Here is a 131,990-nt window from a genome sequence, read left to right as displayed (position 1 = left end):
CTCCTCTAAGAAAATTCTTAATAATAGTTACAGGTCAAATCCTGTTACAAAAAAATGCCATCCCTCCCCCACCCCTCCAAATGCAACAAAGACTTTGTGTAGAAAACAATTTCCAAACTCAAGACAGTAGTTTATTAAAAGCAATATTTTATAGATTTCAATGCAACCAAAGAATTTAAGCCATCTTTTAGAGATCATTATAAAGAAATGTACTTATTCACAGGTATCACACTGTTAGAAGACTATTGAGGCAGGAATACTTAGGTGGCATCATGAGTTCAACATTTATTGATTTTGCTATATTCATGCACTGTGAGCTACTCAGGAAGGAAGACAGATGATACATGGTTCCTGCATTTTGTGTTTAGATTTGTGTTAGAGATGTTTGTAATTTCTTACGGTTTGAGTACCTTTTAACCCATTCAGGATACATAGCAAAGCTGAGTAGTTCATCTATATTCTATCCATTTTTAGTGGAGGCACTAAAACTTCTTTAACCCAACTTAAATTAGAATTAAAATCCATAATCACACAAGTGTAACTTACTTTATTTTCATTAATGGAGAAATTAAAGCATCATTTGAAAACATCAAATCAGCCAGGCACGGTGGCTCACACCTGTAATCCTAGCACTTTGGTAGGCCGGGGCAGGCAGGGGCAGGCAGATTGCCTGAGCTCAGTTCAAAACCAGCCTGGACAACACGGTGAAAACCCATCTCTACTAAAAAAAATACAAAAAAAATTTAGCTGGGTGTGGCAGCAGGCGCCTGTAGTCCCAGCTACTGGGGAGGCTGAGGCAGGAGAATTGCTTGAATCCGGGAGGCGGAGGTTGCAGTGAGCGGAGATCACGCTACTGCACTCCAGCCTGGGAGACAGGAAAAAAAAAAAAAAAAAAAAAAAAAAAACATCAAATCATCCTCTTTCACATTCAAACCAGAGATCAGGTAAACTCTTAGCCTAGAATTTGTAATGCAATGATTTCCAAAAAAGTCAACATACTCACTGTGCAGGAAAAAAAGCAAAGCCAAAATGGAAAATTGGCATATAATCTGTTATTTGGTGGTGATGTGTGTCCCTAATTTACCAAACGTGATAAAGAAAACAACAAAGAAAAAACCTTTAGCCTTAGCTCAGGGAAGCAGCTAGAATTTTTCATCAACTCTCCCTTTCCCTGCCCCCAACAAAGAAAAATCCAATTTTGGATGTAAACCAAACTTTTAAAAATTGTATCATAAAATATACTTTTAAAAATCTTTTTGTGGTAGAGTGTCAAAAAAAAAAAAAGCAACTGAAAAGATGTGACTGAAAAGATGTGACTGAAAAGATGTGACTGAAAAGATGTGACTGAAAAGATGTGACTTTTCAGATGAGTTTATAATAAAAGTAAATGCATGTCTCCACGGAGGACCTGAATAGCATTTTTCTATCAAAGAAAATAAATATATTAATACTCAGAAAAGAGGAAGGTAGAAAGACTTTAGTGGCTTTGACTATCTTTTTTTTTTTTTCCCAAGACGGGGAGTCACTCTGTTGCCCAGGCTATAGTGCAATGGCGTGATCTCGGCTCACTGAAACCTCCGCCTCCTGGGTTCAAGCAATTCTCCTGCCTCAGCTTCCCATGTAGCTGGGATTATAGGCACCTGCCACCACACCCAGATAATTTTTGTATTTTTAGTACAGACAAGGTTTCACCATGCTGGCCAGGCTGGTCTTGAACTCTGGACCTCAGGCCATCCGCCCACCTTGGCCTCCCAAAGTGCTGGGATTAGGGGCATGACCCACCTCGCCCAGCCCAGAACATCTTTAAGTAAAAGTCATCGACTCTCTTGAAGTTCAGATTCAGGAACCATCATGAAATAAGGTAGGGAGGGGCCGGGCGCGGTGGCTCAAGCCTGTAATCCCAGCACTTTGGGAGGCCGAGACGGGTGGATCACGAGGTCAGGAGATTGAGACCATCCTGGCTAACACGGTGAAACCCCGTCTCTACTAAAAAGTACAAAAAACTAACCGGGCGAGGTGGCGGGCGCCTGTAGTCCCAGCTACTCAGGAGGCTGAGGCAGGAGAATGGCGTAAACCCGGGAGGCGGACCTTGCAGTGAGCTGAGATCCGGCCACTGCACTCCAGCCTGGGTGACAGAGCGAGACTCCGTCTCAAAAAAAAAAAAAAAAAAATTAGCTGGGCATGGTGATGCACATCTGTGGTCCCAGCTACTTTACAGGCTGAAGTGGGAGGATCAGTTGAGCCTGGGAGGTTACGACTGCAGTGAGCCATGATCACACTAAGGCACTCCAGCGCGGGCAACAGAGCAAGACCCTGTCTTAAAAAAAAAAAAAAAAAAAAAAAAAAAGTTAATCATGTAGACTTTCAAACTCTTAATGCTTTTCATAATCTTTTTTCAAAACTTCAAAGGGATTGTTAAGAACTAAAATGTCGGCCGGGCGCGGTGGCTCAAGCCTGTAATCCCAGCACTTTGGGAGGCCGAGACGGGCGGATCACGAGGTCAGGAGATCGAGACCATCCTGGCTAACACGGTGAAACCCCGTCTCTACTAAAAATACAAAAACTAGCCGGGCAAGGTGGCGAGCGCCTGTAGTCCCAGCTACTTGGGAGGCTGAGGCAGGAGAATGGCGTGAACCCGGGAGGCGGAGCTTGCAGTGAGCTGAGATCCGGCCACTGCACTCCAGCCTGGGCGACAGAGCGAGACTCCGCCTCAAAAAAAAAAAAAAAAAAAAAAAAGAACTAAAATGTCTTGCAGAAGAACATTTAGCTAAAATTTGGTAATTCCTTCATTTTGTTTCAGCTTCATTTTCTTCAATTTCTTCATTTTGCTTCATCCTCATTTAGTAACTGTGTGCGGTATGTGTGAGCCTTTTGTGTAAATTTATCTCTCTGTGTATATATGCAAAGGGAAGGTTTGTGGAATAATGTTAATAATGGTTATTTTTAGGTGATAGAATTTTGGGATTTTACTTTGTACTTTTCTGTATTACTTAATTTTTAAATAAGAAGCATGTACACCTTTACAAAATAAAATCTATAAAAAAAAAAGAGTTGCCATGAGTCTATACACCATGCAAAAAGGAATTTGGTGATTTGAAGCCTAGATCATTGCCAGAGTTTTAACCAGCTACCCAAGTTTCCTCAAACCTTATTTAAATAAGGCTGGGTGTGGAGACTCATCCCTGTAATCCCAGCACTTTGGGAGGCTGAGGCAGGAAGATTGCTTGAGCCCAGGAGTTCAAGACCAGCCTGGGCAACATAGTGAGATCCCCATCTCTAAAAACTATAAGAATAAATTAGGTAGGTATGGTGGTGTATACCTGTAGTCCCAGCTACTCGTGAAGCTGAAGCTGGAGGATTACTTGAGCCCAAAATGTTGAGGCTGTAGTGAGCCATGTTCATGCCACTGCACTCCAAACTGGGCAACAGAATGAGACCTTGTCTCAAAAAATACTAAAACTTTAAAAATTAAAATAAAATGTGTTTCATGTAATCGTAAAATAAACAAGTTAAAAGTCTTAGAAAGGAAAAGAAACAAGAAGTCTCACAGTGAATGCTGTATTTGTAAATATTCGAGCTTCTCAAAAATAGAGAAAGAGACTCTAAAATGTTATTTTCAGAAATTATCTATTGGGTTGGTAGTTTATATCTTGAAATACCACCAAGATCTGCTCTGGTTTTATATGAGTCCATCTTCTTTGCCATATTCAAAGATAAAATATTTTTACCATCTGTGAAATAATTTCAAGCAAGTGCTATTCAAAAATAGTTATTTTGGCCAGGTGCAGTGGCTCATGCCTGTAATCCCAGCACTTTGGGAGGCTGAGACGGGCAGATCACGAGGTCAAGAGATCAATACCATCCTGGCCAACATGGTGAAACTCCATCTCTACTGAATATACAAAAATTAGCTGGGCATGGTGGTGCACGCCTGTAGTCCCAGCTACTCAGGAGGCTGAGGCAGGCGAATCGCTTGAACCCGGGAAGTGGAGGTTGTAGCAAGCCAAGATTGCGCCACTGCACTCCAGCCTGGCGACAGCGCAAGACTCTGTCTCAAACAAATAAATAAATAGAAATAAAAATAGTTATTTTATGCAGAAGAAAAAAGACTGGAAGGAAATTGATAAAAAGCTAGAAATGGTTGCTCGTGAGAGGTGTAATTATGGGTAGTTCTATTTGCTGCTGCTTTATACTTTTCTTGCATTTTTAAAGTCTTCTGCAGTGAGTATGTATTACATAGATAATTATTTTTTAAAAGAAAAAAACCTCAGAGGTATTTACACCTACATATAAGAAAGAACTTAATTAAGCTAGTTCATTTTAATATTTTTAAGGGAGGGCTGTACATAGTGACTTTCTTTCAAAGAGTACAATATGGAAAGGGGATGGATTGGGAGGGCAACTCGACAGTGGAGAAGCCTGACAAGAACTACCTCAGCCGGGTGATCAAGGTCAGCATCACTAGTCATAAGTCATATTGATAGTAGGTCTTGGTACAATGTGATGAAAATGGCAAGTTCATTAAAACTAGGAAAGCTGAGAAACTGTCACAGCCAAGAGGAGCCACAGGAGACATGATGACTAAAGGTAACGTATCCTGGATGGGATCCTGGAACAGAAAAGAAAAAGGACATTAGATAAAAACTAAGGAAATTGGATCAGTTTGTTAATAATAACAATCATAATATTGTAAAATGTGATAATGGGGTGTATGAAAACTCTCTACTATCTTCACAATTTTTTGTAAATCTAAAACTGTTCTAAAAAATAAAGTTTTTAAAAGTTTCATCTTAGGATGTGTGCGGTGGTTCATGCCTGTAATCCCAGCACATTGGGGGACTGAGGCGGACAGATCACTTGAGGTCAGGAGTTGAAGACCACCCTGGCCAACATGGTGAAACTCTATCTCTACAAAAAATACAAAAATTAGCCAGGTGTGGTAGTGGGCACCTGTAATCCCAGCTACTTAGGAGGCTGAGGCTGGAGGATTGCTGGAGCCCAGGAGTTGGAGGTTACATGAACTATGATCCCGCCACAATGCTCCAGCCTGGACAACAGCTGTAAGATATTTTCCAAAGGGTCACATAACATCATTCCAAGACACTGTCCTAATTTTACAACTGAGAAAAATAGACATTTCCAATCACTAATTTTTATATAAATTATATATGTATATGTGTATGCATTTAAATATATGATATGTAAATGCATAGCTATGTCTACAAAAGTTAAGGATCATGTGTCTATAATGAACAGTAGAGCAAGTAAGGAGGTGGGCAGGTGGGCAGGATAGAATATAAAATGTAATTTTTTGGGGGAGAAAAAAGATCTCCAGGGGTTTTGCCAGTTAGTAATGCTGTTGTTAGTATGCAATGGGCTTCTTTGTGTCAACAGTGTACATTCCAAGAGATTTTGAATAAAATAGAGAGCATACCATCAGCATTCAGATCTAAGATTAAATTCCTGTATTGCCATTGCCATGTGACATCAGATTTTATGATTTTTCTAAGCTGGGCGCGGTGACTCACACCTCTAATCCAAGCACTTTGGGAGGCCAAGACAGGCAGATCACTTGAGGTCAGGAGTTTGAGACCAGCCTGGCCAACATGGTGAAACCCCATGTCTACTAAAAATATAAAAATTATCCAGGCATGGTGATAGGCGCCTGTAATTCCAGCTACTCGGGAGGCTGAGGCAGGAGAATCCCTTGACCCTTGGGAGGTGGAGGTTGCAGTGAGTCGAGATCATACCACTGCACTCCACCCTGGGAGACAGAGACTCTCTCTCAAAAAAAAAAAAAAAGATTTTGTTATTTTTTTCTGATCTCTGCCAGTCAGAAGACTGAGTGATTTGGTAACAGATAATGGAAGATTAAAAAAAAAACTTGGGCCGGGCGCGGTGGCTCAAGCCTGTAATCCCAGCACTTTGGGAGGCCGAGACGGGCGGATCATGAGGTCAGGAGATCGAGACCATCCTGGCTAATACGGTGAAACCCCGTCTCTACTAAAAAATGCAAAAAACTAGCCGGGCGATGAGGCGGGCGCCTGTAGTCCCAGCTACTCGGGAGGCTGAGACAGGAGAATGGCGTGAACCCGGGAGGCGGAGCTTGCAGTGAGCTGAGATCCGGCCACTGCACTCCAGCCTGGGCGGCAGAGCAAGACTCCGTCTCAAAAAAAAAAAAAAACTTGAAGATGAGGGAACCACAAAACCTTGTGAAATTTTCATGATCACTGGGGATTTCTTACCTTGCCTTCAGATTGTAGTTATTTTTAAAAGTATAAATAAATAATCAGTCACCACTAAGATAGAATATGTACAAATATGACCTTATGAGTTCTTTTCCAAGAAAAGAATGAGAATTAAGTTCTAGAAAAAATTTGCTCCTAAGCATCTTTAGTTTTTCTGGAAGAAAGTGCCAGGTTAAATATAAAATTCTTATTTCTGATTCTATTGTTATTACTACTATTTAACAATACCAAACTTTAAGTAAATTTTTTTCATTTGAGACATTTATTACACTGAATGAAACCACAGGATATCATTTATTTATAGTCCTAGGTTTCAAGTCCTGTTAAAAATGTGGAAAAAAATGTGAAAAACACATAGGACAACTTTTCTGGAGTATCATTCAATTACATTATCTTCAACAGATGGTGGATTGTGTTGTTAAATATAAACACAAGTTTTAATGTGAATGGAACAAGAATAGATCTTAATTTTTTTGTTTTTCACTTTATTAAAAAATGTATACACACATACTCAAAAACATATATATACGCACACACATATATACATAATATACACACACCCACCCACCAAGTTAAGAGCAATTATAGTCTTTGGACCAAAATTTTAACTGTTATCCTTTGAGAAACTGTGTCACTGCTTCTAAAAACATATACTATAAAATGTGCCTTTTCCCCTTTCTTATAGCAGCTGTTGGAAATATAAATAGATGAATGAGGAAAATCCCCTATGTTTAAAATCCACCATGGAGAGAAAAGCAGGAAGAAGTTCAAGCTAGCCCCTGGGGATTTTCCCAGATTCAGTAGATTGACCTGGAAACAAGGAGTGCAGCTTGAGCTCTTCTTCCTTTAGCAGCACAAGCACTGGTCAGAGAAATTTCCAAACACATGGAGCTTAGCGAGACCACCTGCTCCTAACACAGGACAATGGCCACTGGACCACCAACTCTGTTGCTTCAAGTCAACACCAGCTCTCCTTCACAACAGATGACAGGCTTTCCGCTAGAAGAGTTTCCCAGTAAGAGTGAGCAAAGAAACACTAAACTTCACATCTGCAATAGAAGCTGATAAATGAGACGTGAAATGGACAAATTAAAAAGCTGAAACTGAAGTCAGTCTTATAGTAGAATCAAACAATAATTACATCGATATCAGCCCTGGCAAGACAGAGTTAAGAGCTCAAATTATCTCTTAGCAAGGGTATGGGTCTGTAAGTGCTATGTAGCCACTAATGAGTAGAGAGGAATTTTTGCCCAGGTGGTCATGCGTTCCTTACACTGCTCAGTAGATATGTGGCACAACCCAGCAACTTTATAATCTCTAAAGATCTCCATCTCTGGCCAGGCTCTGTGGCTCACACCTGTAATCCCAGCACTTTGGGAGGCCAAGGCGGGTGGATGACCTGAGGTCAAGAGTTCAAGACCAGCCTGACCAACAAAGTGAAACTTCATCTCTACTGAAAATACAAAAATCAGCTGGGCATGGTGATGGGCACCTGTAGTCCCAGCTACTCAGGAAGCTAAGACAGGAGAATTGCTTGAACCCGGGAGGCAGAGGTTGCAGTGAGCCAAGATTGCGCCACTGCACTCCAGCCTAGGCAATGGAGAGAGACTCCATCTCAAAAAAAAAAAAAAAAAAAAAAAGATCTCCATCTCTTGGACCATACAACAGTAGGAGAGGAGCCACAATGGTCAGACCCAATAGCTTGCCTGACTCCTGTAAAAGAGTTAAGATCAACAAGATATTGCAATTTTTCTGATTGGAGTCTTTAGTCATGTATGAGATAGCATGTTGGAGTTTAATTAAAGGTGTGTAAAGTAATAATATTGAATTATATTTTGCAGGGGTAAGAGAATTAAAGTTGTTTTTTTTTTTTTGTTCTGTTTTTTTTTTTTTTTTTTTTTTTTGAGACGGAGTCTGGCTCTGTCGCCCAGGCTGGAGTGCAGTGGCGGGATCTCAGCTCACTGCAACCTCCGCCTCCCGGGTTTGCGCCATTCTCCTGCCTCAGCCTCCCGAGTGGCTGGGACTACAGGCGTCCGCCACCTCGCCCGGCTAGTTTTTTGTAATTTTTAGTAGAGACGGGGTTTCACCGTGTTAGCCAGGATGGTCTCGATATCCTGAACTCGTGATCCGCCCGTCTTGGCCTCCCAAAGTACTGGGATTACAGGCTTGAGCCACCGTGCCCGGCCCTGAGAATTAAAGTTAATATCAGCTATTAGAAGGAAATTATTGATGCTGTGTGTGTCTTATGTTAGCCCACATAAGAAATAAATGAACAACAGAATTTTAAGTGTTTAAGCAGTTATGTCATGACTCAATCTAAGTGGGATCCATGAGGAGACTGAGAGGAAGTAATTGAAAGTCTTGGGCTACGCATGGTGGCTCATGCCTATAATCCCAGCCCTTTGGGAGGCCAAGGCAGGTGGATCGCTTAAGCCCAGGAGTTCGAGATTAGCCTGGGCAACATGGCGAAACCCCATCTCTACTAAAAATTCAAAAATTAGGCCGGGTGTGGTAGCTCACACCTGTAATCCCAGCATTTTGGGAGGCCGAGGCGGGTGGATCAAGAGATCAAGAGATCGAGACCATCCTGACCAACATGGTGAAACCCCTCTCTACTAAAAATACAAAAATTAGCTGGGCATGGTGGCATGTGCCTGTAGTCCCAGCTACTTGGGAGGCTGAGGTGGGAGGATCGTCTGAGCCTAGGAGGCAGAAGTTACAGTGAGCGGAGATGGTGTCATTGCCCTCCAGCATGGGTGACAGAGTGAGATCCTGTCTCAAAAAAAAAAAAAAAAAAAAAAAGTCTTGGTATCATACAGCTTTCACAATGCTGGTTTTTAAAAACTATAAACCTGGCCGGGCGCGGTGGCCCACGCCTGCAATCCCAGCACTTTGGGAGGCTGAGGCGAGCAGATCATGGGGTCAGGAAATCGAGACCATCCTGGCTAACATGGTGAAACCCTGTCTCTACTAAAAATACAAAAAATTAGCCAGGCGTGGTAGCGGGCACCTGTAGTCCCAGCTACTCGGGAGGCTGAGGCAGGACAATGGCGTGAACCCGGGAGGCGGAGCTTGCAGTGAGCCGAGATCGTGCCACTGCACTCCAGCCTGGGAGACAGAGCGAGACTCCGTCTCAAAAACAAAACAAAACAACAACAACAAAAAACAATAAACCCACATCACTTTTGGCAATTCTTTGAAGTTTTAAAACATTTAGAAAATAAAATTTAAATTATTTTTCAGTAGTCTTCCACGTTATATATGAAATCACTTATTCACAGTATCCAAGATAGAGTCATAAAAACAACCTGAGAAGGAACAAGACACTGATAGAGAATAGAAATGTTGGGAACAAATGTCTCCCAAACTGTTTAAATAAATCATGGAATATCCGTCGAATAGAATAATCAGCTATGAAAAAAATGAGAAAGATTGTATGTATCACTAGAGAAGGATCTCTAATATACATTAAGTGAGAAAAAGAAAAAGCAAAATTCAGAACATTGTGTATAATATATTGCCATTTGTGGAAGGGAAAACTGTATTTGTGTGCTTTGACTCATGTACACCAAATATCGCTATAAAGATACCCAAAAACCTAGTACCAGTGTTTGCCTGTAAGGAGGGGAATTTGGGTGGATGAGAGACAGAATTTCTTGTCAATTGTATACTATTTTATACCTTTTAAATGTTTATTAACTATTTGCAAGTATTACCTATCGAAAAGCGTTTCATCTCTAAGGGGACTCTCTAAAAAGCGAAAGGGCATTTTTAGAGCATGTTTTGGGTAAATAGAAGAGTCCATAATGAAAGAAATTGCCCTTATTTTGCAATAGAGAGCTATAGTGCAGAAGGGAGAGTGGGGATTTGCAATGTGTTAACTGGGATATCCGAAGGTAGATAAAAATTCATACCCAGATTGTGAAAATAGGATAATTATTGACAAAAGGAAACAGAATAAAATTCATTCATTGCATTTAAGTAAGCAATGATATGTTAGGAAATGGACTAAACAGGAAGAAAATACTATAATTCAAAAATTATAAAAAGAACAAAAAATTATGGAATAAAGCTTCAGAATGTTCTAACATCACAGTAAAATGTATAAATAAATTTTCAAATGAACCCTATCTTATATACATATCAGTAAAAAAATTTTCAATTTCATAGAACCCTGACACACATAAACGCATAAACACCCAAAACACATACACACACATACAGACACTATAAAAAGTCAATGAGACCATTGAGATAATTCTGGACTTTTATGGCTATTTCTTTAATAAAGGTCATTCTTTGCATTTTTACTGCCCTAAATTTACCTCTTCAAGTCACAGCAATGCTGATTGAGCTTTTTTCTTTTTTAGTTTTGTTTCTAACCAAATCTTTTGTACATTTCTGGAATTTAAGCCACCTCAGTTACCGCTTATTTATAACACCATTGCTTTGAGGGATTAAAGCAGGTTTTTTGTAATACACTTAGATCGAGTTATCTAAGTTGAGAAGAATATCCTGTTTGAGTTGGGAAATCTTTTTTTATTTTTTATTATTTATTTATTTATTTATTTATTTATTTTTGATCTTGAGTTGTTTTGATTTCCCCTGAGAGCAGTAATCTTCAGCAAGTGATATTTCTAAAAACCCCCAAACACACCACAAAACATTCCAAGTGATTTTAACTCCTGAATGAGGTTGGGCTACCTGAGTGATTCTCTCTCTTCTCTTCTTTGGCAGAAAGGATTAGAAACCTCCACAGAACTTGCTCTCTATTAAAGTGGAGTGCTGTGCATTCATTGGCAAGAGGTGAATTGTTTTCAGATTACATGTGAAAGAGTGTGTGTGTGTTTCTTTCCCACATCAAAGACTTGGATGGAAGCAGTTCTGAGTATTGCCAGGGATGCAAGAATTGGTGCTAAAGTGATTAACAAAATTGCTTTTCTGCAAAAGAAGCACAAAACATTACCTAGGGATTAGAGGAGGAGAGGGCAAGATTAAAGGTGATGTTGAATTTGGGTAGAATATCTTATCCATCTTTTTCAAATCATGCTTCGAGGATTCTGTGCCCCTCCTTAAGGAAACCTGAACAAATCAAAGTCTTGCTTTCTTAAGTTTTGTACACAGAGGCACTGACAAGGTAAAATTAAAACTACTAACATAAGCAGCACTAGCACTTACGAAGCGACCTTTATATCTTTATCTCACACTACAAATACATTTCGAATGTATTTTATTCGGTATACACCAAAGACTCCATGGATCAAAGTCTCTTTGATTTGTAATTGGTTTGTGTGTCTACCTGTTGGACATAAATGATAGTGTTTTACAGGATTTCTGGGGTTGTTGTTCAGTTTTAATAAATCTTGATTTGTCTAGCATCCCTTTTTAAATGTATCTTCCACAGTCAAAACATTTGTCTAACCTAAATATTTAAAAGTCGTAGAATCTATAATTAAATAATGAAAGAAAGATACAACAAACCTCACAATTCCTAGTATATGGAATTATTGTAAGGGGTAGCTCTGAAATGCCCCCACAGCATTCTCACTCAGCATTTTTTCAGTCTCTTTCAAAAACCAAATTCAGTTCCTTGCTTCTTCCAAGAAGTCCTCCTGACTTTAGTCTCCAATCAGAGACAGGCGGAAACATATAGGTACAGATAGCTGTTCTTGTGTGAATAAACCTCTTCCTCCTTGGTTTCTTGCTTTAAAACATTAAGTCCAAAAGAGGAACAAAACATATATGTGGATAGGTGGCAAAAAATCAAGTTGAGCAACATAAGCAAAATAGATTCAGAGCAATACATACAAAAATATTTAACACAAAACAATATTGTAATTCTTTAAGGATTATATATATACAGAAGTACAAAAAGTAGAACAGAATTATGTACCTCAAACTCATGGTAGTGGCTGCCTCTGGAAAGGAAGCAGGCAAATGAGATTTAGGGTAGTAGTAAAAGGGAATTTTAGCTACCTCTGTAATGTTTATTTCTTTTAAAAAGAAAAAAAGCCATCAAGCTAAGATGATTCACTTAGGCATAGTTAGGGAATGTGAAGTGTCATTGAAATTCTTGTCTAAAAAACAGCAGAAGTTTGAGATCTCGTCTTTGTCCTCATAAACTGTTCTTTCACGTAATGTGTAGATTTTTTTGTGTGTCAGACACTAGTTATGTCTTGCTTTCTTGAAACAACAGTAAAACCTGTTTCAAATCAATTGAATAATTCAGAATATTTGTTACCTCCTCTTTGCCCACAATAACGTTCTTTCTAAATTAATATACTGTGATGATGGGACTTTATCTTTGTGTGTGTTCTATGAAGAAAGGGACACGCTGTGAGTCCTTGGTAAAATGAATAAATAGATGAATAAATAAATAAGCCCTGTTTGCTGGCCACCCTGCATGCAACAGTTTGTGGGCGATTTCATTTCGAGAGGTTGCCTATTTGACTTCTTCGCTTTCAGGAACTTGTCGAGAACAATCATTTTTTATCTGTCTTCCCCTTGGGGTCCCGTAAGGTCACTAGACATAAGATAGCTGTGAAATTTGACATTGTTCCCATTTAAATGCTTTACTCCAGCAAGTGCAAGACTGCGGGTGCTTCGGTGCGGGGCTTGCCACGGCCAGGCCGTTCTGAGACTCGCCAGCTCTCCAGGCTTCAAAGCCTGCCATCCTTGATCTCGCTAAAGAATGTTTTTGAATTCTATGTCCATCTAGTGGTTGCCTGCAAAGATCTACTTGGCTTTTTCTTTCTTCCTTTTCTTTCACACTTGATCAGTGAGATTCTGTTTGTGATGGGGGTTTGCCCCCCTCGGTCTTTAATTCTTTCACAGGTGGTTTCAAAGTGTCTATCCTCCACCACTGCTTTCTATAAACAAGCAGGAATTCGGGAACTGCAGTTACTGATGGCTTTCCTCACAGGGCCATTCTCCTCTCACTTTGAAAATAGACTGTTTTGTGGACAGTAAAGTACAGTTCTTTTTCACAGATGAGATTAGAGGCTTGAGAGGAGGCTGAAGGGAGGGGAGTGTTTTCTTTCCCTTTTTTCTTTCTCTCTCTCTCTCTCTTTTATTTTAACCAGAGAGCCTTTGTGTTCTCACTCATTTTACCAAATACAAGAACTTTACTTATTTTACATTCAGTTGCTCCTTTGGTTAAGGATGACATGGTACCAAGTAGAAGTAGCGGGGAATTTGCTGATTTCCTCATTAATTCTGTCTCCAGCATCCTAAGTGTAAGGGTAAGAGTTGAAGATCAAGTGGTGACAGGAACGAATGTGATTGCATACCCAAGAGATCAAATTATATCAATTCTAGCTAAGAATTCTGATCTGCCATGGGGGTTGAGATATCTATTTTATCACCTCCTCTCCCTCCGTGGGTTGAAAAATCTCTCTCCAGGCCGGGTGCGGTGGCTTACGCCTGTAATCCCACCACTTTGGGAGGCTGAGGTGGGCGAATGACTTGAGGTCGGGAGTTCGAGACCAGCCTGACCAACATGGAGAAACCCTGTCTGTACTAAAAATACAAAATTAGCCAGGTGTGGTGGCGCATACCTGTAATCCCAGCTACTCAGGAGGCTGAGGCAGGAGAATCACTTGAACCCAGGAGGTGGAGGTTGCAGTGAGCCAAGATCACACCATTGCACTCCAGCCTGGGCAACAAGAGCAAAAACTCTGTCTCGAAAAAAAAAAAAAAAAAAATTGTAACTACCATATATCTAGCAACCCCACTACTGGATATATATCCAAAGGATATAAAATCAGCATGTTGAAGAGATATCTGCACCCCCTTCCCGCCCTTGCTCTGTTCACTGAAGCACTATTCACAATAGCCAAGATATGGAATCAACCAAAGTGTCCATCAAAGGATAAATGGATAAAGAAAATGTGGCATATATACACAATGGAATACTATTCAGCCTTAAAAAAGAAGGAAATCCCATCATTTGCAACAACATGGATAAACCTGGAGGGCACTATGTTAAGTGAAATAAGCCAAGCACAGAAAGACAAATAACACATGGTCTTACCTAAATGTGGAGTCTCCTTGAACTCTGAAACAGAGAGTAAAATGGTAGCTTCCAGAGGCAGGGGTTGGGGTGATTGGGAAGATGTTGGTCAAAGGACACAAAGTTTCAGTTTGTCAGGAGAAATAAGTTCAAGAAGTCTATCATACATCATGGTAATTATAGTTAATAATATATTGTATACTTGAAAATTACTGGCAGGTGCCTGTAGTCCCAGCTCCTCAGGAGGTTGTGCCACCTACCAAAAAATGGTAAGTATGTAAGGTGATAACACCTGTTAAGTAGCTGGATTTAGCTCTTCTGCAATGAATACAGCAATTAAGACATCATGTTGTATACCATAAATATTATAATTTTTACTAGCCAAATAAATAAATAAAAGTATATATACAAAAGACTATATGGGAGGATGGGTAGTAGTTTTTTTTTTTTTTCTTTGTACTTATCTTCTGTGTGTTGGTTTTTAAAATCATTTAAAAATTGTGTTTTGGCAGGGCACAGTGGCTCACGCCTGTAATCCCAGCACTTTGGGAGGCCAAGGTAGGCAGGCTGCTTGAGCTCAGGAGTTTGAGACCAGTCTGGGCAATATGGTGAAATCTTGTCTCTACAAAAAATAAAAGATGAGTCAGGTGTGGTGGTGTGTGCCTGTAATCCCAGCTACTCAAGAGACTGAGTTTGGAGTTTCACCTGGGCCCAGGGAGGTCAAGGCTGCAAGTGAGCCGTGATTGTGCCACTGCGCTCCAGCCTTACAGAGCGAGACCCTAAAAAAAAAAGTGTTTTAATTATATTACATGAGAATTACATAAATACATTTGCCTTGTAAAAAAAATAAAACATTACTGATAAAATTAAAGTCCTCTTAAATACCTCCCTCAATCTTGTATATCCCTGCACATATATTTATATATATATACCTGAACCCACGAAAATTATATGATTCGTTTGTACATATCATTTTAGTAGTATTATTTTCAAGTTTTTTTTTCTCTCAACGCTATTTATTTTTTCTTTCTTTCTTTCTTTCTTTCTTTTTTCTTTAGACAGGGTCTCACTGTATCACCCAGCCTGGACTGCAGTGGTGTGATCTTGGCTCAGTGTAACCTTCATTTCAGGGCTCAAGTGATCCTTCTGACTCAGTCTCCCTAGTAGCTGGGACTACAGGTGCATGCCAGCATGCCAGGCTAATTTTTGTATTTTTTTATAAACACAGAGTTTCACCATGTTGGCCAGGCATCTCAAACTCCTGGGCTCAAGCAATCTGCCACCCAGGCCTCCCAAAGTGCTGAGTTTACAGGCACGAGCCACTGCGCCTGGCCTCAACGCTATTTCTTAGACATGTTTTCATGTCATTATTTTCCACTTTTGTGTTCTCTCTTTTTTTTTTTTTTTTTTTGAGACAGCGTCTCACTCTGTCCCCCAGCCTGGAGTACAATGGCGTGATCTCACTACAACCTCCACCTCCTGGGTTCAAATGATTCTCCTGCCTCAGCCTCCTGAGTAGTTGGGATTACAGGCGCCTGCCACCATGCCCAGCTGATTTTTGTATTTTTAGTAGAGACGGGGTTTCACCATGTTGGCCAGGCTGGTCTTGAACTCCTGATCTCAGGTGATCTGCCTGCCTCGGCCTCCCAAAGTGCTGGGATTACAGCCGTGAGCCACTGCGCCCAGCTTTTGTGTTCTCTTGTTAATTATTATCTTCTTTTAAATTATTACATTTATTCCATAGATAAATACATTGTTGTTTATTTAGCTAGTTTCCTGTTGATGGGCATTTAGGTTGTTGGCAGTTTTATGCTATTATAAATAATGCTGCATGGACACCGTTGGTATTTTTTACATTGATCTAAATAAAGTGTGTTACATTGATAGGGAGAAAAAATATTTGTAAATATTTAAAAATATGTATTTTAATTTGACCTGGAACAAAGGCCATGACTTTCGGTATTAATTCAGCGTGTGTCCCCATCTTCCAAGTGGCCAAGGTTGTCCAAGACACACATAATGCCTTTATACTGTTGATGTGTTAGAACTAAGTGATAACGCCGGGCGCGGTGGCTCACGCCTGTAATCCCAGCACTTTGGGAGACTGAGGCAGGCAGATCACCTGAGGTCAGAAGTTTGAGAACAGCCTGGCCAACATGACGAAACCCCGTCTCTACTGAAAGTACAAAAGTTAGCCGGGTATGGTGGCGCGTGCCTGTAATCCCAGTTACTCAGGAGGCTGAGGCAGAATTGCTGGAACCCAGGAGGCAGAGGTTGCAGTGAGCCGAGATCGTGCCATTGCACTCCAGCCTGGGCAACAAGAGTGAGACTCCATCTCAAAAATAAAAATAAAAATAAAAATAAAGAACTAAGCGATAACACTTGCCCTCCATGTATTATTTTTTCCGTCACAGAATTCAAAGCAGTATAAATCCGTCAACTCCCCAACTTTCAGGATCTATAAGAGAACTGAAAAGACCAACCACTGCTACAGGTAAGGGATTGAATCTCACTCCTTCTCAAACCTCAAATCATAGAAACTGAGACCTGGAGAGAGATTTTTCTTCCTTTCTTTTTTTTTTTTTGCACCCAGCTGGTAGTTCCAATTTTAATTCTGGGGAGGAAACTCCACACTGTTTTCCGTAAGGGTTGTACTAATTTGCAGTCCCACCAACAGTGTACAAGGATTCCCTTTTCTACATCCTCACCAACAATTATCTTTCATTTTTTTATAATGGCCATTCTGACTGGTGCGAGGTGGTATCTTATTGTGTTTTCAATTTGCATTTCCCTGATGATTAGTGATGTTAAACATTTTTTCGTATACCTGTTGGCCATTTGTATGTCTTCTATCGAGAAATGTCTGTTGGGGCTTCTTTTCCCATTTTTGAATCAGGTTATTTGTTTTCTTACTATTGAGTTATTTGAATTCCTTTTATATTTTATTTATATTTTTTAATTGTTTAATTTTTCTTTTAGAGACAGGGTCACCCAGGCTGGAATGCAGTGGCACGATCATAGCTTACTATAGCCTCAAACTCCTGGGCTCAAGCAATCCTTCTACCTTGGCCTCTCAAAGTACTGGGATTACAGCCATGAGCCACTACACCTGGCCAAATTCCTTGTATGCTTTGGATATTAACCCTTTATCAGAAGTGTGGCTTGCAAATACAGTCTTTCATCACTCTGGTGATTGTTTTCTTTGCTGTGCAGAAGCTTTTTAGTCTCATGTAATTCCATTGGTCCATTTTTGCTTTCCTTGCCTGTGCTTTTGGAGTCATATCCAAAAAAATCACTACACGGACCCATGTCACAGAGCTTTTCCTCTGTTTTATTTTCTAGTAGTTTTACAGTTTCCAGTCGTACGTTTAAGTCTTTTATCTATTTTGAGTTAATTTTTGTATAGGGTGTGAGATGAGGATCTAATTACATCCTTCTGCATAGGGATATTCAGTTTTCCCACCCCCATTTATTTGAAAAGACTGCCCTTTCCCGATTTTGTGGTTTTTAGCATTTTTGTCAAAAATCAATTGAGCCGGGTACAGTGGCCCATGCCTGTAATCCCAACACTTTGGGAGGCCAAGGCAGGAACACTTCAGCCCAGGAATTCGGGACTAGCCTGGACAACATAGCAAGACCTCATCTCTATAAAAATAAGTAAGTAAATAAATAAATAAAAATCAATTGACCAAAAATGTATAGATTTCTTTCTGGGCTCTCTATTCTGTTCCACTGGTCTATGTGTCTGTTTTGTTTGCTTGTTTGTTTTGTTTTGTTTTGAAATAGGGTCTCACTCTTTTTACCAGACTGGAGTGCAGTGGCGATATCATGGCTCACTGTAGCCTCAACCTCCCAGGTATAAGTGATCCTCCCATTTCATCTTCCCAAGTAGCTGGGTCCACAGGCATATGCCACCATGCGTGGCTAATTTTTATTTAACTATATATATATATATTTTTATTATTATTATTTATTTATTTTGCTAGAGACAAGATCTCCCTATGTTGCCCAGGCTGGTCTTGAACTCCTGGCCTCAAGCAATCCTTCTGTCTCAACCTCCCAAATTGTTGGGATTCCAGACGTGAGCCACCCCACCTGGCTGATTACTATAGCTTGTAGTAGATTTTGAAATCAGGTAGGGTGATGCCTCCAGCTTTGTTCTTTTTGCTCAAGATTGCTTTGGTTATTCAGGGTCTTTTGGGGTTCCATATGAATTTTGGGCTTGTTCTATTTCTGTAAAAAATGTCATTGGAATTTTGATAGGGATTACATTGAATCTGTAGATCACTTGGGTAGTATGGACATTTTTTTTTTTTTGAAATGGAGTCTCACTGTGTCACCCAGGATGGAGTGCAGTGGCGCCATCTTGGCTCACTGCAACCTCTACCTGCTGGGTTTAAGCAATTCTCCTGCCTCAGCCTCCTAAGTAGCTGGGACTACAGGCGTGCGCCACCATGCCCAGCTAACTTTTTGTATTTTTAGTAGAGACGGAGTTTCACTATGCTGGCCAGGCTGGTCTCGAACTCCTGACTTCGTGATCTGCCTGCCTTGGCCTCCAAAAGTGCTGTGATTACAGGCATGAGCCACCACACCCTGCCCCAGTATAGACATTTTGACAACATTAATTATTCCAATCTGTGAACACAGGATATTTTTCCATTTGCTTATGTCTTCTTCAATTTCTTTTTTTTTTGAAACAGAGTCTCGCTCTGTCATCCAGGCTGGAGTGCAGTGGCGCGATCTCGGCTCAGTGCAACCTCTGCCTCCCGGGCTCAAGCAATTCTCCCCTCCTGAGTAGCTGGGATTACAGGTGCATGTCACCGTGCCCAGCTAATTTTTAGTAGAGACAGGGTTTCACCATGTTGGGCAGAATGGTCTTGAACTCCTGACCTCAAGTGATCCGCCCTCCTCAGCCTCCCAATGTGCTGGGATTACAGGCATGAGCCACTGCGCCCGGCCACCTTCTTCAATTTCTTTAATTAATGTTTGTCTTCAGTGTACTACATTAAATTTAAAATGTACTATAAAAAATTAATGAATGGCATGGTGGCTCATGCCTGTAATCCCAACACTTTAGGAAGCCAGAGCCAGCGGAGCCCAGGAGTTCAAGACCAGCCTGGGCAACATGTCTAAACCCCATCTTTATAGAAAATACAAAAATTAGCTGGGTGTGGTGGCAGGCACCTGTAGTCCCAGCTATTCGAGTGACTGAGATAGGAGGATCACTTGAGCCCAGGAGGTCGAGACTGCAGTGGGCCATGATTGTGACACTGCACTCCTGCCTGGGAGACCCTGTTTCAACAACAACAAAAATTAATTTTTTATTGTGGCAAAATATACGTAACATAAAATGTACCCTTCTAACCATTTTTAAGTATACAGCTCAGTAGCATTAAATACATCCACATTGTTAGTATGACCATCATTAATATCTATCTCCAGAACTTTTTCATCCTCCCAGACTGAAATTCTATTCACAGTAAACAATGACTCCCTATTCCACCCCACACCCCCCAGTCCCTGGTAACCACTGTTCTACTTTCTGTATCTATGTATTTGACTATTCTAGATACCTCATTTAAGTGAAATCATACAATATTTGTCTTTTTGTGTTTGGCTTATTTTACTTAGCATAATGTCTTCAAGGTTCATCCATGTTGTAGCATGTATCTGATCATTCCCTTTAAAGGCTAAATAATACCCCATTGTATGTATTTAGCACATTTTGTTTATCCATTCATCTTTAATGGGCATTCAGGTTTTTCCACCTTTTGCCTACTGTGAAGTATGCTGCTATGAATATTGGTGTACAAACAGCTGTTCAAGTCCCTGGTTTCAGTTCTTTTGTGTACATCCTCAGAAGTGGAATTGCTGAATCATATGGTAATTATATGTTTAATTTTCTGAGAAACCACCATACGGTTTTCCACAGCAGAGGCACCATTTTGCATTTCCACCAGCATTATACAAGGGTTTCTATTTCTCCGTATCCATGCCAACACGTTGTTTTGTTGTTTTGTTTTGAGACAGGGTCTCACTCGCCCAGGCTGGAGTGCAGTGGCATGATCACGGCTCACTGCAGCCTCAACTTCCTGGGCTCAAATGATCCTCCCACCACAGCCTCCTGTCGCTGAGACTGTAGGTGTGACCTGGCTAATTTTTTGTAGAGATGGGTTTTTGCTATGTTGTCCAAGCTGGTCTCGCCAGCCTCAGCCTCCCAAAGTGCTAGAATTACAGACATGAGCCACACACAGACCAAGCCCTGTGTTTTTTTTTGTTTTTTGTTTTTGAGACAGGGTCTCGCTCTGTTGCCAAGGCTGGAGTGCAGTGGCACAATATATGTCTCACTGTAGCATCGGCCTCCTGGGCTTAAGTGATCCTCCTGCCTCAGCCTCCCATGTAGCTGAGACCACTGGCACACACCACCACACCTGGCTAATCTTTGTGTTTTTTGTAGAGATGAGGTCTCACTTTGTTGCCCAGGCTGGTCTTGGAACCCCTGAGCTCAAGCTATCCTCCTGCCTTGGCCTTCCAAAGTGCTGGGATTACAGGTGTGAGCCACTCTGCCCACATGTTTTGTTTTTATAATAATGGATGTGAAGTGGTTATATACTTTTAAAAATTAAACAGTGAGGCCGGGCACAGTGGCTCAAGCCTGTAATCCCAGCACTTGGGGAGGCCAAGGTTGGAGGATCACCTGAGGTCAGGAGTTCGAGACCAGCCTGGCCAATATGGTGAAACTTAGTCTCTACTAAAAATACAAAAATTAGCCAGGTTGTGGTGGCACACGCTTGTAATCCCAGCTACACGGGAGACTGAGGTGGGAGAGTCGCTTGAACCCGGGAGGCGGAGGTTGCAGTAAGCTGAGATTGTGCCACTGCACTCCGGCCTGGATAACAGAGCAAGACCCTGTCTCAAAACATAATAATAATAAATAAACAATGGCCTAAATTGTAATTAACATAATGTTAACATTTTTCTTTTCTTTTTTTTTTTTTGAGACGGAGTCTCGCTCTGTCGCCCGGGCTAGAGTGCAGTGGCCGGATCTCAGCTCACTGCAAGCTCCACCTCCCGGGTTTACGCCATTCTCCTGCCTCAGCCTCCCGAGTAGCTGGGACTACAGGTGCCCGCCACCTCGCCTGGCTAGTTTTTTTTCTATTTTTTTAGTAAAGACGGGGTTTCACCGTGTTAGCCAGGATGGTCTCGATCTCCTGACCTCATGATCCGCCCGTCTTCGGCCTCCCAAAGTGCTGGGATTACAGGCTTCAGCCACCATGCCCGGCCATGTTAACATTTTTCTACATCATTAAGTGTTCTTCAGGGCTGGGCGCGGTAGCTTTCGCCTGTAATCCCACATTTTGGGAAGCTGGGGCAAGGGATTACCTGAGGTCAGGAGTTCGAGACCAGCCTGACCAACATGGAGAAACCTTGTCTCTACTAAAAATACAAAAATTAGCCGGCCCTGGTGGCGCATGCCTGTAATCCCAGCTACTCGGGAGGCTGAGGCAGGAGAATCGCTTGAACCAGGGAGGCGGAGGTTGCGGTGAGCCAAGATGGCGCAACTGCACTCCAACCTGGGCAAAAATAGCAAAACTCTGTCTCAAAAAAAAAAAAAGTTCTTCAATAATGTCATTTTATTGGCTGTGCAGCATTCCACTGAATAAGATGTACCATAACTTACTCAACCAATTCCCTATTATTAGAAACTTAGGTGTTTCCAAATATTTGGCATTATAAGAGTGCTATGTATTCACATTTTAGACTTTGCTTTACATTTGCTTATAAATTTCTAACAGTGATACTGCTGCATCATCGAGCATAAACTTTTTTAAAGTTTTGAAATCAATGTCCATTTTAAAATGAAGTTTAAAAGAAGGATGGGAGGACAGAAGGAATTGCTACTGCTGCTACACACTTAACACCCAAGCAAACATCTATTGAATCAGTTGAGAAATTCCCACACACAATGTAAAGAGTGAGCATTGTCTGTTAGTCCTCCAACAATTTGTCTTTCACCATTGACCTACATTGAAACCTTCAGCTTAGGAAAAGAATGTAGGAGCCTCTTAATGGAAGGCTAGATTCAGTGGTACTTGGGGTGCTGAAATAGTCTGTGTGTGAGTATTTTCATCTCTGTAGTTCACTACTGGATCCAGGACCAATCTAAATCCTTCTCACTTTGTCCACTACTGAAATATGATGCTATCTCTGTGCTGGAAGTTGCGGAAGTATTTAAGAGTACCCAAGAATAACACAAATGAGAAAATAAACTGAATAATAAGTTCAGTAGGAGGAAACATCCAAGAATAAATGACAGGGTAGTAGCTTTCTTCCTTTGGAAGAAATTTTTTTTTTTTTTTTTTTTTTTTTTTTGAGACAGTCTCCCTCTGTCACCCAGGCTGGAGTACAGTGGTGCAATCTCAGCTCACTGCAACCTCTGTCTCCCGGATTCAAGTGATTCTCCCGCCTCAACCTCCCAAGTAGCTGGGACTACAGGCATGTGCTACCACACCCTGCTAATTTTTGTATTTTTAGTGAAGACGGGGTTTTGCCATTTTGGCAAGGTTGGTCTCAACTCCTGACCTCAAATGATCCACCAGCCTCTACCTCTGCCTCCCAGAGTGCTGGGATTTCAGGTGTGAGCCACCATGCCCGGCCCAAAACTAATTATTAATTGGTATAGCTTATGCCCTGCCAAAGCCTTAGACTTGGGAATCCTGAACAAACTTCAGTTATGTCACTCTATTACTCAGATACCTTGAGCTACCCAAGGGCTTCCTGGTCAATCCAAACCCTCTTGCCTAGCACTCAGTATTCTGGCTTCCCCTGACCTCTCTGCATCCTGACTGCCCCAGCATGAAGCCTTCCATTCCATCCAAACTGACCTATTTCCTTTATGCCAAACAAGCAGCATATATTCTGGAAAAATCTTTGGACTTGGAGTTACAGAATGTGGATTTGAACCCTGGGTCTGCCATTGCTTTATTAGGACCCTGGGCAAAATACTGAATCTTGCTGTGCTTCAGTTTCCTCATTTGTAAAATAGGGATAACAAAGCCTAATTTGTTGTACTATCATGTATATGTTAAACTGGACAATAGTATGTAAAAGAAGCTGGCACAGTGCTGGATATATACTGAGTGTTTGATAGATAATACAAAGGTCTTGTTTGGCCTCTGAGCCTTTGCTCCAAACTGTTCTCTTTCTGAAAAAGTCTTCTTGTATCTGAATCCTGCCCATCCATCAAAGCAAATATGTTTTATCCCTCTTGAAAGCCTCCCACACCAATCCTAAGCACTCCCTGACTCTTCTGTTGATTTGGCATTGGTCAGTACTACCTAGTGTTGGTCATACTTTTTACAGTGTGTTTTTCTTCTCCAAGTGACCTGTCAAGGAGCCAAACTTTCTACATTTTTTTTTTTAAAGACAAATTCTCGCACTGTCACCCAAGCTGGAGTGCAATGGCAGATCTTGGCTGACTACAACCTCCATCTCCTGGGTTCAAATGATTCCCTGCCTCAGCCTCCCAAGTAGCTGGGATGACAGGCACCCGCCACCATAACTGGCTAAGTTTTTGTATTTTTAGTAGAGTAGTAGAGACGGGATTTCACTATGTTGGCCAGGCTGGTCTCCAACTCCTGACCTCGTGATCCGCCCGCCTTGGCCTCCCAAAGTGCTGGGATTACAGGTGTAAACTACTGAGCCCGGCTATCTGCCATCTACTATTTCTTCCCCCAACCCCACTTTTCCACCTCCATATCAAGAATGTTTCCCACATGGTAAATGCTAAGTATTTATGTATTTATTTATTTTTGAGATGGAGTCTCGCTCTGTTGCTCAGGCTTGAGCACAGTGGTGCGATCTCAGCTCACTGCAATCCACCTCCCAAATTCAAGGGATTCTCCTGCCTCAGGCTCCCAAGTGGCTGAGTTTACAGGAGCACACCACCACACCTGGCCTATTTTTCATTTTTAGTAGAGGCAGGGTTTCACCATGTTGGCCAGGCTAGTCTCAAACTCCTGACATCAATTGATCTGCCTTCCTCAGCCTCCCAAATTGCTGGGATTACTGGCGTGAGCCACTGTGCCTGACCCTAAGTATTTATGACTGACCGTTTTCACTTCCCCTGTGCTTCATGACCTGCCTGTGTCAGTAGGTCCATAAGGCTTGCCTCAGTCCTTCTAAATGGACTCTCTCCTGAGGCAGTTTTCAGAGAGCCCTGATATCAGTTTGTCCTAACAATAATTAAAATGAATGCACAGCACCTCCTAGCTTACAACAGTAGCCTGTAAAGTTAACAGAAAGGATATTATTATTCTCATCATCCCTATTTCTCAAAGACTAAGAAAGATCAAGTGATTTGTCCAAGGACCCAAAGCTAAGGTACAGGAAAACTGGAAACTGAACTCAGATCTACTGCTTGCAAAGTTCATGCTCATGGCCTCCCATCATAAAACCTTCTTCTGTATTTAACTGTTCATGAACATTTGTTAGTCTCTAAAGTAGTATTATGGTTGAATTTGAGGTCCTTGCCTAAGAAGAAAATGCCAGTGTTCCTGGGTATAGTAGCCACCCAAAGAAACCTCTTCAGTGTTTCTGGGGGCATGAAAGGAACACAAACAATATGCCAGTTCTTGGGGAAGTGCTCCAGGTGAGAAATTTGTGTAAATTATTTTCTTGGGGCCCAGAATGACACTTGGGCATTGGTAAGAAGGTGCCCTTTCCCCTACACCTTAATTAATTGTGACTCAGAGCAGATCTCTTAGAAATGGTTCCTCTACTACACTTGTTACCTCTTTGGTGACCTTCTGTCCCTATCCCTCAAGGCTCAGGGACTTCTGCTCCAAGCCATGGCTCTGGCACCCCAGGAGGTATCCCCCTGTGGTCACCATGAACTAGACTTCCTCCAGCAAAGGGCAAACACTCGCCACAGCTCAAGGGTATCTTGGAGTACAGCTGTACACAATCCAAAAGAATCACAGGGGATGCTGATTAGAAGAGATCAGAGGGACATCCTATCGCTACCCGGTTCTCTAGCACACCCGCATACCTCCCAGCTACACATTTCATCCTGACAGCTCAGCAGACATTATTCAGACTTAGGGAAGTTGTGAGTCCACAGATAGTTCACCTGCAATCCAAGGCAGAACCATGTCTCTCAGCTTCCTTGGTCACTGAGTAAGCAACACTCTTTTTGTACAGAGTATAGCTCTACCCTTTGTCTCATTAAAGACTCTTAGAAGCCAGCCTTGTGTGGTGGTTCAGGCTGCAATCTCAGCACTTTTTTGGGAGGCCAGTGCAGGAGGATTGCATGAGGCCAGGAGCTGAAAGCCAGCCTGGGCAATATGGCGAGACCCTGTCTCTTAAAAAAATTCTTTTCTTTTCTTTACTTTGTGTGTGTGTTTCATTTTTTGTTTTTGTTTTTGTTTTGAAGCAGGGTCTCACTCTGTCACCCAAGCTGAAGTATGGTGGCATGATCACAGCTCTCTGTAATCTGAACCTCCTGGGCTAAAACAATCCTCCCACCTCCGCTTCCTGAGTAGCTGGAGCTATAGGTGTGAGCCATCATGCCCAGCTAATTTTTTGTTTTTTGTAGTGATGGGGTCTTGCTATGTTGCCCAGGCTAGTCTTGAACCCCTGGGCTCAAGCTATCCTCCTGCCTTGCCCCACCAAAGAAGTGCTGGGATTACAGGCTGAGCTACCACACCAGGCCAAAGGTGTCTTAAAAACAAACAACTCTAGGAAGCCAAATGAATCCTGACTCAGTTGTTGCTGTAGATTCTGTTGATAACAGTTGCTTAAATTCAACTCTGTCCCCACCATCCCACACTTGGATGCTAAGATCAAAGTTGCCTAGTTGCTTCCAGATTCATTCAATATGCATTTATTGAACACTACTTCCTAGGTAACTTGCCAGGCACTGTGAGAAAAGGGGGTGGTACAGAATCTTCTCATTTTTTTCTCATCCCAGTTTCCACAGAAAGTCCTACTTTCTCACAACCAATAAACCTCATATCAAAAGCATACTCCAAGTTGCACAGAGACTGTCACATTTGCAACCTTCTTGTTTTTCTGAAACAAGCATTGGCATAAACAGTAAAACAGCAACGACTTAGGCCATGCTCTTGCCTATAATCGCAGCACTTTGGGAGGCCAAGGCAGGAGGATTGCTTGAGCTCAGGAGTTTGGGACAAGCCTGGGCAACATAGAGAGACCCCCATCTCTATTAAAAAAAAAAAAAAAAACTTATTTATACTCTAATTATTCTGGGCCAAAAATGGGAGTTTGAACTCAATTCATGTACTATTTTTGTAGATTGTTACATGTAACCCTAGGTATCATATTTACCAGGTGTCTATTTCCCCATCTCTTTTTTTTTGAGGCAGGGTCTGTCTGTCACCCAGGTTGGAGTGCAGTGGTGCAATCTCAGCTCACTGAAACATCTGTCTCCTGGACTTCAGTGATCCTCTCATCTCAGCCTCGCAAGTAACTGGGACGACAGTTATGTACCACCACACCCAGCTAATTTTGTATTTCTTTTTGTAGAGACAAGGTGTCACCATATTGCCCAGGCTGGTTTCAAACTCCTAGGCTCAAGCAATCTGCCCATTTTGGCCACCCAAAGTGCTAGGATGACAGGCATAAGCCACCTCGCCCAGCCTCCCCACCTCATTTGGTGAAACCCCCTCTCTCTCACTATGCTATTTGTATTAATTTTCCCACACCCTCCATTCTGTCTCAAACGCTAAGAGTTCAAATGTCTCTTCTCCAATGATCTTAACCTTGGGACTTAGAATTTTCCCCTATTTCTTAACAGTACCTCTCCTCCCTGGCTGTTCTTTAGCATAACATCAACTCAGTCAAATGAAATAAACAAACATTTACAGAGTGAAGGGGAGGGAAAGATGGGAAGGGGACGGCTGTGATTACTGACCCATCCTGCCCCAGCTTTCCCTCACTAGGAGTGGTTTTGGGTACAAACTCAGAATGGCAGTTAAGAAGAAAAAAGCCTTGTTTCTTATGCTTTCTTAAAGACCAGCAAGGAACAATTGGAATTTGAAATGTAAAGAACAATATAATTTACAATAGCACCAAGAAAAATCAAAACAAAACAAAAACCACTTAGGCCCAAATCTAACAAAATAAACACAGGATCTATATGAGAAAAACTACGTAACACTGGTGAAGAAAATCAGAGATCTAAATAAATGGAGAGAGAGTCCATGTTACAAGATCAATATACAAAAGCCAGTTGCTGTCATATACTAAATACCAGAAATGAACAATTGGGATTTGAATTTTATTTTATTTTGTTTTATTTATTATTATTATTTTGAGACAGGGTCTTGCTCTGTCACCCAGGCTGGAGTGCAGTGGCATGATCATAGCTCACTGCAAGCCCCACCTCCTGAGCTCAAGCAATCCTCACCTCAGCCTCATGAGTAGCTAGGACTACAGTTGCACCCACCATGCCTGGCTCATTGAAAAAAAAATTTTTTTTTTAGTAGAGATGGAGTCTTGTTATGTTGCCCAGGCTGGTCTTGAACTCCTGAGCTCAAGAGATTCCTCCTGCTTTGGCCTCCTAAAGTGGAATTACAGGTGTGAGCCACTGTGCCTGGCTGGGATTTGAAATTAAAAAAAAAAAAAGATAACAATTTATAAGCCTTATTTCTTGGAGTCATGTGGTTCAAGTGAACACCTTAGCTTGGTGATTTGCAGTTTCAACTTGACTGTGTCCTTTAACCAGAAATCCTGGGGTTGTTGAGATCTTTCCATGTAGTAGCCCAGACCTCATCTTCAATTTTGAGTCAAAATGACCTTTTGAGCGGTTCTAATAGTCCCTGGATTCCTCTGAGGTACTATTTGTTGCCATTTTTTTTTCTCCAAGCCTCTCTCATTTAGGCAGCCAAATTTTCCTCAGAGACTTCCATTCCTCATTTTCAAACCTTTCTGCCTCTTTTTCTTCCAGCTGGTTCCTGAACTTCAGTCTGACATTTCCAGCAGTACCTCCAGCCTACAGCCAGTGTCCTGCCTTTGTGGCCTGTTTCCCAGCCATTGTCTGGCTTCTCTGTTCTTCATTCCCCTTTATCTCTACTCCTTCCCTGCTCCTCCCCAGTGCACAGGTCAGGCATTCAAGGGTGGACGTATCATGGACAACTCTGATTTGAGTTGTTTTCTCTGAAACAAATATTTGCATATGTGACCCCTCCCCACCCTCACCCTCCCCCTGCCATTTACCATATGGCTTTTCCTCCATCCCAGCCAGAGGAACTCTCAAATTCATACATATTTTTGGAAATGAAGTTTTCCCCAGATGGTCTCTCCAAAGCACCAAAGCAAGGTCAGAGTTTGTGCATTCCTTCAAAGGTTCTGGGCAGGGGTTAGAATTACTCGTGTTTTCTTACTCCCATCAGCAGTTATTTTGTCAGTGCACCTGATAATGGGACAAAACCTGATCTTTCTTAGCTAAAAACACACCAGAGTTTGAGGGAGATGTTGAACCATAAACTGGTGTCCCCAGGGAAAGGAGAGAAACCTGCTCAGTTGCTCAAATAATTTCAAACCAAAGCCCCTAAGGATACTTCCACAGGGAGAGAAAAAGAGTATGAATATTAGAAAGATGATGAGCCAGGTGTGCTGAAAAGTTTTCTTAGTCATTCTTAGCTCTAGAAGGGGATGGGGGCAACCCCACATCTCTACTGGGAAACATACTTCCCCTTTTAAATCAGGAAAGAAAAAAACAACAACATAGCCCCAAATAGAGAATGTTTTCCTTTGTAACTGGAAGCAAACATTGCTGATGGCTTTAACAGCTGTCTGCCAACGTGGCCTGAGCAGCAGGCAGCTCAAACATTTTCTGAGATCAACACATGTACAGACGTACAGTATATTAGGTCAAATTATAAATCCAGGAATAAAAGAACAAATAAACAAGTTTCAGCTTTCTCTAGGCTTCTGCACCCAACACCAGCTAAATTAGCCTCTGAAGCAGAGTAATCTGGATTCCAAGAAGGCAGGTCTCCCAAAAGTTCAAGTCAAACTTCCCTCTGGTAGGAAAAGAAGGTGCCGTTGTAGATTAACTTGCTGATGACTGACCAGGTCCGGGCTGCTGGGCCTGGCCTAGCCAAGGCTTCCCTGTGTCTTAGCCCAGCAGACTCTGAGGATGTACAACAGGTTAACGTTAGGCCTGCCATTGACTTGATCTTTGACCCCAGTAAATCATTTAATATGCCATGTGCCTTTGTCCATATGTTAATGTTTTGTGTAATTTGGATGAGAATTCCAGCAAGTCTGGGTGTGCCACCCATTAGGACTAAATCTTTCCCTTTGGAGCTTCTAGGAGGAACCTTCTGGATAGCTACATTGCAGAAAGCTGAAGTATCTCGATGAACCAGATTGCAACGCCTACAGATGGTGAGACCAGCCTTGCCTGAACTGTGACTGAGAAGTAAAAGAATGAATTTTTTCCTTTGTTATCAAAACCGACACCAAACTTTTAGTTTTGCCTTAGGGCAAGAAACCCACCAGAATGTAATAGGCGGGAGAATACTGGCTTCCACCACTCTACTAGTTATGTGACCTTGAACAAGGCACATTGGCTAAGCTTCCACAGATGTTAGTGGGTCATGAAATCAGTGAAATAGACTGGAACTAAAAAAAAATTTTTTTTTGAGATGGAGTCTTGCTCTGTTGCCCAGGCTGGAGTGCAGCGGCTCGATCTCAGCTCACTGCAACCTCTGCCTCCTGTGTTCAAGTGATTCTCTTGCCTCAGCGTTTCGGAAGCTGGGATTACAGACTCCAGCCACCAAGCCCAGCTAATTTTTGTATTTTTAGTAGGGACAGGGTTTCACCATGTTGGCCAGGCTGGTCTGGAACTCCTGACTTCAGGTGATCCGCCTGCCTCGGCCTCCCAGAGTGCTGGGATTACAGGGGTGAGCCACGGCGCCTGGCTCTAAAAATATTTTAATAAAATAAATTGAGTAGAGTAGAAAATACCAGGACTTAGTCCACAGTAAGGGGAAGTACATGTGTGTATGTATGTTTCCTGGGGTCATAATGAACAATAAACATTCTACTATAGGAAACTAACAAAAAAGTTTTCAAGCCAGTGGCTTAGCCCAGTGGTCCCCAACCTTTTTGGCACCAGGAACAGGTTTCATGAAAGACAGTTTTTCCATGGATGGGGCGGAGGGGCTGGTTTTGGGATTTAACTCTTCCACCTCAGATCATTAGTTAGATTCTCATAAGGAGTGGGCAACCTAGATCCCTCACATGCACAGTTCACAATGGGGATCACATTCCTATGAGAATCTAATGCCGCCAGTGATTTGATGGGAGATGCAGCTCAGGCAGTAATGCCTGCTGCTCACCTCCTGCTGTGTGGCCAGATTCCTAACAGGACACAGACTGGTACCAGTCCATGGCCTAGGGGGTTGGGAACCCCTGGCTGAGACCATAGAGCTTCAATCTCCTTGTCTATTTGTTGGAAATAATTCATTTTATATGCATACATAGATATACGTGCATATACAAATACACATGCATCTAATGAGCACCTACTCTGTGTCAGGCCCAGTGAGGCGTGTGTGAGGTGTACAGGCATGACAAGGTCCTGTCCCCGTGGAGCACTGGCTAGTCAGGGAGCCTATCATACAATACTGGCATAATTATTTCACTACCATTGTGATTAGGGCCACAAAGAGACTTACAAAGGGAGAAAAGAGTGTGTCGCTGGGTTCCTGACCTGGGCTGCAAGACCGGGGCCGGTCTTCCTGAGGAAGGGACATAGAAGGAGGCAGAGAGTGATGCAGGCAAAGAACTGGGGGCACCCCAGGCTGAAGCACCAGCAAGTCTGAGCAGACCCTGAAGAAGGAGTAACCCGTGCTGGGCCTGCCCCAAAGGCTTCTGTAAGGACTACCAAGGGTGGTGACAGCCAGCGACCAAGGGTGGTGACAGCCAGCGGAAACACAGTTTCCATAAACTGTAGAGTGTTATTCAAATTTGACCTATTATTTAAAACAATGAATATAAACATGCCTTAAAGGTGAGTTTAGCAGGGTGCGGTGGCTCACGCCTATAATCCCAGCACTTGGGGAGGCTGAGGAGGGTGGATCACCTGAAGTCAGGAGTTCACGACCAGCCTGGCCAACATGGTGAAACCCCATCTCTACTAAAAATACAAAAAAAAAAAAAAAAAAATTAGCTGGACGTAGGGGTGGGCGCCTGTAATTCTGGCTACTCAGGAGGCTGAGGTAGGAGAATCACTTGAACCTGGGAGGCGGAGGTTGCAGTGAGCCAAGATCACACCACAGAACTCCAGCCTGAGCTACAGAGTGAGATTCTGGTTGTTTTTTGGTTTTGTTTTTGTTTTTTAAAAGGTGAGCTTAAGCATCCTTTCAATGACTCTTTGCCAGATTCTGTTCTAGGTTCTGGGAATACAGCATTCAGTAAGACAGACCCTCTGTCCTCCATAAACACAGAGAATGGTGACTTCAAACAGCGGTAAATGCTATAGTGAAATACAAAATTTGGCAGAGGAATAGAGAATAATGGAGGCAGGGAAGGTTCTAGACAGGAAGGCAGGGCTCTCTGAGTGGGTGAAAACCACATATGAATAAACTACCTGCCATCCTCTGACAATGTGACCTTGGATACATCACCTAACCTTTCAAGACTCTGTTTCCTCATCTCACAGGACTCACCTGAGAATTAAATGATAAAAGAAATGGAAGGCCTCCAAATACAGGTTTGCGTGAATAATGTTAAACAGTGAATATTTAATAAATGCTAAATAATCGAGTGCTTTAATCAAGAACGAAAGTCAGAAGTTTTTTTTAACAGTCCGGGTGCAGTGGCTCTCACCTGTAATCCCAGCACTTTGGGAGACTGAGGCAGGTGGATCACTTGAGGTCAGGAGTTTGAGACCAGCCTGGCCAACATAGTGAAAACCCATCTCTACTAAAAATACAAAAAAGTTAGTGGGGTGTGGTGGTACATACCTGTAATCCCAGACACTCAGGAGGCTGCGGTGGGAGGACTGCTTGAATCTGGGAGGTGAAGGTTGCAATGAGCTGAAATGGTGCCACTGAAACCACCACCTCCCGGGTTCAAGCAATTCTCCTGCCTCAGCCTCCCAAGTAGCTGGGATTACAGGCACATGCCACCAAACCCAACTAATTTTTGTATTTTTAGTAGAGATGCTTTCACCATGTTGGCCTAGATGGTCTTGAACTCCTGACCTCAATGATCCACCTGCCTCAGCCTCCCAAAGTGTTGGGATTACAGGTGAGAGCCATCACATCCAGCCAAAAAAAGGTTTTTTTAATTAAAAAAATAATAATAATAGAGTGCTACTAATCTATCATTTAAGATACTAGGAATATATTTAGAAAGATGTAAAATGGGCCAGGCGCAGTTGCTCACTCCTGTAATCCCAACACTTTGGGATATGCATACGTAGATATACATACATATACAAAGGAGGCCAAGGCAGGGGATCACCTGAGGTCAGGAGTTCAAGACCAGCCTGACATGGAGAAACCCCGTCTCTACTAAAAATACAAAAATTAGCCAGGTGTGGTGGCGCATGCCTGTAATCCCAGCTACTCGGGAGACTGAGGCAGGAGAATCGCTTGAACTCGGAAGGTGGAGGTTGAGGTGAGCTGAAATAGTGCCGTTGCACTCCAGCCTGGGCAATAAGAGTGAAACTCAATCTCAAAAAAAAAGAAAAAAAGAGAAATATGTAGAATGACAAGAAGGAAAAATTAGGCCTTCTATTTTCAGACAGGCTAGACAAATCCTGCAAAAGTATTCATTATTGAACTCTGTGTCAGTTGGGTCCTCTGGGCAGCAGATGCAGAGACAAAATAATATTTGGGGGGTTGGGGGCAGTAACCCCTGTGAAAGTTAAATGAGGAAGGAAGCAGAATTGGGTAGGAAAAACCTCAAACCATGATGTAGCATGTATCAGAACTTCCTTCCTTTTAAATGCTGAATAATATTCCATTGTATGAATATATCCCATTTTATTTATCTATTCATCCATTGATGAACATATGGGTCACTCTCACCTTTTGGCTGTTGTGGATAATGCTGCTATGGTCATGGACGTACAAATGGCTGCTTGTTACCCTGCTTCCAATTTGTTTGTGTATATACCCAGAAGTAGAATTGCTAGGTCACATGGTACCCATATGGCTATTTTTTTATTTTTTGAGGAATCTCCATACTATCGTCCATAGCATCTATATATACCACGTTAAATTCCCACCAACAGTGCACAAGGGCTCCAATTCCTCCACATGCTCACCAACACTTGTTATTTTCTGGGTGTATTAGTCCCTTCTCACGCTGCTATAAAGAACTGCCCAAGACTGAGTAATTTATTAAGGAAAGAGGTTTAACTGACTGACAGTTCTGCAGGGCTGGGGAGGCCTCAGGAAACTTACAATCATGGTGAAAGGGGAAGCAAATATGTCCTTCTTCACATGGCAGCAAGAAGTAGAAGTCCTGAGCAAAGGGGTAAAGCCCCTTATATTAATAAAACCATCAGATCTTGTGAGAACTCACTCACTATCATGAGAACAGCATGGGGGTAACTGCTCCCATGATTCAATTACCTCCCACTGGGTCCTTCCCATGATACATGGAGATTATGAGAACTACATTTCAAGATTAAATTTGGATGGGGACATAGACAAACCATATCACTGAGTTGTTTGTTTGCTTGTTTGTTTGTTAAATAGTAACCACTCTAGCCAGGCTGGCATGCAGTGGCACAATCATAGCTCACTGGACTCAAGCAATCCACCCGTCTCAGCTTCCCAAGTAACTGGTACTATAGGCATGTGCCACCAGGCCCCGCTAATATATTTTTTGTAGAGATGGGGTCTTGATATGTTGCCCAGGCTGGTCACAAGCTTCTGGTCTCATTCTTGTGCCTTGGCCTTTCAAGGTATTAAGATTACAGGTGTGAGCCACTGCGCTTGGCCTTGAGCATCTTTTTTTTTTTTTTTTTTTTTTTTTTGAGACGGAGTCTCGCTCTGTCGCCCAGGCTGGAGTGCAGTGGCCGGATCTCAGCTCACTGCAAGCTCCGCCTCCTGGGTTCACGCCATTCTCCTGCCTCAGCCTCCCAGGTAGCTGGGACTACAGGCGCCGCCACCTCGCCCGGCTAGTTTTTTGTAGTTTTTAGTAGAGACGGGGTTTCACCGTGTTAGCCAGGATGGTCTCGATCTCCTGACCTCGCGATCCGCCCGTCTCGGCCTCCCAAAGTGCTGGGATTACAGGCTTGAGCCACCGCGCCCGGCCTAATTTTTGTATTTTTAGTACAGACAAGATTTCACCATATTGGCCAGGCTGGTCTTGAACTAATGACCTAATGATCCACCCACCTCAGCCTCCCAAAGTGCTGGGATTACAGGCGTGAGCCACCATGCCCGGCCCCTTTGCCTTTTTTTTTTTTTTTTTTTGATAAGGAGTCTCATTCTGTTTCCCAGGCTGGAGTGCAGTGGCATGATCTCGGCTCACCACAACCTCCACCTCTCGGGTTCAAGCAATTCTCCTGCCTCAGCCTCCAGAGTAGCTGGGATTACAGGTGCACACCACCATACCCAGCTAATTTGTGTATTTTTAGTAGAGACAGGGTTTTACTATATTGGCCAGGCTGGTCTCAAACTCCTGACCTCGCGATCTGCCTGCCCCGGCCTCCCAAAATGCTGGGATTACAGGCATGAGCCACCATGCCCGGCCTCCTTTTGCCCATTTTTAAATTGAATTGTTTGTCTTTTTGTTGTTGAGTTATCACCTCGGGTGATCCGCCCGCCTCGGCCTCCCAAAGTGCTGGGATTACAAGTGTGAGCCACTGCACCTGGGCATGTGTCCTCATTTTGTAGATGAATCTCAGAGGGGGCAAGTAACTTGACAGAGCTGTTAAGTGGCAGAGCTGAGTTGGATGCCAGGCAGTAAACTCTACAGCTTGAACTTTTAACCACCCCCCAAACCCCTTTTCTTACCCAGCTCTTCTCTGGCACTTTTAGTCTTCTAAAAAGTCACATATTGGCCAGGTGTGGTGGCTCATGCCTATAGTCCCAGCACTTTGGAAGGACAAGGCACTTTGGACTTTTGAGCCCAGGAGTTCAAGACCAGCTTGACTAACATAGCAAGACCCATTCTCTACCCAAAAAAAAATAATTAGTAGGGCATGGTGGCGCGTGCACCTGTAGTCCCAACTACCCAGGAGGCTGAGGCAGGAAGATCACTTGAGCCTAGGAGTTTAGGCTGCAGTGAGCTATGATCACATCACTGCACTCCAGGCTGGGTGACAGTGTAGGGCCCTATCTCTTAAAAAATAAATTTAAAAAAGGGCCGGGCGCGGTGGCTGATGCCTGTAATCCCAGCACTTTGGGAGGCCAAGGCAGGCGGATCACGAGGTCGGGAGATCAAGACCATCCTGGTTAACACGGTGAAACCCCATCTCTACTAAAAATACAAAAAAAATTAGCCGGGCGTGGTGGTAGGCGCCTGTAGTCCCATCTACTCGGGAGGCTGAGGCAGGAGAATGGCACGAACCCAGGAGGCAGAGCTTGCAGTGAGCTGAGATCGCGCCACTGCGCTCCAGCCTGGGCGACAGAGCGAGACTCCGTCTCAAAAAAAAAAAAATTAAATTAAATTAAAAAATAATAAATAAATAAATAAAAAAGAAAATAAAAGTCACCTATTAACTTTTTAAAAATAAAGACTTTCTTTTCCCTATCATCCCAGGTCTCTAGAAAAATCATTCTCTTCTTTGATCTTTATTTCAAGAACTTATTTCAACTTGCTAGGATTGCCTATAACACATTGTACTGTGGCTGCTTCCATATGTGACTATCCATCTCCCTCCACCCTAGCTCCAACCCTCCTTCCCTAGTAATAATAAACTGTGAGCTATTTGAGAGACTATATCTAAATATCCACATAGTGCAGCACTTAATAGTGCAGGCTTAGAGACCAGACTGACGGGGAAGAAGCCTGTTCTGCCACTTACTAGTTATATGACCTTAGGGTCTTTCCTTAATCTTTCTGAGCCTCTGTTTCTTTATCTGTAAAATGGGACTAATAATAGAACCAACACCTCACAAGGTTGTTGCAAGGATTAATGGAGATAACACATGTAAAACACTTAGGATAATGTTTAACACAAACTAAGAACAAGATAAAAGTTGGCAAATACTCTATGCTGGAAAAAAATAAAACCAGAATAAACACTCAACACACCACCAAGTGGAAGAAAAATTGTATGGTGTTTATTTTGTTGCTTTTGTTTCCCTAAGGCAGAGATGAGTAGGCTTCAGCCACTTGGTTTTTCTTTGTTTAAAATGCACTATTGGCAGCATCACCTTCAGCCACAGTCTCTTATAGAAGGAAGGGATTGGTCAGTAAGGGATGACCCAAGGGGGTACCAGAATCCCCAAATGACTTTCCCTTTCCTAAGGCTGAAGGCTCCGTGCTGCTTCTGCTCGGGCTTAGGCCATGCCAGTCCTCCTCCTCTTCCTTTCTTTTTTTTTTTTTTTTCCCATCCCTCCCTCCCCACTTCAAACCCTGGGAAAAAAAATGAAGAGAAGCACACCAACCAAGAAGCCTTTTCACTTCATTGTGTTTTCCAGCTAGACCTGAACAGACGGCGATCAATTCAACTCTCTCTCACCCTCCCTTCTCTCTTCTTCTCTCATGTCCTCTTTGTGTGTGTGTGTGTGTGTGTGTGTGTGTGTGTGTGTGTTCTCTCAGGCTGTGTCTTCAGGCTTAGGAAAAAGCAGCTACCTCCCAGCAGTATGAAGATGCAAGAAGCTGCAGTTGCCTGTAGCAAACACAATGTGATTGTAACAGGTCCTCATGGCCCTTGCTGCTTGGAAAGGTGGACAAGCAGGGAATCCTGTTTGGATTCTCTGAGAAACTTCTCAGCTTGACCACATCTGTTCCAACCTAGGTTGGGCTACAAGGAGTCACACAGAAAACCTTGCTTTCCTACTTCCTCTGGCCAGGAACCTTCTGAAGTTTGCCCGATCCCCAAGCAAGGAGTTTTCATTCCAAGCTTGAGCAAATCTGGCCTGTTGGACTTGAAATCAATGAGTGTGAAGGAGGAGTATACCTTTTCCATTTTCAAAGCAGCCTAGTGGGATTTTGTTTTTTCCAACAGGGTAACTCCAAATTGGTAGGGCTTTCAAAGCTACAAATTTCCATGTCCCCAGCCCTCACTGAAGAAAAATTTCCTGGTTAGGTTGGCATGTGTGGAAGTTTTAGGTGTGCAAGTGAGAAATGTTGAACAAATAGTTAAACCTGAGCTATGAATCAAATTAGTCTAAACAAGATTCTCCCCTATCCCCATGCTGTACTAGTTACACGCCTTAATTCCTACCCCAAACATGTATTCAAAAATAGCTGCTATTTGTCAAACACCCAGTAAGTACCAGGAACTGAGCTACATGTTTTATTTACTTACATTACTCATTTTGTCTTCACAACTATGCAAGGTAGAAATTATTTATTGTTTCTTTTCTTTTTTCGCTCTGTCACCCAGGCTGGAGTGCAATGGAGCAATCTTGGCTCACTGCAAGCTCTGCCTCCCGGGTTCACGCCATTCTCCTGTCTCAGCCTCCCGAGTAGATGGGACTATAGGCACCCGCCACCTCACGCAGCTAATTATTTTTGTATTTTTAGTAGAGACGGGGTTTCACCGTGTTAGCCAGGATGGTCTCGATCTCCTGACCTCGTGATCCACCCGCCTTGGCCTCCCAAAGTGCTGGGATTACAGGCGTGAGCCACTGCACCCGGCCTTATTGTTTGTTTTCTAAGGCACAGACAGGTTAAGCAATTTCCCCAAAGTCACTCAGTTCAAATCTCATTCCAACAATAACATGAGTGAATCTTAAAAGTCATCATGCACAGCAAAAGAAGCCAGACGACAAAAGAGTATGTACTCTATGGTTTCATGTATATGGTACGATAGAAAGTGCAAATTAATCGGGCCAGGCGCGGTGGCTCAAGCCTGTAATCCCAGCACTTTGGGAGGCCGAGACGGGCGGATCACGAGGTCAGGAGATGGAGACCATCCTGGCTAACACGGTGAAACCCCGTCTCTACTAAAAAGTACAAAAAACTAGCCGGGCGAGGTGGCGGGCGCCTGTAGTCCCAGCTACTCGGGAGGCTGAGGCAGGAGAATGGCGTAAACCTAGGAGGCGGAGCTTGCAGTGAGCTGAGATCCAGCCACTGCACTCCAGCCTGGGCGACAGAGCGAGACTCCGTCTCAAAAAAAAAAAAAAGAAAGTGCAAATTAATCAATAGTCATAGAAAGCAGACCAGTGGTTGCCTGGGGATGGGGCAGAGGAGACAGGGATTACAAAGGAGCACGAAGAAACTTTAGGGTATGATGGAAATGCTGATAATCTTGATTGTTATAAGATTGTTATAATGGTTTTGCAGGTATAAGCGTATGTCAAAACTGACCAAATTGTACACGTTATATATATGCAAGTTAATGTGCCTCGAGTATATCTTGATAAGGTTGAGACAAGGTACAAAAAAAGCTGGATGTGGTGGTGCCTGCCTGTAATCCCAGCAACTGAGGCTGAGGCAGGAGGGTCACTTGAGCCTAGGAGTTCAAGACCAGCCTGGTCAACTTAGTGAGACTCTATCTCAGAAAAAAAAAAAAAAAAAAAAAGAGCTGAACATTACCCTGATCTGATCACTATACATTATATGATCAAATACCACTATGTACCTCATACATATGTACAATTATTATTTGTTAATTTTTTTAAAAAGCATGGAGGGCTGGGTGCGGTGGGTCATGCCTGTAATCACAGCACTTTGGGAGGCCGAGGCCGGTCGCTCACCTGAGGTTGGGAGTTCGAGACCAGCCTGACCAACATGGAGAAATCCCATCTCTACTAAAAATACAAAATTAGCCGGGTGTGGTGGCGCATGCCTGTAATCCCAGCTACTGGGGAGGCTGAGGCAGGAGAATCACTTGAACCTGGGAGGTGGAGGTTGCGGTGAGCTGAGATGGTACCATTGCACTCCAGCCTGGGCAAAAAGAGTGAAACTCTATCTCAAAAAATAAAAAAACACAAAAAAGCATAGGAGTAACTTTATCAGTTTGTTTTGTGAATCTGACTTACATGCAAATCCTTGGGACCTTGAATAAATGTACAGATCCTTATCATGTTCTAAATGAAATCATCCCCCCCAAAAAGCATAAAAATATCCCATCCCTAATCATTTCTATAAATGCATGTACTCTTTGTTATGTCTGATATCATAGGGCTTAGCCAGACTCTGGTTCAGACTTTTATTTTATTTTATCATTATTATTTTTGAAACAGTCTCGCTCTGTTGCCCACGCTAGAATGCAGTGGTGCAATCTCAGCTCACTGCAACCTCCACTTCCTGGGTTCAAGCAATTCTCTGCCTCAGCCTCCCGAGTAGCAGGGACTACAGGTGTGTACCACCATGACCGGATAATTTTGTATTTTTAGTAGAGATGGGGTTTCTCCATGTTGGCCAGGCTGGTCTCAAACTCCTGGCCTCAAGTGATCCGCCTGCCTCGGCCACCCAAAGTGCTAGGATTACAGGCATGAGCCACCATGCCCGGCCAGGTTTAGACTTCTGTGCTGTTGTCTCTGGGTCCTGTTGGGGTGAGAGGACCTAGCTGTTACTGGTTTTTCTCACTGGAAATTCCAATTAGTGAAGCCTATGATTCTAGAAATTCTTTTGCAGCACTCACAGTTAGGTCTGCCGTAATGTCAATGTGATGCTAATGATTATTTAAACCAGCAGTTCTCAAATGTTTTGGTGTAAGGGTCCTTTCACACTCATGAAAAGTATTGAAGACACCACAAAGCTTTTGTTTATTGTTGGTAGTATCTATCGGTATTTGCTCAGAAATTAAATCTGAGAACTTTTAAAGACAGTTAATTCATTTTAAAAAATAATAAACCATTACATATGACATAAATAACATTTTAATTAAACATAATTATATTTTCCAAAAAAATAGTAAGCGTCCCATTGTTTTGCATTTTTGCAAATTTAATTTCTGATTCCATAGAAGATCTGCTTCTCCTATTTGCTTCTTCAATCTGTTGCAATGTCACATATTGTGTAGCATCTGGAAAATTCCACTGTCTACCTGTGAAAGAATGAAAATGAAAAAGGTAAATAACATCTTAGTATTAATAAGAAAATAGTTTTTTTTATTTTTTGAGATGGAGTCTTGCTCTGTCGCCCAGGCTGGAGGGCAGTGGCGGGATCTCGGCTCACTGCAAGCTCTGCCTCCCGGGTTCACGCCATTCTCCTGCCTCAGCCTCTTGAGTAGCTGGGACTACAGGTGCCTGCCACCACGCCCGGCTAATTTTTTGTATTTTTAATAGAGACGGGGTTTCACCGTGTTTGCCAGTATGGTCTCGATCTCCTGACCTCGTGATCCGCCCGCCTCGGACTCCCAAAGTGCTGGGATTATAGGCATGAGCCACTGCACCCAGCCAAGAAAATAGTTTTAACCTTGCAGACCCCTGAAAAGATCTTGGGGACTCACAGGGGTCCCCGAACCACACTTTAAGAACTGCTAGGGGCCAAATGTGGTGGCTCATGACTGTGGCTCAGTCCCAGCACTTTAGAAGGCTGAGGTGGGCAGATTCCTTGAGCTCAGGAGTTCAAGATTAGCCTGGGCAAATTTCCATGGCAAAACTCCATCTCTACAAAAAATACAAAAATTAGCTGGGTGTGGCTGTCTGTGCCTGTGGTCCCAGATACTTGGGAGGCTGAGGTGGGAGAATTGCTTGAGCCCAGGAAGTTGAGGCTGCAGTAAGCCATGATCGTGTCACTGCACTTCAGCCTGGGCAACAGAGCAAGATCCTGTCTCAAAAAAAAAAAAAAAAAAAAAAAAGAACTACTGATCTAAAGTGTTCAGGACCATAAACTATTTATTCCAGTTCTTATACTACCACTCCCACTATTTTACCTCTCCTACCTTGTGAAATCTTGAGAGACAGAGGAAGAAACTGGGGCACCGTGAAGCATCAGATGGAAGGCTGTACTAATAACTCTCCTCCAAAGTCCTTTCCACCCCTGTGAGTCTGTGGCATGGGGTATTTTTCTTTTAAACAAAATCAAGAGAGCCAAAGGCTCAGCAGGACCTAGATGCACAGGATGGGGGGACTAAAGCACAACAATGGAAACATCACAGAGTTTCCTTGTGACCCTCTTGCAGAAGGAGGAACAGCTGCCTCCTCTCAGGCCTTTGCTCTGGTTTACCCCATAGTGGGTGTCAAAGCAAGAACCTGGGATCCTGAGGGAAGTTCAGACAAATCTGAGCTCTTACCTGTTCCCTAAACAAGTGCTTGCTGGGCTAAAGCCAGCATTGGTCCAAGTCCTCATTCCAAATTGAAAACTTTGGCCCCTGATATGGGGTAGAAAACGGGGCATATATTTAGAAGTCAATAAATTCCAATGTCAATTTTGTTACTCCTTTTTACAGAGTAGGCAACCTTGGGTAAATTACTGGACTTCTCTCTCTCTCTCTTTTTTTTTTTTTTTTGAGACAGAGTCTTGCTCAGTCTTCCAGGCTGGAATGCAATGGAGAGATCTCGGCTCACTGCAACCTCCATCTCTCAGGTTCAAGCAATTCTCCTGCCTCAGCCTCCCGAGTAGCTGGGATTACAGGTGCCCACTACCAGGCCCAGCTAATTTTTGTATTTTTAGTAGAAACGGGGTTTTGCCCTGTTGGTCAGGCTGATCTCGAACTCCTGACCTCGGGTTCTAAGGTGATCCACCTGCCTCGGCCTCCCAAAGTGCTGGGATTACAGGCCTGAGCCACAGCGCCCAGCCTCATTACTGGACTTATCTAAACTTCAGCTTCTTCATCTGTAAAAGGGAAATAATAATATCCTTATTTTTTTCTCTTTATTTATATATTTGTATTTTTTTAGTGAGACAGTGTCTCACTCTGTCCCCAAGATGAAATGCAGTGGCGCAATCTTGGCTCACTGCAACTTCTGTCTCCCGGATTGAAGTGATTTTCCTGCCTCAGGCTCCCCAATAGCTGGGATTACAGGTATGCGCTAGCACGCCCAGCTAATTTTTGTATTTTTAGTAGAGACGGGGTTTCACCACATTGACCAGGCTGGTCTTGAGCCAAGATCGTGCCACTGCACTCCAGCCTGGGCGACAGAGCGAAACTCCATCTCAAAATAAATTAAAATCCCAGCTACTTGGGAAGCCAAGGTAGGAGGATTGCTTGAGATGAGGAGTTCCAGGCTGCATTGAGCCATGGTCACACCACTGCACTCCAGCCTGAGCAACAGAGCAAGACTCCATCTCTAAAAAGACAGAGAGAGAAATGGGGTCTCACTCTGTTTCCCAGGCAAGTCACAGTGCACTGCAGCCTCCAACTCCTGGGCTCAAGGGATCCTCCCATCTTCCCCTCCCGAGTAGCTGGGATTACAGATGTGCGCCACTGTGTCCAGCTCACAATATCCTTCCGAAAGGATTATTGTACAGATTCAGTTCAATAATACATGTAAGAAGCCCAGTACCTGGCATATAACAGAGGCTCACTTTTAATGCCTGTTATACTTTTACAGAAAATCAAAGGACAAAGTGGAAATGTACCACCGCTTCCAGCATTAGACAGGCCTGGATTTGAATCCTAACACTGGCAAATCACTTCACCCACCTTGTAGAGTTATTGTGAGAGGTGATTGAAATAATGCCTATAAATCACCTGGTATCTAGCCCATGTCCTACAAATGACCACTGTTACAACCGACCATTTGCATCCGGGGCTATAGCGGATCCCCTCATCCCCAGGGGCAGCCTCTTTGGGGGCTAGCCCTTGGTCCCTGGACACAGGTTAGGATAGCTGGCTCTCAGGCTTCAGAGAGTCCTTTTCCAAAGGAGTGAATTTCCCATTCCAAATATTCACCAGTTCCCCTGTCTCCAAATATTGCACAGAGGCCATCAATGATAGGGGCGTTAATGTCCAGCGGAACTGTTCCCAAGGCAGAGGGAGAATGGGCACTGTGTGTAAACACTTTACTCCACTCAGGGGAGAGGCTGTACAGAGGCTCTGGAGTCAAGACTCAAATTCAAATCCAGGCTTTCCCATTTCTGTACTAATTGTGACATAGGGCAAATTACTTGGCCTTTGTAAGCCCACTTTCTCATTTGTAATTGGGAACCATAACAGTACTAGTGCTAAATGTGAAAAGCTCTTAGCACAGTACCTGGCACACAGAAAATATCGATACATTTTATCTATTATTATCACTACTTCTGTTATTTTTACAGCCAGATCCCAATGTTTTCACAATAATCCATATATAGCTCACATTCCTACCTAGACATGCTCAGGAAGGGGCAGCATGCCTGTGGAAAAAATTGCTTATTTTCACTTGTATGTACTTTCAAAGATTTCTTTAGCAAGCACTGGGGACTAGGTAATATAGAAAACTTTCAAAAGAGGGAGAGGAGAGGGAGGAGGAGAAGGGAGAGGAGTCGGGGGTAAGGGATGAGAAAGGAGGAAAGACAGGAAAAGCAACGGGAGAAGGAGAAATTTAAAACCTCAAGCTGAGGCCAGGTGCGGTGGCTCATGCCTGTAATCCCAGCACTTTGGGAGGCCGAGGTGGGCGGATCACCTGAGGTCAGGAGTTCGAGACCAGCCTGGCCAACATGGCAAAACTCCGTCTCTACTAAAATCACAAAAATTAGCCGGGCGTGGTGGCGGGCGCCTGTAATCCCAGCTACTCGAGAGGCTGAGACAGGAGAATCGCTTGAACCCCGGAGGCGGAGGTTGCAGTGAGCTGAGATCATGCCACTGCACTCCAGCTTGGGTGACAGAGTGTGACTCTGCCTAAAAAAAAAAACACAAATATCCCAAAACACTCAAACTGTAACTCAGGACCCAGGAGAAACCACACGTCCTGGAGCTCAAACCACTGGGCCCTGGAGCTCAAACCACTGGGCCGTGTGACTCCTACGCTTGCGCAGCAGGGAGCAGTGGGACTAGGAAACCTCGTCTGAGAGGACAGCCAATCAGAAGGCGCTCGGGGGAGTCGGGTCTCTCTGTTGCTGGGGCGACTTGGTCACTGAGGAACCACGTGACTTAAAGGACTTCGGCTCCAGGTACCACCTGTGCCTGCCCAGCAAGGCTCTTGGTTGGGAGGGCCCCCGAAAATCGTTGGGAAAGTGGAAGGAGAAGGGGAGAGGGGCAGAGCTGTGGAAAGGGTGGGAAATTGTAAGACGGCCCCATGAGGCTGAGAGAATGAATACGTGCGGGGCTGGGGAGGACCAAGATGAGGACAGGACCTGAAGAAAAGACCCCAGAGCTGACTGGCGGTTCTGGGACCTATGGAAAAGGCTCTCCTTGAAGTGTGGCCTTGAAAAGGGTGAGGAATGGATAGTGAGTGCTCGCTGTATGCCGCTTTACTCGCATTTTTTTTTTTTTTTTTTTTTGAGACGGAGTCTCCCTCTGTCACCCAGGCTGGAGTGCAGTGGCACGATCTCGGCTCACTGCAAGCTCCGCCTCCCGGGTTTATGCCATTCTCCTGCCTCAGCCTCCCGAGTAGCTGGGACTACAGGCGCCCGCCATCTCGCTCGGCTAGTTTTTCGTATTTTTTAGTAGAAACGGGGTTTCACCGTGTTAACCAGGATGGTCTCGATCTCCTGACCTCGTGATCCGCCCGTCTCGGCCTCCCAAAGTGCTGGGATTACAGGCTTGAGCCACCGCGCCTGGCCTACTTGCATTTAATCCTAAGGGAGGTTGAGTCAATTTGCTCATTGTTCCACAGCTGTTAAGTGATGGAGCCAAATTCAACCTCGGGCCTGACTCCTAGATCCTTGGCTGTCTCCCGGGAGGTGCCCGAAGGCCTCCCCAGCTCCACACGAGCGCTTGGAACGCTCTGAGGGAAAATACGAATGGAAGGAAAGGTGATGGAGGCGGGAGACATAAGGAGGGAGCAATCAAGATAGGCAAGAGAGGACGGGCACAGTGGCTCACGCCTGTAATCCCAGCACTTTGGGAGGCCGAGGAGGGCGGATCACCTGAGGTCAGGAATTGGAGACCAACCTGGCCAACATGGTGAAACCACGTCTCTACTAAAAATAAAACACTAGCTAGGTGTGGTGGCACGCACCTGTAATCCCAGCTACTCGGGAGGCTGAGGCAGGAGAATCGCTTGAACCCAGGAGGCGGAGGTTGCAGTGAGCCGAGATCGCGGCTCTGCACTCCAGCCTGGGTGACACAGCGAGACTCCGTCTCGGGAAAAAAGAGAAGAAAAGAAAAATAGGGAAGAGAAAGGAAGAGATTGAGAGAGATAGGAAATGGCGACAAGACCGAAAAAGGATGGAGAGTGAGGAGGACAAAGAAGGGTTGAGGGGTGCCATAGGAAAAGAGGAGTCCATTGAAAAGAAGACAAGATGGAGCCTTGGCGGGATGTCAGGGTGAGCCTGGAGAAAATGGAGAAGGAAACGGAGTGGGGTCTCGGAAGGGTCAGAATCAGCTGGACTGTGATCCTAGGCGCTGAGGAGCAAGGGTTGGAGTGTAGTTGGTGTTTGTGATTTATTTTCTTGCTGTGAAAACATGGACCATGGGGATTGTTATCTATGGAGCTATCAGCCAACTACTCAGCATGGCAAGAATGTCTGCCCGAGGGAAGCTGGAACTGAGGTCTGACTCCTTATGGCTTGAACCGTGTCTGTGTCAGCTTACAGCTGAGGCGGGGTTGCCATATTCAGATTATTGGTGCACTGAATGGGCTCACCCAGCACATCTTTGCAGAGTCATCAACAGTTTGATCTAAAGTTCTTTTCCCTTTGAATCATGTTGTGGTTTGTAGGATTTTGGTTTAAAAAAAGAAAAAAGATGTATTTTGTTACTAATGTAATGGTTTCAGTCTTTATCTTTTTTTTCTCTAAAAAATCTGAACAGATCCTGTGTTTGATCTTAGACGCTGTGGACTAGGAAGGGCAGGGTTTTTTTGTTTGTTTGTTTGTTTGTTTCCTTCTTGGGTTTTTGCTGGGGCCCTAGAGTTCAATCTCTTGAAGGAATGTTATTGGAGGACATGAACATATCAGAAAGGAAGTAGCAATGGAATAGTATCCAGCAGTAAAAAGGAATGAAGAGCTAGGCGCGGTGGCTCACACTTGTAATCCCAGCACTTTGGGAGGCCGAGGCGGGTGGATCACAAGGTCAGGAGATTGAGACCATCCTGGCTAACACAGTGATACCCCGTCTCCACTAAAAAATACAAAAAAAACTAGCCGGGCGAGGTGGCGGGGCCTGTAGTCCCAGCTACTCGGGAGGCTGAGGCAGGAGAATGGCGTGAACTCGGGAGGCGGAGCTTGCAGTGAGCTGAGATCCAGCCACTGCACTCCAGCCTGGGCGACAGAGCGAGACTCTGTCTCAAAAAAAAAAAAAAAAAAAAAAAAAATCTCATTGATAACTTTTGCAGTGATCACATTTTGAAATGATAACATTTGGGATTTATTGAGTTAAATAACATGTATTATTAGTGTTACTTTTTGAAATCATGTTTATTTGCAGGGCATAGTAGCACATGCATGTAGTCCCAGCTACTCAGGAGGCTGAGGTAGTAGGATCACTTGAGCCCAGGAGTTTGAGGTCAGCCAGAGCAACACAGCAAGACCCATCTCAAAATAAAAGTCTATAAAATCAGCTGGGCGCAGTGGTTCATACCTGTAATCCCAGCACTTTGGGAGGCCAAGACAGGAGGATTGCTGAGTTCCAGATCAGCCTGGGCAACATAATGAGACTCCATTTCTTAAAAAAAAAAAAAAAGAGAGAAAAAGGAAGGAAATTTAAAATTACTTATGCGGCTCACATTATATTTCTATTGGATAGTGCCATTGTAGATAGTGGGAAGCCATTAAGGATTCTTGAATTACAAGAGGGATTGGCAAATGTTTTCTGTAAAGGGCCAGATGGTAAGTATTTTAGGGCTTGAGGGTCGTACAGTCTTTGTTGCAACTGTTCAACTCTGCTGTTGTAGTACAAAAGCAGCAATAGACAATAACGTAAACAATTAGTATAGCTTTGTTCCAGTGCAACTTTATGGACACTGAAATATGAATCTCATATAATTTTCACATCATGAAATATTGCTCTTCTTTTGATTTTTTTCCCAATCATTTAAAAGCGTAAAAGCCATTCTTAACTTGTGAGCTATATGAAAACAGGTGGTGAATGGGATTTGGCCCCAGGCCATAGTTTACTAACCCACAAGTTAGAGAGTTAAGCTGGAGTCTGAAAATCTCTTTCAACCACCAATACCATTGGTGCTCTCCCCACACACAACCATACAGTGCTTGGAAAATTCCTTCCTCTTTGCAAACAGCATGGATTCACATAACATTTGATCTGGAAGGAACAGTAGGGATCAAATACTCCTATCTTATATTACATTTGAGGAAACTGAGTCTCAGAGAGGTAAACTCACATAAACAAGGTCACATCGCAGTGAAGAGGTTCCAAGTAACAGGAGTAATGGTGAGACTATCCAGCAGCTGGCAAAAAAGGAAGGGTCTAAAGTTAGGCTGAGTACCCAGGCTCCATTTAGGGGCTCCAAATTCTAGTGCATTCTTCCATTTGTTCATTAATTCTTTCATTTACCACTTATTCCTTTTATTTTATTTTTTGTCTTTTGAGACAAGAGTCTCACTCTGTTGCCCAGGCAGGAGTGGAGGTGCATGATCTTGGCTCACCGTAAACTGTGCTTCCTAGGCCTCAAACGATCCTTGCCTCAGCCTCCTGAGGAGCTGGACCACCGGCATGCAACCACTACACCTGGCTAATTTTTGTATTTTTTGTAGTGACAGGGTTTCACCATGTTGCCCGGGCTAGTCTTGAACTCTTGGGTTCAAGTGATCCACCCACCTCAGCCTCCCAAAGTGGTGGGATTACAGGCAGGAGCCCCCATGCCCGTTTTATTTCTTTTCCTTTCTTTTAACTTTATTTTATTTTTAGAGACAGGGTCTTGTTCTGTTGCCCAGGCTAGGGTGTAGTGGTATGATCATGACTCACTGCAGCCTCGATCTCCTGGGCTAAAGCCATCCTCCCACCTCAGCCCCCTGAGTAGCTGGGACTATAGGCACATGCCACTACACCCAGCTAATTTTTTATCTTTATTTTGTAGAGACGGGGTCTTGCTTTGTTGCCCAGGCTGGTCTTGAACTCCTGAGATCAAACTATCCGCCTGCCTTGGCCTCCCAAAGTGCTGTGATTATAGGCATAAGCCACCATGCCCGGCCCATCACTTATTTCTTGAGACTGTCTGGATGCCAGGCCCTATGGGAGGCTCTGGAAAGTCAGACATTAATTAGATTTGGTCACTGATGTTGAGGAACTCGTAGTATAGAAAAAATATATTTTAAAACAGATACCTTGAGGGAAGAGGGAGGGCACAGATATGCTGGAAAGGTAAAGGAAAAAATCTCTGAGGAGGTGTCGCCCAAGCTATGATAGGAACAGGTAAAAATTAACCAAGTGAAGGAGGTGCAAAGAGTGTTCTAGGAAAGAAATAGCATGTGCAAAGGCCTGGAACAGCGAGTGCCCCAAACGCTCAGGGAACTCTAAGTAGATCATGGTGTGGAGGATTAAGCAGGAGCCAAAAGTAGGAGAGGTGAGCCTGCAATGTCACCAGAACCCACAACTTGAAGATCTTCTGTGTGAAGTTAAGAAACTTCATCCTGATCACGGAAAGTGGTGAGGAAACACAGAGAGGCTTTAAACAGGGAAGTAACAGTCAGATTGAATATTAGGAAAAAATCACATTGGCAGCTTGCCAGGCAGAGAGGAGAGAAAAAGATTCCATGGGGAAAGAACAGCCTGTGCAAAAGGCTGGAAGAACGCAAGGACCAGTTACAGCGAGTGATCTGGTGTGACTCAAGCATGCAATGCATGGCGAGGAGCAAGAAGACAGAAGCCTGGGAGGGAAATGCGTACAGATGGTCGAGGGGCTCAGGAGTTTGGATTGAATTCATCAGGTACTAGACAGAGGCAAGAACCTCATGGGACTAAGTGTGAAGGTAGGACATAGACCAAAGGTCAAGTTTTCCTAGCTCTGCCATTTATTAGTTAAGCCTTCGTTTCCATAGAGGTACAACGGGGTAACAGCCATGAGGATTAAGCAAAATAATGTATGAAAAGAGCTTATCACTTTTTAAAAGCTCAATATACAGTAAGCACTTAAATGTTACCTCTGAAACCTATGCAGGACATAATACATCCAAGGGCTCTCAATTCCTACATGAAGATGACAGGACGTTCTGCTGGAGGGAAGACTCTGGGGTGGGATGCCTCTGACCTCTCATTTTTAAACTCTGGCTAAGTTTCTTTTCTTTTGTTTTTTAGATGGAGTTTCGCTCTTGTAGCACAGGCTGGAGTGCAATGGCGCGATCTCAGCTCACCGTAACCTCTGCCTCCCGGGTTCAAGCGATTCTCCTGCCTCAGCCTCCTGAGTAGCTGGGATTACAGGCATGCGCCACCACGCCCAGCTAATTTTGTATTTTTAGTAGAGATGGGGTTTCTCCATGTTGGTCAGGTTGGTCTCGAACTCCCGACCTCAGGTGATCCACCCACCTCAGCCTCCCAAAGTGCTGGGATTACAGGTGTGAGCCACTGCACCTAACCTAAGTTTCTATTTTTTATGTAGAAAATAATTGTGTGGGCCGGGCGCAGTGGCTCACACCTGTAATCCCAGCACTTTGGGAGGCTGAGGCGGACGGATCACAAGGTCAGGAGATCGAGACCACGGTGAAACTCCGTCTCTACTACAAATACCAAAAATTAGCCGGGCGCGGTGGCGGGCGTCTGTAGTCCCAGCTACTCGGGAGGCTGAGGCAGGAGAATGGTGGGAACCCGGGAGGCGGAGCTTGCAGTGAGCCGAGATCGCGCCACTGCACTCCAGCCAGGGGGACAGAGCGAGACTCTGTCTCAAAAAAAAAAAAAAAAAGAAAAGAAAATAATTGTGTGAGACCACAACCACCCTCGTTTGGGGATAGTTCTCTTTAAGAAACTCACAAGGGCCCTCTACAGTGGGCACCTGTAATCCCAGCACTCTGGGAGCCTAAAGTGGGAGGATTGCTTGAGCTGGGGAGGTCGAGGCTGCAGTGAGCTGTGATCACACCACTGTACTTTTAGTATGGGCCACGGAAGCAACACCCTGTCTCAAAACAGAGGAGCTCAGAGGAACTCATACACCACACCTCTGGCATTGTGAGTGGCTTTCTGTAAAGGAGAGCACAGAAAGCCAGCAACTCATTTTTAGGGTGGTGGACATTCTCTCCGGGACCTGGGGCCAAACTCTGGGCTCTCATAGTCTTCTCAACCCTGAGTGTCTGTTCACTTCATATGCATCTTAAAATGTTCTGTATGTGCAGAATAGTTTATATATCATATGTGAGCCAGAAAAAGTATTTTGTGTTTGTATTTATAGATATCATTATGTGTCACTTAATAAGGGGAATATGTTCTGGGAAATGTGTCATTAGTGATTTCCTTGTTGTGTGAACATCAGAGTGTGCTTCCACAAACGTAGATGGTACAGACTCCTACATACATAGTCTATAGGGTAGAGCCTATTGCTCCTGGGCTACAAACCTATACAGCATGTGACTGTACTGGATACTGTAGGCAGCTGTAACACAATGACAAGTATGTGTGTATCTAAACATATGGAAACAAAAAGAGTATACAGTAAAAAAATACAGTATTATAGTCTTATGGGACCACCATCCTATATGCAGCTGTTGTTGACTGAACATCATATGACTTTACATAGAATTGTTCTTAGAACCTGGTTACTGGGTCTTCTCCAGGGTAGGAAATGCTGTGTGTAGAGACAGAGGTTGCAGGGAGATTGCGAGGGGTACAATATTCTGTTGTACCCTTTGAAGTACCATGTAAACATATGATCTATTTAAACAAAATTTTTAAAATATGAAAGCATGGCTGGGTGCGGTGGCTCATGCCTGTAATCCCAGCACTTTGGAAGGCCAAGGCGGGTGGATCACTTGAGGTCAGAAGTTCGAAACCAGCCTGGCCAACATAGTGAAATCTCATCTCTACTAAAAATACAAAAATTAGCCAGGCGTGATGGTGCATGCCTCTAATCCCAGCTACTCATGAGGCCGAGGCAGGAGAATCACCTGAACCCAGGAGGTGGAAATTGCAGTGAGCTGAGATCACACCACTGCACTCCAGCCTGGGCAACAAAAGTGAAACTACACCTCAAAAATATATATATATATAAAATATATATGTATATAATATATAAATGTATATATTATATATTATATGTATATAATATATTATATAATGTATATATACTATATAATATATTATATAATGTATATATACTATATAATATGTATATAATATATAGAGAAAGCATTTTTGCTTTCCTATAACAGAAGTGTACCACATCCGCTGTTGGTTTACTCTTCATTTGTGCCTTCCAGCACCTTGTTCTTTAGTCCAAAGCCAGAGCGGTGAAGGAAAGGGTGACAGTCTTGCATTCCATCCCCCACTGTAGGACTTAGAACCTTTCTGTGACCCAGGTCTCCCAGCTGGAGAACGGGGAGAGTGGCACTTGCCACATTCCCCACAGGGGTAGCATTGAGAACTGGCTATCTACTGGTAAAGAATTTCAGGATCTGTGAATAAAAGGGAATATATTAACACAAAATACTCCTGCCTTTTAACCCCACATAGTTCTAAGGAAATCTAATACAAAGGCTTGGGATCCACTTACAGTTGCTGTACTAGAGGCGAATGTTAATTAGTGACATTGACAATCATCATTTTCTTTGTAAACCTACTTGGTGACTGGAAGCTGCAGGAATCTTGCTATATGAGCCTTCTGTCTTTGAACAACAAAGTCTCAGTCTGACCTTCCCGAAACAGACAAGAAAGCTGCCCACCTCAATTACAGGCCTCAGCTGAGAATCAGGGTTTGGTGTCCACACAGTCTCTCTAGATTGCCTGGCTGGGTTCAGTGACTGTGTCTTATCTTTTAGCGAGGCTCCCTGTTTCCTCTCTCCAGTGCCCTCTTCCATGGTGGGATGCACAGAAGGCATTTAATAAATGATGACTGAGCCTGTGGCTGGCTACCTCCCTGCCTTCAGGAGTGCCCTCACTTTATACATGGGGAAACAGAGGCACACAGAAGTGCAGTACTTTGCTTGAGTTCCTTGTTGGAATCCCTGGTTCAGGCAGGAGTCTCAGTTCAACCCCTAATATTCATCTCTTCTCCTCTCCGAACAGAGAGTGCTTGAGAAGTTCCAGCATTTCCATCTTCAAAGTAAAGAAATAGGAGAAGCAGTTGTAAAACAAGACCTGAAGCTAAACAATCTGGGTAGATGACTAAGCCACTGTCCTTCCCCAGGCCTCAGTGTCCCCATCTATAAAATAATGGTTTGGATAGGATGATCTCTCAGATCCCTTTACGTTGCCTATGGGCTGTGTATACCGCCCTGCGTTCACCAGCCAATTGAGGCCATTCTTCTTCTTGTATTTCTTTACCTCCTTGAGTTTCTCATGAGTTTCAAGGGGGCGCTGTGAAACTGGTTCCTGGGCAGCCAGCAGGCCCTTCCTTGGAGCTGCCTGGCTGCTTGGTTTCCCTGCTGGTAACCAAGCCCTCTCTGTCTTTCCAGCAACCCAGACCTTTTCTTATTGTTGCTGTCTGTTTCCATTTGCTCCTTTTATTCTCCAGGTTTTCCTTGACTCTGATGTTTTTCCCCCTGCTGCACAACAAGCCCTTCTGATCTCTGTGAAAGGCAAACCCGTGTCATTCTTCCAAATCATCATTGTATGACATGTTTTTATATCAGCCGGACAAAGGAGCTATTTGATCAGGGGGTATGGTGTGTGATTGTAAGAAATTCAGCTAGTCGGTGGCAACCATTGTTCCCCAAGCGGCTCCCTGACCCCATTCTGTTCCTGGAAAAACTCCCTGAGAGTGGCCTCTATTCATGGAGTAACACCAGTCCCCAGCCGCGCTCCAGGAGCATGCTCAATTCCTAGCAGTGTCACCGATAGCTGCCCGCAGCCACCCTTTAACTCTTTCATCAGCATTAGGTTTCCAACCCCACAGCTGTTATCACGGCCGTGAGCTCAGGGGGTTAGAGATATAGGCATGCTCTCTGCTCTCCCTCTTATCTTGGAGAAATTCAACCTTCCTTTGAAATGGTCATTTGGAAATTACCCGTCTGCTGCTTTCAGCGCAGCAGGCCTGGCTAGCACGCCTGCCCTCCTCGGGTTTTCCCCTGGGGACAGCCTCCCAGTGCTGCCAACTCACAAGCCCTGCTGCTCGGTGGCCTCCCTCCTGGTATGGAATCTAGTGGCACCTCAAAACCATATCTGACTGCCTGAGGTTGAAGTGTGAGGCCCCTCACCCTAGCCTCAGAGTCCTTGCCAGATTGTTCTGGAGATGAGGAAATACTTCCACACACTAATGAATATTACTTACTCAGCCTTCCCTTTTCTTTTTTGCAGTACACACTGGGCCCCTATATGTGTAAGACCTTGTGTCAGGTATTGTAGGAGAGACAGAATTGCATAAAAATTGGCCCTTGGCCCTGGGAACTCCATCCATTACAAGAAATGAAATAAGTAGACATGAATCCGTAGAAACATCCATAACATTTAATACTGAGTGATTCTTTGAAGTGTCTTAACACCTAATGGCATTAGGATTTCTCTCTCTCTCTCTTTTTTTTTTTTTTTTTTTTTTTTTTGAGATGGAATTTCGCTCTTGTTGCCCAAGCTGGAGTGCAATGGTGTGATCTTGGCTTATCGCAACCTCTGCCTCCCAGGTTCAAGTGATTCTCCTACCTCAGCCTCTCGAGTAGCTGGGCTTACAGGCATGCACCACCATGCCCAGCTAATTTTTTTGTATTTTAGTAGAGACAGGGTTTCTCCATGCTGTTGAGGCTGGTCTTGAACTCCCGACTTCAGATGATCCACCCGCCTCAGTCTGCCAAAGTGCTGGGATTACAGGCGTGAGCCACCGCACCTGGCCTCCTATGTTCATTTTACAGAGACTAGAAAAAGTGGAGGGACCTAAATCACTCAAAGCCAGTAGCTGAGCAAAGGCTCAAATGTAGAGTCTCTGATTCATTTTTCTCCTGGTTCATTCTATTAATTCATTGACTGTTCCTTTGCTCCAAGAAGCTGGCAGTAGATTAGACTGTTGTCATTTGTCTGTAACTATTATCAGGAAGTCAAGACCTCAAAGCTAATACAAATTCCAATGCAAGAGTCTAGAATCCTAAATCATGCTCCTTGGCCTCATCCCCACACCAGTGTTTCTGTGCCTTGAGTCAACAGAACGGCCTCTCCAGGAAGAGAATCTCAGCCTATCTTAATTCCTCCTTGGCTCCAGGGAAACACCCACAATACAACAGCTAAAATATTAAGGTCTATACATAGAGTGGCTGAAAAATTTATTGTCCAGTGTACTGATTCATGCTACAACATGGATGAACCTTGAAAACATTATGCTGAGTGAAAGAAACCTGACTCAAAAGGCTGCATGTTGTATAATTTTATTTGTATGCGTAGAATAAATAAATCCGTAAAGACAGAAGACAGTAGTTGCCAGGGGCTGGGGAGCCGGGGAATAGAGAGTGATTGCTAATGGATACAGGGTTTCTTGTTAGGGTAAAGAAAATGTTCTGGCTGGGAGTGGCGGCTCACGCCTGTCATCCCAGCACCTTGGGAGACTGAGATGAGAGGATCAATTGAGCTCAGGAGTTCAAGACCACCTTGGGCAACATAGTGAGACCTAGACTCTACTAAAAATAAAAAAATTAAAATTAGCTGGGCATGGTGGCTTGTGCCTGTAGTCCCAGCTACTCAAGAGGCTGAGGCAGGAGGATCATTTGAGCCTGGGAGGTAGAGACTGCAGTGAACTGTGATCACGCCACTGTACTGTAACCTGGGCAACAGAGTAACCCCGTCTCAAAAATAAATAATAGGCCGGGCGCGGTGGCTCAAGCCTGTAATCCCAGCACTTTGGGAGGCCGAGACGGGCGGATCACGAGGTCAGGAGATCGAGACCATCCTGGCTAACACGGTGAAACCCCGTCTCTACTAAAAATACAAAAAAAAAAACTAGCCGGGCGAGGTGGCGGCGCCTGTAGTCCCAGCTACTCGGGAGGCTGAGGCAGGAGAATGGCGAGAACCCGGGAGGCGGAGCTTGCAGTGAGCTGAGATCTGGCCACTGCACTCCAGCCTGGGTGACAGAGCAAGACTCCGTCTCAAAAAAATAAAAAATAAAAAAAATAAAAATAAAAAAAAAAAATAAATAAATAAATAAATAATAATGTTCTAGAATTAAATAATACTGTTGATTATAAAACTTTCTCAGTATACTAAAAGTATGAATTATATACTTTAAAGGGGTAAATTTTGTGGTATGTGAATTATATCTCAACAACAAAAATGGAAAAGAGGGAGGAAAAAAATACCACCTAAAAAAAAATTTGTCATCCAAACCAGCACTGAGGCACTGTTTTTTTTGAGACAGGGTCTCGCTCTGCTCCCTAGGCTGGGGTACAGTGACCCAAACATGGCGCACTGCAGCCTCGACCTTGACCTCCGAGACTCAGGCAATCCTCCCACTTTGACACTTTTGAAGTATTAATAATTACCCTGGGAAAATATGTATAAACCAGGACATATGGTGACTCTAGCTAAGGACAATGAATGAGAGCTCTGTGTGCTCTCTCTGTGTGCCACCTGTCTTTACATCTTCTCTAAGGAGCTTAAGCAAGAGCCTACCCAGCCAAGAATTCTGTGGCCACTGGGCGCCCTAGGGACCATGTGTACTGGTACTCTCAGCTCTCCTTGGCTCTTCTGCTCCCAAATTCCCCATGGCATTTGGGATTTTGCTTCCCAAATAGGACCTCCTTTTTTTGTAATGAGCTTTAAAGATTTACTCTACTCTGACATACATTGGACCTCTGCCTGATCACCAGATTTTCATTCATCCATCCATCCATCCATCCATCCATCCATCCATCAGTCAATTATGTGGTTTCTACTGGTGCCAGGCAGTCAGTCAGTATAGCAGCTGAGGAATACAGATGGATAAGTTAAGTTTTCTTCCCTCAAGAAATTCACTTTCTATTAAGAAGGTCAGCATTGTAAGTAGAAGGCAGTGAAGACACTTCTAAGCTAGAAGGATGTATTAGGTACAAGAAGGCCCAAAAAAGGGGGAGGTTGGCTTTTCCTGAAGGTGGGACTTTTCCCATGCCCACCTCTGCACATTCCAGAGAGACTGATGGGACCTAATTTGGCATCCCACAAGAAGAAAGGAGAATGCTTTCTCTGTCTTTGGTTTCCTCTCCTGTTCCCATGCTCTTCTCCCATTTGGTGGCTGCTCTTAAGTAGCCTCTCACTCCCCCCAGCACACTGGGACACTGCCACTGACTGGCATCTCTGGAGCCTCTTTCCTGGAGGCTCAGACTCCCATCCTCTGAATGTTGTCTGGCCCTTTTCTTCTTAAGTGCATTGTGTTCTTGCCCATTTTCCTGCCCACTTACAAAGGCTTATAAGGTTAAGCCGTTTGCCCAAGGTCACACAGCTGGTTAGTAACAAAAGCCAGGCTAGAACCCGGGTTCAACCCTCAAAGTGAAGTCCTTCTGAGCTGCCAATGAAGGATTTTGTTTTCCTAACAAAGTACCTTGTAACCTGAAGAGGTGAACCCCAGCCAATCTCAGATCTGCTTTTTTTTTTTTTTTTACTAATTTAGCCGCAGCATAGGCCATTCCAGGGGTGGCAGAGGTCATAAGTAGTAAGTAAATGATTAGCAATCCCCCCACCCCACCACGGGTGCAGGTCAAGATCTCAGCACAAAGATCAGGTTGGAACTTCTGATCTCTCCCAGCCTGTCTGCGTAATCCCAGTCCCCCGCCATACAGTTTGGGACCCATCTGACAATGGAGTTCCCAAGACTGGGCAGAAGGAGCCACGGGATTCGGTTCTCCCATGATACAGAAGAAAAAGTCCACACGTCAAGAATTCAGAGTCAGAAAAGCTTAGGGGTTAAAAACCTGGATTTGAAAGACCAACAGATCTGGATGTACTGATTAATTTAGAGACAAGGTCTCGCTCTGTCATCCAGTGGACTCAAGTGATCCTCTCACCTGAGTCTGCTGAGTAGCTGGGACTACAGGTGCACACCACCTCACCCAGGTAATTTTTTATTTTTTGTAGAGACAGGGTCTCACTTTGTTGCCCAGACTGGTCTTGAACTCCTGGCCTCAAGTGATTCTCCCAGCTCTGCCTCCCAAAACGCTGGGATTGCAAGTGTGAGCCACTGTACCTGGCCCAGATCTGGATTTAAATCCTAGCTGTAAAACTTTGGAAGGAAGAAATTCCTTTGCTTTTCTGAACCTCAGTCTCCCCAGTGTAAAATGAAGATAATGTATTCAGGGGAAAAAACCCTCATGAAGGTAATAACTACCTCATAGTACTATTATGAAGATGAGATGAGATGAAGTGTACCAAGGCTTGGAACAACTCTAGTAGACAGTAAGCACTTAATAAATGGTATGTAGCTTTTGTTGTTATCTTTTCTCTAACTATCTCTAATCTTAGAAGGGTCCAGGCCAGGCGCGGTGGCTCAAGCCTATAATCCCAGCACTTTGGGAGGCCAAGAAGAGCGGATCACGAGGTCAGGAGATCAAGACCATCCTGGCTAACACGGTGAAACCCCGTCTCTACTAAAATATGCAAAAAATTAGCTGGGCCTGGTGACAGGCGCCTGTAATCCCAGCTACTCGGGAGGCTGAGGCAGGAGAATGGCGTAAACCCGGGTGGCGGAGCTTGCAGTGAGCTGAGATCCGGCCACTGCACTCCAGCCTGGGTGACAGAGCGAGACTCCGTCTCAAAAAAAAAAAAAAAAAAAGAAGGGTCCAGAACTCTGGGGACTGTTGGCCAAGTTTCCCCAGATAATATTTGCAGCCCTCTTATTTGCCCCATAATGGCAACTTCATTCATTAATTTACCAAAATGTATAAAGCACCTACTATATTCCAAGAATACTTGAAACATTATAGTTACAAATAAGAAGTCACAACCCACTGTTGTAAATAGAATAATGTATAAGACCAGAGGATTGCCTGGGAGACATAATAGAGGGTAGAAAAGTTTAGATCTCGAATGGTATGTAGGAGTTCACTAGGCAGAGGGAGCAGCACACGAAAAAAACAAATGCATTGAAAAGCATGTAGCATTTGGGAAATGGTGAAAAGTTTTGCATCACTAGAACCTTCCACAAAAGAGGAAGGAAGCCAAGCTCACACCTGTAATTCCAGCTAGTTGAGAGACTGGACAGGAGCATCACTTGAGCCCAGGAGTTCTGCAATATAGCTGCCTCTGTCTCAAAAAAAAAAAAAAGTGGGGTCGGGCAAGGTGGCTCACGCCTGTAATCCCAGCACTTTGGGAGGCTGATACTAGCAGATCACAAAGTCAGGAGTTCAGGAGCAGCCTGGCCAACATAGTGAAACCCAGTCTCTACTAAAAATACAAAAATTAGCCGGGTGTGGTGCTAGGTGCCTGTAATCCCAGCTACTCGGGAGGCTGAGGCAGGAGAATTGCTTGAACCCGGGAGGCGGATGTTCCAGAGAGCCGAAATCGCGCTGCCACCACTGCACTCCAGCCTGGGCGACAGCAAGACTTCGTCTCTGAAAAAAAAAAAAAAAAAAAAGCAATGTGGATGGAGGGAAGTCTGAGAAGTTGTGGTCAGATTGTGGAGGGCTCCCTATGCCTAACTCAGGAATTTGAACTTTACCTTGTGGGCAAAGGGAAACTGGAGATTTTTGAGACTGCGGGTGACTTGATATGCTCCTTGGCTTTGTTTAGAAATTTTTCTTCTGGATGCTCTGTAGTGGAATGACGGCAGAAGGAGCCCCCAAACTTTTGGGACAGGGAAGGGGATGCTGCCCCACCAGAAAGGCGAGAAAGTGCTGCTGCTGCTCTGGTTTCCCAGAGAGAGGAATCAGTTTCCTCCCCACTTTTTGCATGTGCTCTTAGTTTATCTAACTTTCACAAAGGTTCTGAGAGACTTTCAAAGACTTCAGAATTTTTGCTTTCACAAAACAGAGCTGAGGTGGCATCCTCTCAAAGTTCTTGGCACTACAAAAAACTAGTATTAATCTTGGGGTCAGGAAATCTAATTTTATCTCCAACTTCTTTCTCTGTGGTGTTTGAATTTTTAAAAAATATATGTGTTTTTTCTTTTCTTTTTTTTTTTTTTTTTTTTTGAGACAGTCTCGCTCTGTCACCCAGGCTGGAGTGCAATGGTGCAATCTCGGCTCACTGCAAGCCCCACCTCCTGGGTTCACGCCATTCTCCTGCCTCAGCCTCCTGAGTAGCTAGGACCACAGGCTCCCACCACCACGGCCGGCTAATTTTTTTTTTTTTTTTTTGTATTTTTAGTAGAGACAGGGTTTCAACGTGTTAGCCAGGATGGTCTCAATCTCCTGACCTCGTGATCCGCCCACCTCAGCCTCCCAAAGTGCTGGGATTACAGTCATGAGCCACCGGGCCTGGCCAAAAATATATGTATATATATATTTTTTTTTTTGAGACGGAGTCTTGCTCTGCCACCCAGGCTGGAGTGCAGTGGCCGGATCTCAGCTCACTGCAAGCTCCGCCTCCCAGGTTCACGCCATTCTCCTGTCTCAGCCTCCCGAGTAGCTGGGACTACAGGCGCCCGCCTCATCACCCGGCTAGTTTTTTGTATTTTTTAGTAGAGACGGGGTTTCACCGTATTAGCCAGGATGGTCTCGATCTCCTGACCTCATGATCCGCCCGTCTCGGCCTCCCAAAGTGCTGGGATTACAGGCTTGAGCCACCGCGCCCGGCCAAATATATGTATTTTTAAAATAGAGATAGGGATCTCAGTTTGTTGGCCAGGCTGGTCTCAAACTCCTGTGCTCAAGTGATCCACCAGCCTCAGCCTACCAACGTGCTAGGATTAAAGTGTGATCCCACACCCGGATCTTAGTGTTTGCATGTTGTATTACTTTTTATCCTTTTACTTTCAGCCTACTTATGTCATTATGGGTTTAGTTTGTTTGTTTGCTTGTTTTTGAGACAGAGTCTCACTCTGTCACCCAAGCTGGAGTGCAGTGGTATAATCTCAGCTCACTGCAACTTCCGTCTCTCGGGTTCAAGCAATTCTCATGCCTCAGCCACCGAAGTGGCTAGGATTACAGGCACATGCCACCACTCCCGGGTAATATTTGTATTTTTTTTTTTTTTTAGCACAGACAGGGTTTCACCATGTTGGCAAGGCTGGTCTTGAATTCCTGCCTCAAGTGATCCACCCACCTCAGCCTCTCAAAGTGCTGGGATTATAGGTGGGCCACTGCGCCCGGACTTCTAACTCCTGATTAATTAGCTGTATGAGCTTGGGCAAGTAAATCTCTGTTCCTCAGTGCCACTTCCCTTCATCAGGTGGGAACTCTCCCCTGACAGAAATTCCCCAGCACCGTGTTGGCACCTGTCTGGGGTCACTTTTGTCATTACATTCTGCTTTGCATTATTAGTTATTGTTGTGCTTTGTAGAGTGGAAAGAGTCTGGCATCAACAAATCTAGCTTTAAATCCTGGTTTGGTCGCTTACCAACTGTATGGCTTGGAGAAGTTATCTAATTATCTGAACTCTCATTTCCCCTTCTGTAAGTCTGGAATATTGATACTTAATGCATTGGGTCATTAGAAGGTCAATAGAAGGACTAATTGAAATAAAGTATGGGCTGGGCCCAGTGGCTCATGCCTGCAACCCTAGCACTTTAGGAGGCAGGAGGATCACTTGAGGCCAGGAGTGTGAGACCAGCATGGGCAAAAAAGCAAGGCCCCATCTCTACAAAATAAAAATAAAAAATGAGCTGAATGTGGTGGTGCCTGCCTGCGGTCCCAGCTACTCAAGAGACTGAGGTGGGAGGATTACTTCAGCCCAAGAGATCAAGGCTGCAGTGAGCCGTGATCCTGCCACTGCACTCCAGCCTGGGCGAAAGAATGAGACTCTGTCTAAAAGAAAAAAGAAAGAAAAGAAATAAAGTGGCTGGGTGCAGTGACTCACACCTGTAACTCCAGCACTTTAGGGGGCTGAGGTAGGCAGATCACTTGAGTCCAGGAGTTCAAGACCAGCCTGGGCAACGTGGTGAAACTGTCTCTACAAAAAATACAAAAATTAGCTGGGCATGGTGGCATGCACCTGTAGTCCCAGCTACTCGGGAGGCTGAGGTGGGAGGATCGATTGAGCTTGGGAGGTAGAGACTGCAGAGAGCCGTGATTGCACCACTGCACTCCAGCCTGACTGAGCGAGACTCTGTCTCAATAAAAATAAAAATAAAGAAAGTATGGGCCGGGTGGGTGGCTCATTCCTGTAATCCCAGCACTTTGGGAGGCTGAGGCAGGTGGATCACCTGATGTCAGGAGTTTGAGACCAGCCTGGCCAACCTGGTGAAACCCCGTCTCTACTAAAAATACAAAAATTATCTGGGCGTGGTGGTGATCGCCTGTAATCCCAGCTACTCGGGAGGCTGAGGCAGGAGAATCACTTGAACCTGGGAGCCGGAAGTTGCAGTGAGCCAAGATGGTGCCACTGCACTCCAGCCTGGGCGACAGAGCAAGACTCCGTCTCAAAAAAATTAAATAAATAAAGTATGTAAACAGTGCCTGAAACCCAAGGCACTCACTAAAAAGTATTTGTGTGAACATAATATAGACCTCCCACCACACACACGTACGGTAGTAGTCTTGCTACGTAAGCACTTATCTTAAAACATTTATATAGTAGGGACTTAGTGTCAATATTGCTATTGCATTTATGCCTTGGTTTTCTTTTTTTTTTTTTTGAGACAGAGTCTCGCGCTGTCGCCCAGCCTGGAGTGCAGTGGCCGGATCTCAGCTCACTGCAAGCTCCACCTCCCGGGTTTACGCCGTTCTCTTGCCTCAGCCTCCAGAGTAGCTGGGACTACAGGCGCCCGCCACCTCGCCTGGCTAGTTTTTTGTATTTTTTAGTAGAGACGGGGTTTCACCGGGTTAGCCAGGATGGTCTCGATCTCCTGACCTCATGATCCGCCCGTCTCGGCCTCCCAAAGTGCTGGGATTACAGGCTTGAGCCACCGCGCCCGGCCTATGCCTTGGTTTTCTTATCTTTAGGGTAATGATACTATCTGACTTACTGCACTGAATAGCTAGAATAAAACTGAAAAATATGCCCATTTGTAATTGCCTCTTCGACATTCAACCATAACTTATGTATGTAGTTTCTCTTACTAGACTGCAAGCTCCCTGGAAACAAGAATGAATCATTGGTTTCTCTGTAGAGAGAAATGGAATGGAGCCTAAGGCTTGGTACATGTGAATGGAAAGAATCATTCACAAGCCCCACATTCTACCTGGAGCAGTCCCTAAGCTGGGAGCTGCCTCCAGCCCAGCCTACTGTCCCCTTTCAGTTGGTACTTTCACTGACTTTACACAGGTCAAGTGTAGTCATCACCCAAGTTTACTTCACGTTTGTCTTGAAGATAGTGTCCTAAGCTTCTTAACCCAGGCCCCAGTCACGAATGGCAGCCAGAAGCCTGGCCTTGAGCTGCTGAGATGTTGAGGAAGCGAGCAGGGACCAGCAGGGTCTCTCTCTAACTGCAGCACAGAGCCAGTTCTTGGTGCCAGTCCCAGAAGATGGTCATTCTGGGAAATCTGAGCTTGGGGGCTGCCGATGAAAGGCCAGTTGGAGAGTCCACAGCATCAGAATAAGCTCCCGGCCTTAGAACCAGCAAAATGACCCCTTCACAGAGTCCAAAGCTGCTGCCCACTCAGCAGTAGCACAGGGAGGCCCCTGCCCCTGGGACCCATCCCAACCACCTCGCTTTGCCCTCATCCCCAGTTGGCTTAATTCCAAGGATCCTCCTAGACGGATTGGGATTCTCAGACGGCCTTCAGAGCCATGCCAGGGCCACGCAGCTCAGCCAAGCACATTGATGCAGCGCAATTTGGTGGGTCAGCGCTGGAGGGCCTAGAGCTGCTCTGCAGCGGAAGTTTCCCTGTTGGATCCCTGGAAACCTCAAAGGCCATACATAGCCCCTCTGAGACACCTTCTAACCTGCATCTGTATCCTTGGAGGCAGGTAGGGAAGGGGTTGAGCTTAAGATAATCTACTCAGCCCGCTGAGGGCTTCCTCTGAGGGCTCTGGGCTGCCTAGGAAAAGGGGAAAAGGAATTCTTCAAACAACAACCCTCATAGCACGTACTGAGTGGATGCTGCGCCCAGCACTGTTCTGACTACTGGGTGTGCTTTCTTGTTGGCTTTCCACCTATAAGTAGGCACTATTGTGAATCCCATTTTACACATGTGGAGACTGAGTCCTAGAGAGGTGAAGAAACTTTCCCAAGGTCACAAGGATCCCAGCTAGACAAATGACCACTCCTAGCCTTTGTCTCACATCATGGCTTGAAGGGGAAGAAAGAATTTACTTTGAAATTAACCACGGTTCTTGGGCTCTCCTGCAGGATTTCAAGTGTGCAGAATGCGGCCCGGCAGAAGGTGCATGAGTACTTCAGAGTGCAAAAGCCCTGGGTTCAGGTCCAAAGTCAGCCACTGCCTAGCTCTAACACTTCAGGCAAACTGCTTCAGTCAAACAGGGCTAGTAGTTCTGACCTTGCAGGGCTATTGTGAGGATCAGAATAACACACTCAGCATGCCTGGCAGCTGGTGGGTGCTCAGTACATGGTCACCATAGCTATTACTCTCCTCTGCCCTCCCTTGGCTGAGCGGGTGCAGGCCCTCATTGATGCGGGCGGCCCCATCACTGACTGCTGCAGCAGCCCATTGGAGTAAGTGGAAGCAGCTGGGAGAGGGGTGGGGGAAGAGGGGAAGGGAGGGGACAGCTTGAAAGCTTGAGTGACTGCAGGCCAGCCCTGAGGGCCTCATGGGGGATATAGGCCCTAGCCACAGGTGCACCAATTACTCTCCCCTCAAAGAAAGCCTGGGGTTCACTTCTCCCCCACCCCCATTTTCCCACTCTGCTCAGCCCTGACCTTTCTGCAGAAGGCAGTGGCAGCTCCGCAGCACCAGTCCGCTGGCTGGTCGTTTGTCTTCAGGTTTCACAGCCTCCCTGAGGCTCCCAGTGCTTTGCAAGTTTTCCCTCCCTTTCCCAGCCACTTCCCAGTTAGCCTGGGAGCCTCTTAGTGGCAGCTCAGGTTTCATTCCTGGGAGCTTTGTTCCAAATGGAAGTTGCTGGTTGGGATAATCCCTGGGTGTGAGTGGTCAGTGCAGGAAGAGCAGGAGCCTCTCTGGGAGGCAGTGGGAACAACCCCACCAGTCCAGGTGCTCTGAGGAGGGAGCAGAGCTGGGCTTCTTGTCCTGGAAGCACCTTCCCATCGAGGCCCAGGGGCTGACCCTGGGCAGCAGGCCCGGAGCCCACCTATCTCTTCTCTGGTAGGTCCTTGCCGTCATTCTCTCCTGGATGCCCAAGAGAGTTCTGAAGGGTTCAGACCCTCCATCTCTTTTACCACCTGCTACAGTCGAGATGCCAGGCACAAGAAGCTGAAGGACCCCACTCCCTGAGTCATCCAAAGCAAATATTGTTTACATCTATTTTATAAAACAGACTTCCATACAGGTTTTGCTCAGGAAAAAAGTTTCTGTTGCTAAAAAAAAAAATTTAAGCAAATAATCTAATTCAAACCCTTTACATTACAGATGAAGAAATTAAGGTTCAGAAAAGACAAGTTTTTCCCGGAGGATCCTACAGCGATTCCATTCTCATCTGTCTTCTCTGTAAGGCCTTTGTGAGCCACTCAGGCATAGTGCCTGGTGTTAACCCACGTGTTACCTATGCCATGTTGTATGGTAGACTCAGGTTCACTACTCTGGGAAGCCCAATACATGGGGCAGCCTGAAGGCAGGGACCTTGCCACGTCCACCCCGCTCTCTCCAGTAATTCAAAACTCAGTGTGCGTGGAATTCAACTGGTACTGAGCCAAGTGGAGCTGAACTCCAGCAGAACCAGCCCAGGGTCCTGTCTTCCACCAGTTTTCAGCTGCCTAAAAACCAGCCGTGGCCAGCATACTCAGCATTCCTGCCCCCGTCCCCTAAACCCCAGCGTCTTCACACAACCCCTGCTCTTCCTGTCTCAGCCTTTCCCACTCCTCGTCAGGAAGGCCTGTCTAAACATGGCCGTCTGCTACGTGGGAGGCCTTGGGAGTCAGGGATCTATCCAACTTGTGCACCATTGCTTCCCAACACTCTACTGCCTGGCATATAGGAAGTGCTCAGTAAACCCATATTAATCAATGCAAGGCACTAGGGAAAGGAAAGCCTTGGCATTTGGCTAGGAGGAAAGGTCAGAGCCTTGAATGTCAGCTCTCTGTGTTCTCGATGCTTCTCTCTCGTTCTGTGTTTCCCAACTTCAGCAACTCAGGCTTGACTTCTCCCCAATTTGCGTGGGCTTATTTGGAGTGAGAGGGAGGGGAGGCAAAGCCGGGTCTGAGGGGCAGAAAGGCAAGAACGTGCACACTGGCCCCCAAGATAGGCAGGGAAACCATTCCCCTTTCAGCCACCACATCATCCATCCATCTCAGTTCTCCCAGGTCTTCAGGGGCCCAGGCCTTTGGCAGCCACACCTGCTTGGATGAGTGGAAGGGATGGGGAGAGGCCAGACTCTGTGTGCATGAGGGACCTTGCCCAGCCTCTTTCCCAGCCTCCTGGCTGCCTTAGGCCCTTGGCTGCCAGAGCGGGTTCCCCAGGAAAGCGGCCTCCTTGCAGACTCTGCTCCTTGGTGCTTCTCTGATGATGCCACTGTGCAAACCTGGGCTCCCAGGGACTTAGCTCAGGTGGCCCACTCCCTCTCCCAGATTCCCTCCTGGCCGTAGTCGCCATCATTGTTAGGAAGCATTGTTAAGGCACCCACTGGACACTTGACACACTCATGTTAACTCAGTCCTGGCAACTCCTGCGGCGGAGTGGTTCCCTGTTGTGCAGGTGAGGAAGTGGAGGCTGGGAGAGGTGAGCTGACTTGTCCCAGTCAGCCAGGCAGTGACAGAGCCAGGATTCAAGCTCAGGGCTGCTGGACTCCAAAGCCCTTGCCCCTCACCCTCACACCAAGCCACTTCTGATTTCTGGCCGCCCCGTGGCCGTTTCTCTGACTTCCTTCTCTGACTCTGCTGAGGCCTGGGGAATGCCACAGCAGTGTCAGAGTGAATGCCAGGGGTGGAGGGAGTGAAAAAACAGAAAATCCCCTTTTCTTTCCATTCCCTCTGTCTACCCACCCTGCTGGTCTGATGAAAGTGCCTGGATGGGGGCCTGCTTCCTGGGGCTGGGTTCCTGCAGAGGGCCTGCCATCAATACCAGACCCTCCCATCCCTCACACACTCATACACACTCGTACCAGAGTTCCCCAGGCCAAAATAGCAACTTTACACACCACCTGCTTAGGCTTTGACTGCCCCCCACACTCAGCACAAAGCTCTGGCTTTAGCCATTTGGTCACTCGGCTCACCTTGTTGTCAAGTTTTCTTTTCCCAGAGCCCCAGCTACCCATCACATCTCATTTAAGGACACCCCGGCCGGGCACGGTGGCTCACGCCTGTAATCCCAGCACTTTGGGAGGCCGAGGCGGGCGGCTCACGAGGTCAGGAGATCAAGACCATCCTGGCTAACACGGTGAAACCCCGTCTCTACTAAAATATGCAAAAAATTAGCTGGGCCTGGTGACAGGCGCCTGTAATCCCAGCTACTCGGGAGGCTGAGGCAGGAGAATGGCGTAAACCCGGAAGGCAGAGCGTGCAGTGAGCCAAGACTGAGCCACTGCACTGTAGCCTGGGTGACAGAGCGAGACTCCATCTCAAAAAAAAAAAAAAAAAAAAGGACACCCCTAGCAGCCACCCTCCCTCCCTGGGCTACTGTCATCCCTTCTCAGGAACCTCCTCTGCCACTCAGCTCAGGAACCCCCACCCCCAGCCCCCCAGGGAAGATAAGACCTGCCTTACGAGAAGTGGCTGGAACTTGAGCCCAAGGTAGAGAAGTCAGCCCAAACCCTTGGAAGCCTAAGCCCCAACGTCCTGCTGACCTGGCCTGTTCTATCGGAACTGAGATCAGGCAGCTCCTACATGGTGTATTACCCAGGATGAATGTTTTATGAGTTTGCTCTTCATTACCAAGGGCTCCTTGCAGAGGGCGGGAGCGGGAGGGTGTAGAAAAAGCCCAGGGAGAGACTGGGCAGGGAGATGGGTTGGAAGCGCACGGGGTGGCCCAGGTGTCTTTATGATGAAACGGGGGCAGTTCTTTGTGAAGAGATTCTGCAGAACTTGGTGATGTTTGTCATATTGAGATGATTGAATGTCAGAGGCTAGAAACAGGGAAGAGTCCAAGAAGGTGGTTTTGGAATCTGGGTTTTTGGGGAGCTGTGTGTATGGGGGCAGGGGGACAGCTGGAACTGGGTGTTGGCCCAGGCCACTCCTACCCTCTGAAGTCACCGACCAGTCCTCTAGGAAGTTGGCCTGGGTCTCAGGACCACAGTGCTGTGGCTGCTGCAGGCTTGCCTTTCTGCCATTCTCAGATCCCAAGCCCAGGCATCTTCCAGACCTATGGGGTCAAGGGAATGGGAGGCAGCACACTGGGCAGAGCTCTATTCAGGCTTCTCCATACTCTCTGAATGCCATGCCCAGGCCTGGACCCTTATTCTGAGCACCTCCAGCCAGGCCCTTACCTATAGCCCATCTGAGCCTTCATGACTGGGGACCTAGCCATATCTCCAAATGCCAATGTTGGGGAGCTTGGTCAGCAGGGCAGAATGCTGACTGTCCTGCCCCAATACCCACTCCTCCATACACAGCCAGGAAAGGAATGGAAGGAAACGCTCCCCAAACCCACCCAGGGGCTGCAGCCACTTCCACTATTGCCAAGAGGGGACTGAGGAGGGAGCTGGACTGCAGACGGAGTCGGAGCCTCGCTCAGGGCCTGCCAATGGGGAGAGGGGTGGGTTTTGCATTAGGGGTCAGCTCTGGGGCCTACCCAGATAGACAGCTACTTCTTGAGGGTCAGCAAGAGATCCAGATGGGGAAGGGAGCAACCAAAGGGACCTATTTGCACAATCCTCCATGGCAACGTGGGACTTGGGGATCCCCCTGGAGTTCCTGCCAGCTCCCCATCTGTCTTGCTACCACTTACTCCTCCTCTCTCCTCTGCTCTCTCTGGCTCTTAATTCCCCTTCACTCTCTCCTGTGAAGTCCTCTGGTTGCTACAGAAACCCAACCATGATGAAGAAAGCAGAATTTGGGGAGGTTCTGAGATGTCCCGCCCAATAGGCCCTGCCTAAATGTCTGCCTGTCCGGGTTTTGGAGACATTTATTGCAGCTTGGGAAAATGATGGGAAGCCTGTGCCAGATAGCCTTGGACGTTTTTTAGTAAGCAGTGCATGTCAGAGGGGCGAAGAGAAGTCACCCATCTCAGGACCATCCTCAGATCTCCCTGCCCTTCAGACATTTCCTAATGCCTGGCCCATGGCCTGGATACAGAGGACTCCCAGCCTGCCTTCTCCGCAGCTGTCTCAGAACCTGCTCTATGTGGATTGCTTGCACAAATGCTTGCTGAACACCCACCATGCGCTGGGCACCGTTATAGGCACTGGGCGTTCATCAATGAGCGATTTGAACAAAGTTCCTGCTCTCCTGGGAGGTAAGGGTAGAGTAGACCAAAAGCTAGTAAATAAAAACACAGGATAAGATCAGACAGTTATAAGTGTAATGTAGAAAACAAAGCAGAGGCTGAGCATGCTGGCTCATGCCTGTAATCCCAGAACTTTGGGAGGCCGATGTGGGTGGATCACCTGAGGTCAGGAGTTTGAGACCAGCTTGGCCAACATGGTGAAACCTCATCTCTACTAAAAATACAAAAAAAAAAAAAAAAAATTAGCCAGACGTGGTGGTGCCTGCCTGTAGTCCCAGCATTTTGGGAGGCTGAGGAGGGCAGATCGTTTGAGGTCTGGAATTCGAGACCAGCCTGACCAACATGGTGAGATTCTGTCTCTAATAAAAGTACAAAAAAAAATTAGCCAGGTGTGGTGGCGCCTGCCTGTAGTCCTAGCTACTTGGGAGGCTGAGGCACGAGAAATGCTTGAACCCTGGGGGCAGAGGTTGCAGTGAGCCAAGATCATGCCACTGCACTCCAACCTGGGCAACAAAGCGAGATTCCATCAAAAAAAAAAAAAAAAAAAAAAAGACAGACAGTGACAGCAGAGAGACCCACATCACGCAGTTGGCCAGCCAGTGATCTGGAGGAAAGACATTCCAAATGGCGAGAACAGCAATTGCAAAGGCTCTGAGGCTCCCTGGGCTTGTTAGAGAAGCTGGAGGAAGTGTGCCCAGGGAGCAGCAGGCAAGAGGGAGAGCAGGGAAGGAGTGGAGTTCCACAGGCAGAGCATGGAGGGGCTTGTGCTGGCCTGGAAATGAGTTTGAATTCAAGTGTGGGTATGGTGGGAGTAACATAATCAGATTTGTGTCTTGAAAATTCTGGCTTCTGAGTGCAGAATGGATAGTAGGGGATAAGAGAGGAACCAGGAAGAGCAATTGAGGTTGGGGGTGGGTACTGCCGTAAGCCAGACAAGAACCGATGATGGCTTGGAGCAGGGTGGTAGCAGTAGATAGGTAGATAGGGTAGGCGGTGGATGGATTGGACTGGAGAGATGTTCTGGAGGGAAAGCCAGCAGGACCTGCTGATGAGAGGCAAGGGTGATGCTCCCAGGTTAAACCAGCCCTGTTTTTTGGCCACCTCCTCTCAGCCCTGGGGTTGAGTGGGGGGTAGGGAGTAGGGAGATATGATGACATGAAAATTTTCCCTAGCCCCAGGTAAAGCTCTGGACTCAGAATCCTTCTGTCCTTCCCCTAGGTCATCAGGCCACAGCACTCTCTGCTTTTCCTCCTGCCTACCTCGTGGGCCACACAGTTTCAGTCTTCTTTGCCAGTTCTCCCTCTTCACCTGACCTCTAAATGTTTGGAGCACATGGAGGCTTGGCTGGCTCCTCTCCTCCATCTCTGCTCACTCCCTAAGGAATCCATCCTGTCTCCTGGCTTTGAAAATCATCTGTGTGCTGAACACTCCTGGATTGCTATCTTCACACTAGACTTCTCCCTTGAATTCCAGACTTACACACAACTGCCTACTCATCACCTCTTGAATATGTATATAGTCATCTCATATGTAACATGTGCAAAACCAAACTCCTACCCTTCCCCTCCAAATCTGCCCATCCCAGAATCTCCCCCATCTCAGTGAATGACGCCTCCATCTTTTTTGTTGCTCAAGCCAGAAACCATGGAAACTCCTAGACTCCTTTCTTTCTACACAAGCCACATCCAAATCCATCAGCAAATCCTGTCATCTCTACTTGCAAAAAATGTCCAAAACCCCACTCTCTCCTCACCATCTTCCATTCACTATCTCTCACCTGATTATTGCGGTAACTTCATAACTGCTCTCCCTTGCCCTGCTACCTTGTAGTCTCAACACAGTAGCCAAAGCAACCTTAGGAAAACTTAATTCAGATCATGTCACTCTACTGCTGAAAACCCTCAGCAAAATTAGCTATGCATGGTGGCCCATGCCTGTAATCCCAGCTACTTGGGAGGCTGAGGCAGGAGAATCGCATGAACCCAGGAGGCAGAGGTTACAGTGAGCTGAGATCACACCATTGCACTCCAGCCAGAGCAACAGAGGGAGACTCTGCTTAAAAAAAAAAAAAAAAAAACCCTCAGTGGTTTGCTGTCCGAGTCCAAACTGAAGTCTTTTCAATGTTCCCACATGATCTGCCCTTCGCCAGGTCTCTGCACCCCTTCTGTCTCTGTGACCTCACCTCAGTTTCTGTCATTCTCTACTACCCCCAACTCCCAACTGCACATCCCCAAGATCCTCCCTTAGCTGTGCTGCAGCCGTGGAGGCTTGCTTCCTGTCCCCCTAATGCAGTGTGCCTTTGCAGTGGCTGCTCCCTCCCCCTGGATCGTCCTCCCCCAGGTATGGGAATGCCTTACCCTGATGGAGTGTGCTCAGACCCAAAGTTATCCACAAGGCCTTCCTGACAACCTTGCTTAAAATTGCCACCACCTTTCACACTCATCCTCTTCTCTGGAATATTGAGATGACTGAATGTCAGAGTCTGGAAACAGGGAAGAATCCAAGAAGGTGGTTTTTGAATCTGGGTTGGTCTCTGTGGCGGTTGTCACTGTCTGATGTGTCCTCTCCCACTAGAATATGGGCTCCAGAGTAACAGGCATTTTTGTCTCTTATTTTCTGTTCTGTCCCCTCACCCAGAACAGAGCCTGGCACGTGATAGGCACTCAGTCAAGATTTACTGAATGAATGAATGGAATTAGGGAAAGACCTGCAGCCCTCAGGAGGCAGCTTGGATCTGGGAGGGGAGACCTGATTTCTAGGACAGCACCAGCTTTGACCCCAGCCATGGGTCGTCTGGGCTGCAGTTGTCATCTGTGGAGGGTGGGGAACTCCCGAGGCCCTTTGTAGCAGCAACATTCTAGAATGATGCTTGACTCTGGCCTTACCTGCTTCCTTTTGGCTGAGGGAGGGAGGGAGGGGTAGAGGTAGGACCTGGTGCTGTGGAAAGAGAGAGCTCTTGCTCATTCTTTCTAGTCAAGACCCAAGTGGACTTTTTAGTGGCCTTGAAAGGAAAGGCATTTCTGATTCGTACTTGGCAGGACTCTGGGAGCCCTGGGTGAGGGAGGAATGAGCCAGGGGGTGCAGCCCCAGCTGCTGAGTGGGGACAAATAGAGGCTTGGCCACTGGGCCTGGGTTCCTCCTCATGGAGACTGTCCTTCTGGGGCGTTATGGGGAGGGAGAAGGAGGAAAATTGAGGTGAGTAGTGGGGAGAGGGAAGGCTGGAGAGGGCCTAGTGTGTGGATCAGCTGGGCTCACACGCAGGCCCTCAGTGGGTGTGCGTGGTCAAGCCTTGAAGCAGCCCTCAGCCTGCCCCTAGGCCCTCGCAGCCAGCACCAACTCCGGACCGAGTGGCAGGGGGCCTTTTGGTTGAGAGAAGTCCAGTCCTCCTCCCTTTTCTGGGCCTTGCAACAGTTCCCTGCTTGTTTTCCCTGAAATAAATGGGCTGAGCATATTGGGCCGGCAATAACCCCTTGAAATCAGTTGTTATCACAGTTAACAACCAGTTTGGCTTCAGTTCAGGCTGTTAACTATCAAACCACTAAGTGCCGGTAATGATTGATTCTTGGCCAGTTGCAGCTTGAGTGGGCTGTAAAACCCCATTAGTGAGGGCTCTGTGGAGGCAGCGGCTCAAAGATAAACAAGTTGATGGGTGCTCTAGCCTGGCCTAGCCCCAGTGCTCTGGGCGCAGCTCCCATGGGTCCCTGGCCTGGAGTCCTATCGGGAGTCAACCTCTTCCCAAAGCCACAGACAACCTCAAGGACCAGGTCCCAGGTCCCACCCTCCTGTCCCCCTCCACATCCCCTTTCCCCATCCAGGTGTCTTTCTAGAAGTCAGTTCTGGCTCTCTGCAAAGCTCCCCTCTTCTTCCATGATGTAAACATGGCACAATCCCATTGTCACCACCCTGGAGGACTCAGGCCTCCCCAGCCTGGGGGCTTGAGGATTAGCTTTGGCCAGGGCCAGCCTTGTTCCAGCCTGGCCCCACGTTGTGGCCAGGATCACAGGCGGAGAGCCTAACATTCCACCCCCACCAGACTCCCTCCTACCCAGTGCCTTCCCCCAGGAATTGCTCTCAAACAAATGAAATGTGGGTAATTACTGGGCTAGGGGCTGGACAGGAGACCGTGCAGATGAAAGCGTTTCCTGGACGGTCCCTTCATTTGCATGGCATCAGAAGCTGCTCAGAAGGTGTGACTTTTCCCACAGTGAGACCCCAGCTCCTTGCACAATAAAGCCAGGCTGCTCACCCAGAATTAATTAAAGGGGGAAGGGAGCAGAGGAGGAGGCGCTAAGAGTTGGGGGAACTGGAAGAGAGACATCTAGGGCCCCTTCGCCACATCCAGTGTCTTCGCACCAGCAGAAACCCACTATCTCCAGAGTCCCTCGCCCTCTGTGGCAGGCCACGAGAGGCGGGTGAACAGGCCGGCCTCTCTACTGCCAGGCTTCCCGCTAAGCCTCGAAATTCCTGATCTGCCGGGGTGGGCTAAGCCTGGGACTTGGGCCTGAAACTCTGGGAGGAAGACTTGGGTTGCTCCCTACCCCAGGAGATGCCAATGGACAGAGCCCTAGAGGAGCAAGGTTTCTAGACTGGCTCACTAGCTAGGCTGTGGGACCAGCCCAGGGCATCAACAAGGAAGGCAGCAGGAGCAGCCCCAATGGGAGGCCTCAATGATGAAGGCTGGGCCAGCTCTGCGCTCAGGAAACTGCTGTGGGGCCCGGGTTCTTCCTCGGTGTCACAGCACACCAGTCTCGCCAATCCACACGCAAACACACACCTGCACCCTTGCCCATTCCCTTCTCTGCCCATACCATGACCTGCTCCACCACTCCCACAGCAGCCCTCTCTCCCTCCACACATGGCCTCCTGCTTCTCCCCAAGGCCATGACTGCCTTTAGTTCTGCTCTGGGCCTATGAGCTTCCCTTCTGGTGCCATCCGGTGCCCAGCTCCTCTCCCACCAGGCCCATCATCCGAGGCAGGAAGCCTCTTCCTAGAAGACAGTTCCCCAGGCTCTTTGCAGCACCTGAGCTCAGTGCTTTCTGCCCACAGCTATCTCACCAGATCACCCAAGGTTAACAGTTGTCCCACATGACAATTGTCAACACCAGTCTTGGTGGTCCCCCTCCAATGTGCCCCCACCTTGGACCCTGGCAGCTGCTCTTCTCTTTCATTTTCTGCAGCCTGAGTCTCAGAAAGAACAAGTTCTGGAATCTCCAATCGGTCTCCCACATGGACCTAGGCACACAGAGAGGCGCTTTTTAAGATGATTAAATCTATGATTACAGCTCTGGTCCTAGCACATCCATTATTTCTGGGCCCTGAGGTGGCCTGGGGAAGTGTTAGCAATGACCCCTGTGAAGTGCTAGGAAGTACACATCTGAGAGCTCCAAGGACTAGCTAAGACCCTCTTCTTGCCCCTTTCTCTGCTTCTGTCCTTTCAGGAAAACCCCTCAAGTGACAGTGATGGGGATGGTTGACAGGCAGGGGTCCTTAGGCTGGAGGGAGGCTGCGGTCAGAGCTGGTGCCTGGTCATTTGCGTCTCCCAGCTGCCCACCAGCTGGGGCAAGGTTGGGGGAAGGGGCTGACCTGGGCAGGAATCAGTCTCCAGCACACATTTTTAATATGCAAGTTAAATAACTAGTTCAATCATTTTTTTTTTTTTTTTTTTTTTTTTGAGACGGAGTCTTGCTCTGTCGCCCAGGCTGGAGTGCAGTGGCCGGATCTCAGCTCACTGCAAGCTCCTCCTCTTGGGTTCATGCCATTCTCCTGCCTCAGCCTCCCGAGTAGCTGGGACTACAGGTGCCAGCCACCTCGCCCGGCTAGTTTTTTGTATTTTTTATTAGAGACGGGGTTTCACTGTGTTAGCCTGGATGGTCTTGATCTCCTGACCTCGTGATCTGCCCGTCTCGGCCTCCCAAAGTGCTGGGATTACAGGCTTGAGCCACCGCGCCTGGCCTATTTCAATCATTTAATAGCCACCAGTCTGATACCCACTTCTTTTTTTTTTTTTTTTTTTTTTTGAGACGGAGTCTCGCTCTGTGTCCCAGGCTGGAGTGCAGTGGCCGGATCTCAGCTCACTGCAAGCTCCGCCTCCCAGGTTTACGCCATTCTCCTGCCTCAGCCTCCCGAGTAGCTGGGACTACAGGCGCCCGCCACCTCGCCCGGCTAGTTTTTTATATTTTTTAGTAGAGACGGGGTTTCACCGCGTTAGGCAGGATGGTCTCGATCTCCTGACCTCGTGATCCGCCCGTCTCAGCCTCCCAAAGTGCTAGGATTACAGGCTTGAGCCACCGCGCCCGGCCCTGATACCCACTTCTAAGAGGACTGGCCTGTGTCACAGTCCTTTCCTCCCTGCCCCACCTGGGGGTGCAGTGGAGTCCCTGGCTGCAGGGCCAGCGGGCCCTGCAGGTACTGGGGCCTCAGCAGCACAGACTAGAGAAATCCCCCCACCCCCACAGACCCCCAGCCGGAATCCCAGTCTAGGCCACTAATGGGGCTTTCTGAGAGTTAAGAAGACAGACACCACAGCCAAGTGGAATACAAAAATAGAGCCTCTCTTTTGTTTAAAAAAAAAAAAAAAAAAAAAAAAAAAAAAAAAAAAAAAAAAAACAGCAAAATCCCAACAGCAAACAGTATCAACAACCGGAACCCAGGGCTCCCCCAGCACCTCCCCAGCCTGCAGCAGCGCAGAGGTCATCTTGCTTGAGTTTTGGGCGCCCTACAGGATGAGCCTCTCTGTGGTCCCGCGTTGTGGGGAGGGCCAGGTAGCACCTATCGGGGCTCAGGGGCCCAAGTCCTCTGGCTGCCGCGCAGGCTGCGCGTGAAGGGCGGGTAGTTGAGGAACTCGAAGCGCAGGCTCTGCTCGGTGGTGTGGTGGCCCCGGGGCAGCCGCTTCATGAAGTGGACCTCGCGCTGGTGCTGCCGCGTCTTGGAGCCCTTGCGGGGCCGGCCCTTGCGAGTGAAGGCCATGTACCATCCCTCGTACTTGGCATTCTGCAGCGCTGTGTAGTTATTCTCCAACACAATCTCTGTGAAGACGCAGTCCTTGCCTTTGCCGTTGCTCTGCAGGTAGGGGGGCCAGACACCATGTTACAGAGCCCCCTCCAGCAGAGGCAGAGGGCCAGCGGCCCCAGACAGCAGGTGGGCACCCCAGCAGATGGCGAGGTGGGCAGGAGCCACAGCCCCACCCCCTGCCTGGGCACCCGCTCTCTAATCCCTCACAACCCGCAGCCCACCCGGCAACTTCCTGTCCTCCCAGGCAGCAGTGACACATGGTTGTCTACGGAGGGGCTGGGCCCCAATGCAAAAAGGCAGAGAGAGCGGCCCAGAGCCTGCCTGCTCTGGCCTCCTGCCCACCAGTCTGGCCACCCATCTCCCCACCTGCCCCTCTTACCCCCTCAGGACTTCGGCTCCCTGGCCCCAGGGCAGCCACCCTATGGGGGAGGGGAGGCCTGGGAGGAGACACTGAGACCCCAGCCCCAGAAGCCTAGGAAGCGGGGAGCTTGAGGCTGGAGAGGAGCCGTGACTAATGGAACCATTGCAGAGCTCGGCCGAGGGGCTGGGCCTGCGGCTTACTGAACATTCCAAATGCTGGTACCATGTAATTGGACATAATAGCAAAGCAATTTGGCGATTTGTTAAAAAGATATATGGAATTTACCAACCCCCCCAGCCCCTTCCCTAGCCTTCGTTCTTCCTCCTTTGCCTTTTATAGTTTTCATCTCTCAAACAGCTTCCTTCTCCCTCACCCCTGCACCCAATCATGAGATAACCCCAAGACGGCCCGGTGGCCCTCTGCCTACCTTGTTAGGATCAGAGCACAGGACTGTCCTGGAGGAGTCCAGCCAGCCCAAGCCACTCCCCAGGTCCTGCGGACCCCGCCTGCCTGCTGGAGCCTCACCTTGGCGATCAGCTTCCCCTTCTTGTTCATGCAGATGTAGAGGCCCGTCTCGGCTCCTCGGACTCGAACTCTGCTTCCAAAGGTGTCCGTCTCCACGATGAGCTTTGCTGTCAGAGAAGGTAGGAGGATGGTTATTGGCATATCCCTGACCCCAGCTGGCCCACACACTTGTCACAGCCCAGCAGCAACTGCTCCAAAGACCAGGAACCCAAAACATGGACTCCAGCTCCAGCCCAGCTGCTAACATGCTGTATAACCCAGAGAAAGGGCAAGGTGCTTTTCTGGACCTCAGGCCCCACCCCTGGGTTTAAAGAGGGCAGTGGACTGGATTATGGTTTTCAAACTGGGTTCTCAAGAGAGGTCTTGGGAACATCAAATTGAAAAGGCTGAAGTGCCGTTCCTTCCACCCTCTTTTTAAATCTCTTAGATCGAGGCTCTAAGTAAAATTTAATTGAATCAGAGTTCCATGGCTAATCAAAAGATCTCCGAGGATCCTTCCAACTCTGACTATCACGTGCACGTGCCTCACAGGTCATTACAAACATTTGGGTGCAGTGGTGACCTCCAGTCCCAAGGCCAAAGATGAAAGCATTGTCTCCTGTTTCTGCCCCTTTGGGTTCTAACTCACAGCTTTCGCCACCCCCAACATCACCAGGCTCTGCTCTGCTGAGAAGGCGCTAGGGATGGGGACAGCTCTCCCTAAACACATAGCCCAGAGCAGGCTGCTTTCCCAGAACCTCAGACACCTGCCATGAGGATCCTGCCTCTTCCCTGTGGTTTCCCAGTCACCAGGGTCCCCAGCCCCAGTGTCTAGAAATCAACTCAATCGCCTTTTCTCTTTCAGCCTCATCACAGCTGGGCTTCTCAGCCCAGTGACCAAATACCTTCTGTGGGTGAGGAGGAGTGAGAATTGTGCCCGCTGGCCTCTTAGTCTGGAGGCCAGGAGGCAGGGCTGAATTCTATGCCTCCTTCCCCACTACCCTCCCCTTGGACAGCCAACTTGCCACAGAAGCCTGTCCCGTTCACCTCTCTATGCAATCCTCTCTTATAGGCTGTCCCCAAGAAAGTAGTGAGGCTGACTTCACTGTTTGGGAAGGGACAGAAGGTGCTGGCTCTCCTGCCCTCCCTGCCACAGAGCCCAGCCTCTCCCCTCCTTGACAAAGCCAGTTCTTGGACTTAGCCTGCATTGACACATGGCACCTCCTCTGTCACTGAAACCCATGGCAGGGGTTGGGGGCACTGAGGTCAGGAAGTCAGTCATCACTGCTCAGCCTGTAACATCCCCCTCTTCACACAGGTGCAGTGCTGGGACCCAGTGGCCAAGCCCCCAGTTTGGCCCCAAGTCAGCAGGGAAATGCAGCTGTCACCTCCCTGCCCACCCACCTCCTCCTGGACCTAGCCAGTCTGCTCACCCCTTTCCTGCTCTGCCTTCCACAGCAAGAGGCAGCTGTTTTTAAGGGCCAGGAAGGATGCTGACTGGATGACTGAGAGGATGCCACTCTGCAGACTCTGGCCAGATGCAGCAGGCAGGGATGAAGTAGGTGCCTCTGCATCTTCCTGGGGCCGGTAAAGAAGCCATTGAGACCTCTCTGCTATTCTCCCCAGACTCCTCCAGTCCTGGCTGAATATCCTGAGCCTCTGTTCTTAGGCCCCCAGCTCCTATCCTGCTGTGGGGCAGGGACTAGGGAAGGTGGGGAAACCTCTTAGATGACCAAGGAGAGAAGTCGGCATCAGACTTCCTCTGATGTCTGAAGATGAATTCCCCCACATCAGCTTGGCTTCTGCTTTCTCCCCAAAATCCAAGGATGCTGGGCCATTTGCTCTGATAGAGCAAACTCTGGAAGAGCCAGGCATTCGTCTCCTCTCCTTAGAAGCTGAGAAGGGCAGCAAGCAGCCAATTTGGAGGGACAAAGGGACAGTAGGCCTGCTCTGCCAGCCCAGCAGGGGGGCTCGGCCACCAGGCAGGCTGCCCCCACCCCCACCCCAGAGAGCCCCCTCTCTCCCAGGTCGGTTGAATCTGCTCAGATCTGGAGAGCTGGGGCCTGGAGAGCTGGGGCTGCAGTTTACGGCCGCTCTCCCGACCGGGCTTTTGGAAAGCTTAACATTTTCAAACCTATTCTTCCACCCCAGTGACAGATTTATCCCAGGAAAATTATGTCTCCTCCTCCAGCTTTGAAGGGAAGTCAGCTACGTCGACGCAGAAAAAATGCAGCGAGACATACTCGATCCCCCAAACTGGCTCAAGAAGAGGAGAAAGTATTCAGGAAATGTTAAAAAAGGTGAAAGTAAGAAGAGTTTTAATCGCTCTGCCAGACGCGGGGGTCTCTCCAGAGATTCAGAGAGAACAATCTTGAACCTCTTTTTTAACATTTACAGACTTGCAACTCCTTTCAAACTTCACATCTGAAAAAAAGCTCGTTCTTTTTCTGTTTTATATCATTCTTCATTTTTCTTCTTAGCTCTTAAAATGCCTCACCTTTTTATTACATTTTAATAGAGTCTTCCCCTCTCCTTTCATGCTTGTTTAACGTGGTCATTATTTAAAGGTTTTTAAACTCACAATAATCGCTCTCTAAAAACAACACCAGCCGCCCAGAGGGTTTGCTTTTCTCTTGGTACATCCAGGACTCTGGAAATTGGCCCCGTTTCAAGGCAGGAATATTGAATGTTTTAGAAATCAATCAGTCCTCAGCCTCTCTGCTGGCAGTAGCTCTCCGTACTGGCCACCCCACCGGGAGCCGGGAGCCCTGCCCCAGCCGCCTGGGTTCCCCAGGGAGTGAAGCAGGGAAAGCCCCCTTCCAAGCCCAGTTTCCACCTGTAATTGACCCTTCTGATCAAAGTATTTAAAGGTTCCCAGCAAACCCCTTTTCCAACTGGGAGAGTTGAGGGGATTTCTCTCCCTTCTCTTTCCCATTCTCCTTTTGTGGGCCCTGGCGACATATCCTCTTTCAAGCGCTTCCCTTAAACCTAGGCCCCCTCCCCCTGAACCCCCTGCCTCCACCTGCAGCTGGGGAGGAGTGTATGAAGTGGGGAGGTGTAAAGGGAGATTCCTAGATTCATTCATTTGCTGGGCAGGGAAGGGGGCACCTGTGGCCAAGTATTCCCCAAAGTCCCTTCCCTAGCCCTCTCTTCCCCAGCTGACCCTCAAGACACCTTTCTGCCTTAACTCCTTCCCTTCTGAGCTGGGGACCCTGCAGGCCCCCTGTCAGTGCAGATGGGACTGGCGGTGCAGGCGCCGCGCATCCCACAAGCTACCTTCAGCGCGCCTTACCGAAGGGGTCGCCGTCCTCTGCCATGGCGTTGATGCGCTTGTTGGCCAGGACCTGCACGTGCTTCCCGCTGGTGCGGCTGTAGAGCTGGTAGGTCCGGATGAGGCGGCGGCTGAGCTGATCCGTCACCAGGCTCTGCTCCCTCACATGCTGTGTAAAATTAGGTGAGGACTGAACAGTTACCTTTAGGAAATTGAAAAATACACAATACGCCATTATAATGCTACTCCGCCCAGGGGCCCGAGTGGCCCCATCCCCCTGTGTCCCCCTCACTGCCCCAAGCCACCAGCAGGTGCTGGGGGTTCCCCCAACATGCCAGCCCAGGCCTCCATCCCCCACCCAGGCAAATCGGGCAGACCCAGCCCAGGATAAACGAGCCCCGGGGAAAAGCTGGACCCACCTGTTGGGAGACACCCTGGGGCTCCCGGCCAGCCCGGAACAGGGAAGCGAGCTCCCTGCCCAGCGCAGGGCCCCCGCCCGGGCCTTCCTAGAGGAGCAGGGCGCTTTTAAGTAGGGAGGCAGCGCTCCCCGACCCCTGACATTTATAAAGACAAATTTACGAGCAAATGTTGAGAGTGCAGGGGACCTGGGCACCCGATCGTTGGGCCAGACCAGCCACAAGCCTCCCCCAAGGGGCGTGGAGAGGATCTCTGCTGTAGTCACCCGGCTTCCCCTGGCATCGAACATCCATCTCCTGGCCCCGGCTGCCCCCTTCCTCGGCGGCTGAGTGTTCCCTGTGCCCCCAGCCGGCGAGGATACATGGGGGACAGTGCTGGGCTCCGAGACCTTCGCTTCTATCCTGGCAACTCACTCGCTGTGTGACCTCTGGCGGGGTGCTACCTCTCTGTGCCTCGGGGTGGCTCGGGGCTGGGTTTCTAAAGTGCCCTCAGCCCTCCGGCACCGGCCGCAGAGTCAGTACCAGTGCCCCCGACCGGCGCTGCCCACCCAGGTCTCCCGGCTGGCCCACCCAGCCCCCTCCTCCGCGCACCCCTCCTCACCTGGGCTTGGAGGCAGAGGACCAGCAAGTGCAACAGCCTGTGGGAGACAAAAGCGGGCGGGAGAGAGAGGCGCGGGTGAGGCGAGGGGCGCGGCGGGCGGGCGGCGGGACAGGGCGGCGCGGTACTCACAGGCAGCTCAGCGCGGAGCGGGGGCTGCCCATGGCGCGCGGCCCCGGGGCACCGAAAGCCCGGCGGGTCACGCAGTCCCGTGGGCGGCCGCGGGGGGACGCGCGGAGCAGGGCGCGGGCGGAGAGGATGCGGGTGCGGGAGGCTGGCGGCGACCACGACGCGGCTCCGCGGGTCCCGTGGAATGTCGTGCTCGCCGAGCCGCACCGAGTCGCTGTGCGCCGCTGCCGGAGCCGGTGGCCGCTGGCTGCTCCGGTGCCGGAGCGGGCGGGAGGGTCACGGGCTGGCGGGGTGGGTGGGGAGGTGGGAGGGCGGGGAGGGGTGGGGGCGGGGGGCGCCGCACCGGGCGCGAGGGGGGAGCGCGGGGCAGGCGGCGGGAGCCCGCAGCCCCCGGCTGGGAACTGGGGCCTGGATGCAGCCCGGGGCGGGGGCGGGGCGGCCGGGGCGGGGCGGCCGACGGGTCCGGGATTGGGGGTCTAGGCTAGGGGAGGGGTCTGGGGACCCGCGGGAGGGGCGGGGGCGGCCGGTCTGGGCGCCTCCCCCTATCCCCAGCCTGTGCCCTCGCTCGGTCTCCGGGCCCAGGCACGCGGGGATGGGGGCGCCTGGGGCTGCGGGCTCTGCGGGCCGGGAGACCCCGGGCCAGGGCTTCCCTGACCGCCCGGCGCACCCCAGTTCGGCGGGGCTGGGTCTCCGCCTCGGGGCCCAGCAGGTCCTGCCGCGGGCTACGTAGCAGTCTCTGAGCCACCTACTGTGTGTCCCGCCGGGACTGCCCCCTGGGAGCGGCCGCTAACCGTGCCGCGAATGGCTGCGCACCCGGCCCTAGCGCAGTGCGTGCCGGTGCCACTTGGACCCCACTCCCCTGTTTCTGACGCGTGCCCTGTCCTGTTGGTCTCTCCAGTCTCGTTCAGTCTCCCAAGGAGGCCCTGGGAACCAGAAATGCCTCCCCCTCCCCCGCATTATCACCATCACCCCTTCCCCTGTGCCCCTCGCCACACACACACACTAGCCTGAAGCTTGAGGAGCACCCCGAACCACCTGTGTGGAAGAGAGAGTCTGGAGGTCCCTGGCAGGACCCACTGTCCCCCTACCCCAGCAGGCAGCCGGGGCAAAAATAACTGTTCTCGTAGCTTTTCCTGGGGGAAGGGACTTCCATCCAGGCCACCCAGCCCTTTCCCCCTCAAAGCCCCATTTGTTTTTCATTTCACAGATATTTACACACCTACTGCATTCTAGGCAGGGGCTGGTCAGCTGGGCCTGGGGCATGGGAGAAGGTAGGCACTTGTCTAAGCCTTTCCTAGCCCCTCACCTTGTGGCTTCCCCCCTGAGATTTCAGGAAACCCTGAGCCCTCACGCTGCTTCTGTGGGAGCAGCCTGGGTGGGCAGAGATGACCTGGGACAGGTGCCCTGTGAGGAGCAGGTGATGCCCTACCAGGCTGCTGCCTTCGCCCACAACTTCCCTTCCCCACTGACCCTCCATTCCCCTGGGGGTAGGGCTGGAGGGTTTCCTGTGGTCCCAGGAAGCCATTAGGCCAAAATTAGCAGCAGCCCTAGTCCAGCCTCACAGCCAGGCCCTGCCTCCCTTCCTCCTCTGTGTCCCACCTTTCCCTGTGCCCCATCTTTCCAACTACCAGCCATAAATGCAAACACTGAGCAATGGAGAGACAGGAAAACAGAGGGTGCGTTCCAAGATTTTATCCCTCCTCAGAGAAGTAGACTTCCAGAGCACACCTGCCATCTTCCTCCAGGAGTCTGCTCACTGGGCTCTTGCCCACACAGACCTTGTGGCAAGGGCCATGTCTTAAGAGCTCAGAAATCACAGTTCAAGGCACAAAGCTGGGCAGAGCTGTTCTGCAGTTAAGAGTTCATTGAATGAAAGAATGAATGATGGGGAAAGTGGCTGAGTCTTTAGACATCAGCCTATTTGCAACTTCCCCAGGAAGACCTGCCTTCACCTCCTCCCAACAGATTATCACCAGCAACACCACCAGTAAGTGAGCACTTGTATCTGCTACAGGCTTGGCAGGCACTGTCTCCTCTAAAGCCCATGGGGAGGTGGGCGCATCAGGCAGAGACAAGTCAGGTGGACACAAGTGGCCACAGCCCAGGCCAGCCCTTGCCTTCCCTGTGCTCTGTGTAAGGCCTGAGTCACAATTTGTTGAGTGGGTCTCTTTCCCTCTCTGCACTGCTTCAAGTGGGCAAGGGTGATGTCTGTTTGTTTGTGGTCTTACCCTCATCCCTGTACATAGTAGGTCCTCAGGCTGTTTAGTTGTGTATATTGATGAACAAATGATTGAATGGAGAGATGGGGACAGGGGACAGGTACTTCCTGTAAGAAACGGGCTTTCTCCCACCATGGACTCTCTGAACTTCAGTGAGATGAGCAGAGCAGGAAGTAGGCCCCGGGCAGGGGTGAGGATGATCCACCCATCCAACAGTGTTTGCATGGTCCTGGGGTCACAGCCAGAGTAACTCTGGGTATCTGCCCCTCCCTGGAACGGGGGTAGGGGCAGAGCCCCTGGCTGAGAGCAGCATTCAGCTTCCGCTGTGGAACCCCCAGAAGATTCTGAGGGCCCTGGGCTGACCCTCAATGGTCTTCAGCTACCCTTCTTCCTCTGGCCCAGAGAAAGAAGATGGGCGTCCTGGGATCTGAAGGGTCTGAGGTCAAGTTTCAGTACTGTCCCAGCCTCTGCCAGGGAGCCTATACTGGACCAGGATTCCTTTACATTTGGATTTGGGGACCCTCCTGAGAAGTGGACCCTCACCTCGTTCGTTTAAATTCTCATCTCCCCAAAAGTCTCTTTTTCTGGGGGAGAGAAGCAGATGGGGGCACCCCATGAGCAAGCACCTGGCTCTGCCCCGGCACGCCCCGTGACTGACAGATGCAAATATCCCGCCGGGCCCCGGCAGGCCGCTCCCTCCCTCGCTGGCTCACCCGCCTCCCGGCCAGCTCCCTCCCTCCTTTATCTTATCAAAGCCGGGTAATTACAATTGCTATTTTGTTTCCTCAAATCTGCAATCAGAGCTCCCTGGCCCAGATGAGGGAGCGCCTGTCAACCTGATCGCTGAGTGACAGCCCAGCCACCTTTCCCGGCCGCCCCCACACTCCGCAAACACACACACACGCACAGACAAACTCCCTCACCTGCAAACACAAACACACACTCCTCGCCAACACACGGCCCGTCTCCGCAGACACGCCCTCGCCGGCACCCAGACACACTCCTTCAGCCTATTTCCAAACGCACCCCTCGATCCCAGCCCAGCCCCCGGCCCCTCCAATCCACACCCGCCGGAGACCGCAGCTTGCTCCGACGCGTGCTTCCTGCGCCGGGCGTTCAAAGCGCCGCGAACTCACTGCCGACTCACTGCCGACCGTTCAAATGCAAATCGCCGAGACTACGTTAAGCACTTCGGCCGCTGTCTGGGAGTCGTCTCCCTCGGCCCCCAAATAGGAGCCTGCCCTTCCTCCAGCAGTCGGCAAACCCCGGCGTATGCCTTCATCCCCCAGGGCTATGAGGTCACAGTGAGCCGGCAGCGCTCCTACTGTGCGCTGAAGGGCAGAGAAGAGGGCTCGAGGAGAGGCGGGGGGTGGAGAGAGGAATAAACCATGCCCAGCTGTGTCCGCAGGGCGCCCCAACCGGCCAAGATACTCCTGGGCCGAGAGGCTGATGTGGATTGGGCCCCCACTGCGGGCAGGAGCGTGCTCGGCGCCGGCCCGCTCCCACCGGGAGACCGACCTGGAAAACCGGGGAGGAATGCACGGAGCAATCAGTGACATCGCGGGGAGTGGGTGGGGTAAATATTGGGGCGGCGCCGCGCAGGGTGTAGATGGGTCAGCTAGGGAGGCCTCCCCGGAGAGAGGACTCTGCGAGGCACTCAGCCAGTCTCCCGCTCCTCCTGCCACGCACGTGCCGAGGCCTTTGGAGGCTGGGGCCAAAAGGAGGAAGGAAGGGAAAGAGGAGTGAGGGCCGCAGCCCGACTCCCCCGCTCCAACTCGAGTCGTTCGAATGAATGAATGAACGTATGCACGCATGCAAGCAAGCCTCAATGGCATTCCCCCGCCTTCTGCCCAAGATTCGGCCGCCCAGAGCACTGGCGGGACTCGGAGGCCCCGGCCCCACGGCGCCCGCCCGGAGCCTCTAGAGGCCGTGGGAGCGGTACGACCACCAGCGGCTTCAACCTCGCCCGCCAGAGGGCGCCAGCCCGGCCTTCCCTCTGCCTGCCGACCGCGCTCCGCAGCGAGACCCATGGTTCCCAGCCAGGCCGCCCCTCCGCTGGGCTCCCCAGGGAAGCATTTTTAAGAGTCCTCCTGGAGCGGAGAAAGGCGCCTGCGACCCAGATCACCGCAACACAGACGGGCGTCATCTCCCTTTGTCCTCAACTTGAGGAAGAGGGAGGTTGGAAATTGGACCCCTAGTTCCTCACCACGGGCTCAGGGAGAACCTCCTTCACTAGAGATGCGCTGAAGAGCGTGCGGGTAGGTACTGAAGACGCAAGGTCTTCAAAGCTGACCTCACCTGCCCCAGAACCACCACCCCATGATATCCCGGAGCCCCTTTCCCCTTGCCCAGAGGCTGTGGGTGGGAGTTGGCCCGACCCCCATCAGGCCCTGTTCTCTGTCTATCCTCAGCCTTTCTGGCCCCAGGCTGTCTCGGGAGGCAATGTTTTGTTTGTTTGTTTGTTTGTGGGCATTGACAATCCTCCCCCCCCCCCCCCACCTACACAGCTGCTGAACTGCTGACCCCAGAGCTGGTCACACACACTCATCCTCAAACCAGGTGTGTCCCTTCTTCCTGGCAGGCACAAAGACAGCCAAGTGCCAGAACTACCTGATTCCAGGCACCAGAGACCCCCAGACCCCAAGGGGTGTGGGGGACAAGAACCCCTTAGTCCAGGAGGCCAATTCCCAGGGGCCCTTTTCTGCCCCCATATGCCAGGCCACCCGGATTCTGGTTTCCCTGTCACCCAATCTGGCTAGTCCCCTCCATCTGGCCCCCGGAGTCAGGTTTCTGTAAGGTCCCAGCCCTGCTCAAGAGACGGCCTGCAAGGCTCAAAGGAGGAGCGAAGCCTGGTCCCGCCCTGCCCTCACAGGCCCTCTCTGGGCCGGAGCCCCTCATGGGGCTAGGGACACACATTCCTCAGGCTGCCCAAGCCCGCTTATCTGCCCCCTGCCCATCAGCCTGAGTGCTGACAGAGGCCCAGACCCCTTGTTTGGATGCTGATAACCTCCTGCGATGGCCCTCCCCCACCTGCAGAGACTGAGAACGGGCTGAGTGTTGGGAGGTCCTCTTCCAGCAAGGCAACTGGGGCCCAGGGTCGTGAGGGTAGAAGATCCCAGAGTTCTCCACACTCCCCCAGGCCCAAGGCCACCCTGGGTGCTGCCACAGTGCCACCTGGCGGTCCCTAGGGAAACATCACCCAGCACAGGAAGAAGCCACACAGGAGCTGCAAAAACCCCACACCACTTTATTTCAACCTTTATCCAAAAATGTAAAAACTATTAAAAATGTGTAGTTCTGAGCTTCAGGCACTAACTTCTAATCCTCACAGACAGGTGAGAAGAGAGACCCCAAGAATGGTGCAAGATCAGAAAACCAGGGCTGTGTGGAGCACAGGCCCTCTCCTAGCACCAAAGACCCAAGTCCCTCCCACCCAAACCCCACCCAAGCTCTCCTCTTTAAGGAAGGAACATTTACAATTCTTGAAACTTCTCGGGGAACAGGGTTCATGGCAGTGCATGGCGCATGGAGCTGACCTGAAAAGAGGAAACAAGGAATCAGCACCTAGGCCCTCAACTGCTTCTCCCGCCCCTTCCCAGAGCCTGCTGGGCACTTCTCCCTGCAACTCACCAAGGAGGGCTAGGGCCTGCCCCCCTGCTTTTTGGCAGGAAGGATGGGGCACAGCTCAGCTTCTTCCTCGTCACTGTCTTCTTGTTCCTCGCTCTCCTCCTCGGAAACATCATTGCTCATCGTAACTGGTGGACACACAAGCAGTAGGATGGGATGTTAAGACCAGACACTTTCACACCGCATGCCATTTCTTCATGCCCTGTGGTTCTAGGCTTGCAGGGACCCTGACCTCCCAGTGCTTATGGGCTAGGTGGGAAGAACTTCAGACCCTGAACTGGGTCACAAAGAGCCAAAGGAGTCTTCATCACTGGAGCTGGAGAAGCTGGGCCATGTTCCATGGAGGAGGTAGGCTTGAGTAGACGGAAAGGAGAGGGCATGTCATGCACAGGGCACAGCGTGAAGGGCACGCAGACCTGTACAGGACTGCACTGGGAGATGAAGGTGGGATGGGGCAGGAGTGCGGAGTAGGGGAAGCCTGATGGGAGAGTCTACTGGAAGCAAAGGAGAGAGTCCTTTCCTCTTCTCACCAATCTGGTGCCGCCCAGTGATCCGCACAGGGCCAGAGCCCGACTTCAGGCGGAAGGTTACAGGTGGTTGGAGCTGGAAGTCGTCCAGACTGAGCTGGGAGGAAGAGAAGGATGAAGGCCTGGCCCACTCCTAGCCCACCCCACACTGTAATGAGTACTGACGTCCTCAACCCCCTCACCACCACCACCACCAGGGCAGAGCTGGGGAACTCACCATGGGTTGGCAGGACAGCTTGAGGTTGGCCACAGGGACTGCGATCTCCTGATGGTCATGGTTCCGGGCCACAACTTCTACCACATTACACTCGTCTTTGGCTCCCTCGGTGAGGCAGAGCTGGGAAGGGTACACAAGGCCTCAGGGTCTCCTCAAGAGAGGGCTGACACCACAAGTAAAGGCATCTACCCTAGCACCTGCCCAGCTTCAGAGGTCCCGGTTCACCTGGCCAGGGGAGCCGCCCATGCCGGGGGGTTAGGCTGAGGAGGTGTCTCCAAGTAAAGGGGGTCCGAGGGTTGGGTAGAGACCTATATTGCTTGCCTGGGCTTATTCATTAAAACCCCACTCCCCCGCCCCTCACCATGGTTAGTGCCAGCACGTGCTCCGCATCATCCTCTTCCTCTACCTTAAAGGTGAAGGAGCGGGTGTGGCCGGAGAGCTCACAGCCTGGGAGAAATAACAGTGAGTATGCCTGAGCGTGTGTACTGGGCTGGGGGTGGGGGATGTCACCAACCCGCGGTCACGTGTAACCTTGGGCGGACGAGCCATTTACATGTCCACCTCCTTCTCTCAGAACACCTGGGGCGCTCGACCGTGGGCCCCGCCCAACACATCTGGGGCAGGGATCTCGCCGCCCCCTTCGGCTGTGCGTGCGAGGCCTCCTCTCCTCCAGGAACAGCAAAGCAGCCCTCCGCCCACACCCACGCCGTGAAACCCTCCGCATTCCGCCTCTCATCCCTACCTCTTACTGCCCCAGTACCACCCTCAGCCTCTCCCTTCCCCAGTACCGAAGAAAAAACTGTCCATAGTGACCGGGGCTGGGACCCGCAGGCCCCCGACACCCCCGGCCCGCGTTCGGCTCTCCTGACTCAAAAACGCCAAGGCAGTTGCAGTGCCGGCGGCCATGCTGCAAGGGCCTTCTCCAAACTCCGCCCCCGACACGCACAAAGCCGGGGACCCTCGGCCAGTTCCGGCCCCGCCCATTAAAGGAGACGCTCAGTCCTGAAAGAGAAAAGGCACCGAGACACCGCAGCCCTACCCGGAGCCCGCAGCTACTGCTCGTATTGTATCAAGACCGAAGAGAAAGGAAGTAAACATCACAGAAGAACGGATTTGGGATTTATGTTAACATCCTTGCTCATTTCCACGACTATGAGGGTGTCCAATTCCCCAAGCTCCTCGCTCTGTGTCGGAGGAGTGTCTCCCACTCTTCCAACTCAGGATAAGCTTTCGTCAAGGGAGGTATAGATATAAAAATGTTAACCCTTCTTACTCCTCCTTCCAGCAAAGGTGGGGTTCAGGGCAGTGCTTTTCTGCCACAGCAAAGGAAATGCACTCAGATTGTCTTTGCCTCAAGAGAGCCGAGGAGCCTAAAGACTTTCAGTTCAGGCATTTCCATCCCAACACGTCTGTCCTCTCGGCTAAGCCTCTCCTAGATACTCTTCCTGCTGTAATGACCCCGCAACTTGTTATGCCTTCACTGAGCCTTAGCTGCTGGCACCTGCTAGCAGAGGACTAGTTGGTTCATGTGTCTTCTGTTCCTGGCCGACCCACGCTTTTTGAGCTTTTAATTCCAAATCAGCCAGGAGTATCTTTGCGCCCTGGATTATTTTGTCAGTTTCCGCTACTCGCGCCATCTTTCGCCTTTTAAGAATCAGGCAAACTGTGTGCTTTTTCCTAATAGATGGCAAAAACTCAAACTAGAGGCCCTATTTCACACCCAGGTTGTAACTGTGGCAAGAGGGTGGGGTGGCTTGACTAAGAACCAGTCTACTTTTTTTAGCTCTTGCCCTAAGGAAAATCTGGAAGTGATGGAGGTAGGAGGGCTGCCTTCAAGATCCAACCTCTAACTTCCAACAGCTGTGGAGAGGGGGCAGCTTGTAGGTGAGGCATGAAAGGAGAAAAGGTAGGGGACAGACAGGAAATAGATTCACACAATACAACACGACAAGCATTCACTTCAAGTTTTATTTTGCCTCTTGCATGGTCTTTTACAGTTCGTTTTCTACAGGAACTGAGCTCTGATCTAAACAATCAATAAAAATGTCATTCCAACCTTAATATTCATAACCAGGAAATAGGATAGTACTTCATGATCCTAGAGTGATGAAAGCAAAGCCCAGGGCATCTGTCTCACAGTTACCTGTGACCAGACCAGCCAACATGATTACTAAAAGCCAAGATAAAACCAAAAGTAAACTTACTAAAAAATCCTGATTCCATGAGGTTAACTCTGAAATCCTCCAGACAAAATGCTAGAATTGTCCACTACTGTTAAAGACGAGAAAACTGAGGAAAATTCAGCTGTCTTACTATCTAGTAGGGGTCTTCCCTTCATCTCAAGCCCTCAAAAATGCAAACTTGGTTCCAGCTTTACAACATACCATATCCTTCTATCAGTTAAAAGGTTTCTAACCTTAAAACCTTCTCTCCTTTCTTCTCACCTACTTAGTGCATACTCAAAGGCCTTGGTTAAGTCACTAGGTACCACTAGGTACAATGCTTTAGGGCTCGGTCAAAGCCCACACTGGTGGAGTTCTATGAAAGAAACTGAAGTTTCTTTCTCTTTACCCCTCTCCCCTCACTCAGCTCGAAGTTAAACAGCTGATGCAAAACTGCAGAGAAGCAAGATAACAAAATACTATTATGAATCCATGGAGAAATCAGCCAGCCATGATGAAAAAATGATTCCTGCAGAGATTATCTGCCAGCTTCATGCTCAGAACCCTTAGAAACACCAAATCTAAATTAAAATACATGAAGCTTTCACAATCTGGTTAAAGGAAAAAGGTAACTGTAAATAACTGGTTAAAGTGTGCTCATTCTTTCTTTCAGAAATTAGATACAAACATGCAAGAATTAAAGACTGATTTAATAAAAATCAGTAGTAACAGGTCTTGAGATTAAAAAACAACTGACCTGAGGGCAAATGGGACCAATCAGTTCCCGAACCCTACCTGACAAATGTCAAACCCAACATTTCACATGCTGACCTAATATTGAGGTTAATTTCCAGAAGTAACTGCACCTTGCAACAGATTAAGTCCTACAAAATTAGGCTCTCGTACCCCAAATGGTCATGGCCTAGGCCTAGGTGGGAGGCACTTTAAAAATAAAACTTCAAAAAGAACAAAAACAACCCCAAACCCAAAGACAAAAGAGAATCCACTTTTCACTGGTTTACATTATTCAAAGTGCCATTCTGAACCAACACCCTTTCATTTTTAGAGGAAAAAAATTTACAAAAACAGTAAACACAAAGGATAGTCAGGTTACAGCTAGTTTATATACAAAGAAATTTACAAGTTTGTCAATTGTAGGCTTTTGCCACAAACAAATGCACATTTGTCCCTACAAAGTACAACATGCCTAAACCAAGTCATTACAGGAGACAACTGGCCACGGCTTTACAAAAAGCAGAATAACTGCCCCAAATTGAAATTATTTATTCAGCTTAAACTAATGCCACAACCATCCCACTTGGAATCACTCCACCCTGACACTTCTGAAACCTACTAAATCTTTTTCATCTCTGCCATGTCCCCAAAGACTGAGACATTTCACTCAATAAACCAAGGAAGATGACAGATGTTATTTTGATTACCCTCAGGTGAGAAATGCAACCACACTGGATGCAGAAAATAGTGCTGACTACATTTATTGAAGACTCTCTCCCTGTATAAGCCCATGTAAAAGGTCTCAGCACCTAACACAAGACTCAAAAAGGAAGCCCACATCTCTTTCATACAGGATTTGCTGCAATACTATATTCTTCCAACCAGTGAGTAGTCTGAAAGTGTGAAGGGTGAGTTTTACATAGTCGTCTTTGTTTCAAATCCAATTGGCTGATCTGTTGCCACTCCAGAGGCTGAACTGTATGAAGACCTCAACTACTACCCACAAGGTGCAGTTAAGAGACTTTTGGACAGTTCACAGTGCCTACAAATGTCACAGGCTCCGACCAAGTATAACCACATCCTTTGGAAATCCTTCCATTTTTGCAATTTCAAAACAGCCTAACTTGCTGTAAAATTCCAGAATTCTTTTATCATCTGGTCTCACTTCACAGAAAGCTCCCCGGGAGCCTAGAAATAAAACAAATATTCAAAACATAAATAAGTCACTTAATTAGTATAATTATGGATATAAAACTATAATCTTTGATATAGTTAATATAAACAGGGCTTGTCAATGCCAGCACCTACATTTCACACAATCAAAAAAATTCATATTCAAAAAATTCAATAATGAGTGGCCACTGCAGCCGGCTTTTTTTTTTTTTTTTTCTTTCTTTCCAAGACAGTCTTGCTCTGTTGGAGTGCGGTGGCGCAATCTCGGCTCACTGCAACCTCCGCCTCCCAGGTTCAAGCAATTCTCCTGCCTCAGCCTCCCAAATAGCTGGGATTACAGGTGCCTGCCACCACTCTTAGTAGAGACAGGGTTTCACCATGTTGGCCAGGCTAGTCTCAATCTCTTGACCTTGTGATCCGCCCACCTCGGCCTCCCAAAGTGCTGGGAATACAGGCGTGAGCCACCATGCCCAGCTCAATTTTTATTTTTTCAATCAGGCAGAGATGGGGTCTCAAGCTACATTGCCCAGGCTAATCTCAAACTCCTGGACTCAAGTGATCCTCCCACTTCAGCCTCCAGAAGTGCTAGGATTACAAGCATGAGCCAGCAAGCCCAACCAGCATTTCTCAATTATTATTTTTATTTTTTATTTTCGAGATGGAGTCTGCTCTGCTGCCCAGGCTGGATGGAGTGCAGCGGCGTGATCTCAGCTCACTGCAACCTCCGCCTCCCGGGTTCACATCATTCTCCTGCCTCAGCCTCCCAAGTAGCTGGGACCACAGGCACCCGCTACCACACCTGGCTAATTTTTTCTATTTTTAGTAAGAGACGGGGTTTCACCGTGTTAACCAAGATGGTCTCGATCTCCTGACCTTGTGATCCACCCGCCTCGACCTCCCAAAGTGCTGGGGTTTACAGGCGTGAGCCACTGCACCCGGCCAACATTTCACAATTATTAATACACATGCAATTCTTCACCACTTAATAATTCAGAAACCAAATCATAAAAGGTGGGAAAAGCAGTATAAATTTACAATTCACTTCTTTCCTTTTATATCCAAAAATATATAGTTCTTTCCCTATCTTGCCCAAATACCACCAACTCCACAAATATGTACTCACCATTAGCCTTCAGTGAAGACAGGAGGCAAGCCATCATGCTTTTGGCCACACTTGGGTCAGTTACTTTTTTGTGAATGTCCATCTTTATCAGAGAAGGGAAATTAGCAAGGAAAGTTTCTGGCAATACTTCCTGTTCTTCATGGAAACTCAACATTATTTTCTGGAAAAATTAGAATCTCTTGACTTTCACAATAGTTACGCATTAGATATCTAACTCAAATACAGAACTTAGCAACAAGAAAGCAATATTTAATAACTCTTCCAGTCACTATGTAAGTTATCTCACACAGGATTATCCTGTAATTCTAGCTGACGCGTTTTCACTTTTTTTTGAGACAGGATCTTCTTGTTGCCCAGGCTGGAGAGAGGCAGGCATTCTCTCTCGTGTGCACAAGCGCGCACTCTCTTTTTCCCTATTTATATTGTCAGGGCTGGTCTCGAATTCCTGGGCTCAAGTGATCCTTCTAGCTCGGCCTCCTGAAGTGCTAGAATTATAGGTGTGTGTTGCCACTGCGCCTGGCCACCGTTTTCATTTTTAAAAAGTTTGGGCCCGAGATCGAGACCATGCTAGCTAACACGGTGAAACTCCGTCTCTACTTAAAAAACTACAAAAAATTAGCTGGGCGTGTTGGCGGGTGCCTGTAGTCCCAGCTACTCGGGAGGCTCAGGCAGAATGGCGTGAACCCGGGGGGCGGAGCTTGCAGTGAGTCAAGACTGCGCCATTGCACTCCAGCCTGGGCTACAGAGCGAGATGCCCTCTCAAAAAAAAAAAAAAAAAAGAAAAAAAAAGTTTGGGCCGGGAGTTCATGCCTGTAATCCTAGCACTTTGGGAGGCTGAGGCAGGCGGACTGCCTGAGCTCAGGAGTTTGTGACCAGCCTGGGCAACAAAATAAAACCCTGTACTAAAAACACAAAAAATTAGCCAGGCATGGCGGTGGGCGCTTGTAGTCCCAGCAACTTGGGAAGCTGAGGAAGGAGAACTGCTTGAACCTCGGAGGCAGAGGTTGCAGTAGGCTGAGATCCCGCCACTGCACTCCAACCTGGGCGGGGAAAAAAAAAGAAAAAAGAAAAAAAAAGGGTTTGTCTGGCCAGGCGTGGTGGCTCACTCAAGCCTGTAATCCCAGAACTTTGGGAGGCCAAGGCAGGAGAATCATGTCAGGAGTTCGAGACCAGCCTGCCCAACATCGTGAAACCCCGTCTCTAGTAAAAATACAAAAATTGGCTGGGCCTAGTGGTAATTCCAGCTACTCGGGAGGCTGAGGCAGGAAATCGCTTGAACCTGTGAGGCGGAGGTTGCAGTGAGCCGAGACTGCACCACTGCGCTCCAGCCCAGGTGACAGACTCTGTCTCAAAAAAAAAAAAAAAAGTGTCTAAATGCTATGTGGTATTGGATCCTAGAACAGGAAAAGGACATTAGCAGAAAAACTGGTGAATAAAGTTTGGTGTCTGATTAATAATAATGTACCCATGATGGTTAGAGTTCACAAATACAGAAAATGGATAAGGAGTATATAGAAACTCAGTTTTAACTCGGCAACTTTTCTGTAAATCTAAAATCATTTAAAATACATAAAATATTTTAAGTTAATGTATTCCTTACATAAAAATGTGTAAATTTTATGTTATTTATATTTTACCACAAATTTTAAAAAGTTCTTATGCTGAAAAGTGTCAGATGTGGAACACCAATACATCAGCATTTCAATCACCAGCATAGTGTCAATGTAATCCCAAGTAAGCGAGGAAACACCAAACCAGCCTTTTGTTACACAGCCATGTGACTAAGGGCAGAAGGTAAAATATAGAAATAAACTATGAAGAAAATGAGGCCCGGCGCAGTGGCTCACACCTATAATCCCAGCACTTTGGGAGGCTGAGGAGGGCAGATCACCTGAGGTTGGGAGTTCAAGACCAGCCTGACCAACATGGAGAAACCCTGTCTCTATTAAAAATATAAAATTATCCGGGCGTGAGGCAGGAGAATTGCTTGAACCCGGGAGGTGGAGGTTGCGGTGAGCCAAGATTGGTTCACTGCACTCCAGCCTGGGCAACAAGAACAAGACTCTGTCTCAAAAAAAAAAAGGACTATGAATACTTTGGTGTGGTGGAGAGGGGTAGAGAATTTTAGAAAAGGAGAAGAGAAAGAACATGGAAGAAAAAAGTATCACAAGTAGGCGTCCAAATATCTTATTTACTGTGCATAAAAACTATCCTCAAGAAGGAACTATCTAAAAAATGCATACACTGGCCAGGCACAATGGCTCACGCTTGTAATCCTAGCACTTTAGGAGGCTGAGGCAGGCAGAATGCTTGAGCTCAGGAGTTTGAAACCAGCCTGGGCAACATGGCGAAACCCCATCTCTGCCAAAAAAATTAGCTGATGCTTGGTGGCTTGAACCTGTAGTCCCAGCTACTTGCAGGGCTGATGCAAGAGGATAACTTGAGCCTGGGAGGTCAAGGCTGCAGTGAGCCATGTTTGTGCTATTGCATTCCTGGATGACAAGGTGAGACACTGTCTCAAAACAACAACAACATATACTGATGTATAAACCAAAATCATCATATAATGTATTGGGCAACATGGGGCACACAACTTTTTTGGAGATGAAAAATGTATTTAAGTTGGGACAGGACAGACTAAGAAGTGCTCCTATCACAAACTAGACTCTCAAGAGAAGCTCGCGGCCAGGCGCGGTGGCTCAAGCCTGTAATCCCAGCACTTTGGGAGGCCGAGGCGGGCGGATCACGAGGTCAGGAGATCGAGACCATCCTGGCTAACACGGTGAAACCCCGTCTCTACTAAAAAAATACAAAAAACTAGCCGGGCGAGGTGGCGGGCGCCTGTAGTCCCAGCTACTCGGGAGGCTGAGGCAGGAGAATGGCGTAAACCCGGGAGGCGGAGTTTGCAGTGAGCTGAGATCTGGCCACTGCACTCCAGCCTGGGTGACAGAGTGAGACTCCTTCTCAAAAAAAAAAAAAAAAAAAAAAAAAGAGAAGCTCGCTTATTTTTAAATCACAATGTAGAATGCATTACTCACACGGCAAGTCATTAACCTTCTGACAACCAACCAAACAGATTTAAATTACTTAAATTGTCCTGAGTACTCAACAAAACCACCATAGTATCTTTTGTTTTTTTTTTTTTGAGACGGAGTCTTGCTATGCCACCCAGGCTGGAGTGCAGTGGCCGGATCTCAGCTCACTGCAAGCTCCGCCTCCCGGGTTTACGCCATTCTCCTGCCTCAGCCTCCCAAGTAGCTGGGACTACAGGCGCCCGCCTCGTCGCCCGGCTAGTTTTTTGTATTTTTAAGTAGAGACAGGGTTTCACCGTATTAGCCAGGATGGTCTCGATCTCCTGACCTCGTGATCCGCCCGTCTCGGCCTCCCAAAGTGCTGGGATTACAGGCTTGAGCCACCGCGCCCGGCCCCTTTTGTTTTTTTGAAACGGGAGTTTCGCTCTGCTGCCTAGGCTGGAGTGCAGTGGTGCAATCTCGGCTCACTGCAACCTCCGCCTCCTGGGTTCAAGCAATTCTCCTGCCTCAGCCTCCTGAGTAGCTGGGATTACAGGCGCCCGCCACCATGCCCAGCTAATATTTTTTATATTTTTAGTAGAGAAGGAGTTTCACCACGTTGGCCAGGCTGGTCTTGAACTCCTGACTTCAGGTGATACACCTGCCTTGGCCTCCCAAAGTGCTGGGATTACGGGCACGACAGTCACCGCGCCTGGCCAACACCATAGTATCTTTAAAACAAAGAGGAAAAAAGTGTTGTCTTTACTGTGTTTTCACCTGAGGAAATATTACAACAGTACTCCCAAATAAAAAATTGTCCCAATATTGGGGAAACAGTGAAAAATGTCATAAGAATAAGCCATAAGAATTCTTTCTGCAAGAAAATTAACTTACAAAAGCACTAAGATTTTATGATGTATCTACGTACTTTTCCATTTTAGTAAGTACTTTAATAAAAAAAAAAAACAAAAACCGTTACCATAGTATAATTCTTAACCTGTGTATTACCTCAGCCTCAGAGAGTTCCTTGTCACCATTTGGCTTGGTATACTTCTCCTGCATGAAGGGGATCCAGGAAATTTTACATTTTTTAATAAAGGGGGTCACATCTACAGTGCCCAAGGCGTAACCACATATGCCATCTTCATCTTCTAGGACAAAGCAGTAATCCAGGCTCAGGGAAAGCAGTCCTCCTACTAACCTGCTCAGAAGGAAAGAGGCCACAGTAAACTTAAGTTGCTAATATAAAATTCAGACTTCAGTGATGTAAGACCCACTGTACTTGAATGAACTTATGGAAGCTACATTTAGTGTAAGAAGGAACTGGAAATGCACACACATTCAGATTTTACTAAAGCCAAAGTCGGATTTAAAATAAATGAATATATTTCCAGTCATCACCTCCCCTCAATCTGATAAGCCTGGCTATAAAAGGTCTATTCCCAAATCCAAATACTCATCACATACTTGTCTCCAATAAGATCAGGCTGACTTTGAAAGGGTAAACCCACTCCATCGTCATACATTTCTCTGCAAATCTTGTACACGGATGCCTGAAAATATAATCTAGTTAAGCAACACATCAAGAAAAATGGTAGCAGAATCTAACAATATAACTCACAAGTCAGTCTGAGAAGGGAGTAACAAAATGGCCTATCAGAAATACCACCTCTTCTTTGTAAAATAAAGATTCATTGAGTCAGATTTGTAAAACCAGCAAAAAACAGCAAGGTTTTAGGAATACTGAGAATTGGCTTTTACAGAGGATGGTTTTTGTTTTTGTTCTTTGAGACAGAGTCTTGCTATCACCAGGCTGGAGTGCAGTGGCGCAATCTGGGCTCACTGCAGCCTCTGCCTCCTGGGTTCAAGCAATTCTCTTGTCTCAGGCTCCCGAGTAGCTGGGATTACAGGTGCATGCCACTACACCCAGTTAATTTTTATATTTTTAGTAGAGACGGGGTTTCACCATGTTGGTCAGGATGGTCTCGATCTTCTGACCTCGTGATACGCCTGCCTCGGCCTCCCAAAGGTGTGAGCCACCAACCCCAGCCTACAGAGGATGACTTTTGATAGTCAGTTGTGTTCAAAGGCCAGCAAACCTTGAGGTATAGTCTCTTGACTTTCTATACATTAGGGATACTTCTAAAATGTTTAAACCTGTTACTGTATTTTTTAATTTTTGTGTCGCCCAGGCTGCACTTGCGCGATCTCAGCTCACTACAACCTCCACCTCCTGGGTTCAAGTGATTCTCCTGCCTCAGCCTCCCAATCAGCTGGGATTACAGGCATGTGCCACCATACCCATCTAATTTTTTTTTGAGACAGAGTCTCGCTCTGTTGCCTAGGCTGGAGTGCAATGGCACGATCTCGGCTCACTGCAACCTCTGCCTCTAGGGCTCAAGGGATCCTCCAGACTCAGCCTCCAGAGTAGCTGAGATTACAGGCACACCCAACTAATTTTTTTTATTTTTAATAGAGACAGGGTTTCACCACGTTGGCCAGGCCAGCCTTGAACTCCTGACCTCAGGTAATTTGACCGCCTCGGCCTCCCAAAGTGCTGGGATTACAGATGTGACCCTGTTACTGTCTTTAAACAGTCTTGCTTTTTTTCTTTAGCTGATTGTCAACAGCCTGTAGGTACTTCACAATTGAAAATCACAGAACACCAATATATTAGAGAAAATCAGTCAAGGACAACACATCATTTAGATACGTTAACTATTTTGTAACTCCAACTCTGAATACAACTGCTGACTTTTTTCAAGGGAGAAATTATAAATAACTTGGCACAAGATGTTAGAAATCTAAACTCCTTAGATTCTCCCTTAAATTTCTCAAGATACGTTGAATGTTTAAATGAACTTTCTCCATCTAAAGTTTGCAGTTTTAAGACAGAAGGATTCTTTTTTTTTTTTTTTTTTTTTTTTGAGAAGGAGTCTCACTCTGTCACCCAGGCTGGAGTGCAGTGGCCAGATCTCAGCTCACTGCAAACTCCGCCTCCCGGGTTTACGCCATTCTCCTGCCTCAGCCTCCCGAGTAGCTGGGACTACAGGCGCCCGCCACCTCGCCCGGCTAGTTTTTTGTATTTTTTTAGTAGAGACAGGGTTTCACCGTGTTAGCCAGGATGGTCTCGATCTCCTGACCTCGTGATCCGCCCGCCTCGGCCTCCCAAAGTGCTGGGATTACAGGCTTGAGCCACCGCGCCCGGCCGACAGAAGGATTCTTTTAACCAGTGAGTTCAAAGATAAGTTTTAAGTGTGCACCATACCCATACGCCAAGTTGGTAGGTAGAGAGACAATTACCTCATCTTTAGGAAAATAAGGTCTGATAGTATAAACTTTGGAGGTAGGAGTCAGTGGAGGTGGCTGAAAAAAGAGATCATTTGCCCCATCAATTGGCAGCAAACGCTGTGGGAAGAAAAAAAAGGAGATGGATTAGTGTTGGGAAGGTATCCATTTCTTTAAATGGGTGTGCACTGCAGATTACCAACTTATATTAACTGGCTACTGCAGGCAGACCTAAAGAAGAGGGGTGTACTATGCTTTACTAATAGATATACCTCTTTGCTGGGGGAGGGGAGTGCTTCTGAATAGAAATTACCCACTCTGAGTTACAGCTTTAGTGGCATATTAATGGGGATTTAATTTACAGTAAAAACAAAAACAAAAACAAAAACAAACCTATTCCAATTATGACAAATCTATTTTTTTAAACCTATCTTAGATAGACCATCTCTCTAAGATAAGATGGCAGAACAGAATGTCAGGAGGAGAGGTTTGGTCTGAAGAGGGTTATCTGTCCAGGAGACGCTTTATCCCCAAAGCAATGCGCTTCAGTTTGCTGTGCGCAGCAGAGCACCTGTTGGGGGGAGAAAAGTAGAGCACCTAGAAAGTCCATGAACAAATTCCAGCAGCAAAAAAACTTTAAATTTTCAGCAATGGACAATTCTTTCAAGCACATTATATTTATAAAATAATTAAATATCCAAAAGCTCTTTCACCATTTATTTGCATAATTACTATTTTTTGATCATGGAGTTTCCACTGGCAGACAAGCATGCGCGCATTGTGCATTGCGGGCGCAGATTAAAATGCTGTGCGACCTGCAAAGAAACAATGTGAAGTGTATACCTAGAGCCGCTGCGCTTCGCAGGCGCGGGGGGGATTGGCAGCATCTCCTTCAGAAATTACTGTGAAAGAGGAGGAAAATTTGATTTAAAAATCCAGCTATGTAACTAAATTGAATTTGGGACTAGAAAGCCTTCGGCAGACCAATCCTTCCAGCCATCTGATGCGCAACATAAGGTTTCTCATAAAACAAAGAAAATGTCAATTCAGTTGTGAATTCATATTGATACCTGGAACTCTCCTGCTAGACCACCTCTAAAGGCCCAGGGTTCTTGGTCTCCAATTAAGAATTGTGCTGAAGAATGACTACGACACCCTGTTGAGATCAGATCCAAGCGGAGAACGTTACGAGAAAGGGGATTTCCTGGGGTCTCAAATGTCCAACAAACTGACAAACACTTCGTGGAAACAGCTCTCTAACAATAATCAGGGTTTCAGGGCAAGGCTATGATAATAATTATTATTTTTAAAAATAGTAACGGCATTTCAATACTAATGTTCCTTCCTCCAATTAATGAATAATCAGTATTATCAGTTCTACTCTTTAATTACTGGAAGGAAAGTAAATCCCAAGTTTGTCTGGGTCAACTTTATATATTCCCTAGATATTATACGAATCAAGCTAGCTGCTTGCTCTGCCATAAAATTGCAGTAACTATGAACTAAAATGACTGATAGATGATTAGACACTTTATTATCACAGCCCATGAAGGAATTAAACCTGTCTGAAGTCACATTTTACATTTTGAGGAAGGGTACAGGTAAGGGAAAAGGGCGGGGGAAGAGGATTAATCTTGTCAGAAAACTAAGGTCAGTAGAATAAAATACAAGAAATTAAGTTGACAAAATGAAACAAAATGAGAAAAATTTTTTGGACAAAATTCAAAATCAGACTTGGCTAATAATAATACCAGTCTGACAGATTCTGAGAACTAAGGAGAGCCAATTGATGTTATTTTGTCCAGAGCTAAATACACTTTTCTTAAAAGTATGACAGCATCTGGTTCCTCTGACCAGTCATTATAATCTTTGCAATACACCAAACATACACATGGAATACAGAAGTCACTATTTGAGGTCACCACTTAACTAATAGGCAATAAAGCTAGCTAACAGTAAGACATAATTAAAGGCAAATGTTTGGAGGCCAAATCAAAATCACTTGCCTAGTCTTCTGACAAGATAAAGCAGCGCAATATAGTTCTTTTCCATTGGAAGACAGCATTCTACCTCCTGTTCAAGTTAACAGTCTCATCAGTACAAGATATAGTGTGCTAGTCAGACAGTCCCAAAGCAAACCAATTTTTTGTTAACAATTCAGCCCATTAAGAGATTGTATCTGGTTTGTCATTTTTCAAGGGTAGGGGTACTTTTAAAAAACATAAAATGTAGTATTTATAAAATAAATATGAAACAGGGTCAAAATTTAGACTATAAGAGAACCTGACCCATTCCGTAACTCAGTGTAATTTACACTGCAGGAAAAAAACTATACCTCTCAAACTTTAAGATCAGCCAATTTCCCCTACCCCCTACTTTGAGACTACAACATAACTAGCACTTCCAACTATTACAATAAAAAGCTGCATGTACGAAGAGCTGTGTAAATGAAAACATGGTTAATGCCTCAGTCGCTGCGCAAACGTGACTTCAGTTCATGTCTACTGCCCTTAAATCTACCTGAGCTACCTCACAGATAGAACCTTGCAATTTAAACTAATTAATCATGACGCGCTGTGAACATCTGCCGCTGTCCATCCAATAGTAGTAGACACTTGTGCTGAGGATTCTCCCATCTGTACACAATGGGGAAGAAGATAATAGAAGTCATTAGTAATCAAAAGTACTGCATAGCCACATTGTTTAAAGGACTGAATGCCAGCTGGACTGGAAAGAGGAGGAAAAGGAAGGGTTCTAATCAGTAAACCCCTGAAATTACTACAGAACCAAGAAAATACTCTCCCTGTCATGAGCTTTTGTAAAGCTATGTGGATACGAAGATAATTATTTAAAACTTTTAAGATGTTACAAGATGGGGTGTCCAATCTTTTGGCTTCCCTGGGGCACACTGGAAGAACTGTCTTGGGCCACACATAAAATACACTAATTACAGCTGATGAGCTTAAAAAATAAATCAATTTTAAAAATTCACAAGGTTTTTTTTTTTTTTTTTTGAGACGGGAGTCTCGCTCTGTCACCCAGCCTGGAGTGCAGTGGCCGAATCTCAGCTCACTGCAAGCTCTGCCTCCCGGGTTTACGCCATTCTCCTGCCTCAGCCTCCTGAGTAGCTGGGACTATAGGCACCCGCCACCTCGCCCCGCTAGTTTTTTTTTTTTTTTTGTATTTTTTAGTAGAGACGGGGTTTCACTGTGTTAGCCAGGATGGTCTCGATCTCCTGACCTCATGATCCGCCCGTCTCGGCCTCCCAAAGTGCTGGGATTACAGGCTTGAGCCACCACGCCTGGCCAGTGTTTTAAGAAAGTTTACAAATCTGTGTTGAGCCACAGGTTGGAAAAGCTTGCTATAAGAGCTTGGGATTGTGTAAGAGCTATCTATATAATTTTGGAAAGCTACCACCATAAATGCTTAGTGCAGACATAAAAACCCTGAGAAAAGAAACAATACTGTGTATAATCAAGAATTTAACTTTTAATAATTCTTAAATTAAAAACTGATTATCAAATGTTTTCTGTAATGTATTTTAAGCTCAATAATCCAAATTTCAGGTTCAAAATTCTTAAGGGCCTTAGAAACTTAAGTTTAAATCCCTGTAAGAATTAATTATAAGAACCTGAGCAGAAGCCTGGAAGGCAAATGTCATCCAACAACCAGTATTGTGGTCTCCTGAGCCTAACGGTAGATGTCTTCCATGTATAGGAGCTATACAGAGCCTCCCCGCCCACCTCTACCTCCCCGGAGATGAAATCTCCCTCTGTCACCCAGGCTGGAGTGCAGTGACACGATCTCGGCTCACTGCAACCTCCAACCCCTGGGTTCAAGTGATTCTTCTGCCTCAGCCTCCCGAGCAGCTGGGACTACAGGCATGTGCCACCAAGCCCAGCTAATTTTTGTATTTTTAGTAGAGATGGGGTTTCACCATATTGGCCAGGCTGGTCTTGAACTCCTGACCTCATGATCTGCCCACCTAGGCCTCCCTAAGTGCTGGGACTACAGGTTTGAGCCGCTGTGCGCAGCCAGTATTTCCTTTTTTTTTTTTTTTTTTGAGATGGCATCCCCCTCTGTCACCCAGGCTGGAGTACAGTGGTGTGATCTCAGCTCACTGCGACCTCTGCCTCCTGAGTTCAAGCAATTCTCCTATTCTCCTGCTTCAGCCTCTCAAGTAGCTGGGATTACAGGCATGCACCACCACGAGTGGCTAAGTTTTGCATTTTTTTAGTAGAGACGGGGTTTCACCATGTTGGCCAGGCTGGTCTCAAATTCCTGACCTCAAGTGATCCGCCCGCCTCAGCCTCCAAGAGCGCTGGGATTACAGGGGTGAGCTACCGCACCCGAAGCTATACAGAGCCTTTTACCATGAGGTCAAAATACTCTCTTCCACCTGTTATATACAGCAATCCCAAAAAGTTATATATTTTCAAATTAACAATCAGAGACTCTACTTTTAGTAGCTAATTAGCTGTATCACAGGGAAACTCCTTTTTTTTTTTTTTTTTTTAACATTTAAGAGCCCAAAAGGTATACAAGCAGAAAGTCTCACTACTACTTTTTATTCTAAGCTCACGGTGTTTCAGATATCAATTTCACAACCAAGACCATGAACCCCATCACAGTATTTGTGACTACTATGAAAACTATGACAGGTCAGTCAGCCTTGCTGCCTGCTGTGTGCTGTATATAAGTCCATTACATATTCCTTATAGCTGGATTGAAAACCTGAAAATGAAATGAGGTCCCTAGAGAAACTTGGCCATGCTGGTGCTTTTTACCAAGTTTGACAATTAAAAAAAAAAAAAAAATTCAGTGTTCAAAGGAGACATACAAAAGTCCATCCATTTAATGTAGCAGAGATGTTTTAGGGGACTACAATTTCTATCCCCTGGTAAAACCAACACTTGGTAGAAGGATAAAGAAAAAGTCATGTGAAATACTGAATAGCACCAGAATAGCCTTAAACTAAAGCTCGCATGCGCACAGGGCTGGGAGGATGGCTTCCTCTTGCCAGGCCCCTTAGAGGTCATTTCAGCAATTGTTCTGTTAAACATAGCATTAATGTTATCTAGACACAGCAAGCAGCAGAAAGCTTATGGAGTCACATTTCATAGTGTCTCATCTCCAAATCAGATAAAAGTGGTATACAGGGTTCCATCCAGAAAGCATTCAGTCAGAGTAAGTTAAAGTCAGTACACTTTCTAACATATTTTTTAAGATACTTATGCTGAATTAGCCCAAGGGAGAAAAATTAATGTGCTTGATGTATTTACTAAGACTTGCATCTCAAGTCTTCAATAATGCCTACTTTTGAAAGAAACCTATGGAAAGAATTGAAAAGACTTGGAAACGTGCCAATTCCCTAAATGTTTTTCTCCCTGTGGGATAATTTTTTTTTTTAAAGGGACAATATATTTGAGGAGAAGAGATTATTCCTGGTACACCTACCTAACCACTGTACAAAAGACTTCACCATAGACATTATACTCTTGATATCCCAAACATAGGAGTACATGTCATAAAGGATTGTCCTGTTGGCACAATTGGAGAGCCGAGTGAACATTCCCATCACTAGTCCACACATCTCTTCAAACTTGGCTGCTCGTGACCGCCATTCTTCAATCTATTGAGGATCAATAAAAAGACTCAAAAAATTGCAAGCTTAACAAAATAACCTGAGACACAGTTACATATTAAGCTGTGTATGCTGTCAGGTATTGGCAATTTATCCTAACCATTAAAGTATCACTTTGTGTCTCCCCAAACTGATTTAGCAGAGTCCACATCCACTGTAAATAACACACTTTTTTTTTTTTAAGACAGTTTCCCTCGTCACCCAGGCTGGAGTACAATGGCGTAATCTCAGCTCACTGCAAACTCCGCCTCCCAGGTTCAAGTGATTCTCCTGCCTCAGCCTCCTGAATAGCTGGGATTACAGGTGCCCGCCACCATGCCCAGCTATTTCTGTATTTTTTTTTTTTTTTTGAGATGGAGTCTCGCTCTGTCGCCTGGGCTGGAGTGCAGTGGCCGGATCTCAGCTCACTGCAAGCTCCGCCTCCTGGGTTTACGCCATTCTCCTGCCTCAGCCTCCCGAGTAGCTGGGACTACAGGTGCCCGCCACCTCACCCAGCTAGTTTTTTTTTGTGTGTTTTTTTAGTAGAGACAGGGTTTCACTGTGTTAGCCAGGATGGTCTCGATCTCCTGACCTCGTGATCCGCCCGTCTCGGCCTCCCAAAGTGCTGGGATTACAGGCTTGAGCCACCGCGCCCGGCCATAATTTCTGTATTTTTAGTAGAGATGGGGTTTCACCTTGTTGGCCAGGCTGATCTCGAACTCCTGCCCGCTTCGGCCTCCCAAAGTTCTGGGATTACAGGCATGAGCCATCATACCCAGCCTAAAGGAACATATTCTAAAACATGGTCAATTTTCTGTCAGTTACAGTGTACTCATTTAAGAACCTTTTCCACATTACCAGTATGGGGAACCACCCAGGCTTCAGCAGCAGGCAAATTAAACATACTCACTTTTTCAGAGTCTTTTCCTTTGCAGTTGACACTGACAACACTACTATTTGCTCGAAGCCATTGAAATTCCCGTAACATCTGTGCTCCTTTGGGTCCATGCTCATAAGGAAGGTAGAACAGATCAGCAAGTAACTGCAAATCCTCCAGGGTCACTGGTTCCGCAGTGTATAAAGGTTTTTCATTTGGACCTGGCACAAACTGCTCCTTGTTTGTCTGTTCATCAGTCTGCATAGGGGCAATGTCACTAATACAATCTTCTTGCATGGACATCTCTGGGGATTTGGATTCAGCTATGCTCTCTTTATCAGTGTCCATTGGTTTCAATTCCTCTGCCATTTTCGCTTCAACAATTTCACTCAGTATTTGATTGTCATTCTTGTGGTCCGTTTCTTCTTGTTTTTCCACCACCATGTCCATGGGTTCTTCATCAGGCTGTTTCTTTTCTTCTTCCTTGGTCAGAGTAGTAGGCTCACCACTCAAGGCTGCTCCCTGGCTCATAATGGGCTCCTGATAAACTGTTGTTACTACGGTTGTGGCATTTAAAGAGGGTGCTGCAACTAAAGGAGTCCCATCAACTACACTTGCTTTAGCGCCACTGTGTGCAACTTGCCTACCTACAAAAACAAATGTATAAATAAATAAAATGGTCACAGAGATAATCAGAATTAGAGGCAGAACACATTAGATTCAGAAAGATGCTTTATCATATTTGTTACGTGGAACCTCAATGTTAGATTCAAATTAATTTGACCTCTAAGAAAAATGAGATATCTCTACACCACTAGGGATGCAGGAATGGAACGGGGTTGGGAGGCAATAAACATGCCAACATCTACTATTACATTCTCTTTTGAAAATTTGTATCTAAAAACCCTTAAATTACTTCAAAAAATATGTTTTTAAGAGAAAATAGCATTCCATCAAAATAAAAGCTATTTAAGACCAAAAGATTTAAAAATCCTTATTCTCTAGATCCCCCAATTTCATTTAATTTCACTTTGCTTAGTGGGCCTAAGGTAAAGCACATGACAGTGTTTTGTTTCGTTTTTGTTTTGTTTTTTTTTTTTTTTTTGAGATGAAGTCTCGCTCTGTCACCCAGGCTGGAGTGCAGTGGTGCGATCTTGGCTCACTGCAACCTCCGCCTCCCAAGTTCAGGTGACTGTCCTGCCTCAGCCTCCCAAGTAGGTGGGACTACAGGCACATGCCACCATGCCCTGCTAATCTTTGTATTTCTAGTAGGCACAAGGTTTCACTACGTTGGCCAGGCTGGTCTCGAACTCCTGACCTCAGGTGATCCACCTGCCTTGGCCTCCCAAAGTGCTGAGATTACAGGTGTGAGCCACCGTACCCGGGTGACAGTGTTCTTTACTTTGTGACTCAACTATTTGATCTAACCCCCTTAACAAAGAATGGCCAAACTCACTGCTGTACTGATGAGGCACACCAAACTCTTGCAACCATTCTGTTAAAGCTAGCTTTAGAGCCATCTGTGGACTATAGAGTACATCAGTTTCAATATCTTCATCACTGCCTTCATTTTCTAACTTTATTTGGATGGATACAGTACTATCTTCACTGTCAGCTGCAAAAAATAAAAATAAAGAGCACAAAAATACTTTTGATTACAAAATCCTTCTGACAAGTGAGAAGAATAAATGCAACTAATTATCACAGTATAACCACAGAAATGACTAGAATGAGAACAAACCTTAAACATAAAAATGCAAATAAAAGCAAGACCCTTCAATGAACGATTTCATCTAGGATAGTAACCTAAATGCAATGCTAAATGTAAAATCTCAACTGAAATAAGAAATATAAATTTTAGTATCAGTGGAAGAGTCAATCTGAAATGTCCACTAAGTACTAATTGTTGGGAAGTCAAGGTCAAAAGTACCATGCTTTTTGTATGAAGAAAACATTGCATAGCCTTCAGGGCCCTGTAACTTTTTTTTTTTTTTTTTTGAGATGGGCGTCTCACCCTGTCACCCAGGCTGGAGTGCACTGGCAGGATCTTGGCTCACTACAACCTCCGCCTCACAGGTTCAAGCAATTCTGCCGCCTCAGCCTCCCAAGTAGCTGGGACTACAGGCGTGTGCCACCATGCCTGGCTAATTTTTGTATTATTAGTAGAGATGGGGTTTCACCATGTTGGCCAGGCTGGTCTCGAACTCTTGACCTCGTGATCCGCCTGCCTAGGCCTCCCAAAGTGCTGGGATTACAAGCGCGAACCACCATGCTCGGCCATAACTTCATTATTAATAAAAGCACTGAGGGAAAATGAAGAGGCCGGGCATGGTGGCTCATGCCTGTAATCCCAGAACTTTGGGAGGCTGAGGTGGGTGAATCACCTGAGGCCTGCAGTTCAAGACTAGACTAGCCTGGCCAACATGGTCAAAGTCCATCTCTACTAAAAATTCAAAAAATTAGCCAGACATGGTGGCAGGCACCTGTAATCCCAGCTACTCGGGAGGCTGAAGCAAGAGAACTGCTTGAACCGAGGGGTCAGAGGTTGCAGTGAGCTGAGATCGGGCCATTGCATTCCAGTCCAGAAAACAAGAGCAAGACTCTGTCTCAAATATAAAAAAAAAAGAAGAGATAATCAACAGAGACCCACAAATTAGCACATATAAGGCAACAAAGCTCTGAGCTAGGATAGTGGTAGAGAAAATCAAGTCTGAATTCTTTGGTTTTGTACTTAAAAACTCAATTCTTGGCTTTCCTTAATATTTCCTGCATATGTCCCAGGTTTGGATAGTGTCTGCCACCCTTAATATGTTCCACGCTCTGCCTTAAAAGATGTAGGAGTTGCCCGGCGCGGTGGCTCAAGCCTGTAATCCCAGCACTTTGGGAGGCCGAGGCGGGTGGATCACGAGGTCAGGAGATCAAGACCATCCTGGCTAACATGGTGAAACCCCGTCTCTACTAAAAATACAAAAAACTAGCCGGGCGAGGTGGCGGGCGCCTGTTGTCCCAGCTACTCGGAGGCTGAGACGGGAGAATGGCGTGAACCCGGGAGGCGGAGCTTGCAGTGAGCCGAGATCGTGCCACTGCACTCCAGCCTGGGCAACACAGCAGGACTCTGTCTCAAAAAAAAAAAAAAAAAAAAAAGATGTAGGAGTTAAGTGCCATGTACACTGACAGCATTGAAATTACATTCCCAATTTTTGTTTTTTATTGAGGAGAGTAGGATGACAATGACTAAACCAATATTCCTATTTTTTTTTTTTTCTAATGGGGAGAGGAGGATGACAATGACTGAGCCAAAAGGGAGACATTAATTCAATAAACAATTCAAAGCAGGAGTATGGAACTGAGAAATAGACCACAACTATTAATATTCCTACATACTATCATGACACTTCAGTAGCCCAAAATGGGCCAAAATTCAGGGAACTTCAAAAGTTCAGTGTACAGGCTAGGTGCCGTGGCACACGCCTGTAATCCCGGAACTCTGGGAAGCAGAGGCAAGCAGATCACCAGGTCAGGAGTTCGAGACCAGCCTGACCAACATGGTGAAACCCCGTCTCCATGAAAACTATAAAAATTAGCCGGGTGGGGTGGCGTGCACCGGTAATCCCAGCTACTCAGGAGGCTGAAGCAGGAAAATCACTTGAACCAGGGAGGCGGAGGTTGCAATGAGCCAAGATTGCGCCACTGCACTTCAGCCTCGGCAAGAGTCTGTCTCAAAGAAAAAAAAAAAATTTTCAGTGTTCAGTGTTTTTCACCTCCAGCCCACAAACCTTTAATACCCAGCAAACTCTCCTCATACTTTGATCCAGCTTAAAAGTCTGTGAAATCTCTTAGCAAAAATAATCACTCTCTCCCCTGTGTTTACACAGCATTTTATAAATTAAACTATTACAACACTTATCACACTATCATACTATTGTCTATAAGCCTTACCCAACACTAGACTGTTTCTCAAAAGTAGGAATGGCCAGGTGCAGTGGCTCACGCCTGTAATCCCAGCCCTTTGGGAGGCTGAGGCGGGTGGATCACCCAAGGTCGGCAGTTCAAGACCAGCTGGACCAACATGGAGAAACCCTGTCTCTACTAAAAATACAAGATCAGCCAGGCATGGTGGCGCATGCCTGTAATCCCATCTACTCGGAAGGCTGAGGCAGGAGAATCGCTTGAACCTGGGAGGCGGAGGTTGCAGTGAGCCAAGATCATACCACTGCACTACAGCCTGGGCAACAAGAGCAAGACTCCATCTCAAAAAGAAAAAAAAAAAGTAGGAACTACTTTATTCTTTGCCACCTCAGTGCCCATAAACACACATCTGCCACGATAGATTATTTAAATGTAAATAAACAATTATCAAACACTTTACTGAGAACTCTATTAGAGATTTTTCATAAATTAAAAATTAGTAAGCCAATGTCTAAAATAAGACTATATTCCATTCGGCCAGGCAGGGTGGCTCATGCCTGTAATCCTAGCACTCTGGGAGGCCTAGGCGGATGGATCACCTGAGATCAGGAGTTCCAGACCAGTCTGGCCAATATGATGAAACCCTGTCTCTACTTTAAAAAAAAAAAAAGCAAAAATAAGCCGGGTGTGCCTGTAATCCCAGCTACTTGGGAGGCTGAGGCTGGAGAATCGCTTGAACCTGGGAAGCAGAGTTTGCGGTGAGCTGAGATTGTGCCACTGCACTCTACTCTAGCCTGGTCAATGGAGCAAAACTCTGTCTCATAAAAAAGAGTATGTTCCATAAATGATAAATGTAAGCTGAATCTAAATGATCTAAGTGACTCAGATTCAGAGTATCCAGTCATCTAAAATATGCTTTTCAATAAAACTGCCTGAAAATACATTTTATCGGAATGATTCTAGAGATAATGGAAACACTTAAAGACTGTCTCCTCTAGTACTCAGACTTCAAAGACTGAATCCTATTCTATTTTTATTTATTTGATAGGGTCTTCATCTGTTGTCCAGGCTGGAGCGCAGTTCCTGAGCTTATTGGCGAGCCACCACGCTGCTTCTGAATCATACTAAAAAAAAAAAACAAACAACTGAGGCCAAGAGGTTAAGTGACTTGTCCAAAGACACTCAACCTTTCTTGTATCATATACATCTTCATCAACAGAATGAAACAACATACCATAATAAAACCACTTAGTTTTGTTTCCTTCTTAGTAAAACAAAATAATTTTTTAAAAAAATAAATAAAACTGCTTCAGTTGTGATGACAAAGGAAAGCATACTTTCCACTGGCTCTAGTTAACCCCAGCTCTCCTCCCAAGGTGAAGGATCAAGTACAGGCTACTTACTCATCACTACATCTTTTCTCACTCCGTTCATGTTTGATTTGTACCAGGTGGCAAGGGTGTGGATAGCAACGTAGTTGGCTTCAAATTCACAATTTGGATTAGTCAGGACTCCTTTTAACCGTGGGATGAGTTCTGTGGATCTTCCTTTGTACGGGCCCAGAAACAGTCTCTTCTGATCATAATCATTAGCATGAATGTTATCCCAGATTACTGGAGCTCTCTTAATAATCTTAGAAACTTCTTCAATGGACTCTACCGGAATTTCTTTAGAAACAACTTTGGGACCTAGAAATAACGACAACCATTTGTTAAAAGAATTGTGGCTCTTGGCCAGACGCATTGGCTCATACCTGTAATCCCAGCACTTTGGGAGGCCGAGGTAGGCAGATCATTTGAGCCCAGGAGTTCGGACCAGCCTGGGCAACACAGTGAGACCCTATTTTTTTATTTTAAATTTAAATACATATATATATATATATATATATTTTTGGGGACGGAGTCTCGCTCTGTCGCCCAGGCTGGAGTGCAGTGGCCGGATCTCAGCTCACTGCAAGCTCCACCCCCCGGGTTTACGCCATTCTCCGGCCTCAGCCTCCCGAGTAGCTGGGACTACAGGCGCCCGCCACCTCGCCCGGCTCGTTTTTTGTATTTTTTAGTAGAGACGGGGTTTCACCGTGTTAGCCAGGATGGTCTCGATCTCCTGACCTCGTGATCCGCCCCTCTCGGCCTCCCAAAGTGCTGGGATTACAGGCTTGAGCCACCGTGCCTGGCCAATATATATATTTTTTAAAAAGAATCATGGTTCTTTAAAATACAATGGACATATAACTTTTGTGTTTTCCTTACATGTACTTTTTTTTTTTTTTTTTTGAGACCGAGTCTCACTCTGTTGCCCAGGCTAGAGTGCAATGGCGCGATCTCGGCTCACTGCAAGCTCCACCTCCTGGGTTCATGCCATTCTCCTGCCTCAGCCTCCTGAGTAGCTGGGACTAGAGGCGCCCGCCACCACGCCCAGCCAATTTTTTGCATTTTTTACTAGAGTCAGGGTTTCACCGTGTTAGCCAGGATGGTCTCGATCTCCTGACCTCATGATCTGCCGGCCTCAGCCTCCCAAAGTGCTGGGATTACAGGCATGAGCCACCGCGCCCAGATCCTTCTATGTACTTTTTTTTTTGAGACGGAGTCTCGCTCTGCCGCCCAGATTGGAGTGCAGTGGCCAGATCTCAGCTCACTGCAAGCTCCGCCTCCCGGGTTTATGCCATTCTCCTGCCTCAGCCTCCCTAGTAGCTGGGACTACAGGTGCCCGCCACCTCACCCGGCTAGTTTTTTTTTTTTTTAGTAGAGACGGGTTTCACTGTTTTAGCCAGGATGGTCTCGATCTCCTGACCTCGTGATCCGCCCGTCTCGGCCTCCCAAAGTGCTGCGATTACAGGCTTGAGCCACTGCGCCCGGCCCCATGTACGTTTTATAACAACTTTTCTTTTTCTGAGACAGGGTCTCCTCTGTTACCCAGACTGAAGGGCAATAGAGTAATCATAGCTCAATGCAGCCTTGAACTCCTGAGCTCAAGCAATCCTCTCACCTCAGCCTCCCAAGTAGCTGGGACTACAGGTGTGCCCCACCATGTCACAGTAATTTTAAAATTTTTTGTACAGATAAGGGCTTCCTATGTTGCCCAGGCTAATCTTAAACTCCTGGCCTCAAGCGATCCTCCTACCTCAATTCAAGCCTCCCATAGCACTGGGATTACAGGCATGAACCACTGCACCCAGCCACGATTTTTCTTTTGAAAACAAAGCAATACGCCTTTTACTGAGCTTTATTTTTTCATTTTATAAAACAGAAGAGTTTCCTAAACGCTGCTTAAACGCTGGGATCAATACCCTTTAGCCCAGTTCCCTATAAATCTTTATTATTTATTAACTGAATTTTTTTTTTGAGACAGGGTCTCACTCTGTTGCTCAGGCATGTTCACAGCTCACTGCAAACTCTACCTCCCGGGCTCAAGTGATCCTTCCACCTTAGCCCCCTAAGTAGCTGGGACTACAGGCATGCACCACCCCACCTGGCTAAGTTTTTTATTTTTTGCACAGTCTCCCTATGTTGTCTAAGCTGGTCTTTAACTCCTGGGAGCTTCCACCTCAGGTTCCCCAACCATGATAAATGTTTTTTTATATTAAGAGAGTAAGTAAACTTTGTAAAAGAAAATGTATTTTAACAAGTTCTCAGCGTCGGGTGCAATGGGTCACACCTGTAATCCCAGTACTTTGGGAGGCTGAGGTGGGCAGATCACCTGAGGTCAGGAGTTTGAGACCAGCCTGGCTAACATGGAGAAACCCCGTCTCTACTAGAAATACAAAAATTAGCTGGGCGTCGTGGCACATGCCTGTAATTCCAGTTACTCAGGAGGCTGAGGCAAGAGAACCGCTTGAACCCGGGAGGCAGAGGTTGCGGTGAGGTGAGACTGTGCCACTGCAATGCAGCCTGGGCAACAAGAACAAAACTCCATCTCAAAAAAAAAGGGTATTCAATTAACAAGAACAAGCAATTTCTCTAAGTCCTAGTTAATTCAAGTTTGACTGTATGAATTAAAAGACTTACCTGTCCAAAGCACTTCAATTCCAGGTAGAAGCTTTTCACCCACAGTCCTTAAATATGGAGACTGAGACACATTTGGATAACAGAAAGTGCCACAATATTCTAAATGTAGGGAGAAAAGTAAAAAAGTCAGGAACAAAATGTTCATGGGTTTTTTGTTTGTTTGTTTTCTTTGAGACGGAGTCTCGCTCTGATGCCCAGGCTAAAGTGCAGTGATGAAATCTCGGCTCACTGCAACCTCCGCCTCCCGGGCTCAAGCTATTCTCCTGCCTCAGCCTCCCGAGTAGCTGGGACTACAGGTACATGCCGCCACGCCTGGCTAGTTTTTTTTGTATTTTAGTAAAGACGGGGTTTCGTCGTGTTGCCCAGGCTGGTTGCAAACTCTTGAGCTCAGGCAATCCACCCGCCTCGGCCTCCCAAAAGGATCATGGGTTTTTGCATGTGGAAAAAAGTGTCTGCCAATTCTAAATTCTTTTCATCCAAATGATAAAAGGCCTCCTACACGGAATTAAATTCAAGTGGACAGTTCATTTAAGAAATTGATGGCCGGGCGCGGTGGCTCAAGCCTGTAATCCCAGCACTTTGGGAGGCCGAAGACGGGCGGATCACGAGGTCAGGAGATCGAGACCATCCTGGCTAACACGGTGAAACCCCGTCTCTACTAAAAATACAAAAACTAGCCGGGCGAGGTGGCGGGCGCCTGTAGTCCCAGCTACTCGGGAGGCTGAGGCAGGAGAATGGCGTAAACCCGGGAGGCGGAGCTTGCAGTGAGCTGAGATCTGGCCACTGCACTCCAGTCCGGGCGACAGAGCGAGACTCCGCCTCAAAAAAAAAAAAAAAAAAAAAAAAGAAATTGATAAAATCTGATACTTTTCCTCCAACAGTAGCACAGATCAATTCTTATGATACTACGGTTACTAGAAATACAAGTTTACTAAAGAAACAAGAACTGTAGCATTTTCTATAGAATTCTGAATTGCCCACTTTTCTCAGTTACAATTAAATGCAAACAGAATGAATTGATAATATCATAACAGAACTAATACAAGAATATGCCAAGGGCAGCTGGGCACAGTGGCTCACACCTGCAACCCCAGCATTTTGGAAGGCTGAAGCGGGTGGATCACTTGAGCCCAGGAGTTTGAGACTAACCTGGGCAATATGGCGTCTCTACCAAAAATTAAAAAATTAGCCAGTTTTATAAGCCGGTCTCTAAATAATAACACAAATTTAAAAGTAAAAGTAAAAAACATTTTTTTTTTTTTTTTTGAGACGGAGTCTCGCTGTCGCCCAGGCTGGAGTGCAGTGGCGCGATCTCGGCTCACTGCAAGCTCCGCTTCCCGGGTTCACGCCATTCTCCTGCCTCAGCCTCCTGAGTAGCTGGGACTACAGGCGCCCGCCACCGCGCCCGGCTAATTTTTTGTATTTTTAGTAGAGACGGGGTTTAACCATGGTCTCGATCTCCTGACCTTGTGATCCGCCCGTCTCGGCCTCCCAAAGTGCTGGGATTACAGGCGTGAGCCACCGCGCCCGGCCAAAAAACATTTTTTAAAAAGGCATATACCAACGGCTATTAGTACTCAACTGCAACTTAAACTGTAACTCGCAGCTAATTAATTCCCAGTATAATCTTAAAACTTTTGGGTACTAATGTAGTACTCAACTAAAATAAGGTTCCCGGCTCATAATACACACAAAGAAAGTTAAGTAATTTAGTCTAAAATTCTTCTTCCTGAACAGGGAAGTCTGGGGAAAAACTTCTCGTAAGTTGAATTTTGAGAAGCAACTAACAGACTAAAATATTTTCAATGAAAGAAACCAGAGGGGCAAAAAGAAAGGAAAAGAGGAAAAACTGTTAAGTTTTCTATGCTGACTACTTGAAATAAGAGCCCAGATGGAAGTGGGAGGAGTGCAAAAAGGGACAGATATGCATGGGCAGAAAAAGGGGACAAGTAGGAGGAAATGAGAAGTGACTAAGGTAAAAGCAAAGTAACTTGGTTTTTCTCCAGTTTTCATTTCAATACTATCCCTCTCTTAATATTGACAAAGTTCACATACTTCCAGTACTAAAAAATACATAGAAATCTTTTGTCTAGTCAGTTGTCATTTATTAGTTCCTAAAATTTTTCCAATTTAGGATCTTGAAAAATATCTTCTAAAAAAAAAATTCCTACTTTTATACACTAAGGAAGGAGGGAAATGGAGAGACAATGGGGCCCATGGTCCTTTATAAGTTACATATTCTAAGAAAACTAGTTAAATATAAAGCCATTATATACAATACCTGTGGGACAGAAGAGGAAAGTTTCTGGCTCTCCTAGGTACTGATAGATTTCATTTGTGATGGAGACCTGGGCATGAGCAAAAGAACTGAATACCTCTTTGTCTGCTGCACACATATTATGGTCTATATCATCAAAAAGCAAAGCAAATGACCTGCACCCAAACTGGGAAACCTAGGAGGAGAAAAAAAGAATCAAGAGTAAAAAAATTAAGAATTCCAAACATTAAAGTATAGAGTTAATAGTTATACTTAATATCCAATATTTTCCTTACTAGAATGTTCAAAGACAGGTTGCTTTTACATTTTTAATTTAAAAAATTCTAAGTCAAAAAGAGTTTTGGGACCCATTTCTCATTTGGGTTTCAATGCACTACAGGTTAAGTATTCCTTATCTGAAATGCTTGGGACCAAAAATGTTTTTGGATTTTGGAATATCTATATTATATTCAGCATCCCTAATCTGAAAATCCAAAATCTGAAATGCTCCAATTATCATTTCCTTTGAATTTTATGGAGCTCAAACAGTTTCATATTTTGGAGCATTTCAGATTTCTGAATTAGGGATACTCAACTTATATGACAATATGATCCAACAAAGTTTCTACAAAGTGGCCTAGCCTCTTGGCTACCTCATGGGCTGCTGACTGTAGAAGACCCAACAAAGTCAGAAAAATACAGAAATATGAATAACCTTAAGACATGAAAAAGCCAGGCTATGTCCCAGTCCCAAAAGGTACACTGATCCCTTTGCAGATAAACCTAACCAGGAATGAATCAGAAAGAACAGTAGAATTTTATCAAATAGGAAAACAGCTTCATTAATGAAAATTTCAACTGCCTTAAATTTTTACCATTTTAATGCCACCCATATAAATCTTTGTCTAAAGAAACAAGACATGTATATAGAAAAACCAGCAAACTCAAAAAACAGGAAAATAGGGCCAGGCGCGGTGGCTCACGCTTGTAATCCCAGCACTTCAGGAGGCCGAGGCTGGCAAATCATGAGGTCAGGAGTTCGAGACCAGCCTGGCCAACATGGTGAAACCCTGTCTCTACTAAAAATACAAAAAAATTTGCCAGGTGTGGTAGCACACGCCTGTAATCCCAGTTACTCAGGAGGCTGAGGCCAGAGAATTGCTTGAACCCAGGAGGCAGAGGATGCAATGAGCTGAGATCGCGCCACTGCACTCCAGCCAGTCAAATGGAAGCCCCCTACATTTGACCAAAGGAAGTGTGCAGCTTTTACATTAAGCAAACTTTACACTCAATTAGGTTCACCTAGTCTGTTTTTCTTCTCATCTTGGGAAATTAGCCATTTCCAGACATCTCTTTGTCCATTAATTGAAAAAACTAATGTCTAATAGGTGAAACCCTGTTTCTATAATCTCAGTTTTAAATTCAAGCCAAGCAGCCTAGGGTATATATAATTTCTCAAAATGTGGTTCTTGACCACCAATCACCTAGATTCCCGGTCCCCACCTTATCAATTTGGGAAATAAAGTCCAGTAGTCAGCATTCTTTTAAGCTTCACTTCTAATCATTCTTTTAAGGCAGTTCTTATGCAAACTGAAATTTGAGAAGAACCAGTACCTCCAGTAAAGCTCTTTTTACTTAATTTGGAAGATATTCCTCTATCAGAAGGATTCAAGGCTGGGTGTGGCGGAGTGTGACTGTAATCCCAGCAATTTGGGAGGCTGAGGTGGGTGGATCACCTAAAGTCAGGAGTTCGAGACCAGCCTGGCCAACGTGGCAAAACCCTGTCTCTACTAAAAATATAAAAATTAGCCAGGCATGGTGGTGTGCCTGTAATAGCTACTAAGGAGGATGAGGCACGAGAATCGCTTGAACTCAGGAGGTGGAGGTTGCAGTGAGCCGAAATTGGGCCACTGCACTCCAGGCAAGAGGGTAAGACTCTGTCTCCAAAAAAAAAAACACATTCAAAGTAAAAAAATTCTTATAGAAACAAAGAAATACAAGGCCAGGCATGGTGACTCACACCTGTATTCCCAGCACTTTGGGAAGATCATGAGGTCAGGAGCTCAAGACTAGCCTGGCCGCCATGGTGAAGGCCTCGTCTCTACTAAAAATACAAAAATTAACCGGGCATGATGGCACGCACTTATAGTCCTAGCTACTTGGGAAGCTGAGGCAGGAGAATCACTTGAACCCAGGAGGCAGAGGAGGTTGCAGTGAGCCAAGATCGTGCCACTGCACTCCAGCCTGGGCAACAGAGCGAGACTCTGTCTCAAAAAACAAAACAAACAAAAAAAGAAAGAAATATGAATTTGATTTCTTTTTAACATCATAAAAGCAATTGAGCAAACTTTTAGTTTCAAGTACAGAGTCAGGAAAAATGAAAAAAAAGTAAGGAGTTACCTGGTCCAATTTACGTTTCAATGTGGATACTTCCTTGGGGTTAGAAAAAGTGATATCCAATCCAGGTGAGATCGCATAGATGAACTCTATCTCATATTCTCTTGCAGCAGAGATGAGAGTCATAAGTTGCTCTAAAGAACAGAGTCCATGTTTTCAGAAAGCAGAACAGAAAACTAAAAGAACTTTCACTGAAGGTTTAACTGAGGAGGTTATTTCTAACTTACAAAAAAAGGAAAAGATCCTTACATTTTACAAATTGTCATGTCCAACTTAACAACAGGCCATACAAAATGGTACAAGCCTGAAGTGATTTAATGTCACAGTAAGGAAAGAAGAACAGTTTTCACACCTTTGAAATCTGAACCAACAGAAAATAAGAGGCCCTTCTTTTTCACTTCCAAATAGTTTCTTATCCCTTTGGGGAAACAGGCTAAAATCAATAAACATTCTCCTCCCTTTCACTGCCATTTCTCAAAAACACTGAATTAACTGTCAATTCTCTTACTGAACTTAAGCCATTTCTACTTCCTGAAGCATTTGAAAGGCATAAAATGCAGCTGCTGCTTTTTTATTTTGAGAGTCTTGCTCTGTTGCCCAAGGCTGGAGTACAGTGGTACGATCCTGGCTCACTGCAACTTCTGCCTCCTGAGTAGCTGGGATTACAGGCATTACAGCTAATTTTTGAACTTTTAATAGAGATGGGGTTTTGTCATATCACCCAGGCTGGGCTCGAACCCCTGGCCTCAAGTGATCCACCTGCCTCAGCCTCTCATAGTGTTAGGATTGCAGGCATGAGCCACGGTACTGGATCTTGCTTTTTTTTTTGCCGTCTCTGAACAACTGGAATTCCTAACTAAATAAACCTACACATAACTACTTTATAATATGAAAAAAGAAAATGCTTTCTTAAGAATCAGGGTAGGCAGGCCCAATGGCTCATGCCTGTAACCCCAGGACTTTGGGAGGCCAGGCAGGAGGATTACCAGAGGTGAGGAGTTCGAGACCAGCCTGGCCAACATTGTAAAACCCCATCTCTACTAAAAATACAAAAATTAGCCAGGCGTAGTGGCGCATACTTGTAATCCCAGCTGCTAGGGAGGCTGAGGCAGGAGAATTGCTTGAACCCTGGAGGCAGAAGTTGCAGTGAACCAAGATCGTACCACTGCACTCCAGCCTGGACGACAGAACAAGACTCCATCTCAAAAAAACAAAACAAAACAAACAAAAAAACCAACAGAATCATGCCTGTAATCCCAGCACTTTGAGAGGCCACGGCAAGTTAATTGCTTGAGTTCAGAAGTTTGAGACCAGCACAGGCAGCATGGCAAACCCCTCTCTCTACAAAATATACAAAAATTAGCTGGGCATGGTGATCTGCACCTGGAGTCCCAGCTACTTGGGGGGCTGAGGCGGCAGGATTGCTTGAGCCCAAGAGATCAAAATTGCAGTAAGGCACTGAACTCCAGCCTGGGTAACAAAGTGACAAAGGCTGTCTCCAAAAAAAGAAAAAGAAAAAGAACCAGGAGTATGTCATGGCCTTCACAATCTTGATCTGTTTCTATCTATGAGAAAAACGTTAATTATAGATTTTAAGCTTTTAAAATTATCAACTGACAATTTTCCTAAATCAACTTACATACTACTACTATATACCATAGGACATATTTTTGAATAATTTTCAGCAGTATCTCAAGATAGTCATTTTCACTCTATTTTAATTATTGATCACATTAAGTTTCATTACCAGCACCACCAGAAAGCAATTAAGTTGAAGGCACACTTAAATAGAGTAGTAAACCACAACACTAGATGGAGACGGGATAAGTTGTAATTGCTTCTTCGTAATTCAAGAAAACTTTCAGCCTTCTGTGCTTTGGCTGGGCTCTGTAACCAAATATCTTGTTAGCTATACGTGTATACTATTTAATTTCAAGTACAAAAATGTTCCACCATTCACAAGTTCCCAAAGAAAAGCACCTCTCTAATTTACTCAGGTGGTTCAATGCTATACTACTAACTTTTCAGCAATTTTATGTAACCAACTCAACGTAAGTATACCCATAGCAGGCCGGCCGGGCAAGGGGGCTCAAGCCTGTAATTTCAGCACTTTGGGAGGCTGAGGCAGGCCGATCACTTGAGGTCAGGAGTTCAAGACCACCCTGGCCAACATGATGAACCCCCATTTCTACTAAAAATACAAAAACCGGCTGGGCATGGCAGCAGGCGCCTGTAATTCCAGCTACTGGGGAAGCTGAGACAGCAGAATTTCTTGAACTCGGGAGGCGGAGGTTGCAGTTAGCCGAGACCACACCACTGCATGCCAGCCTGGGGTACAGAGCAAGATTCTGTCTCAAAAAAGAAAAACAAATAAAAACAAAAAAACCCAAAGACAGCCTATTAATAGCTTCCCACTTTCCTGGACTAGGGTAAGGATCAGTAGTTGTTGACAAGGCCAAGCCATACTAGAGCCTGAAGCAAAAGGAACAATCACTAGTGCTGATCCTATCTTTACCTAAAATTTTAGCATTGTTTCCATCATAAATTTCTGCATTAATTTTGTTTTTAAAAAATATTGCATAAATTATTATTTATCTTGATTACTTTTTTGGGGGTCCCTTAAAATTTGCACCCAAGGTACGTGCCTCACTTGCCTTGCCCTGGGCCTAGCCCAGCTCCAGCACTTCTTTGCCCAGTGGCCCCCTGTTTATTCTACTGGCAGAAGTAAGCAGCACAATCTATGACCACAGAATAGGTGGAGTCAGCCTAGCACGCCCATGACATCACACATATGGTCATGACCTTGCTAGCGCAGAGCACTCTTTCAATCTCAGCTAACTGAATAGTTACCAGATAGAAGAAAAGGAAACTACCTACAAAATAAAAATAAAATGTCATAAAATTCTTGTACAACTACATTTAAAATATAACTTTTCTTCACAGATTCTGAATTTATGGATTAAAAAGAAAAAGATTACCAGCTTCCTCCACTGAATACATCTCTCGCCAAAACATCCTATGTTTGTAGTCATCTTTTGGGGCATACAAGTATGTATTTAATTCCCATTTCTGGAGCCTTAAGGAGAAAGAAAATTACATATGTATAAACAGGCAACGTTTATAGGCTGTCAATCTCCATTTCCCTCTTCTTGGAGCATATCCATCTCATACTAAGCTAATATTCTATGACAGTAGCTTTTAACCTTTTTGTAATCAGTGGAATTTTAAAAATGAAGTATTACAGGCCGGACGCGGTGGCTCACGCCTGTAATCCCAGCACTTTGGGAGGCCGAGGCGGGTGGATCACGAGGTCAGGAGATCGAGACCATCCTGGCTAACACGGTGAAACCCCATCTCTACTAAAAATACAAAAAAGTAGCCAGATGTGCTGGCCGGCACCTGTAGTCCCAGCTACTCGGGAGGCTGAGGCAGGCGAATGGCGTGAACCCGGGAGCGGAGCTTGCAGTGAACCGCAATAGCGCCACTGCACTCCAGTCTGGGCGAAAGAGTGAGACTCAGTCTCAAAAAAAAAAAAAAAAAAAGTAAGTATTACAATGTATGCCAACATATAAAACAGTCTTAAAAAACATAACAGCTCTGGGTAAGGTGAAGCCCAAAACCTATTCAGCTCCCCAGGAAAAGTCTGAAAACCAAAGGCCTAGGTGAGGAAATAAGGGACCAAGGTAAAATAACTTCTGTAATTGACAAACTATCAAAATGCACCTGGGCTATTCACTGTTAGTATTTCTTCAAACGAAAGAAAATGTTAGGAGTTTAAGGTTCTCTCTCCTTCATAAAATAAAAATCTACCTTCTAAAGAGTTCCTTTCTCTGTTCCATAACCCAAGGTCTTCCGTAAAATCCTAGATTGAAAGAAAGAATGAAATTATATTCAGTTTTAAAATGTGGTAAGCTTTATTGAGAAAAGTTAAAAACATACAATACAAGCCTATTTTGCAAAAAACATAAAATACACCAAATCAGAATGATATTTAATAAAATACTAAGGTTCCTTTATCTTTGGGTGGTGACATTAAAAGGTGACTTTTATTCCATTTTTGCTTAGGTACATTTTCTTATTTTTTTCTACTATGACATTAGTTACTTAGGTGACAGTTATTTTAAAACAAACATCTATCATTTCTTTTCACTGTTGATAAAGTCCAAATATATGTAAATCCAATTTTGTAAGAGATCTCAATCTTACAATGGTGAAGGGCAGCAATGTAATACAAGCTGCCAACAGTAACAATTACTTCCTAGAAGGATTAAAACTGCTTTAGAAAGGGTGAGGGGAGGCCAGGTGAGGTGGCCCATGCCTGTAATCCCAGAACTTCGGGAGGCTGAGTCAGGTAGATCACTTGAGGTCAGGAGTTCCAGACTCACCCTGGCCAACACGGTGAAATCCCGTCTCTACTAAAAACACAAAAATTAGCCCAGTATGGTGGCAAATGCCTGTAATCCCAGCTATTTGGGAGGCTGAGAAACAACAATCACCTGAACCTGGGAGGCGGAGGCTGCAGTGAGCCGAAACTGCGCCACTGCACTCCAGCCTGGGCAACTGAGTAAGACTCCATCTCAAACAACAACAACAAAAAAAAAAAAAGGAAAAAAAAAAGGGTGAGGGGAGATCAACATGTAAAGCAGTTAAAAAAATCAGAGAGCCAGGCCTGGTGGCTCAGGCCCGTAATCCCAGCACTTTGGGAGGCCGAGGTGGGCGGATCACAAGGTCAGGAGATCGAGACCATCCTGGCTAACACGGTGAAACCCCGTTTCTACTAAAAAATACAAAAAACAAGCCGAGGAGGTGGCGGGCACCTGTAGTCCCAGCTACTAGGGAGGCTGAGGTGTAAACCCGGGAGGCGGAGCTTGCAGTGAGCCGAGATCCAGTCACCATACTCCAGACTGGGAGACGGAGCAAGACTCTGTCTCAAAAAAAAAAAAAAAAAAAATCAGAAACTTAATTTTATGATCGTGCTCCTTTTTTCAAAAAAAAAAAAAAAAAGTTCCTGGCCAGGACTGAAATTCCAACTACTTGGGAGGCTAGGGCAGGAGAATCACTTGAACCCAGGAGGCAGAGGTTGCGGTGAGCCAAGATCCGCGCCATTGCATTCCAACCTGGGTGACAGAGCAAAACACTCTCTCTCAAAAAAAGTTCCCGATACAATGATATAATCAAAGTGACCAAAAAATGCCTGAAACCACATTCCCAAGAAATTCAACAGCCTAACTGGCCCAAACAACAAACTCTCACGCAATCTTAATTACAGAGCAAAGGTCTGAATAAATAAAAATTCAAGAATGTTTCTTCTGGTCCTAAATGAAAAGAATAAACAAAGAAAACTCAAGAATGTGACTTGCCCCAGAGTATCCTATAAGAGGACAAAATATTAGTTATGCAAACTGCAGAAAACAAACTTGCAGACTGATGACCTAAATTGTTGAATAAGCAACAAACTCGTATCTAGAACTCCCTAGTGTGCTTATCACAGCTCAAATCACACACTTTACATCTTGTCTAACCTTTCCTTTCCACCTGTCTCAATCTAATCATCAGTAAGAGATAAGGACAGCCTCTCAAGAGTACCATGAACAAGATTAATAAAAGCATTCTGAACACAAAATGTTCTACATAAACCCACACAGTCTATATAAGAGACTAGTCTAGAACAGAAATTTCTCCAATGTATTTTAGCTCCAGCCTCTACGCAGAATGACTCCACTGCACCACAAAAAGGACAATGACAGACCAAATTAAAATTCATTACATACCAATGCATAAAACTGTAGCACTTTCATTCGGACAATCTAATGTTACCCTCTCACAAGTGATATAACATTTTTTTTTTTTTTTGAGGCAGAATCCCGCTCTGTCGCCCAGGCTGGAGTGCAGTGGCACGATCTCTGTTCAATACAACCTACGCCTCCAACTCCCGGGTTCAAGTGATTCTCCTGTCTCTGCCCCCCGAGTAGCTGGGATAACAGGCGCCCACAACCATGCCCAGCTAATTTTTTCTATTTTTAGTAGAGACGGGGTTTCGCCATGTTGGCCAGGCTAGTCTGGATCTCCTGACCTCGTGATCCGCCCGCCTCGGCCTCCCAAAGTGCTGGGATTACAGGCGTGAGCTACCGCACCAGGCCAATATAAAATATTCTTGATTAGGCAGACCTATACAAGTCTTTAGCATCCCTACGGCACTTGGCATTGTCATTTTTTTCTTAAGGAGTAGGCATCAAACATCCTTTCAGAGTTGCTCCAATATAAAAAAAGACTTTCCAAATGTCTAGCTTCAACGTTTTAATCTTTAGAAACCCTACCTTGGCTATTTTGAGAGTCAGGTTCATGGTTTCGGTTGACTGGCAACACAAAGAGGAAGCAATGCTGTTAATGTATGAGTTAAAAACCAAGAAAGTTTTGTGATGGAAAGAAAACAAGAAAGAAATCCTAGCAGCAACTATAGTATTTCTATGCTCATTCATTTTAGGGCTGGTGCCAACCAAGAGGTATCAAAAACTAAAAAAAAAAAAAAAAGAAAGCCAGGCGAGGTAGTTCATGCCTGTAATCTTAGCACTTTGGGAGACCGAGGCGGGCGGACTGCCTGAGCTCCGGAGGTGGGGACCAGCCTGGGCAACACGGTGAAACCCCTGTTTCGACTAAAATACAAAAAATTAGCCGGGCCTGCGTCTGTAGTCCCAGCTACTTGGGAGGCTGAGGGAGAATTGCTTGAACCCGGAAGGCGGAGGTTGCAGTGAGCCGAGATCACGCCACTGCACTCCAGCCTGGGCGACAGAGCGAGACTCTGTCTCCTCCCCCACAAAGACCAAAAACAACAAAACACAAAAAAAATCAGTGCTGGCTCAGGTGTTCAGTCACTAAGAAAATATACAAGGGCACGGGAGGGAGGAAGAATAAACGACAGAATGGCAGACAACTCTGTTCTTTAAATAGGAAGAATCGCCTTTTAATGCTATTCTAAACAAACCAATTTAAGCCAAATGAGTTTTCTCCTTTTATTACTGAAGGTATAATGGGCTGGCAAGTTTCCTTAGACTCATTCCAGTCTAGTTCCGAAATTTCTCAGCAATCTCTCATCCCCACCCCAAGATCTTTGATAACAAAAACCAGATTCTTTTTCTAAAATCTCCCTGCACTCAAGCCAATAAATACATCGATATAAGTCACACAATGCAATCATTTTTGATGAACACTATATAGTAGTCCATTTTGATGAACACTATATAGTAAAAAAACTGCTATATAGCAGTTTTCGATTCTGTAGTCCCCCAAATTCTGCAAGACAGTTAACTTCGCTGAACTCTTTCACGCCTTACTGTAGCAGCAAAGTAGCCTGTTATGGTCTGTACCACAACCACCACCCATTTTTCACAAAATACTCTAATTTATAAGGTGAAAAAAAAATAGAAAAGCTGATGTTCTCAACCTCGAGAGCAATCCTTTTTCCATACCTTTTTGGTTTTTAAATTTTTTTTTTTTACCCTTCTCCACGCCATTACACACGAGAAATATAAAACAAACATCTAGGAAACTCTGAGTCGGCCAAAATACTTCAGAAAACTCAGATATACGCTGTAATTGCGGAAAGAGCAATAATGTAACCTATTCGTGCCTCTATAGAGCTGCAAGGTGGACTATCTGTCCATTCTTATCCAGAAACTGTGAAAACAAGCATCTGGTAATTTTCCCTCACTACCAAAAAAGTCCATCATTCTTTTCGACTGTAAATGGGGAAAAAGGCGAGAAGGGCATTTTTAACGCCACTTCTGCGGTCACTAAATTCAAATTATGCATCTCAGATACTTTGAGAATCTGTGATTAAAGCCAAAGCTCCATCCTTCGACAGCAAAGTACAGTAGCTGGGAAAGAGGGTAATTTTCTAAGTTGCAAATGAATCTTTGCGGGGGTAGAGGGAAGCAACAAAAATATTCTAAGCAAAGTGGACCCTGAAATACTATAGGCCAACCGTGCTTCTCTTCACTCCAGAAGTACAAGCACGTCAATGTGGATCGATTTTCCACAAAAGTGGTGACAGAGGAACTATACACATTTTTTCAATGGAACGCAGACAACCCTAGAGAATAAGATCCCAAGGTACAAAGAAGTAGAACTCAGAGGCTAACAGAGCACCAGGCTCCTAAACACCGCCTCCTTAGGAGCTGACTTGGCTCCAAGCCCAAGACGGGTGGGGTCAGGCTTGTGAGTGGCCAAGGGGGAATTCGACGCCGTCTAAGGACGTGCGAGGAGATTCGGCCCAACATCTCGTCTCTCCCCCTCGCTTTAGCAAGGCCACATTTCAAACCCAAAGGCTTTCCAGACTTCTACAGCCTCCAAAAGCCCCGCCACCACCCTCCTCCCGAAGACAGAACGTATCAGTGCCAAGGTGGGGCGGGGAGGGCGCTTACCTTCCACCACGCCACACAGGAACCGCCGAGCCCCTCCTGCAGCCCCGGCCACCGCCGCTCCCCCAGCCCCGGCGGGGTTGTCTTCTCCGGGTGCCGGAGCTGCCGGTGGCTCCAGCGATGCCCCCGCAGAGGCGGCAGGGTTGGAGCTGAGCTCGCTCTCCCGCTCCTCCAGCGTCGCTTGGCTATCCTTCTGCACCATCCTCCTGCCCCCGGCCGCCGCCACCTCTGCGGGTCCTCCTCGGCCTCCGTCCGTTGGGCCACAGGCCCGGAGCCCTGGAGAGGGCTTCAGCTCCAAGTGTGCGCCCCTCCGGCTCCTTCCCCTCCCCCTCTGCCCTTCCCCCTCCCTCTCCGCAGGGACCCGAATGCCCGGATGAAAAGGGCGGCGGCACCGGCGCGAGCCCTTTGTCAGCCGCAGCCTCAGCTTTAAGCTGGGGCGCCAGAAGCCTAAGCGGAGAGCGAGGCTGTGACCTCTTGTTCCCTGGAAGAAGACGGCCAAGGGTCCTGTCCTCGTTCTCAGCCTCTGCTGCCCTCCCGTTGATCTTAGTTCTTCCGCTGTTTCCCCCCCGAAGCCCCGAGCTCTTCTCTGCTGCTGCCTCCACCGCCCGCTTCCTGTTTATCCGCACTGCGCTTGCGCTGCAGACCGGCTCAGACCGGTCCCCTCCGCCCGGCTCCCCCGCCTTTTTTGGGGCTAGCCTATTAAGCTCCTCTAGGTAGGGGGAAATAGAACAGAGGAGACGCGAAAAGCAGAAGGTAATGAAGGCAGTGGAATGTACCATTCCTGCTTGCCACCCTCCGGAACAAGCCTGACACCCTGGGACGGACCATTACCCCGCCCGAAGGAGGGGAGTATGGGAGGAGGCTGCGGCAGGTTGGGGCAATAGGGAGAAGGGGGGAAGGTGAAAAGGAGAGGTGTTTACTCTCTCAGTGCGCAGGCGCGGAACCGCGGCCTCTCGTTCTTAAAGAGATAGTAAAGAACTGACCTAGTTTCTATGGAGATTCTTGTAATAGGTGGGCTCATTACATCTGCCTGACCCAGGCTTGGTTCGGTAAAGACACCATTCGAAGGAGCTCAGCTCACCCCTCTGCCTTGAATCATTTTCGCCTAATCCCATTTAAAATGAAATCATTCGTTCATTCCTTCATTCAGTAGACATCTATAGAGCTTGCCTGGTGCTGGGCTCTAGGAACACTATGAGCTCACAGTACGGTGGTGGAGACAAGCCACCACACACGCAGTTCCCACAAGGTGTCCCCAAGAACTTCGGAGCTCAGAACAGGTGATACTCACTCCTCCTTTGGGGAAAGGCCGTGGGCATGGCTTCACTTTTCAGCTGGATTATAAAGGATGTGAAGTTAGCTTTACTGAGCAGGGGAGGGAAGACAGTACTCCAGGAAAGTGGAACGAACAACAGAGTCCAAAGGTAGGGAGGCATGAAAAGCCTGCCTCGTTTGGGAATGGGGAGCGCGCGGTGTGTGCAGTGGGGCATGAGATCCCTTGGGCCTCAGCATGGGCATCGCTTCCTTGGGAAGCCTTCCCTGAGCCCTAGATGGGTTTGGGTCTCCTCGTTGTATGTTCTCAGAGCTCTCTTGTAGTCCTATCCTAATGCACTTTACGTTTATGTTGCTTGAGAAATCTGTCTCAGCCTGTGAGGTATGAACATGAAATGATGATTAAGACTTAGTAATGTCCATCTTACACTTAAGTCTGATATTTACCTCCTCTAGCCATAGCCCAACTTGTAGTTTCAGGGACTTTCATGGTCCCTCTTCTTTTCAGTCTTGGATTGTTGAGATGGGGGTTAGGAGGAAGCGTTTTTTGTTTGTTTTTTCAGATGGAGTTTCACTGTCCCCCAGGATTTCAGGCGTGAGTCACCGCGCCCGGCCAAGCATTTTTTTTTTTTTTTTTTTTTTTTTTTTTTTTTGAGACGGAGTTTCGCTCTGCCACCCAGGCTGGAGTGCAGTGGCCGGATCTCAGCTCACTGCAAGCTCCGCCTCCCGAGTTCACGCCATTCTCCTGCCTCAGCCTCCCGAGTAGCTGGGACTATAGGTGCCCGCCACGTCGCCCGGCTAGTTTTTTGTATTTTTAGTAGAGACAGGGTTTCACCATGTTAGCCAGGATGGTCTCGATCTCCTGACCTCGTGATCCGCCCGTCTCGGCTTCCCAAAGTGCTGGGATTACAGGCTTGAGCCACCGCGCCCGGCCAGGCCAAGCATTTTCTTAAGGGACCTCCTGTGCTGAGAGTTAGGGGCCACAGCAGCTTCACTGGATATTGTGGTCCGTTGGGGTTGAGAACACAACTTTTTTTTTTTCTAAGAAAAGAGGTCTCACTTTTGCCACCCAGGCTCGTGCAATCATAGCTTAAGTATTGAATTCCTGGGTTCTCAAGGCATCTTCCTGCCTCAGCCATCCCGAGTAGCTGGGACTATAGGTGAGTGCCCGACACCACACTCATTTAATTTGTTCATTTTTTGTAGAGACAGGGCTCTCAACATCTTGCCTGAGCTGGTCTCGAACTCCTGGGCTCAGGTGATCCTCCAGTCTCAGCCTCCCAAAGTGCTGGGATTACAGACATGTGCCACCTCACCTGGCAGAAAAGAAGTTTTATCTGAGGAATGTGAGTCCTCTTAAATTATCAGGCCCAGATGGCTGGGCACAGTGTTGGTGTTTGCAACCAGCCTGGGCAATATTGCCAGACACAGTCTCTATAAAAATATAAAAATACAGCGGGCGTGGTGGCTCACGCCTGTAATCCCAGCACTTTGGGAAGCCGAGGCAGATGGATCACTTGAGGTCAGGTGTTCAAGACCAGCCTGACCAACATGAAGAAACCCCGTTTCTACTAAAAATACAAAATTAGCTGGACATGGTAGCAGATGCCTGGCAGGAGAATCACTTGAACCAGGGATGCTGTGAGCCGAGATAGTGCCATTGCACTCCAACCTGGGCAACAAAAGCTAAACTCCATCTCAAAAAAAAAAAAAAAAGCCAGGCATAGTGATGTGCACTTGTAGTGCTAGGATCTCACCACTGCACTCCAGCCTGAGCCACAGAACAAGACCCTGCCTCTAAAAAAAAAAAAAAAAAAAAAAAAAAAAAATTAATAAATTAAAAAATAAATAAATCTTTTTTTTTTTTTTTGAGACGGAGTCTTGCTCTGTTGCCCAGGCTGGAGTGCAGTGGCTGGATCTCAGCTCACTGCAAGCTCTGCCTCCCGGGTTTACACCATTCTCCTGCCTCAGCCTCTCGAGTAGCTGGTACTACACGTGCCCGCCACCTCGCCCGGCTAGTTTTTGTATTTTTTTTTTTAGTAGACACGGGGTTTCACCATGTTAGCCAGGATGGTCTCGATCTCCTGACCTCGTGATCCGCCTGTCTCGGCCTCCCAAAGTGCTGGGATTACAGGTTTGAGCCACTGCGCCCGCCCTATAAATAAATCTTTAAAAATTAAAAATAAATAGGCCCAGCGAGGCATTACAATGACAGAATCAGCCAGGCTCAGTGGCTCACGCCTGCAATCCCAGCACTTTGGGAGGCCAAGGCAGACAGAAAGTCAGGAGTTCAAGAATAGCCTGGCCATCATGTTGAAACCTCATCTCTACTAAAACTACAAACAATAGCTGGGCGTGGTAGTGCATGCCTGTAATCCCAACGATTTGGGAGGCTGAGGCAGTACAATCACTTGAACCTGGGAGGCAGAGGTTGCAGTGAGTCAAGATTGTGCTGCGCCACTGCCCTCCAGCCAGGGCAACAGAGTGAGACTCGGTCTCAAAAAAAAAAAAAAAAAAAAAAAAGAATAAAATGACAGTATCACATCCTACGCCTCCCTCTTTTGAGCTAGGTAATCATCTCGACATTGCTTGCTGTTGCCACAAGTAGCTATAAATTAACCTAATAATGTTGTACTGGACATTCTAACACATACCCTATAGTTTAACAATATATAGTCAATCAATAGCTTATGTTATTTTAATGTAAATTCTTGGTAAATAACTCAGGAACTGCCTCTTCTTTTCCTATAAAAATCCACTTGTAACTGCTACTAATCAGAGTGTCTATTTAGGGCAACTTGAATCTATGCTCCTGGGTTGCAATCCTCAAGCTTATAATAAACTCTCTACTTGTATTCATTTTGCCTCAGCTTCTTCCTTATAGGTTGACAGGAGATTTGGGGGCTGTCATTCTGGCTGACGTCCTTAGTCTCTTGACATTTTCCTCTTTGCGTTACATCTCATCCCATGGCGACCGCCAACAAGTCAGTAGCCACGATTTCTCCTACTTTCCACAGTCCAGTCTCATAGGGAAGGTTGGCCCCATTTCTGTGTCCCTCAAATTTGAAGAGTAGTTCTTACCACATAACTGCTATACACTTTCTCACCATACCACACCTCTCCCCACCCACCGCAACACCTACAACAGTAAACAGTGCTTAGTAGACCTATGATGAATATTTGTGGAATGAATGAGAGAGGACCCTGCCCTCACAGATTTTACATTCTGTTTGGAGAACCAGACAATAACAAATTCAGTACACACATAGGAACTCACAGTTTGTGGTAAGGGCTATGAAGGGAAGAAACCTACCAACTGCATCAAGGAGCTACTTCAGATGGACAAATAGGAAGGAGTAATTTAGGTGAGTAGTGATAGTGGCTTGGGCTAGGAAACAGCATCAGAGACAGAGAGAGGTGGTGTACCTTTGGTGGTAGAATTGGTGATTGATTAAATGGGGGTGGAGGGAGAATGAAGGAGAGGAAGAAATGAAGACTTCTAAATTTTGACCTGAGCAACTAGATGGATGTTGGTATCATTTACTGAGATGGGAAAGACTGGAAAGGCATGAATCTAAGCTCCATTTTGAACATGTTAAGTTTAACCATTACAGATCCACATTAATATATCAAATAGGCAATTGGACTAGGCATGGTGGCTCATTCCTGTAATCTCAGCACTTTGGGAAGCTGAGACTAGAGGAGGATCACTTGAGCCCAGGAGTTAAAGAGCAGCCTGGGCAACATAGTAAGACCCCATCTCTACAAAAAATTAAAACATTAGTGGGGTGTGGGTGGCACACACTTGTAGTCCTAGTTACTCTGGAGGCTGAGGTGGGAGGATCACTGGAGCCCGGGAGTTTG

At 46.4% G+C, this 131,990-nt stretch overlaps 3 protein-coding genes across 12 annotated transcripts; all 3 read right to left on the bottom strand.

Moving 5' to 3' along the window:
* Nucleotides 1–75,581: 75,581 nt before the first annotated feature.
* On the bottom strand, nucleotides 75,582–81,531 carry FGF8 (fibroblast growth factor 8). Of its 4 annotated transcripts, none has more exons than XM_010356131.2 (6): nucleotides 81,292–81,531; nucleotides 81,163–81,199; nucleotides 80,565–80,651; nucleotides 80,167–80,347; nucleotides 76,896–77,002; nucleotides 75,582–76,057 (listed from the first exon to the last, which is right to left on the bottom strand). In XM_010356131.2, exons 1-6 carry the CDS (start codon nucleotides 81,321–81,323, stop codon nucleotides 75,767–75,769), a joined length of 735 nt encoding a protein of 244 aa, XP_010354433.1. In that variant the 5' UTR covers nucleotides 81,324–81,531; the 3' UTR covers nucleotides 75,582–75,766. The 4 variants fall into 4 exon arrangements, with proteins under 4 accessions (XP_010354433.1, XP_010354434.1, XP_010354435.1 ...); XM_010356132.2 differs by having other exon boundaries at nucleotides 80,167–80,314; XM_010356133.2 differs by lacking the exon at nucleotides 80,565–80,651.
* A 5,203-nt stretch (nucleotides 81,532–86,734) lies between these two features.
* Nucleotides 86,735–89,673, bottom strand: NPM3 (nucleophosmin/nucleoplasmin 3). Of its 3 annotated transcripts, XM_010356136.2 has the most exons (6): nucleotides 88,667–89,673; nucleotides 88,240–88,325; nucleotides 87,879–87,998; nucleotides 87,665–87,758; nucleotides 87,138–87,262; nucleotides 86,735–87,043 (listed from the first exon to the last, which is right to left on the bottom strand). In XM_010356136.2, exons 1-5 carry the CDS (start codon nucleotides 88,860–88,862, stop codon nucleotides 87,147–87,149), a joined length of 612 nt encoding a protein of 203 aa, XP_010354438.2. In that variant the 5' UTR covers nucleotides 88,863–89,673; the 3' UTR covers nucleotides 86,735–87,043; nucleotides 87,138–87,146. The 3 variants fall into 3 exon arrangements, 1 of the variants encoding a protein (XP_010354438.2); XR_004060108.1 differs by having other exon boundaries at nucleotides 87,138–87,758; XR_004060109.1 differs by lacking the exon at nucleotides 86,735–87,043 and having other exon boundaries at nucleotides 87,139–87,262; nucleotides 87,367–87,758.
* Nucleotides 89,674–89,832: 159 nt separating this feature from the next.
* Nucleotides 89,833–127,478, bottom strand: OGA (O-GlcNAcase). Of its 5 annotated transcripts, XM_010356139.2 has the most exons (16): nucleotides 126,858–127,478; nucleotides 122,248–122,299; nucleotides 121,416–121,513; nucleotides 118,441–118,571; nucleotides 116,065–116,236; nucleotides 113,784–113,882; nucleotides 111,183–111,467; nucleotides 107,327–107,485; nucleotides 105,904–106,517; nucleotides 104,828–105,002; nucleotides 100,441–100,526; nucleotides 99,386–99,490; nucleotides 97,550–97,635; nucleotides 97,091–97,283; nucleotides 93,072–93,231; nucleotides 89,833–91,963 (listed from the first exon to the last, which is right to left on the bottom strand). In XM_010356139.2, the coding sequence occupies exons 1-16, from the start codon at nucleotides 127,054–127,056 to the stop codon at nucleotides 91,827–91,829; spliced, it is 2,751 nt and encodes a 916-aa protein (XP_010354441.2). In that variant the 5' UTR covers nucleotides 127,057–127,478; the 3' UTR covers nucleotides 89,833–91,826. The 5 variants fall into 5 exon arrangements, 4 of the variants coding, with proteins under 4 accessions (XP_010354441.2, XP_030797043.1, XP_030797045.1 ...); XR_004060107.1 differs by lacking the exon at nucleotides 100,441–100,526 and having other exon boundaries at nucleotides 126,858–127,448; XM_030941183.1 differs by lacking the exons at nucleotides 118,441–118,571; nucleotides 122,248–122,299; nucleotides 126,858–127,478.
* Nucleotides 127,479–131,990: the final 4,512 nt, after the last annotated feature.

The sequence above is a fragment of the Rhinopithecus roxellana genome, chromosome 11 (assembly GCF_007565055.1).
Source record: "Rhinopithecus roxellana isolate Shanxi Qingling chromosome 11, ASM756505v1, whole genome shotgun sequence".
In the NCBI taxonomy this organism is placed as follows: Eukaryota; Metazoa; Chordata; class Mammalia; order Primates; family Cercopithecidae; genus Rhinopithecus; species Rhinopithecus roxellana.
Note: the sequence above shows the minus strand (reverse complement) of the source record. Positions and strands in the feature narration are given on the sequence as shown.

What these genes read in the sequence shown, in the direction of transcription:
- OGA (XM_010356139.2), bottom strand. Translation starts at nt 127,056, where the DNA reads ATGGTGCAGAAGGATAGCCAAGCGACGCTGGAGGAGCGGGAGAGCGAG. An exon ending in CCTGTGTGGCGTGGTGGAAG is followed by an intron (nt 122,300 to 126,857) that starts GTAAGCGCCCTC and finishes CTTTCAATCTAG; the next exon opens with GATTTTACGGAAGACCTTGG. An exon ending in CCTGATCTTATTGGAGACAA is followed by an intron (nt 97,284 to 97,549) that starts GTATGTGATGAG and finishes CCTTCTGAGCAG; the next exon opens with GTTAGTAGGAGGACTGCTTT.
- FGF8 (XM_010356131.2), bottom strand. Translation starts at nt 81,323, where the DNA reads ATGGGCAGCCCCCGCTCCGCGCTGAGCTGCCT. An exon ending in CGCTCCGCGCTGAGCTGCCT is followed by an intron (nt 81,200 to 81,291) that starts GTGAGTACCGCG and finishes TGTCTCCCACAG; the next exon opens with GCTGTTGCACTTGCTGGTCC. An exon ending in AGGGGAAGCTGATCGCCAAG is followed by an intron (nt 76,058 to 76,895) that starts GTGAGGCTCCAG and finishes CCCTACCTGCAG; the next exon opens with AGCAACGGCAAAGGCAAGGA.
- NPM3 (XM_010356136.2), bottom strand. Translation starts at nt 88,862, where the DNA reads ATGGGCGGGGCCGGAACTGGCCGAGGGTCCCCGGCTTTGTGCGTGTCG. An exon ending in TATGGACAGTTTTTTCTTCG is followed by an intron (nt 88,326 to 88,666) that starts GTACTGGGGAAG and finishes TATTTCTCCCAG; the next exon opens with GCTGTGAGCTCTCCGGCCAC. An exon ending in CACTGGGCGGCACCAGATTG is followed by an intron (nt 87,263 to 87,664) that starts GTGAGAAGAGGA and finishes TGTGTCCACCAG; the next exon opens with TTACGATGAGCAATGATGTT.